The sequence below is a fragment of the Plectropomus leopardus genome, chromosome 18 (genome assembly GCF_008729295.1).
Source record: "Plectropomus leopardus isolate mb chromosome 18, YSFRI_Pleo_2.0, whole genome shotgun sequence".
In the NCBI taxonomy this organism is placed as follows: domain Eukaryota; kingdom Metazoa; phylum Chordata; class Actinopteri; order Perciformes; family Serranidae; genus Plectropomus; species Plectropomus leopardus.
Genome location: NC_056480.1, coordinates 3,816,138 through 3,956,018, shown reverse-complemented (window position 1 = coordinate 3,956,018; position 139,881 = coordinate 3,816,138). Strand labels below are relative to the sequence as shown.

The 139,881-nt window shown below is 40.0% G+C and overlaps 1 protein-coding gene and 1 long non-coding RNA gene across 2 annotated transcripts; both read left to right on the top strand.

Moving 5' to 3' along the window:
- The first annotated feature begins 21,890 nt into the window (after positions 1 to 21,890).
- On the top strand, positions 21,891 to 31,874 carry LOC121957454. Its single transcript, XR_006106778.1, has 3 exons — positions 21,891 to 22,006; positions 24,327 to 24,433; positions 31,797 to 31,874. It is a non-coding gene; the product is annotated as an uncharacterized LOC121957454 (long non-coding RNA).
- Positions 31,875 to 41,655: 9,781 nt separating this feature from the next.
- On the top strand, positions 41,656 to 120,610 carry LOC121958071 (POU domain, class 2, transcription factor 1). The gene is made up of 16 exons (XM_042506931.1): positions 41,656 to 41,755; positions 105,769 to 105,834; positions 106,048 to 106,076; positions 106,557 to 106,613; positions 108,565 to 108,744; positions 109,622 to 109,894; positions 110,046 to 110,160; positions 110,634 to 110,725; positions 112,129 to 112,395; positions 112,515 to 112,656; positions 113,254 to 113,402; positions 114,212 to 114,409; positions 114,545 to 114,588; positions 115,160 to 115,360; positions 117,030 to 117,103; positions 119,764 to 120,610. Exons 1-16 carry the CDS (start codon positions 41,656 to 41,658, stop codon positions 120,144 to 120,146), a joined length of 2,370 nt encoding a protein of 789 aa, XP_042362865.1. The 3' UTR covers positions 120,147 to 120,610.
- Positions 120,611 to 139,881: the final 19,271 nt, after the last annotated feature.

Here is a 139,881-nt window from a genome sequence, read left to right as displayed (position 1 = left end):
CAAAAAAAAGTTAATTCTTGAATGAAATGTTGACTCTTGCTATTTAAAAATTTTAAGATGATGAAGTTTCAGAACAGCTGCTAAATGGACCTCATTGTTGATTTGGTTCCCCAACTTCTGCATCCAAGATTTAGAATAAACTTTAAATCTTAAAAGCCAACTTGGACACAAAAATAGAAAATTCCCATGATAACTTTTTCACTCCCTCTGCTGAAGAGCGACATGCAATATGATAAAAGCAATAGTAAAATTACTGCATGGACCTTGTGGTGAAATTGTTTTTTTGAGGTTCTGTTTAAGAAGTCAAGAATGAACGTTTAATAAAAAAAAAAAAAAATAAAAAATCTTTGTATCTAAATCTTTGTAGTTTGTTATAATTGGCAAACTAGGCTATGCTCTGGTAGCTGAGGTGTTTTAGAAATGTTTCAGTGTGCCACATGAGCCGCTCTTTATCATGTCCTGTTTTTCTGCTTTATCATTAGCAGTACGTGCACCATCATCAACATATCAATGTGTTTGTTTTGCTCCAGTTTATGATTCACAGTGACTCCGTCTTTGTTGGTTTGAGATCTCTGCTTCTCACACGTGGACAGGGGGCTCATGTGACGTCTCCAGAGGAATTAAACGCTGCAGCCTTCAGGGGAAAAATGTTATGACTTGAACAAACAGAAAAACCCGGACAGTGTTTGTCTTAAGGTGGAAATGACTGCAACACTGGGAACACTGGTAAAGACACACAGAGGACGTCTTCATGTCAGAAAACCATCATGTAGCACCATAGAAACAATGTTACTCCACCCTGTGTTATAGATCTGCTTTACAACTTATATTTGCAGATTCGTCGTCCCATTCGGCTCCAGAAATTTGGAATCCACCACCGGATAACAAAAGAATGAGCTGCTCATCATTTTAACTCAAGTAAGTTTACAACAGATTGTGTGAGAATGAAATCAAATGATGATGAATTTGGTATTCTTCAGCCGTATTAACCCTAGATTTGAGTGAGTGCTGCAGTGGCAAAACAGGCTGCAATATATATTTGAAGGGTGATTGCGCACCATTTGAATTTGAATTTATTTGCACACAAGATGTGATAAAAAACAAGTAGACAACAACAAACACAGCAAAACTTGTGCAGGAGAGGTTAAGAAACCCAAAAAGGGGCTCACAGTAAAAAAAAAAAAACTCCCCTCTAGAATTTACAATCTATTGAATGGATGAATATGAATAATTTTATTTTGGTTATATGCATCATTCAAAACAGATTATATCACACGTTTTTTTTTCAATCAGTAACCGAAAAGGAATAAGCTGAAGCCCATGGCTTATTTTTGCCTGTCCTAATGCTGCCTATTCAAATACCGACAGTAACGCTCTTTACCTAACATGACAGCAGAACAAACAAACCAGTAGTTTGTTTGTTAAGCACTGAAAGTGCTTGTTTTTGCCACAGACAGGTTCAAATTGTTACAAGAGAGTCTGACAGCATTAAGGAAAGGATCCCTACAGAGATAAAACATTTTGGTTAAAGAGCAAGATCCTTATTGTTTAACCAGAAACTGCTTTGAAATCGCTATCACCAAACCCACCAAACTGTATTTAAATAAACAGTAATTTTATTACCATAAAACACACTTTATTCAAAGTCAACAGAAAGTAAATAAAACAAAAAACTGACTTGAATCATCTTTCAACTGTTCCAACCAACCCTCACCAATGTTTTGAAATAAAAACCACTACTAATAATAATAATAATAATAATAATAACAACGTTTATTTTTTTGGCACTTATCAAATGCAGTGTTACAAAGTGCTGAACACATAAAATCACAATAAATGTATGTAGCAAAAATAAAGCAAAAATACAACACAAAAGAAAAATATAAAAACAGTAGTTGAATTAAAAATCAAACAGCAGTGCAAGACTTAAGTGCAATGTCAGGTGTGAAGTACAGTCTGATATTCATCATAATGAAAACAATAATAATCTTTTAAAAAGAAATTATAGGAAAGCCTTTCAATAAGAAAAAAGTGATTTAAAAAAAGATAGAGATGTAGCATGCCGGGGTTCCTCAGGCAGATCAGCTCTAACAGCAAACGTTCAGTCAGCAGGTTCCTGTCTGAGGTTCTCAGGTTTCGCCCCAACCTGAATCATAACCACAAACTGAATCATTTTCTAATGTACAGTTAACCAACAGACAGACGGGTGGAGTTTACTGCTGCATTCAAAGTGCTTCTATTTCTACCACTAAAAATCAACTCCTGTTAATGTAGATGTGGCTCTCAGTGGCTTCATTTCTAAAAAGTGACCAACGACTATTCACGCGAGTTATTCAAATGGGGGGAAAGCTGTACTCATCAATCAGACTCTACTGCGATTTGTCCTGCTGCTCAAAGTAATCTCAGTCAGCAGCTCTTACACACACCGCACCTGATTCACTCAGATATTTTAGGCCGAAGCCCCTGATCTCCACTGACCTTTAACCTGACCCTAGAACTGAAGATCACATGCCAGGCCTGCAGGATTCACAGTTTAACAGCCAATAAAAATAGTTGTTTATTTATTTGGTGCATTAATGGAAAAAACTATTAATTACTGATGTTTTGAGTTGTACTGAATGTGGCTTATCATTCAAAATAAGACAAATTGGTGGAAAATTGAAACTTGTGTATTAATTGCAATAATAGTGTTCAATATAAAGTCACACACTTCATCATATTTTTTCTGGTCTTTCTGGTCCATCTTCAGCACTGCTAAATACATATTCCATGGTAATAGTACATCCCTGAAATTAATTTGGTGTACTTCTTCCACTTCGCTATTTAGTCTAAAAAAAAAAAAAGAGCGCAAGAAATATGCAAGTTATACTGAGTTCTGTAGTTTTAAGCTTGTGAACAGATTAGTCTTTGTGTGTGTGTGTGTGTGTGTGTGTGTGTGTGTGTGTGTGTGTGTGTGTGTGTGTGTGTGTGTGTGTGTGTGTGTGGCGCTCAGACACACACTGTGTCCATGTTTCATGAATACTATTACAAGGCTCACAGAGCAAATGAGTGCCTCTGCCCACTTGACACACACACACACACACACACACACACACACACACACAGACCCTTGTAACCCAGGGATATAGGTCACCTCCTTTGTGAGTTCATTGTTTTTCTCTCCTCTGTTTCCTTCTATCAGAAGTTTGGTGCAACCTTTGCCTCCTTCCTGTTGTTCATTAACTGCAGTTAACCACTTGTCTACTACACGCAGACATGTTATTTTTCTGTTTAATCGCCGCCAAGTCAGTAATATTTTGGAGGTAAACAACGGAGCTCTTCATTTTACAAACCAGTATTTCATTATTATAATAGAAACATAAACACATCAAAATATTTTATTTTTCATTTATTTATTTTTTATAAAGGCACACCCCTTTATCCCTGAATTAACCAAATGTTTCATTTCTGGCAAAAAAATAATAATGTAAAATAAATTAATTTATCAATAAAACTCTGTAATTAAAACTTTTTTACACTGCAAGATTCCAAAAGCCAAAAATTTTTATAAGAAAAAAATATATATATATATATATATATATATATATATATATATATATATATATATTTTGTCATTTAAATTTTTGTCATTTAAATGTTTTGTTTATTTTTGTATAATTCAAAACATACTGACTTTTACATTTTATACATAAATTTAAATTATATAGATATAAACAGATCCACAGTCAAACAAAAAACAACAAAGATAAAACCAAATCAAACCAAATTAGAGAAATTAAACCAGAAAACAACCGCACAAAAAAATTCATCTTAACAGGCAGACACAGAAAAAATAATATTTTTAAAAAGTGATAATGTGAAGTATTTTAATATACTACAGTATCAACACTGGCTTGTTCCTTCCTTGTTACCCAGTAATAATAATACTGCTGTACTGATAGATAGTAATTAAAATAATATTTTTTAACTTTATGTCTAAGTCAACTTAAACAGTTGTTACCTTTTAATTCCTTATAACCTTTTTCCTTACTTGCACTCACATATAGGTTCCCAATAAGTATTTTATTGATACCTTGTACAAAAAATAATTAGACAGTAATCTGCAGTAATCTAAAACCTTACCCGTTTAGCTGCTGTTACTTTTAAACTTAAACTTGAGTAAGTGTGAATGTAAGACTTTTACCTGTATTAGAGTAGCATGTCAGTGCTGCTTTTACTTTACTAAAAAAATCAGAATACTTCTTCCACCGCTGATGTAGCCTCTACAGCACTGATACTTAACTTACAGTCCACCATTTTCTAATTCACAATTAAAAATAATTGATTTAAACCGGCTATTTTTTGTACCTTTAATGCAAATAAGCTGCCACAGTGCATAAAAAAGCATAAAATAAAGTTTGTTTATTTAAAAAAAAAAAAAAAAGCATCAGTTAGACCAAATAAATCCTTGGGAAGATCCTGACCTGTGCAGAGCTGCTGCCACTGGATGTGCCGATTTTATTCATTTATCTGATGAATATGATTCATTTTTGATATAATTTACCGGCCCCTGGCCTCCAGTCATTTTACAGAAGTGGCCCCCGGCAAAGCAAGTTGAGTATCACTGCTCTACAGTAGGCTACATTTAGTTTGAGGCTGATCAATTTAAAACACAAACCTCACGGCATCTTCACAAACGTTTGACTTTAGTTATTGTTAAAGCTCTCCCATTTAATTTCACATCTGATAAGCACATGGATACATTATCTTAAATTGTGCTGCTTTTTCTTTGTGTTCTCTCTTCTGTCTGTGTGTGATGTGACTCACACTGTATCTCATAAGCCCACGAGGGCTCGGCACCCTCGGGTGTGTCACACTGGAATAAAAGTATTCAATTCATAAGGACACACACACACACACACACACACACACACAGTCGGGAATCCACTAACAAACATCTGTTAGAATACAAAAGAGAGGAGATGCCTTATAGCGCTGCAGCTCCACTCATTATGATGCTCACACACACACACACATACACACACACCTCCCTTTCTTATCCGCCATAACAACCACACTAAACCACTTTCCTCTGACACACACACACACACACACACCTTCTCTCAATCTTCTACCCACTTACATCTCAGCTCCCTCCTACTACCACCTCTTTCCTCCAAATCACACATACACACACACACACACACACACACACACACATCTCTCTCTCAATCTCCTACCCGATTACACCCGCACGCTAAAACCCCTTTTTGCACTCCTCCTCAACACACACACATCCCCTACCTTCCCTAAAACCCTTTTTCGTTTCCTCTGACTCTGAGACACACACACACACACACACTGGCTCTCTTTTTGTCAACCACTGACCCCCCTCCTCCCCCCCCACCCCCCACCCCCTCCCAGTAATCTGGCTGGCCCGTGGCCTCCTCTCTCTCGCTCCACTGTTCTGTGTGATAGAATATCGATCGGTTTGCCTCGACTCGGCGTGGAGCAGGAGGAGGGGGGCGGCTGTAGGGCTATGGGGAGTGTGTGTGTGTGTGTGTGTGTGTGTCTGTGTGTGTGTGTGTGTCTGTGTGTGTGTGTGTCTGTATGTGTGTGTGTATGTGTGTGTGTATGTGGGGGTGTTGGGGGGGGGGGGGGGCAGTGGTCAGACATGCTCCAAGGTTGTTACCACAGCAACAGCGGGATGGGTCAGGGTTGCCATGGTGCCTAGGTCGCAGGGTCAGAGGGAGGGTCTTGGAGGGCTCTGGTCCTCTCCCTGTGTGTGTGTGTGTGTGTGTGTGTGTGTGTGTGTGTGTGTGTGTGTGTGTGTGTGTGTGTGTGTGTGTGTGTGTGTGTGTGTAATGGGAAGGGAGGGGGGCAGGCGGGTGGAGGAGAGAGCGGTGTCCAGTCCAGCTATATTGGGTGTGTTAATAATGAATGGTGTTGTATGTGGCCGCTGTCTCTTTCTCTCTCCCTCCATCTGTGTCTTTCTCTTCTGTGTGTGTGTGTGTGTGTGTGTGTGTGTGTGTGTGTGTGTGTGTGTGTGTGTGCATCGCAGTGATATATTAACCATTAGAATATCAGCTTGATTCAAGTCCAGTATGTTTAACATTTTATTTAAAAATATACTTTATTTATTAAAAACGACTTTTTTGTCTAAGCTGTGCTTTACAAACTAGTGACAGACGTATAAATGTAGATTAATAAATGCATCCTCCAATATTTTAAGATTTGACTTCATATCCATGTTTCAGACACACACTCAAAATATCTTAGAAAACACGAGTGGAAAGCTGATTAAGAGTTACAATTATTAAGTTGAATGTACTGCAGTTAAACACAAAACTGATACTAATGTTTTACACACACACACACACACACACACACACACACACAAACAAAAAAGAAATACACGCCTGCAATGACAGTTTATGACCTTATTTTTACATTTTATCTTTAAATTGATCAATTTTACTCATGCATGTAATACTTCCTGAGCTCACAACCAGGTAACAATTCATGTGTTGCTTTTGACAGATTTACTAAATTTATTTGAAGGATGATCTTTACTCTTGTTGTGGCTCACTTTTTGTGTAACCTTCAAGCGTGTAGGTTTCATTACACCATTTGGAGGGGGCCACATACGAAACAGGATTTGTGCTAGAAAATTTTGAGCTCAAACACTTAATTTCCTGCAGTCCGGGGAATTTTTATGCACCAATTTGTGCCTTTTCTGTAGTCATTCATGCTGTAAATGCATTTGATTTTGTCAAAATAAAAGCCCTCACTGCACTCTCTAAAGAGTGTGAATCTCAAAATGTGAATATTTTCTAAAAATACAAAATTCATTTTTGCACACTCAAATTCTCAGTTTTGAGTATTTCTGTTTTTCTTTAAGTCAACTTTTTTATTTTGCTTTACATAACATCTCAGCAAAAATAACAAAAGCATTGCTGTCTTTTTAGTACTTTGTGGGCAGCGTCATACAGACAAAGGTCAGTTTGTACTTATAGACATGAACTGTGAGTGTATGTAGTCTAAATGAAGTAATTGAACATCAAGAGTAACACTGGTGGAGAGTGTTTTAGTATTATAATTCATTTTTTATTTTAAGAAGCCAAAAAAAAGACCCACGTGTCAGTCACAGAAATAAATCACAGATTTTTATTTTTTTTTTTTAAAAGTAGGAAGGATATATGATATAAAAATCATTAAATGTGTACAAATATAACATAAAGTGCAAATGTCACAAATTGACATACAGTTCAGCTGTTCAGTAATCAATCCTGAGCTCCGTCAGCTGTCACACAGTAGAAAAGCAACAGTCAGAGCATATATGAAGCAGAACAGTCCTCCTGTGTTTCCACTTTCTTTGCGTTTAATTTCTGGACGATGGCGGAGACTGTTTGCACTCGTTCTTTCTCCGTCGCCTTCTTTGTGAGTACACTAACCACGATGACTGCAGCTGCAGGACACACAAACAAGGAAAGAGTCTGAGATTCGTGGATTCTTGTATTTAGAAGCTGTGAAGTAAGTTATTAATTCAAACAATCAGGGGTGTCTCTCCGAATATTTAGAACATGTGTATTTGTCCAACCCCCAATGAAAGCATGAAAGTAAGTGAGAACTTTTATTTTGACAACATGTAAGCATTTACAGCTTAAATTGATTCGGAAAAGGCACAAATCAGTGCATTAACAGAAATTGCCAGAATGCAGGAAATTAAGTGTAAGATGCTCAGAATTTTCTGGAATGAACTCCCCGTTTCATACGTGTGTCCAAGTTTTAACCAACCAACCAACCAAACCAGAACAAGACTTTTATTTTGACATGATTAAGACATTGCACCATAAATTAAGGTTTGTGCATAAAACTTCACCAGATTGCAGGAAATTAGGTATTTGATGCTCAAAATGTTCTAGCAGAGGACCCCAAACTCCCTGTTTCATATGTGTGTGTCCAAATGTTGACTAGCCAAATCGGCACAGGACTTTTATTTTGAAGGCAGAAAAAATAAAGACAGACCAATAATTGTGCAGAAAAGGCACAAACTGGTGCAAAATCAAGTGTCTGGTGCTCAAAATTTTCTAGCAGAGGAGCCCCAAACCCCCCATTTTATATGTGTCTCCCTAAATGTTGACCAACCAAACCAGCACAGGACTTATATTTTGAAAAATTACAGCCACAATAATAATTGATGCAGAAAAAGCATGAATTGCTGCATTTAAAAAAAAATCACCAGAATGCCTTAAATTAAAATTTTCAAGCAGAGGACCTGAAAACCCCTGTTTCATGTGTCCCCACCATCACTGTTGAAGCCAAATCTGCACCCCTGAAAACAATTTTTGGACTGATCAAATGCAGTTAAATACAAACGCTCTGCCATAGACACCTTTTTCAGCTTATTTATACACTAAAGATGTGTGAAGGAAATTTGAAGGCATAAAATGTGACTTCGTCCACACAAAAATGTATGTACCAGTGTGAAACAGAAAAACAAACTCCTTACAATAAAATAAAAGCTGGACAAGTCCTCAAGCTGAGGCTAAACTAGAACAATAAATACACTTTAAAATCTTCACAAAAAGGTCGAATTAATTGCAGGAAAGTTGTATTTCATTGGATTAGACTGCACAGGTGTTCATGATATCGCGTCCTCCCCCGTGTCTTTGTCAGTTTTCAACCCGAGCTCATGTAACAGAGGAACGCTTCAGTGTTTAGAGAAGTGAAAAATGTTGCCAGACTGTGGTTCAGAATACAAATTCACATCCAGCTCGACTTATCTGGTCAAAAGCACCTTAGTACCGAGATTTCCTTTTTTTAGATTTTAAGCCAGTGGACCAAATAGGATCTTAAAGTCACAAGGCGTCCGTGCAAAGCCAATCTCTCTCGCCGCCGCAGACCCCCAGCCCCTTCCCCTCCAATATCCTGCATTACCACTGCAGGGTTATCAAACAGTCCCCGTGCAGCTTGGACGACTACATCTGTGTGACTGATTTCAGACACATCTCAGCGCTGCTGTTACTGTTTGCTTTATGCGGGTTTAAGGAAACTTTGTGGTAGGATATAAATACAAATCCATGTTTAAACAGCATGAAACAAAAGCTCACCAAAAAATCCAAACATGGCAAGTAGTGCGATTCCCTGCACGGCCTGAAAAAGCCCAAACTGCCACTTAGAGGGTTCTGCAGGATGAGAAGAAGACAGGCAATAATTTATTTATTTTTGAATAAACAACATAACAGCATAGTGTTATTTAGAGCATGCAGACGCTTGAAATTAGCCTCCCTCCCACACTGAGTACTCACCGATTGGGTAACCAATTCCTAAGAATTGTTGAAACATAAAAAGACTGTTGAAAAGAGAAGAAGAAATAGATTGGATGCATGAATTCACTCACATAATTATGGATAGAGCGCAGCATAAATTCAATTAACTCACTTTATTATGTGTGGAATAAAGTGTGTAAAATCTTTTTATACACTTACAGGTAAAAGTAAATCTGGAAGAATAAGTCGATGAATTCCTCCTCCTGATAATTGTTAATAGGCCTTGCTGTTTTAGGCTTCTGCCCTATATATATATATATATATATATATATATATATATATATATATATATATATATAGATAGATAAGCCCTGCATTTGAGAATCAGCTAATACTTGAATGATGATGTTAATTGCATTCCACCACTGTTAACATAAAATGATGCATTTATCCATCAGATAGTCAGTATATTTCTCATAATAGCAGTAATAAAGAATTCTGATTTTACAAGAAACTAAATCTAACAACTACCAATATTTTTAACATTGAATTTGATAATTATTCTGAAAAGGGTGAATAAGATGCAGGAGTTCATTTTTTAAAAAGCATCAAAACAGAGCTAAGTCATCACAAAAATTTCCCAGGGGATTATCTCCTCAACCCACCTACAGAGGTCCATCCTTAATTTCTAGAAACACCCAATAATCGATAAATGAAATCATCTTTTCAAGCAAAAATTACATGCGATCTTCGACTTAGCACATCTCAAATTTGGAGATTTGCTTTGTTTTCTCATTCCAATCCGAGTATCCTTTTTGTGTTGGACATAATAACAATTTGAATATTTCAGCTGTCTCTGGGAACCTAACAGGCTTTTTTATTTTTTTTTTACCATTTTATGACGTTATTAAAAAAACCATTTATTGAATCAACAAAATAAATGTCAAATTAACTGATAATTAAATTATTTGTTAGTTTTAGGTGTTGTAAAGGTGATGATGTTTAAGGAGTGGATCCTGGGAAATTATTCAGCCTGCTGGAGAACATCTTCCAGTTTTGGTCGGGGAGGGAGACTAAAGACTTTTCACTTTGATAAAGGTTACAGTTAGGGCTGGCTCAGGCTTGCCTTGAGCCAGCCCCTAGTGAGGCTGATATGGGATTATTCTGCCAGGGGACTTCCTTTAACACACTGAGCTCCGTCTCGAATTCCTTTTTTCTTCATTTGCAAACATTTCTGTCTCATTTATGCATGTTACTAATGTTGCTTCTTCTCCGGAGCCTTTGTGTTGTCCTTGCTTGCAGCTTGACACAGATCAAGGGTCAAGGTTGCACCTGGATCATGGGTTATGGTGCCATGGTCCTGTCAGCCGCCTACTGCCACTGATTAGTCATACTTTTTACTATTATTATGCACATGATTATTATTGTGTAACATACTATCAGATACTATTATATTAGATTTTAAGGTTCTTTTACTTGTTTTTAAAGATCTTAATAGTTTGGGACCGGCCTACATTGCAGACTCTCTGTTGTCCGATAATCCTTAATGAGTGCTCAGATCTTCTGCTGCCAAGTTTTTAAATACACACAAGAAATGTCAAATGCTTTTGTTAACTATACTTACAAAACTGTGGAAAAGCTATAAGAGATGCAAGCTCTGTGCTCATTTTTAAATGGCAGCTGAAACCTAATTATTTAGTCTGGCTTTTAATTTATGTACATTTTCAATTTTTTATTTTATACAGATTCTCTCATTTTTGTGGGGCATTTTTATTGTGAAGCACATCCCTTGAATTGAAATTCAAATATATATATATATATATATACATATATATATATATATATATATGTGTGTGTGTATATATATATGCTACTGTGCATCTCTTTCTAAGTATCATTTTTGTCATATGAGTTTCTGTAATTATGTATTCTGTTATTTATTTCACCCATATTTAACCAGACGTCCTGTTGAGGTCAACAATCTTTTTCGAGGGAGACCTGGCCAAGACAGAAAAAAACATAAGAACATATAAGGTAACCTACCAATTAATTCACCCTTGTACTTATGAGAGCCTTAAAATCAGGCAGAGTGACCAGTTCTCATAGTTTCTATGAGGGGAGCAGAGAACATAAAAGCTTTCTTTCCCAGCTCAGTCCGTGTGCGAGGAACAAACAACAAGACTACCTCTTGAGATCTCAGACTATAGTTACAGTCAGATTTCTGTCTCTATCTAGTAAGGCTTTAGAAATGAACAGGTCAGAGGAAGGTCAAAGATGGCCAACCAGCCTTGGAATAAAACGTACAGCGATGAGTGAGAGCTTTAAAATTTGGAACAAATCTCAGTGCACTATGATATGCAACATGTGCAAGCAATGTGTGGATGCATTCATGTATAACAGATCACTGTAATACAGCTAACTATCAAGAAGTAAACATATTATGAACATAAATTAAGCCTTTGACACCTGAGCAAAATGGCTTGATCTTGTTTCAAAAACAATGAGCAACGAGAGAAGTGAGCTTAAAAAAAGCAAGAAATTTGTTTCATTAAATAAAATGTACAAGAAAATGACCTGAAAATTAGTTTAAAAAGAGAAAAGGGTTTTTTTTAAAAAAAGGAAAGGAAATGACATTGAAAATGTCCTTGAAATTGTATTCTCTTTTTTTGTTTTACATAATTTTAAATGTGTAGTTATAATAATTATAAGAAGGTTGCTTTTTTTTGTATTAAGTTTCTAAATCAATTTATTTTTTGCAATTTGTGAACCATCTCTTATCAAGTTGCTCATTGCCCTGGCGGTTAAACATTTGTTTGTTGTCCCCCAGTTCATGAAAGAAGTAAACAATAACTCCATGTGTTTACTTGATGAGAGACAGGGTGAGGATGATGATGAAGAAAGTCTTCAGCACGCGGATGAACGTGGCCTCCTCGACGATTTTTGGACCAACGGCCGTAGTTCAGCCATTTGAGCACGCGGTGGCGCGCGAAGCCCTCCAGCTTTGTGATCAACGACCTGCAGAAGATAACAATCAGTCGCCTCTAATTACACCGAAGCTACAAGTAAGAGTTTTAAACGCACTAAAATGGCACATTTTTGCTTCTTGAGATACTTTTGAGGATCTTGGTGCTGTTGTTTAATTCTCAGTAGGTGCGCAACAAATAAAATGTACATTATTAAGAGTTTTTAAGAAGTTATAACGGCTTTTATTTTACAGGAGCGAGGTTAACACTCTTAAATGTAACGTTAAGGTCGATGAGGAGCTATAAACACTATAAGACCGTAAAGAAATGCGACAGGAATATAATAATCTGTCGTGTTTACGTACCGTATTTTATTAAATTGGCCATGTGGAGCTTTTTCCAGTAAGATCTCCTTTAGAGTTTCATCTTTTTACGGAGATCTCCTTTAATTCTTTCTCATTTACAGATATCCCCTCCATGTGGTGCTTCTGATTAAAAAGTTCCTCTTGTTAATTGTCTTTGAGCTTTGAGCTCCTTTCTGCTCTGCTGCATTTAATTCCGCGTTGAAACATTTCCGTGTTGATGATTTACGGGAAGTTTCAGAGCGCAAAGAACAATGGGAGGAGGAAATATTACACAGTCATACTGCAGAGCTAGTTCCACGTCTGTAACGATTCTCTCTAAGGGACTGTTTGTTATTTATCATAAGGGAGGGGGTGGTGCAAAAAGGAAGAGGCATGTAAAATGTATCTGTAAGCATTGGGGGGGGACTTTTTTTGTTTGTTTTGACTGGGGGTGGCATACAACCATAAATGACTGTTTTTTGTATTTATTTTACCACCAATTTTAAAGATAATATGCTTTCCCAAGCAGAATTGGACGGCCTCTCTTCTTTCACAGGATTGGATACTGGACAATGTTTTCTTCAAAAATTTGAGAGATTGGAAAGCATGTTTTCTCTAAAAAAAAAAAAACAAAAAAAAAAGGCAAATTGCACCATTTATCATAATCAGAAACTTTAAAAACAGAAATTATCATTTGATTTTAGAATTTCCAATGGTCTTTGAACACATCATGTGGGATAAACGCTTCTGTCAGAAAGAAAAGAACCAAATTGGAGTTTGAAATAGTAATTTTAAATCAAAATCACTTTATTCTACATTTATATTCAGCCAAAAAAAATATCTGCACAAACTAACCAGCATGCAACACAGGAGGGCTTTTTTTAAATCCAGGATTTCATCTTCAATTTTTGTCATTTCTAACTATAATTTATTTTTTCTCAGTGACTGATTGCAATTACATTTATTTTGTAATTTTATTACATGTAAGTAGTAACTCCCCAACACTGCAGACTAAAAGCTTCGTGTTCATTGATTGTTTAACCCTTTGAAACCTGAATCTGCACTTTTTCAAAACTTTCCCTTTTTTTGTGCTGTGTTCAGACACTTTCACAAATATTTGGATCTTTGAAATCTGAGCAGATTGATTTGTTTTCTTTTGAAAACATGAGGGAAGGCAAGAAGCAACGTGGCAAGAACTGTTCTGCAAATTGCAAGAATTTAAATTAGATTTAAATTTGGAAAATTTTTTTTTTTTTTAAAGCTGGAGAAATATGTTCAAAAAACTAAGTTTATACTTATCATTATTAAAATGTTTTGCCCTTTTTTTCAAAATTTTAAGTATATTTTTTGGTCATTTTCCCATGTTTTTGAAAGAAATTAAGCTGATATGCTCAGGTTTTCTCAGAGGGTTAAGCCACTCATCTACCCATGAATTGCACATTTGATGCCACTTTCGGATTCACACTAAATGAATTTATTTCCATTAATTGCTCAGGGCCCTGGCCAGGATTTTGGAGAGGTTGTAAGCACACATGCTCTTTATTCAACCACCACATTGTGGCTCAAGGCCTTCAGCAGAGGGTGTTTAAACAGAATATATGTATATCACCCAAAATATGTATCAGGGGCCTTTATAATCTGCACAAGATCTTCTGTCCTTAATTCAAGTTAGTAACCAAGGATCTATCTAGAGTCTGTAGTGTATCTGTTAAATAAAAAACTGTTTAAATGATGCTTAATTTGTTCAAACATAACTCTAGACGTTGCAATCTCCAGAAACAGTCCTGCACTTTGAGAATCCAAGAGGACGACTGCAAGTGTGTTTTGCTGATATGAAAAGTATCTTTTTGTCACTTTTGCTTACTTTACTCCTTAAACATGTCCAGTTTATATTTTATTTTACCTGCTGAGGTCTGTTTTCTCCTTTAATGATGCTTACAATGTCTGCTTTTCTGCTGCTTCTTCTTCGTCTTCTGTGACCTTAATATAACTTTTATTAGATGGGAAAGAAATCACTTTCCCAGATGCTGAAGCACTGTCTGCCATGAGCTGAGCCTCATCACCTGCTGCTGCTGCTGTACACACACACACACTCACACACACACACACACACACACACACACACACACACACACACACACACACACACACACCCTTTTTCTGGTTGCAGTCTCAACTCCGTCGCCATGGAAACAGCTAAGATGCGGAGTGCAGGAGAGGTAAGGTGTGTGTGTGTGTGTGTGTGTGAGAGAGAGAGAGAGAATGTGAAGTATAGAAAATTTCTGAAGGACACGTATGGATTAAAGGTGAGTGTGTTTTATTGACCCTGTTCTGAATACTTACTCACACACACACACACACACACTAGTCACACACACATGATTTGAAACTATAGTTCATTAAGCTGATTTCCTTTTCCACACACACACAAACAAAAACACTTTTCTTCTCCATTTTCTCTGAACATTTTGTCCTTCGTTCTTCTTCCCTCGACAGGCTCTTCCTCTCTTTCCTTGGGTTTTCCTCTCACCCACTCACCCCGACACTCACCCTCAACCCTTTCAGAGCACGCGCGTTCACTCAAAACCACCTTACATTACAATGAGAGCCTATATTTTCTCACTATGGGTGACCCTAAACGCCTGGCTGTGTTAATGCTGCGGTCTGTCCGTTGAGCAGGACCCCGCTCTCTCTCTCTCTCTCTCTCTCTCTCTCTCTCTCTCTCTCGCCTCCTCACCTGCTTTCTCTCCATGTCTCCCGGCCTCTCTCCCCCTCTCTCCTCCCTGCCTCTAAAAAGCCAGATGGGCCAGAGCTCCTTTTATTCTTGAGGCCCGGTGCACGTGCCGAGGACACAGGGCCTCACAGCGTTTAATTCACAAGCTTTAAATGCCTCCTTCTTTTAACCCCCCGTGACCAACACCATCACCCACCTCAACCCCTCCTCACTCTCCTCACTCTCTTTCTGCTTTCTGTCCTTGCTGGCCCCCTCTATTCTACTCTACTCTATTATCTCGTCTTCAGTTACACTCTGCTCTGCTCGGCTTTGTTCATTTTTTTTTGTCAAGTTCTACATTGTCTGTCCTTTTCTCCTTTTTTGTTATTTTTCTACTTTATTCTGTTTTCCCAAATTGACTATTTTTATACTCTGTTAAATTCTGTATTACTCTGTTTTTTTTATACAACTTTTTTGGCTTTTCTTACACGCAGAAATTGCTTTGGATGTCCACCAAAAGCAGCTGTACAAGCACCATGGAGCATCGTAGTTTTGGGTAAATTGGAACTGATTAAGCCTGAAATAAGAAGTTTAGTATTTTTTGCATGTTTTTTTTTTTATTCCTAAGTAGTGCCCTAACTAAATAAAACATTTCTAAATAAATCAGTTGAAAAACTGAACTTTGTATAAAAGACATAGTGGAAGCTCTCTTAGGTCCTTTGCACCTCTTAAAGGCATAAAATGGTTTAGTCCGCAATTAAATGTAGCTGAAGCTGAGTGATTGACTGATTACACTGCTGGAAACCCAAAAACTGAATTTGTAAAAAATAAATAAATAAAAAGGTGCTCTGAGAGACGCGTGGTGGAGGGGCCCTCAGACACCGCTCATGTATGGGGCCCAGAATTTGATGCTACGCCCCTGCATCCACCACATATTCTCTACAGTCTGACTCCAGTTTTATTAAGATAAACTTTTATTCTCTAAAGAAGTAAATGAGCTCAGTTTTCAGTCTCAAATTATAATGTGATGCAAAACATTTAAGATCCATACACATAAAAGTAGATTTATACACTTATGAAACATTTTGGATGAAGAAATGAATACATTTACTTTCCTTGTCAGTTATGAAGTGCCATGTTTGTGAAAGCTGACACTGTAAAATGAAACTAATTGTTTTAACAAAAAAAAAGCTGTTGTCCAGGCAAGTTGGGGTATTTTTTTTAATGATTCAACTTGTCTTCTCAAATGCAGTTTTTTTTTTTTTTTTTTTTTAGGCAGTGCGGAAAGTAGTGGGTTTTTTTTAAAAGTAAAAACAAATAGCCTTTTCACAGTTCACAATCCAAATCCTGCAAAAGTGCAAACAAGAAAGTGGATGTGCACGTTCACATTTCCCCAATTTCTCAGTTTGGAGAGATCAATAAAGTCTATCTATCTATCTATCTATCTATCTATCATTCAAACACTTTCACATACATACTGACCTGACGGTCTGGTAAAAAATACTTCCTACATTTTGTATTTTCCAGGAGGAGAAGATGAAGGTGGAGGGAGCCAGGCGTCGGAGCTGAGTGCCGGTTGATCTGCAGCCCGCAGGCTTGTTTGACCTCCTCCTCTTCCTCTTACAGAGCCACTGAACCTGACAGAGAGATGCTGCAGCTCCACGTCTCACACTGACCGCAGTCAAAGTGACTGATGTGCACAGCGGGGCTTTTAATTGGCTGAGCTGGTGTGTAATAGGATTTAATTAGATTAATTGATCAAATAGCGGAGAAGGGAACAACATTACAGTAGCTTTTGGAGCTATTTTTTGTGTTTTACCCCCAATACATTTAACTATGTTTGATAATTTGCATGCAGTTGCTCTTTCATGCACTGTGCAAAAGAACACTTTACAGAAGCTTTTTTTTCAGAGTTCACAGCATGAATAGTTTTGTCTTTCAGTGCAGTCTGGTCCGGAGGCCAGGTCATCCAAAGGAAACGGGGTTATTTAGTGCTGTCTGAGTCTAACTGTTATTGAATGTGCTCGGTATTTATTCGGGATTATTCGGGTTAACGTGGAAATAATGAGGTTGCCGATCTCGAGGCGGTGTTGGGGGGTCGCGGGTAAATCGATGAACACACTGAGTTAATTATGAGAAATCAATTAAAAGGAGGGAGGGGGCGCTTTGAGAGGAGCACCCTGCCGGCCACAGACACGAGGAGCTCCTCTCTCTTTTCTTTTTCCGCACTAAAATAGGAGATTTATGCCGGTTTCTTTTTTTTCTATAAGAGCTCTCATATCAGTTTTATTTTATGATCCAGATTTTTCTTTATCTCTTTAAAACACACACACGCACGTGCTCACACTTCACAACAATTTACACCAAACAAAAGCTCTGATTTTCTCCTAGTTTTTAAACTCATCCTGCAGACTGGAGATGCACCCGTGACATATGTTTAGTTTTCCTCCCAAAACTCCGAGGCTGCAGGTAAATTAATGGAAATCCTATCGGTCAGGGATGTGAACACACACACACACACACACACACACACACACACACTCCCCTAACACACACAGGTCAATGGATTTTCATCCTGATTTTGAGTCGGAGGGTAAACACACTCGGTCTAAAATCTGCTGTCCATCTGAACCCTGCACGGACACAGATACCTGCGCAATGTGAGCCAATTATCCCAATAATAGACCTGATTCCCGATCAATCAACAGGCTATAATCAATTAATTGATATGCACATTTGCACGTCTGCACACACCTCTTTGGACAGTGACATGTTTGTGTCAAATTGAAACGACAACTTTTAAAATTCATCCTCAAATTTTAATGCAGTCTAAATCATATTATTGCCAAAATATTCTTAATGTGTGTGTGTTGTTGTTTTAAGAATTTATATCAGGCCGTGCTGTTTTTGCTAACTGCAATTACCATTTTACTAACGAGGAACCCTTTAGCTGTTAAGGAATTAAAGTGAAAATAATAATGTTACCCAACCTTGATTATTCTAATATATTTAAAACCAGTAACTGCAGTCATATCACATACATGCGTTTTAATATTGGAATCACGTGAAATCAATTGATAGGTAAAAAGAAGAAATCAGCAGCAGGTGTTTTTTTTTAATATTATTTCATATTTGACTAATTTGTGGATGAATGAAAATCAGAAACCGCATTTATCTGTTCTCATAACTATTTTTGATCAGTTTGAAAAATATAATACTGTTCAGCTTTTAAAAAACATTTACAATTGCTCTTTTCTTTTTGTTCTAAATTCTTCATAGTTTATTAAAATTATTTTAAGTACGTCATAATTTTTCGATTTGAATATGAAAATCACGGCCACTTTTGTCACGTTTAAACGAAGTGCAAGGAGATTCCTCTTTATTCCATGAAATTAAGTATTTTGCTTATATGCAAATAAGCCACACTTACTACCAACGTGCAATTTTCGCTATAATATATAGTAATAAATAACAAATATCAATACTAAATACGACAGTTAGTCACTTGGCACTTATTTGTATTTATTTTAGTGAAGTTATGATTTATGCATCCAATGTAAATGGCCTGCGCCCGCCGATGCGCCGGAAAACGGGAAAATATTTGATGATTTGTTACTCAAAAATGTACAAAATCGGAGAGAAAAATGTTTTATTGAAACCACCAAAGTGTGCGTAAACGAAATTAAATACATGAATAAATTATATAAAAGACATCTTTGAAAATCACTATACTAAAGACAAGCCGGGAAATTGCTTCACTCGCATTTTATATAAACTTCATTCTTTTTTCCTCTCTCTTATTTTTTGCATAAAAGAAATGAGTCATTAGACTTCACACTGTAGATTTAAATATAATGTGAATAAAATTAAAGGCTAAAGACAGACCTCTGGAGAAGGAAAATGCCCTCATTGTGTCTGAAAATTGCCAGGGCTTTCTATTGTCCATTTGTCATCGATCGATTTTCCATCCAAACCCAAACAGTTTGACTTCATTTGAATTGATGAATAATAACCACTTTTTCATATCTGGAGGTCACGTGTCCCCCTGATGCTTACAACCGTTTTCACAGCTTCCAGGCCGAAATTATAAACGTTTTGGTTTTTCTTTTATGAAAGCTATAATGGAAATTAATATTTAAACTTTACCTTTAGTATAATAAAAGAAATTCAGAATCTCAAAAGGCTTACAAAGTAGCTACTCTTTGGAGAAAAAGAACATGCAGCTAAAGTGAATTATTTATTAGCTTTTATACAAACTCTTCAAAACACAAGCACTGCACTTGAGACATAAACACAACACGGAACATCTGCTATAATTGGAAATATAACCTATATTCTCTTTTACGACGTAAACATGAAAGCTGTATAACAAAATGTCATTATTATCTGTGAGGCCATTATGTGATTTTGGTGGTGATGGCGGCTGCTTGGTTTTATTACAGACTTTGTCTTTTTCATCAATTTGCGGGGAGCGTCTGTCGCTGCGGCCGCGAGCTAGACCCCGCCGCCTTGACCCCCGGTCAAAGGTCAGCCGGCCGCTCCGCCATTACTGCGGCTCATCAGCCGGCTGCAGACACCAGGCGGACCGGCTCGTTTTTAATCATGGGTAAGTAGCCTGTAGGCCCCATAATAACTCACTTTCTTCCTCTAAAACGCCTCAAAACAGAGCCGTTTAACGTGTGTTGCTGTAAACAAAAGAGTAAACTTAACAGACCTTAGTTTGTAGTATTAGACGTTCTAAAACAGAACACTCAGTCAGACCTTATGGAGCATTGTGAGACGTTCTCGAACATTGTGAGACGTTCTAGAACATTGTTAGACGTTCTAGAACATTGTCAAATGTTCTGGAACACAGTTGTTGCTAAGCGACACGCAAGTATGAGTCATGAGGTTTTGATCGCGCGGCGCATTAATAGCCTATTTAAAATTAGCCGTTAGCTTAGAACCCAAACTAACTATCAATGCTAGGCTAGCGGCGCAGCAGGCTTCAGTTAGCCACATAGCCCGTACTTTGTAAATAATGGAGTCATTCATCCCATCCAGTAACGTTAGGCTGGTGAAATTCAGCTCGACTGTGCAAGTTAAAGTTGTTTTATGGAGGTGTACTGCAGGGAGAAAAAACACTGACTCTGTTATCCCAAAGCTAACTGAATAGCTAATTCCCATAATCTTCCATACAGTTAGCATGGTTCCCCAGGTGAGCTAGGCCTTTACCTGAATGTAACCATAGGAGTAGGACAGAAATATATCCAGCTCTAATCAATAAATTTAAATATATATTCTCTGTAACTTCTGCTCTAATTCTCTGAACTTTAACAATTGAGGAGATGTTACTACTAGTACTTAAAATGACAACACTTTGAGCTTGGCTTCAGAATTAACTTCTCCCAAGTCTTTCGTAATTATTGCAGATCTGATCATCTTACATTTATGAGGTTAAATTGTATAACATGTAAGGTATACATATCATTTTTTGTTTGTTTTAGTCTTGTCTGTGTTCTATTTTGTAATTCATTTCAATTTGATTAATTCATTTTCTCATTTAATTTCCGTATATCTGTATCTGTGTTCTAAAAAAGTGGCATATAAATACAACTTTACTTACCTTGTATGTTATCCTAAATTAACCCTCCTCACATCTATAAATATAATCAGCAGTGCCGGAAATGAACTTTTTCTTTCATCTGCCATTGTGGCTCAATAGATTACAATTGTTTTTTTATTGGGGTTTTTTTTTTTGGGGGGGGGGGGTGAAATTGTAGCTGCAAATATCTCAGCTGCTTGTATATTTTACCAGCATTTGGCTGATGCTAATTTCGAGCCCTGGTAATCAGTTAAAAAAGCAGATCATTATCGACCAATTCTTATGAGAAATTGTGTAATCATCAAAATACAGTGACAGTAAAGTTGTGTAGCTAAGCTCTGTAACTGTAGCCTGTTAAATAATATTTCCTCCATTGCTCCGTGGAGAATAAGGATCAGGAGTGTCCAGTGACTGATAAGAAAGAAAAGCCCCTCCATATAGACCTTCTCCTACCCCCCGTGGTTCACTGTCATCTCTGTGTAACTCCAAAAATGAATTAATTCCAAATTAACTGATAACATCTATGAGTTTATATTTCTAATTTCTGCTTGACATTTTACTGTATCAAATACGGTGCAATCAGCAAAAAGAAACAATAACCCTAGTAGATAAATAATAAATCTAAAATCTTTTCAATCTATGTGACAAACCTATTTTTTCTGACATCAAATGGCTTCCAGCTAATGTCTGATTTATGAACCTCGAAATGATTAACCACAATCATGATACTCATTGCATATTGACTCTCGTCGTTGCGTGTATTGACATCTGTGTAAACCTTACAATAGTCGACATTTGACCAGCGTTCCTCAATAAATAGTGGAAATGAAGCTTGGGAGGTCAGGAAAACAGTAACTCCCCTTGAATTGATTTCCGATAATCTGGTCATTGCCTGTCTGATCCGCAGGATGCAGGCTACGGGGAATTGTCAGCTCTTGTCCCGCTGGCTGTTGCCGTGGTGACCGGCGTGGAGATAATAGCAGTTAATGAGATATTAACCCGAATAAGGAAGAAGACAGGAAGTGATGAGCGTTTGCGGGAAAGACTAAAGACAGGATTCGTCAATGGATGACCCCGGCCGGATCAATATTGTTCTGTTATTCGGCGTCAGTAACAAGCAGCGCCGACCTTGTTCCTCTGAGACTGAGGAGGTAAATCCAATTTCTCAGTGCAGACACACTTGCAGTCAATCACATGCATTTACAGAGTTAAAAAAAAAAAACACACACACATCACCAAAACACACACACAAAAATATAGATACACACACGTGCAAATAAAACATACACTACTCCCAAACACACACACACACATAAAAAGACAGAATGATGCTTAGATGACTGGCTCGTTGTCCAGCTGGTTAGGATGCAAGCGGGCGATCATGCCCTCAAGGTCAAAGGTCAACTTCATCCCAGACGCATGACCTCACCCACCAAAGGTTGACCTCTCTGGGCCACGAGTGTGTTTGTGTGTTGGAGAGGCAGGGAGTAATTTTGGTGGACAAGTGAAATATAGTGTCAATTGTGTAATTTAAAAAACGCTCTGTGTGTGTGTGTGTGTGTGTGTGTGTGTGTGTGTGTGTGTGTGTGTGTGTGTGTGTGAAGTGTGAGAGTGAGTGTTTGAGGCATAGCAGTGGCAAAAAGTAGAGGATGATGTTGTATGATCTGAGGCAAGAACAGTTTTTTTTTATCGTGTTCATTTACATTTTCCTACCAAATACTGTCTAATCATAAATCTGAGACACAAGAAATGGAGACAAAACGTGGATGAAATGAAAAAAATTTGATACAAAACAAAAGACGAGCTGAAGTAAACTGGCCAATAGCGAAAAATGACAGATTGTTGTATAGTTTCAGTTGCAGGTTTTGTTTTTCTCAATGATTGGCCTCCTCTTCTGTCTCAGTATCACACTGCAATCACTTCTTCTTTCTCTTTTACTTCCTCTTCTCTCGCTGTCTGCTCCACTGTCCCTCCATCCCTTCCTCTCTCCCCGGCTTTTCTGGCAAATTATCACCTGACCTTGACTCATGACCCTCTGTAACACCCCAAACGCACACACCCACACACCGAAATACACGTTCAGTCATGCAACACACACAAGCATTAGCTCAGGCTTGCAGACTCCCCTGTGTACAGCAAACATCCACACACACACACACACACACACACACACACACACACTCCCACACACACCATTTGCAGCAAGTTCCTTAACATGCATAGATGTATTTTAATTATGTGCATGGTCATAATGATAAAAGAGGGTCTTTATTTTGGAGCCATTCCTGAAAGGAATTTTCAAATTTATTTGCTGCATTTCAAAAATTTAAGTGACTACTGAAAGAAACATGTTTCTCACAATATGAAAGTGGTCAATTATGATTCAGTTCAGTGTGTTTAAATCGAAGCTATAACTCGAATACTGTGTACTGTGTATATCGAGCATTGTAATAGTTTGATTGAGGTACCAATAAATAAACAGGTTTGCATGATTTGTTTCATATTTGCACTTGAGTGTGGCAAGACCTGTTAGCCTAAGGGAAGCTACCAGAAAAGGGGGGATTTATTGCAGTTTATTGTTTTCTGAGCAGAGAAATTAACATTTTAATGCAAGTAGATTGAGTGTGCTCTATTTTACCCAAAAGGAATTGCTTTGCAGTATGAGCCAATGCTCACAACATGTGCAGAATAAAATCACGGCAAAAATCCATATAGTGTTTAAAGTAGGCTTATTCTGTGATTTTTGTATTTTGGATTAAATTAGGCCTCTTAATTGAGTTATGGACCTTGTTTTAAGACATAACCTGGTTGCGTTGTTGTCAGGACAGTGTCAGTAATCAGAAAACCACTTTACTTTGAATATAACATATAACATTTTTAGAATACATGTAAAAGCACCAGCTGGTATTATGGGTATATTTATGCTCAATTTTACATCATCCATCTCATGAGTTCCCAATTTAAAATATTAGTTGGAAAGGTAATCAAATGTTGTAAGTAACATTACTTTGATGAAGTAATAATATACTTTTTAAAGGGCTAAAAAGTACTCTGTTACCTATAACTTTTCAAAAGAAACCTTTCACAACACTATGTAATGCCCTCAGAAATTCCAGCAGTTGAAGAAAAAAATGTACGGCATGCGCTGAGTCCGAAGTGTGTGTGTGAGTGGGATTGATTTGGACATAGCAGAGAGAGATTTAAAATTCTTAAAGCTTTGTCACAATTACAATGATGTTTTCTCTGTAACGACTTCCACTTTTTTAAACTCATTAAATAATTTATTCTGTCTCTTAAATCTTAACTTAACAAAATCAAAATGCTTTCTGTTTCCTCTTTTTTTTCCTTCAATAAAAACCGTCAGCACTCAAACCCAAGTCACCGGTCGTGTTGTACAGGAACTAAAAGGAATTAAGTTCAAGGTTGTTACTCATTCTAACAATTTTCCCGATGTGCTTCTTGTGTTCGCAGCAAATAACCACAATCAAAGGATGGCGCCAGCAAGCGGCCTCACTCCCTCGTCTCCCTCCCGAGTCCTTGCACACCAATCTCGTCATCCCCGAGGTTCAGAGATGAAGGTGAGCGGGTGGGAGGAGGAGGAGGAAGGTAGAGGAGGGGATGTAGGATGAAAGCGGGGTGGAAATACGCCTGGCCGAGCACTTGTGTTCCCCCTCCCTCCCCTTCACCCCTCCTCTCCTCCCCAAAAAAACATTCTTTTCCTTCTTCCAGCTCTCCTTCACCCCCTAATCCCTCGCTACTCCACTGCATATGTTTCCTAATCCGGAGTGTGTGGGAGGCCCATGAACCCCCCCCTCCTCCTCCTCCTCCTCACCCACCTCCACCCTCGCCTTTCTCTTGGTGGCTGCAGTGCTGTAACCTGCCTCCACTCTGCTTTCTTTTAGCCCTGGACTCCCTCTCCGTCTTTCTCTCTGCAGCTCTTAACATTAGACGGCAGTGTGAACTCGCCTTCTCTTCTTCCTTTCCTCTGATTTCAGGCACCTTCCTCCTCTTTTTTCTTTACTAAAAGAAACTGTGCAAGGACCCTATTGAAATGCAATGCAACAAATTATTATCTATGCAAAGTTATGGCATTTTTAAGGGGCTCAAAAACTCACCAAATTTTGCAAATGTATCAGGACTGGTTAAGAAAAAAAATGTATGTATCTCTTGCTTGGGTGTAACACACAGACTGTATATAAAGATGGAGGACGCTATGTTTAAGTGAAGCTAAAATATCCCAGATACAGCGTGCTGGTTATGTCATTCAGAGCCGGAGTCTGCACAGTAACGATATCCGCGATGTTCCTGCCAAAAAACCTGTCCCACCCATCATGAACAGCCCCATTGAACATGAACTCATGAACAGGGTGACTCAGCTATCAGTGGCAAAACTTCCCCTCTTTGTAGACTTGAATGACTCGATAAAACTGAACTTATAAAAGCAAAAGAACAAATGTCAGAGTGATGAGAACTGCCTTCAGTGACAGAAACCGTCTGTGGGGAAAACTTATTTGGCGTGTACTTTGAGTTTTAGTTTGGCTTATCATGAGCCATTCACTTCAATGGAGGGGTGGGCTTTATCACCTATACTGCAGCCAGACACCAGGGGGCGATGGAGATTTATATTCAGTCTATAGTGTGCCCAAATGACTCAGTAGCAACACCTACATAATTCCTGACAAGTAGCACCTGGGACATGTTTCACCTAAGTCTATAAAAATTGGGGGGGGGGGGGGGAAAAGAACCATCCTGAAATAAACAAAAGAATTCGCTTGGACCTGACTCTACACCCAACAAAAAAAAAATATAGCCATTTACAGTGATCATACTGTAATGAACTCTGCCAAGATATATTATTGGACTGACACCTGGTGCGTTTTTTCATTTTCGCCCTCCATGTATGCCCGCTTTAGAAAATGCAAGTGGGCCAAGAAAAAGTTTATTATGGGTCTTTCCTTGAAAAGTTATGGAAAAGTTTTGAAATTTTGTCCATTTAAATGTGTAGGAACCCTTTATAGCACCATCGACTGGAAACAGGACTTGTTTTGTACTTTTATTTATTTCTCTTAGCAAGTTTACCAGATCCACCTCAAATTTATTTTAAAAAACAGCTAAAGACCTTGATGATGCTTTCTAGTAAAAAGTGAATTTTTATTGTATGACTTTGCCATGGTGTGGTGGCCATTTTACATATTTCGCAATAAAACAGGAAGTTCTCATTACTTGGTGCATACATTGTCCAGTTTGCACAAAATTTGTCATGCTTGATAACATTCTCCGCCTCACGACATCTGCCTGCCGAAACTGAGTTATGGTCCTACTGGCAACAGGAAATAACATGTTTTTACCTTTTTATGTACACCCCTTCAGGGGTTTGCAACATCCTGCTCAAATGTAGAGAAGCCTTCAAACCTTGATGATGCTTCCTTGTGAGGATTTAGAGTCTTCGTCGAACATTACACTCAAACAAAAACCATTAAATTCTAAATTCTTGAACAAAACCTTAGTATTATTAAACTAATTTACTGAAATCTTAACCTAAAAGCAAACTTTAAGGTTAGAAAATACACAACATGTACACAAATCTGTACACGGCACATTTCTTAATGAATGAGTCGTTCTAAAAATAAAAATTGTTTGATATCAAACTAGTACGCCCTTCTCTTTTTTTTTTTCCACACTAGATTAGTTTCCACTGGTTTCTCTGCTGCTCATTCATCCTCTTTTTTCCTTCTTGCTAGCTGTCTTATTTTCTCTCAGGTGATTTCGTTCTCTCTCCTCTCCCTCATTTCAGCTGCTCTTGTAACACACACACACACACACACACACACACACACACACACACACACACACACACACACACACACACACAGGAGGGTCCTGCTTCTTCTCTTGCTTTACCCCATTACTGAATTAGTATTCCTGGAGCCTTTTGTGGAGCCTTGTATAGGCACATGCCAAGTCAAGTTATTTCAGAGCGGTTTCCAATGGAATTACCCCCCAAAATAATCTCCTTTTGCCCCCCCCCCCCTTCAAAAAAAGTAGAAAAGGACAGAAGAATAGAGGAGAATAATGTAAAACGAACCAGCACCCTTGACACAGAATAAGCCTGTAGTTGCACACTAGAGGAACATGAGAATATCAAAAGATCAGAGAGTCTACATATTAAAGAAGCACAGAGGACTCTGGATATGAATTGTGGGTAAAAAGCAGGAATAGAGTGTCGAGTAAAGCCTACTAAACTCAGCTTAACCTGGTTCTTATGTGGAGATAACTCACCTTTTTCATCTGACAGACATTTTCATGACCTAAAAATGTATTCAGCATAAAACTGTTAAATAGAAAAGGCCTAGGTTAGAATAGGAAAAATACAAAGTAACGTTTTATGAGCTTTTTTAAATAGTGGTTGTTTACGTTAAAGCTTAAACAAATGCATTGTAGTATTAATGAATTATTCAGTATACATCATCGTCAATACTCATGGCACAATTGAGATATTGAGACAAAGAAGAGTATTCAAAGACATAAATGCTGTGGAGGTCAGGGGTCAAAGCTGTGGCGCCCACACGACACATGTAATGAATCTGATTGATGCTTGTTCGTTTCAGATTGTCTTTAAATGAACTGACTGCTGAATAGGGATCAATGCATGTTTTGTGCATTTTTAATGGAGTTTTTGTACTCACATGCATTTGAAGGGTCTTTTATTCTGTGATAACAACTTTGTTTTTCTCCAGAATAACAAAAACTGCAAGTAATGTAATTGTGCCTTTGTCTCTAACATTCAACAATGATATCTCAGGATGTTAATAATTAACCGCTAACAAACAATAAGAATTTTGGTAAATTAAGACTGTCAGTTAAACAGTTAAAAATACATATTAAATGTAATATATTGGAGCTATACGGGAGGTGACGAGACAGTGGAGTCTGCTGCTGTCCAGACTGGAGTTGTAGGATGCCATGATGTTGCTCTTAGGAGACTACTAACGTCACGGCACCCTTCAACAAGCTAATGACCTAGAAGCAGAGGTGGACACCAATACAGCCCCTCTTTCACTGCACAAAAAACCAAGCTAACACTTGCTAACATCTGGCTTTTGTACGTAATGGAAAAGGTTAGAGTCGGCATTCACGCCGGGGTTAAGTCACTATGTAGTAGTCGGGTATTTGTCTGCCCCAACTCCCATCGATGATGATGAAAATACAACTCCCGGGTGATGGCGCCATTTGTAGCCCCTTTACCGTCGAGATACAACGAAGTGCCACCAGAGAATACCGTCAGTCTCAGCCCAAGCAGCACTCAAACATCGATCCAAATTAGTCTAAGTAAGAGAAATGATGAAGAAGACACAAGCTGCTTTCTATTGTTAACTGTATGGCGTGCTTGTCTGCAGCAGAGCTGCCTACACTAGTCTACTTGTAGTTGGAAAGGAGTAATGCTGCAAACTCTTTTCCGATGAAAGTAGCTAGCACAAGCTCCAAACAGTCGCTAGATGACGTCATACGCTCATTTATATATTGGTGACGTCATTATGCATTAATGGATGCATTCAAACCTCGCTGAATTAGACTCAATATCAAAACATTTTAATACAATGAGAACTATAGAAGTTAAACTATAGTGCACAACTGTCTTGCACTGATAATTCAGAGAACAAAAGCTCGGCGTCCACCAATGAAACTCAGTACAATCGAACTCCAACCGTGAGCAGCGTCTCCTCTCCTCCTGCCTGTCACACACCTACTGCACGCCACAAGAGGAGAGAGAGACTTTGTGCTGATGGCGAAACAGACGTTGCCTACTCTGAGCAGCATACATTGTAATGAATTACAAAAATATCTTTTTCATGATGGTCTGAATAAGTCACTTAATTTCTCGCCAGTCGCTTTTTAGAAATATAATTGCCAAGAGGGTCTGAAAATTTGCGAAATAAAGCGACTGAGTGGTCAAGTTGGCAACACTGGAGAGGAGTTTATAGCCCGTTTTTAACGAGTTTTCCTGTGTTTACAAAACTGGCATACACTCACTAATTTTGGTGAGTAACTGTGTTTTGAAAAAAAGTTTTTTTTACTAATTTATAGATTTTGTCCTAATTTCTAAATTCCAAATAATTTTACCACTAGTTTGTGTTTATAATGAAGTATAAATCTGTGTGAGCATACTGTAAATTTTTGTGCTTCCAGCAATGTGTGTGTGAGTACACATACTATCCAGATCTCGACATGAGTGTGAATGTATCTACTGTATCTCCACCTGAAAGTAAACGTGTACCTGCATGTGTGCATCAACAGCTGCCGTCGGGCATTTACATCCCTGTTTCTACGTACGTGCGTGCTCATCAATACGTATAGGAGTTTATAGCCCGTTTTTAACGAGTTTTCCTGTGTTTACAAAACTGGCATACACTCACTAATTTTGGTGAGTAACTGTGTTTTGAAAAAAAGTTTTTTTTACTAATTTATAGATTTTGTCCTAATTTCTAAATTCCAAATAATTTTACCACTAGTTTGTGTTTATAATGAAGTATAAATCTGTGTGAGCATACTGTAAATTTTTGTGCTTCCAGCAATGTGTGTGTGAGTACACATACTATCCAGATCTCGACATGAGTGTGAATGTATCTACTGTATCTCCACCTGAAAGTAAACGTGTACCTGCATGTGTGCATCAACAGCTGCCGTCGGGCATTTACATCCCTGTTTCTACGTACGTGCGTGCTCATCAATACGTATATATATATATATATCCATCTCTCTCTCCTAGTGTGCCGTTGGGTATATTTGTGTCATGCAGCGGTGTCATCTCCATCAGTCAGTTCTTTTTTAGGAGCGAAACATTTTTGACAGATTTTATGAGTTGTCGGAGGCATCTAACAAAACTGCTTCTCTCTCCCCCTCTGCTCTGCCCTGCTGCCAATACTTTCCAATCCTTTCATCTCTATCGGTACATTAAAGTGATACTCCTCCCAAAAACCTTCAAAAATCTCCAATATCAAAAATCTTCACCTTGTGTCGACTTGAAAGGTGGCTGTAAAACATTTGTAGTTTTCATTTTTCTCTGTGAAAGCAGTTTCAATTGTGGGTTACAGAGGATTTAGATGGTGTCATGTTTCACAGAGGAAACATGTCGTCATTAGAATTTAATGTAAGTACATCCAAACCATTTACAGCAACCTTTCAAGTCTGCAGTGCATAGGTTTGTTTTCAATTCACATAAGATTTTGGATGTGCTAAATGACAGAGGTACCTTTCTGTTTTAAACAAAATGCGACAGACTTTCCTCTAAGAATTGTGTCAGCTCATTGTGTTGGTGTGGTTTGATGCTGCACGAGGGAGTCGTGTCGTTTGGGGCAAAAGCTCCTGGTAAGGCAAATTTGTCTCAGGTGCTAGTCATTCAAATATGATGATGAGGGTGAATTGGCATCTCTCATCCAGATCAATAAACCTAGAAACACTCTCGAATCGGTTGTTAGAAAGGTGCTCGCAGGCAAGAACTTGATGGCCGTGCTTGTACCATAATGTACTTGTCAGGCTCAGTATGGAGCCAAAACTACATGAAGTCAGTTTCAAAAGTTTTGTGTGTCACCAGTCAGGTGAAGTGGAGAATCTTGGTGGTTTAATCTTGAAATCAGACTTTTGGCATGGGACAGTGACTAACATTCGTACCGAGCTGTTTACGTGGCTAATGAAAATTAATATTGCCGTTTACATGCAGCTGTGCATACATTCCTCCAAGATATGGAAAAGTAAAATCGCTGGAGCTGCTTGTGCCTTTTTGTTTCTTTGTATCAAAAGAGGATTTTTCAGTTTTCCATCATTGGCAGACTTGTCACGGTGTGTTCACAAGGAATGCAATACGAGTGCTTTGCATGGCAAGATTACATACAAAGTCAATGCAAAGATGCAAACAGTCACAAATCTGTGGAAAGTGACACTATACGTTAAAATTTTTCAACTTGAGCAAGAAAGTTGCATGATGCTGCGTTGCGATAGCCTGTCAGTGTTGAGATCTAGATTCTCCTGACGTTACAGAGACTCAGAAGGACAAACAATGTTGTGTGTCCCTGTCAAGTGTGTTTCTCCTTCCGACCAGAAATGTCCACTTTTCTTTTGGGCATGCGTCTCTACCGCACAGCTTTACAAACTGCTGCCTTGTTGGTTTGTGTACAACACACAGACCTGACTGTAAACAGACAAGAGGCCATGTGTTGCAAACTGCAGTAAAAACCAGGTCGAGATGCATATTCTAAATGCACTGTGTACATTGTGTCCAGAAGATCGTCAGTGACCGTTGTTTTCGTTATCTGCAGCACTGTTGAATCAGCAGCAGAGTCTGAGGACTGAGCAGCAGTTTCGTCAAAGATTGAAGGGGAATGTAGTTGTGCTGGTTTTATTAGAGCGTGACCTCCACCAACCACTGACAGAAAACAGCGGATTGCCCCCATCTTATTTGGGGTGAAAACATGGGGTCTTACTCACGAGCGAGAGTAATATGGAGCCAGAGATTTACACGCCATCCTTCTCTGGAGATGCCTCAGGATCCTGCAGGAGGAACTGGACGTGGTTAGGGAGAGGAACATGTTGTGGATTTAGCTTAGCGTGCTACCACCATGGATTAGTCGAGAAAAATGGATGGATGATTGACAAAGTGATTGCAAAGCTGCAAGGTTTTTATCAAGTCATCGACCTTCATGAGCGAAATTGAAACTTACTCGTTCCAGCTTATTGTTGACCGGTTAACTCCTGATAAGCTTGTTTTGACTTGACACTTTCTTAACACCCGTCATTGACTCTCTAATCTGCATGGCCCATTTCGTTGAAGCAATTTTTTTAGCAATTTAATAATTGAATATTACATGTGAATTTGTCTTTCTGTATTTTTCTTCCTCTGAGTTTTCTTCTTTTTTTCTTTGACCATTGTGTGTCTTTTTTGTACAGATTATTATGAGTGAGCTGGACTTAAGAGTGAGCTGAAAGATGGAGCGATGCACGCTGATGACTGGATTCAAACCCGCAACTCCACAGGCAGTTTGCAAGGTAAATGCTTTTCATTCTGTTCATATAAACGCTGCTGTTATCATCCTCTCGACATTCCCAACATCCCTTTCGTAACTTCAGCCGTTTCTTTTCTTTCCTCCCTCCATCTCTCCTTGGCCTCTGTGTAAGCATTCGGGCGGGGTGGCGGTGGCAGCTGTGGTGGTGGTGGTGGGGGGGGGGGGGGGGGGGGGGGGTTGTTAAACATTTTTCTTCCTTCTTAATTGTTTTGACTTGTGCCATTGGCATCCCGATTAGGCCCCATTGATTTCCCACTGCTAAGTGCATTGATTTCTACATTTCTCATTGATCCCCGCTTCTAAATCTACCCACACACACACTGTGTGTCTGTCTCTCGCTTTCTCTCCGTGAACACCACGCGGGCCGAGCGTGAGCGTGTGTGTGCGTGTGTCTGTCTGTGTGTGAGAGAGAGAGAGAGTGAAAGACGGAGACGGAGGGAAGCAGATAGTAAACACAGAGAAAAAGATGCAGAGAAAAGAGATTTGAGACATTAGTCGATGGTGTTTATGTACTACAAGAAAAAGGATTATAAGGTTTGTGTGAATAAAATTCACAGAAGAGGTGTGTGTGTGTGTGTGTGTGTGTGTGTGTTGTGTTGTGTTGTATTGTATTTGTTGTTGGGTTAGTGTTAGGGTTAGGGTTTTTTGGTGTGTGTGTGTGTGTGTGTGTGTGTGTGTGTTGTGTTGTGTTGTGTTGTATTGTATTTGTTGTTGGGTTAGTGTTAGGGTTAGGGTTTTTTGGTGTGTGTGTGTGTGTGTGTGTGTGTGTGTGTGTGTGTGTGTGTGTAGGACACAAGAGAAAGTCTTGAGGAATCTTTGGTGGATTTCGTTGTACATAATTTAAGATATCTTTTCAAATGGAGACATCTCCCCTCGCTTCACATACAGCACACACAACACAGCAATAACATTTTGGTATGAATACTAATACATTTTTGGAGACGACTACTTCTGCCTTATTTTTTATAGAACTCTGAATTTTTGATTGTTTTTATTTTGTAAACTTTGATATAATCACTGATGCTGTTTGATTCTGCACCAGAATTCCTGTGAAAGACGGCATTTGAAGCACCTTTCTCTTCTTATATTTGTTGTGGTTTTTGCAGTTATGTCTTGCTATCATTCTTGCGCACACACACGAACACACACACACACACACACACACACACACACACACACACACACACACACTTTCCTCTTGATCATATTCCATGGTGTCCAGGAGAGCCGGGTCTGATCCTCTCAGTGTTTAAGGCTCTCATCTCCCCCCACGACTGCCACGGACACACACACACACACACACACACACACACACACACACACACACACACACACACACACACACACACACACACACACACACCAGGCTGCATGGGCTGGAAAGCTCCATCCATGTCATTGGCATTACCTCGAGCCTTGATGCTGCATTTGTGCTAAGCTAAGCTGTTTGGGCCTCTCTGAGCACAAAAACCAGAGGCTGATTGTGTGTGTGTGTGTGTGTGTGTGTGTGTGTGTGTGTGTACTCTTCGTGCATCCATGCATGTTACGGTGTGTTTGCATGTACGTGAATATCTTGCATGAGTGTGTCGGTCTGGTGTTTCCGTGCTTTCTTGCATGCTACGGTGTTTGCATGTGTGTGCTGCTAAGCGTGTACCAGCACACGGATCAGTGTGTGTGTATGTGTTTTTGTGTGTGGACCTGATAGCAAGAAGGCGATATTGCCCCCCCCCCAATCTTCAGTGCTGTCCTGCATTTTACATCTTAAATCCATTACAACCAATCCAGGATGAAACAGGATGCAGAACATGTGTGAAATACGAACACCAGGAAGGAAAAAAAAACATATCTTCAAAGTCGAAATAAAATTATGTGTGAAATAAAAGAGAATATACATGAAAAAAATCCCCAGCCTATGAGGATAAGAACACGGGAAGACATCCAGCGAGAGAAAATGCGTATTCACAAACCAATTTTCACGCTAACTGTGATTTCCAGCGAGCTGGAGGCGAGCTCATGAGCTGTAAGCAAGAGCATTGATCTGCCTCAATGATCGCATCAAGGTGGCGTATCGACAGCATCGTGTTTTACTCTTTTCTGTGTTTGTCCTCAGCGGCTTTAAGAGGAATAATGGATATGTAGGAGAGGTATTGGCAGGGCCCGCGCCGGCCTATTGACAATCTGTCAGCATTGATTACTTAGTCAGGGCGCGAGAGGAAAGGGCGATAGACACCGACGGAGAATGAAAGGGGACAGAAAGAGAGAGAGGGATGCTGAAAATAGATAAGATGTCAGATGCTAAAAATAATGTGTGTGTGTTTATTAGGGTCAGTGTCTCATGAATGATTCTCTCTGTGTGTGCAAGAGTGTGCGTCTAAATGTGTTTATAATAATCCATGTAACACCACAGTGATAACTCTCCTCTTCTATGTATGTGTGTGTGTGTGTGTGTGTGTGTGTGTGTGTGTGTGTGTGTGTGTGAATATTTTAGTGTTTATTAAGCCCCGCGTAACAACAAGGAAATTATTCTTCCCTCTCGTGTGCTATCTCTTCGTGTGTGTCTGTGTCGGTGTGTGTGTGGTTACCGCGGTAGCGGAAGGGTAGGCGGTGATATAATTGTAAGCTGGTATTGATTGGCCCCCTCTTGTTATTGATGAGGGAGAATTTAATTCAACCAACTCGTTTGTCAACATGACACTGCCATTTAACAATGAACTCTCTCTATCTCTCTCTCTCTCTCACTCACACACACACACACACACACACACACACACACACACACACACACACACACACACACTCACACACACTCACACTCACTCTCACACACTCAGAGCAAACAGAGAGCAATAAGACCTAATTCTGCAATAGACTTCCTGTACGGAAAAGGATGCGTGCACTTTGTCAGATTCAGGTTTTCTTAAGATATGTCTTCATTTATAGCAAAACTAGTAAAGCCTGCTGCAGAACACATTTTGATACTATTAGAGGTGTAACGGTTCGATACGACGTGATGGTGTCATGGTAGGGTGCATTTTTGATACAGTCAAAAAGTATAAATGCCAGAAAAAATTCCTTGATTTTTTTTTTTTTTTAATTTTATTTTCGTTTGTTAAAACTAACATTGTAAAGAAAAATCTTGTTTTTTGACTTTGAACAACTATAGAGCTATACCTTTGGTGTCCTCGTAGCAGCACATAAAACAGAAACAGCTCTTCATAAAATATAAAATGTGGTATTGAAGTTAGAGCTGAAGCAATAATCCTGTGTCAAGGTATACTGAGGTATGAAAATCAACGGTTATCATACCCTGCTTATCTACAGTATTGAATCAAATGCAACTGGACGGAGAATCTCACCTTTATTTTAGTTATTTTCAAAAGGGAGACTTTACCAGTCCTTTCGTTAAAAAAGGAAACACTTAAAAACACTGTTGTCTCTTAAATGCCAGAGAATTTTCTTTGTTTTGTTATGGCAGGAATCATGGTGTGGCTGAAATGGGCTCATGAAGGAATAATGGTACCCGACTACATTAAGCATAATTGTAAAGCTTGTGTTTTCCACTACAGAGTAGAGTCTTATATCTGTGGCTATGAATGTTCAAACAGCAGCAGTAATTTCTTTTTCCCTGTTTAAATCATTCAGGAATGACTGCCTAAATGCTGCTGGGATGTTAGCATGAAGCGTTTGTGTTTCTGCTTGTATTTGTCTTGTTCCGCTGATTGAAACAGAGCAGTGAAGTCAGCGTAAATGAGTTGACATGTAACCTTCTGCCATTTAGCTGTTATCTAAGAAACCAAAGTGACTCCTAAGCCAGACCTGAAGGTTATTGGAGGATCTTATATTTAGGGATCTTCTATCTAGGACGGCTGTTGTGAGGAGTTAGAGCCGCTTGGCGTTTGGCAGCTCGATCTTCCAGCGCACTTGTCAAACTGTCCTTGAGGAAGATACTGAACTCAAATTACTCCCAGTGGCTGTTCCATTAGCGTGTGATTGTGTATGAATGTATAAAAACTGAGTAGCAGTTTGCACCTTTTACAGTAGCCTTGGCCGTTAGTGTATTATTGCGTGTGTGTGTGTGTGTGTGTGTGTGTGTGTGTGTGTGTGTGTGTGTGTGTGAAAGCACTTTGCGTGGGCAAACAACTAGAAGAGTGCTATACTAATGCAAGTGCATTTACCAAGTCCTTTAACTTTTATTTCTGGTGTGGTAATGGTAATCATACTTATCACTATTTAAGCTGTATATTTTATTTTCCAAAAGCATCATCTGGTTTATGTGTACCAAAACAGAAAGCCTCTTACCAAATGGTTGAATAAAAACGTGTATTGTTGCACTCCTAGATACTGTAAATATGTTACTCAACTAAAAATACAAAAACAAACTTGCATTTTTTCATTTCATGCTTGTAATGGATATATTTCTCTCAGTCGTTGGCAGATTGGTGTGTGTGTGTGCAGTTGAATCAGTCACCTTATTATAAATCATTAAGAAAGTATCAGTATACTTATTTTTTATAAGACATATTAATTAAATATCATCATTTAACAGTTTAGTTTCAGGTCTGGATACAGAAACAACAGGTATTGTGTGGAAGTTTCGAGGCACAATCTATTTTTGGCTCCTTTCATACTACACACACTGCTCTTCATGTGTGTGTTTTTTTGTGTGTGTGTAACTGATCAGAAGTCCACTATGGCCTATAAGCCCACGATGTCAGACAAAGCATCGGCAGCAGGTTGCAGAGTAGTTATAAAAGGATAGATATAACAGAAGGGAAAAAGAAACATATTGCTATTGATGAGGCCCGCCGTGCGCCATATTTTTCACCTCTCCTTCAAATCCGCGCACACCTCCCACCCCTCCCGCGATGGACGCACAAAACACACTATATTCTACAAGAAATAATTGCTTTTGTCTGGAAGGAGTTTGGATCGGGGCTCCTCTGCGCTCGCCCTTATGTGGAGAGGGGGCTCTTGAGGGACAACCGGTCGCTTCTTTATATGGCTTCTCCTCGCCCTCCTCCCCCTCCTGCTCCTTTTCTTTTTTCCTCCCTCTCTCGCTTGTTGGACACGCGGATGTCATCTGTCAGTGGGGAGTGGGCTTTTTTTTTTAATGGTGGGGCTCCTTTGTGATGTTACGTGTGTCTATGCATACATGACATCAAAAGCTGCAGCGGGTTATGAGAGTGCTCTGAAGGAAAAGTATTGTTGTAGTAGTAGCAGCAGTAGTAATCACAGTATTACTACTCGGAAAAATAGTGGAAATAAACAGCACTAACAGTAGTATTAATACTAGCAGCAATTTAGATCGAACATAAAAGTTATAAAAGGGGTTGTAGTTAACTTTATTTGGCTAAATCAAACCTCCTTAAGTTTACGTTAATTACATAAATGTATGTTAAGAACGTAATGTCATTTGTTGGGTGCTTATTCAGAAACCGTTATTAGAATACATTACAGCAGTAGTAGTCACTTTTTTAGTACTGGTAGAAATGTTGGAAATAAAAGCATTAGTAGCACTAATAGTATTATTATTATTATTATTATTATTATTATTAAAATGGATAGTTCACCCAAAAATGAAAATTCAGTCACCCTCATGCCAATGTAAAGTCAGTTTTATAGTCCACAAAACAATGCCGAAATTTCATGGGTAAAAGGCGTTGCGCTCATCTCCCAACAAATGTTAAAGTACTACATAATAAAACTGTTACCTAAAACCACAAAATGTCTCCATACTGCTCGTCCAAAGCAATCCAAGTAACCTGAAGCCCTGACATGCCAAGTTGTCTTGAAAAACATCACTGGCGTCACGTTTTTAGCCTTGTTGTAGCCTGTAGCAGCTAGTGTGGGAGCTGCCTTCTCTGTGTGTGGGTGCATAGACTGTAAACAAAGATGGACGGCACGGCCTCACTTACCCCCGCTTTGCTGAAGTAAGGTTAAAATATCCAGGATACGGGTGTTTACATCTTGTGAGGGTGATGTCATTGAGAGCCCGCATCTGCACAGAAGTGATATCTGCAGTGGAGGAGTTCCCACCAAAACACCCGTCCAACCAATCGTGAGCAGCTCAGTTGAATGCGAGCGCAGGTATTGACCGTCACGGCTGTCAGTAATGGCGGAAAAGCCCTCTTTAGTATAATCTAATAACTCATTTAAACCAAACTGATCATAAAAAACAAACACTCAAACAAACAGAGTGATGAGAGCTACCTTCAGTTACAGACACCGTCTTTGGGAAAAATTTATTTGGCGCGTACTTTGAGTTTTTAGTTTGGCCTGTGTCCACTCACCAACGTGGAGGGGCGGGCCTCAGGACCTGTACTGCAGTCGGACACCAGGGGAAGATCGAGACTGAATAGCCTCACTTTGGGGGAGCTGTCATGTATGGAGACATTTTGTGTTTTATTCATGTATTTTTTTAGCGTTTGAATCCTGAGTGCAACACCTTTTATCCTTAAAACTCTGGCCGAGTTTTGTGGACTATAAGACTTCACCAGACTTTCCGTTGGGATGAGGGTGATAATGACTGAATTTTCATTTTTGGGTGAACTATCCCTTTAATATAAGAAGCAGTAGTTATAGAAAATAAGTAGTCATGGTATTACTAAAGGAGTAGTAGTGGGGTTAGCGACTAAATCAGCAGTAGTAGTTATAGTATTAGCACTTATAGAGTAATAGTTGTAGTAGAGGCCGTGACAGCAGTAATAGTCAAAGTATTGATACTAATAGAGGGTATAGAAGCATTTGTACAGGTTAGAAGCGTTAGTAATACAAACTGAGAAAAGTGGTTTTAGTATTAGTAGTTGAGGAGTAGTAGTTTTTGTAGTAGTGGCAGTGTCAGATGTACAGGTATCAGTATTGTAGTTTAATTAGTACAGACTATCGGTAAGTGTTACTGCTTCTAATGCAGACACTAAATATTATAGCGTAGTAGTTGTAGTATAGGCCACAGCAGTAGTACTGTGTGTGTTATTACTAATAGCACCATTGTTAGAAGGTATTAGTACAAACTTATAGAGGAGCAGTAGAGGTTGTAGTAGTGGTAGTAGTAACCATACAATTACCAGTGTAGTAGAATAGCACAAACTAAAATGTTATGTCTCTGTGTTAGTTGCAGTATTAGTAGTCTAAATGGTAGTTGTGGCAAGTTCTGTAGCGGTATTGGTGTGGATAGAGGTAATTAGCAGTAGCAGCCACAGTAGTAGTATATGCAGTATCAGTATATGAGTACTGCAGCAGTAAAGTCAGAGCATCAGGACGCTCCTGATGATGTTTTATCCGTGCAGCAGATACTTTATATCTGACGTTTCCTTTCTCTCCCTGCATAGACATTAACACTGGCAGACAGCCCGAGGCCTTTCCATATATGAGGGCCATAATTGATCGATAACTTATTAACAACTCAGTCCCACCTCGGAGTGTATACAGAGAGTGGGGGGAGAGAGAGAGGCGTGTGTGTGTGCCGTTTGGTCGATTTTCTTTTATTGACTGATATTTAGCGTATAGATTTTTCTATTTAAAAAAATCCATGTCGGCGATAATCTGGAGTGTAAATGCACAGCGGCGCAGATTGAGGCGGCGCGTCTGACAGCCGGGTGGAGTGCAGACTGTGGAGAGGAGAGTTGACTGCCGGGAGGCACCTTCTCTCGGACACACACACACACACACACACAAACACACACACACACACACACACACACACACACACACACACACACCAGGGCAAGTAAAACACTCTCACCGACCCTTAATAGGAAAAACATTCAATTTAGATTCAGCTCAACTGACATTTTACGCACATTTTACGCACACGCGCACGTACCTTTCCTGAGCCCGAAATAATTACTAATTTAACACCCGTGGCTGTGCAGGCTTTGATTATTCACCTCTGTGAGGAGAAATAAAATACATTAGTTGAGTGCTGCAGGTGACCTTGCGTTGGCCAGACCCACGTAAATCTATATGAGAGGGAGAGAGAGAGGGAGAGAGATCCACCTGCTGAAATATACATCAAAGGTTCCCCCCCTTTTGAATTCATGTCCGCACATTGTGAAGAGGCGATCGATTTTTCGGGAGGCCGGCGATGATGTGATTATTGGCTTCATTATAATGAAGTAATCAGAGGGAGGATCAATTGGCCGGATCCGTGGTCAAAACGGGGGCGAGAGAGTGCGTGTATGTAATATGTGTGCACATATTGAGAAACACTAGTAATTCAACAAATATTAAATACATTTTCCATATGTGCATATATTGTTCCTATATCATTCTATAATATCAATAACTTTAATTCGGATAAGGTGCACAGATGTGTGAATAAATGTCAAAATTCGGTGCTAAGACATAAACGCACAGAGAAAGTGGGGTCGCGTGTGTGATTGTGTATATGTGCATATGTGTGAGTGTGTTAGGGGGGGAAAGGGGGTGGGGGTGTGGGGTAGAGAGGGGAGGGGTGGGGAAAGGGGGGAAAAAAAAAAAAAAAAAAAAGGGGGGGGGCTGGGTATCTCTGTCTGTCTCCCGGACGGAGCGCTTCGCCGTGCCAGAGTGCGTTCAGGCTGCGCGGTGAAGGACCGAAACCACCGGGGTTCCCAAAATAAACTGAGGGGACGCAGATACGCGCGCACACACACGTAGGATACACACACTGAGAGAGAGAAAGGCTGGAGAGAGAGAAAGAGAGAGAGGAGGAGAGATACACACCGGCGGATGGCGGAGCAGAGCCAAAGAAAAGACACGTAAAAAAGAAAAAGGGGATCTCGCTTCCCCCTCCTCTTTTCTCGCTTCAGCGGAGGAGGAAAGCAGAAGACAGGTGTACTTATTGATATGGATTTATTCATTTATTTATCTATCGATTTTGCTTTAATTAGTGACCCGCGGTAGAGAAAGAGGGAGAAACAGCGAGGGGAGGAGAGGGAGGAGCGAAAGTCAGACAGGAGGTGCCTGCGTAGCCTTACTTTATTATTTGATTATTCCCATCTTTTAACCAAATAATGCTTTTATTTGTGTCGCTTTGCGTGCGCGTATTCTCTTGTAAACCAGCCAGCTACTAACCAAATCTTTTACGACAACCAAAAAAAAAAGAAGCAACTCCAGTGTGACACGGACAGTTTTCATTCATTTCTCTGCATGTGCAAAAGGATCCGCCGGTTGTTTGTTTGAGACTTTTCATGACAGCGCAGGAGGAGATCTTTTCACAAGCTAAACCAAAGCAAAGCCGAGGAGGAGACGGAGAGGCACTACGATCTTTACGCACAGCTGTCTGGACACAATAAATGGAGTCTAATTGTGTCTGTGTTGCATCCAGCGGAGAGCAGCCGAGAGAGGAGCACCGACTGCACTAGATTCACATGGGTGCGATGATAACAGTCCATCGTCCAGTCACCTGCAGCCGGTGTTAGCCTGAATGGATATCCGCTGGTAGCTTTTCTCCCGAAGCGCGCCTTGCACATCGCTGCGTCTACGTGTGTGTGTGTGCCGGACACTCCGAGAAGACACAAGTAACGGGGCCGTATCTGTATCCCAGAGCAAATCAAAAGAAATGTGAATCCGCTGACTCGATCCATAGAAGAAGAAGCCAAATACTGAGTCTTTTTTTTCCACCCCAAACCATCTTCACACCCGGCTCCACAAACCTGGAAAGCATACGAAGAAAAGGCCAAAGAACGACGGACGCTCGACGGATAAGAGAAGAAGAAAAGTGAGACTAAAATAAAAAACAACGACCCCCAGGTCGACAGAGGACCATGTTTGTCCCCCTGCCGGTCCCCTTCGTCTTTCAGAGAACAGCGTCCGACTTCAGCGCCTGGAGACTCAAGTCCTCGCTGGCTCCGCGGTCCAGCCCCGGTAAGACTCATTCCTGCTGGTCCTTATGTGCACCACCTACACAAAGAATAAAGCACGGTTATTATCAGATTAAACTATTTTTAAACCACAGATCAAGTTGCATTTACATATAAAAAAATGACATTTTCTTATCTTAGTTTCATTTCAAATTTAACTAAACTTTTATGCACAAAAAAGACATTTATGTACATTTTACTTAATATGACAACATACAACTCAAAAGAAGCATTTTTCCATATGTAAAAGTTATTTACATCATTTGCACCCAAACCTAAATGTCTCAGTCTTTCAGTGAAATTTTTTTCCAGAAAAAAAATCTGTCAAGGTGTTTAGATGTTTATAAAATTCAAATCAACTTGTCTCCTAATATATTAATCATTTTGTTTTGATTTCACTTGCTTGACTCAAAATTACACAACTAAGTTGAAAGTGTATTTATGTGCAAAAAATAGACCTAATATCTTAATGCAAAGGTGCATTTTTTACATGCAGCTTTCCCCCTGAATTTCTACTAACAGGAATAACACATTTATCACTAATAATGCAGAGAGCTTAATTTAAATACTTACTTGCACACAAATCCAAAAATGTAAAATTAAAAAAACACTCAGAATTTGGACGCATGAATATTTGGCTCATTAGCATCCATCACAGAGGCGCCCCTCACTCTCTCCTCCTCATCTTTCCCTCCTTTCATTCATGGCACTCCATCCATCTCAACCCTCATCCCATCTGCCTCCTCGCTCCTCTCCTCTCCTTCAGTCTCTTCTCGGTCAGGTTAGGCTGGAATATTCATGGTCATCTATCGATCAGAGGGTATTGATCTCTGACTGGGGCCCACGTTGGGAAAACAGGAGTACAGTCAAGTTGGCTGAAGGGAGAAAGTTTAGCTTTGCTGGAGATGACGTGAGCAGAAAAAAAAGAGAAGAGATTTAAAATATAGTTTGCAAATTGTCACTCAATACACAAAACTAATATTCTGATAATTGAGAAACTTGCATTGAGATTGTCAATCAATAGTTAGTCACTTTAACAATCTTATCATGCCTTTATGCTGTGCTTTAATGCCCCTTTTGATCACTTTAATATTGCTGTAGTGACTTGCAGTGTGATCAATAAGGTTAATGACCTTTATGGTGTTTTTTCATCACACTATAATGTTCCTATAATATTCCTAAAACACATTATCTGTGATTTGCTCACCACAGAAAACTAAAAAGAATGAAAAACTAAAAATGAGCGGAAATGGGACTGAGTTTAGGAAAAGAAAAAGTATTCTTTTGTCAATAAATTAGATTTTTCAGGTTTATCTCAGCTTTCTCACACACACTGCTTCCGTTTTTCTCTCCACCTGTGGGACTTTTAAAACTTCATCGTGTGACTCGTTGGCCGCTGTTTCAACACAAACCATATGCGTGTACCGAAGTGTGTCTACATGTTCAAGTGCTCGGAGGGGTGACACTGCCAGTGGCTCCCCCTCTGTCCCCCATCCCCACCCGCCTTAATCCACCCAAGCGGAAATTTCCAATGACAGATGGGGGGGTAGGTGTGTATGCTGAGCCGTGCCGAGCCGTGCAGGGGTAATTCAGGCTATCACCTTAAGTAGGTGTCAGGAGGAGAAAAACGGTTGAGGTTTTAATGAGAGCTGCTGCTGGTGGCTTTGACAGGCGACATATAACCGCTGGCCTCTGTTTTGGGTTGGAGGGTGGGGGGTGGGGTCAGTTTCTCTGTTGGTCCTTTAAGAAATTAAAGTGGAAGATACGATGAGAGAAGACGATGTGGAGGCTGGGCTGTAGGAGGCTTAGTGAATGATTGGATGAATAACAGAATGAGAGAGTGCATAAATGAATAATGAATGAATGAGAAGGTGAAAGTTGGCGAATTAACAGGTGAAAGAATCAGCAAATTGAATTGATAAAAGCAGTAAGAGAAACTGTGATTGAGTGAGAGAATTAATAAACCCAATGAAGAGATGAAACGCTTGAATAAATTAATCATTGGGTGAAAAAAATCAATCATCTGAACGGTCTAAAGAATGAATGATGGCTGAATATGTGGAGGAATAAAAAAGAAGATAAATTATTTGACAAATGAGTAGAAAAATTGAATGTGTGAGTGAATGTGAGAAAATGAAATAGTGAAAGTGTACGGGCTGCTTTTATATTTAAAGGAGAAGTGTGTAATACCCTTTTCCCAAATTAGCCCACACGCTCAGGTTTTTTAAACAGGACAGAGCTGTGTGCACGGCTCTGCAGCAGACCGGTACATGTGGGCTGTTTTGGTTTGTCCATTCAATGTTACGGACAGGCCGGACAATGGTTCGTAAACAGTAGAAAGCAGCATGGAGGCCAGTGAAAACTTAACACTGGTTACTTCTCTTTATAAATGTCTTACTTATTTCAAACTCGGTGCAGACTAATTTGGATCTGTGTTTTAGCACTGCTTAGGAGGAGACAGACAGTATTTAGTGGTGCCGTGTCATTGCATCTCGCAATGGAGCTGAAATTACTGCGTTCAATGTTCTGCATGTTGTTTTTCCAGCTATGTTGATCTAATCTGGAGGCGATTAAAAACTTGCGTCTGCTGCAAAGTCATTTGACCCAGGCATGAATGCCAATTGTACAAATTCCTATGGCATTAAAAAGACAGATGTAAACAGGTGATAAGAGTGTTTTTTTGTTTGTTTTGGGGTTTTTTTGAAAATGAGGCTTAAGATTTAGGTGGATTTGGCGGCGTGAGTGGTGGTGATCTGCAGGTTGCAACCAGCTCAAACATCTCTGTTACATTTCTGTCATTGTTCATTGAGCAGGGGGTTTTTATCAGGAGCCAAATTATCCACAGATATGTCTTCCTCTCTGACACAAACAGATCAGGTAATTAAAACCAGTATAAAAAAACTGAATAAGGCACACGTCACAAATCAGTCCATCTCCGGCGCTGCTTGTTGCAGATGTCCATCCTTACTTTCATTTAAGTCAAACATGAAAAAAAAAAAAAAAGTTTTTCACTCAAAGCCCCTTCAGGTTTCTGGCCTCTCCTGCACAATCCCTGCTGTTTGTTTATAATTACTTGTTTTTATCACATCTTGTGTGCTACTAAAATTCAAAATTCAGATTCAGATGTGATTCTAACTATAATTGTCGATGTGAAAACACTAGTAGCCCAATCTAGAGCTTGTGTTTGGTTTGTCCGTTTTGGCTTATGAAACATGGTAGTCTTCATAAACGAGGATCTGCTCCCAATATAGATATAAACAGCTCATTCTGAGATAACAAAAACACAATCCTTATTTTCCAGTGATTACACACTAAAGAAAACATTATTATTATATTCAGTTTCTGCCAATGTATCTGCCTGAATCCTACACGGTGGACCTTTAAACATGTTGGTGTGATAAGCAGCCGATACACAGGAGAGAAATAAACTTCGTAGGAGAGCAAAGGCCAACACTCATCCCTCATTTCCCCCTCTGTTTTTTCCTCCTCTCTTCTCCGTCTTTCATCCTTAATCTCTGGAGAGAAAGAAACTCAGAATCCCCTGTTTCTCATTCTCTCTCTCATTTCTGTGAAGTATTCACTTGACACGAAAGCCTTTTCAGTAAAATGCAAACTCTTCTCTCTCTCTCCCTCCTTCTCTCTCTCTGTCTCGTTCCCTATGGACAGGGAGGTTGTTGAATTGGATTTGCCTGGTGTGGTTTGGCCGGGCCCCATAAGCCACTTTAGCTAAGTCTGTTACCCACAATTCTCTGTCTCTCTCTGATCTGCGCCTTTGACCAAGGTGTGCATGTGTGCATCAGTACGATTGCCTGCACCTGCGAGTGTGTGCGCGCGCGCCCACATAGCGGGTGTGTTTGCGTTGGTGTGAGCAAAGACGGGGGGTGTCAGAAGTCTGAGATGAGGTGAGTGAGGTTCAGTGGAGAAGGAGAGAGAGAGGTCCTAAACAGCAGACGCTAGCAGACAGTGGTTCTACAGTGGATCTAAAGTGAGGGCTTATGGGTTTTTTGTCAGCTCGACTCTTTAACACTACAGTGTTGAGACTGCTGGCCTCAGCTCAGCCGGGCCTAAGACACGTCACCGCAGTAAAACGCTTTTAAAACAGTCACTGGATTGAATTTGTTAGCTGTGAGTGAAGATGTCTGAGATCTTTGCACGTTTTATTTTTTCCTTTAATCGCCCAGTGTTATAATTTCGGTAATTTAAATTGTTCAGCTGAAGACGTAAACCGGGGATAGTCATTTCTTCAAAATAGCAGAGGCCAGGGGCCAGTTAATAAACAAATATTACTAATAGTCATCAGTATATAATAAATTGCTTGTTTTAAACCCTTTCAACATTTGCTGTACACTGGGGTGTTTACATTTAGAGTGGGAAACACAAAATCGCCATGAAAACTTATCAAAAAATGCCAGATATTTCTCAATTCTGCTTTATCTTTGTCTCTGACACAAGACAAAAAACGTTTTATGTTACAATTAACTGGATCAAAATTGCCACCAACTCCAAGTTACCAGTAAATTTATGTTTTTGTGGTTTCTTGAATTAGTTATTGTAAAATAGGTCTTAAATTTCATTCAGTAGCAGTAAAAAAATCTTAAATGTAACTTGATTGTACCTGTAGGAACCATGCATCCTCCTGAATCAAAAGTCATGCATTGATTTTTGATATGAACAGTAACTGTGCACATTTTCAAAAGAGCCATCTTACCTAAAACATGGTTGAGTGGTCTTTTGAAAGAGGTCAAGGGCACTCTTTTATCATAGAGAAAAAAGTAGGAAAGGAAAGAAAGGTAGGAAAAAGCATCAATGTGTTTCAACACAGCGACCTTCGTCAGGGCGTTTAAGCACTCAAATGTAATTTCACTTTAGTCTGCACAGAGTTTTAGAGAGACTATATAAGTAAGAGATATGAAAAAAGACGTAACCACCATAACATTTTCGCTGGCCTCCATGCTGCTTTTTACAGTTTGCTGACCTGTTTTCCAGCCCGTGTGTGACATTGAATGTGTCACATCAATTAAAAACAAACAAACAAACAAACAGTAAGGCACACTCAAAATACTGCAGGGCCATGTACACTGTCCTTGTCTATTGGCAATGGGAAAAGAATCTATAGCATAATTTTAGCTGGTTTTCCTACACATACTTATTTTGAAAGGAGTATAACTAAGAGAAGGCACTGATGTGATCAGTTTTAAGGTTTTAATTTCTCATCATGTGTAGGGTTTTTATACTGAACAAAAGATAGACCATAAGGAGTGGACTGGGGAAGGGGCTGAGAATGAACCCTGACATCTCATCTATGTTGACTCTGGTCATAAACCAGCAGGAAGATTAAAGAAGGCCGAGGAGAAACTGCATCCTTTTGTCCAAAAGCCCCTCATTGTCTTCTTTCTTGTTTGCTGGTCATTAATAGACTTGTGCCGTGCAGCTACTCAGATGAACTGCTGAAGAGCGGAGACCGATGCTCCTCAGTTCATTTTGAGCATCAGATCTTTGCCACAAAGGCTCGATAATGCTCCTCTTTTGTGCAGCTCGGAGATCTGACCAGACAGTCTTCTCTGCTGTGTGGTTTTCAGAGGGCAGGCAGGGCGGAGAGGGACCTGTAGCTGCTGCTGCTCTGTCCCCGCTCTGCACCACAACAAAGGAAATCTAAATGCTCTTTTATTTTATGTACACTGCTGTAAAAATCCTCCAGGGCCACTGTGGCCCATATAAAAACTGAGAGCTGTCAAATTCTCAGAGAGAAGGCACGTGTCTGGATTGAGAGGGATGGTTTATTTATGTTGGCTACTCTGAGAGGCCTCTCATCCGAGCTGTAGTTATTCAGCACAGAGTTGGTTTTATTTGATGCTCCAGCCTGCGCCGTTCTATTGTCTGCTTTTCTATTTAGTATACGCCTTTACACAGTCATCAGCCATCTAAGTCATGAAACAAAACAGGAAGAGCTGCGTAAAAATATGTTAAGCATGTCATATTAAAAATACAAGAGAAAAACCAAATTAAAAGAAAAGTAATTGTTAAATCTAAATTGCCACAGTAGCAACATTGTATAAGATACTGGAACAATGTGGCAATAGTGCTGTTCTGCTGTAGTTTAATAACCGTGCAGAGAAACTTTTATTGCAGAGTTCAAAGCACAAACCTCCTGCCCACACACACACACATATACGCACACACAAAGTGCTCCGTGCTGCTCGATAACTACCTCCTCTCCCACCCAGGATCTTCACCTCGCGGTGCCCAGGAGGGGGTTGTGTTGTCTGGGCCACACCAAACTGGGCCTGAGCAAAGGCCCTTGTGCCTGAATTAATTGGCTGTGTGCGCATGTGTTTGTGTGTGAGCTCGTGTGCAAGAGTGTGTATTTGCAAGTATTTGTGTTTGTGCGAGGAAGGCAGGAGAATTTGTTCAAGTTGGAGCGGTATCTTTTTATACGTCTGTGCATGTGTAGGGGCATACAGTATATGAAGCTCTTTTTACACATATATCGTGCTATAAGGCCACTATGAAGTCCCTTCATTGTGGTGCCTTTGTATTTTTACACAGAACCAAACCAAAGTGGGATCATGCCGCTCCAGTGCGTGGTTTTAGACAGCATGCCAGCATCGCAGAAAGAAAAGAGGCGTGATATTTAACATATCATCAGCCTCTTGTGTGACATGAAACAATGGTGCCCAACTGGTGGGTTGCAGTCCAAAAGTGGGATCAAGGGTCCACTCTGAATGACTCGTGAATGTTTATTTTGAAGTATAGTAAATTTTTGGCACAGACCTTTTCATTTCAAGTACTGTTTCTATTTACTTTTGCAATATGTTTTATTTCTTTGTGTTTTAAGCCAACGTGTTATTCATGTTTTGTGTCATAGAATTGAATATGTGGTCATTAATAATGTGTGGACCTTGAAGTAATAACTAAGGAGAAGTCTGGACCCCATGACTGGTGGGGAACTGACTCCTAACATATGCATTGGCAGGGCTTTATAAACAATAACAATAGCATAACATGGCAAAAACAGTCATTTACCGCCTCTGTTATGTGGTGGCTGATCTTGCTCTCTGCTCAGAGGTTAAGGAGCTCCAGAAATTGTGTACCAATTGTGGACATTTTCAGGCTGCTTTACTTCCTTTTGAGTTAACCACTAACTTCTACTAGCATTTTTTAAAAATCTGCTGCAGTCAGTCGCACACGTAACACATTGTCAAATTGTCAAACCCGTCCTGCCAGCTGTCCTGTTTATACAAACACCGTTTCTGCGCTGTCACTACCTCCCGAGGCGTGACAACTCTGCCCCCCTTTTCCGCGATCGTTCCTGATATACAGAACCTCAAGGTGGCACAATGGCACGATATTCCCCCCTTAAACAAGCAGTGTAAAAAGGACTAGTGTGTTGGAAAGTATGTGTGATAGAGGTGTGTATAAGCAGGAATTTAGACTGTACTGTATGTACTGTATGTCTGCAGCTGTGTTCAAATGAAAAGTGTGTGGTTTATGAAGATGAATTTCACTTAGTTTTTTCGGTGTGTGTGGTCAGTGTGTGTGTGTGTGTATGAAGCTGCTGGCAGTGTGTGTAAGCAGACAGACAGGTACACGATTCAATAATTGCACGTTGAGGTCAGTTATGGATCTGTCCGGCATGTGTGGTTTATCTGGAAACCGCAAGCTCATAGCTGCCCATTGTGTGAGCGGTTTTAACCTTCCACTGCTATTGATTAGCCGGCATTGACTACTCTCCCACCACCCCATCTGTGTGTGTGTGTGTGTGTGTGTGAGAGAGAGAGAGTGTGTCTGTGGACTGTTGATACATGTGCATGAGAATTTGTGGTTCTAACCTGTGTGTGTGTCTGTGGGAGGACTGGGTGTGAGTAGTGACATGAACGATTGCCATGAATGTGTAGGAATGCAAGAAAGTGTGTGCATGTGAGGACACCTGCTTCTGTGTGCGTGCACGTTTGTGTGTGTGTGTGTGTGTGTGTGTGTGTGTGCGTGTGTGTGCGTGCGTGTATGGATCTGATTTTAAAAGGGGCAGCGTCGTTGGTGAGTCCCGGTGCTAACGTGATTGCGAATGACAAAGCGTCCAGGCGGGTTTGTTAGCTCCATAATGGGGAATCAATAGACACAACACAGATGTCAATACAACATGCTTTATTGCGTTAAGCCGCCTCACCCCCACCCAGGGCTCTGCACACACACACACACACACACACACACACACACACACACACACACACACAAAAACAAACTCTAGCTGTTAGGTATCTGCTCTGGGGTTGCTGTCTGAAACATGTACATGCAGATGTTTAACACACACACACACACACACATAAAAATATGCATGCTGACTGGCATCACTGTTACCTTCGCACATCTGCATGATGTTCCTCACCTGCACATATTTCCATAAAGTTTGTGCTGCAGTGTCTCTGGAAAGGATTCTTTGTCATCATGCTTTTTGCAAACATTTGTATTAATCTCTATGTATGATACTTTGGGCTGCTGTTGCTCAGGAGGTCGAGCAGGTTATGCACTAATTGGAAAATCGTCCGCTCGATCCCCGAACCCTTCAGTCTGCGTGTTGAAGTTTTCCTGGGCAAAAAAGGGAACCCCAAATTGCTCCTGATGTCTGTGAGTGCCTGTGAATGTTAAAGCTGATGAGCGTGTGGCAGATTCCACGGATTAGTGGTTGAGTGTTGGAATATTAGAAAGGTGCTGTACAAGAACAGGTCCGTTCACCATTTACTGACACATCAAGTCAGATCAAACAGGTTGTCAGTGAGCTTTATTAGAAACATTTTTGTCTGCGTCTTTTATGGAAATAAATAATAATAAGTGAAGACATCCTTTGTTTTGTAGACTCCTGTTTTGAAACCTTGAGTTTTACATGCAGTTGCCATCTTGGTTTTTTTTGGGTCAGAAGTGACCATATTTGGTGAGACGGTGGTGCTGCGGAGGAGCGAGCGGTGGATATGACTGAGAAGCCGGTGTGAGGCCTTGTCACTCACAGGCCACGCCCTTGTTATGCATAACTTGAAGACTTTATGAATATAAACCGGTAAGTTATATAAACCCACCCCCCCAGTTGTCATGAATGTTGAAATTAGCTATAGAGACCAAAACTGTTTTTTTGTACCTGTAAATATGCGTTTTTCTGCAGTAAAGTTTGGCATTTATGGAGATTGATTGGCTTTTGGAGACAGCTTCAAGGGGCCATTAGAGGAACCGCAGTGTTCGACACCTCAGCATTGACTTCATTTTTTAGCCCCAGAAGTTTTTTCTCCTTGCTGTAGTCTGTCGTGGTGATTTCTGAAAAACAAGTTTCATTCAAACACTTGTGAGTGAACGCATTAACCTGTAAGCAAGAAATATTTTGGCTGAATGCGTGAACTACAAGTCCAAAATAGACTGTCAATTTGTCAAGATTATGATGTTCTGTTTAACCCTATAAAACCTGAGCAAACTGATTTGATTTCTTTCAAAAACATGGGGAGAAGGCAGTGAGCAACTTAACAAGACATGGCACAAAAATCAGCAAGAAATTAGGAACAAGTTTCAAGAAAATTACTTGAAAATTAAAAATAAGGAAAGTAAAGACAAAAACAAGCAAGAAAATGACCTTTAAAAGATGCTGAAAATTGAAAAATAAATAACTATAAATAGTTTTCTGAATATTTTTCCTTTTTTTAAAAAAATTTCCTCTACCTTTTTTAAACAAAAAAATCAGGGCATTGACTTGTCACCTTGTACTGACTTCATGAAACTTGTTGGACATTGTTTTTTTCAAAGTTGTTCATGACCTTTTCTACCGTGTTTTTAAAAGGGAAATCAAACCAATTTTCTCCGGTTTCAGGGTTAAATGGCTTGCAAAAGTCATCTGAATGCAGCACAAAACTGATGTTGATCCATGTGTCAAAGTGTTAATCCAAACAAACTAAAGGCAATTACACATTTCTTTCTGTGTGCCAGCAGATACCTCCTGCCACACTACTCATTTAAATGCCAGTGTTAATGACTAAATGCACGCTTACTGTAGCAACACAGGAGCAAAACAGTCATTATATCCACCTCCACACACACACACACGTACCGCACATTACCGTCATGCCTGTGAACGCCTCAGGAAATAAACGCACACACACACATGCAGACGTTCTGTCTTTGTAACACACAGATGATAAAAGTCATTTCACACCACGGACACTACCTGCTGTGCGGATATGAAATAAAAATCCCCGCCACAGCCAAATATGGTCACCTGAACTCTGCTTCCCCTCGGCTGCTGTCCGTATGTCGGTCCATCCAACCAGCTCAAACTGTCATTGTTACCGTGGAAACATTCATAGGCCATTAGACACACATATAGAAGGAAAGGAATCTAGGTAAACACTGTCCTCCTCCACCTCTGCGCGCACACACACACACACACACACACACGAACACATACACACACACATGCACCCTCGATTGGACAGTCATCTTTGTCTTCTGCTCTTGATGGTCACAAAGACCATTAAGGGCTAAATTGGCTGTACTCAGGCTATATTTGACTTCCCCATGTGTCTCGCTCTCTTTGGGTTTGTAATCGCCAATCATGTAAGTGTGTGTGTCTGCGGCCATTTGTGAGTACATTTCCGGTATTTCTGTGCGTGTAAACATGAGCACCGGTGTACTTACGGAGTACTTATTTCTGCTGTGTGTGTGTGTGTGTGTGTGTGTGTGTGTGTGTGTGTGTGTCAAAATTGGTGTTTCCCTGATGGCTCATCTCGTGTGTGTTTGCGTGTGTGTGTGTATACAGGCCAGTGTCCATTTTACACCCCTGCTAAATAATGAATCCTGGCCACAGCAGGGGACCTTTTTTGGTTTAACACCAATGCGCACCCATAATCGAATGCACTCAGTGTGTGCTCCCCTTTTGTCCGACAAGGTGTCTGTCGATAGGCTTTCTCCTCGGCGCACATAAATGCCATAAAGAACCCCGTGCCTATTCATTCGTCTTATGGCTCACATTCCTCCTCTTCACGCTCCTCTCCATCCCTCCTTTCACTCCCTCCTTCGCTATAATTCCCTGCCTTGGCCCGGCGTGCCACCAGGGGTGTTCAGCCGGAAGAAGGGAAGGCGGAAAGAAAGAAGAACATGAGAGTGAGAGAGAGGGAGAGAAGGCCTGAAGGCTGTTCAGCTGATTAGCGGCTGGTCTGGGGTCAGTGCTGCTGCTCACCTCCTAATTAAGCAGAATGATTAGGTTTCACAGCAGACACGAATCAGAGTCGTGTGTGTGCAAGGTGGAACATTTAAGTGGCCGTTTTCGTTGCTCGTATTAGCACCTTATCGTTACGTAATCTGTATGTGTTTAGTGGCTGTGGAAAGGTATATTTATTACAGCGACTGCATGGCTTATTCAAGAGATCACCTGATCTTTGGCTCACCTTTGAAACACATTAAAAGCTCTAAAGGCAGACAGAAATTTTCAGAGTTGAGACATCACAGCTCAGACACTTATATTTCCAGGTAAATTGGTTTCTTGGCTGCACATACCCTCGGGATTAAAACTTTAGCTCACTAAGTTTTACTGTTATGGCAAACAAAAAAAATATAATCGTCTTATTCTCTTAATCTCAGATCCAGATCACATGCAGTATGTAATCTGTATGTCTTTGGGCTGAGATCCGTCTGTCCGCCACCTTCCATAAAAATCTCTTGATAAGTTTTGGAAACCTTCTGCTGTCGAGAAGAAGACAAAACAAGTAACTGACGAAAGGGGAAATATATCCCCCTCGGCTTGTACTGAAGCTTGTACTTCACTAAATGTTGTTAAAATGTAGACTTTTGTCACGATACTGCAATTTTTAACTTCCATACAATACATAGAAAAGTATCAATATTAGATACCACGTGGAAAATTTACCTCGAGGGCATATAATTTCAAATTTGACAACAATAAACTTGAGCTGGTGCTAGTGTTTCACTAATATGCATTAATAAATTGATATTTTTGACAAAAGTAATGTAGTCCTGTATTAGATATTCTTAAGGTTTGTGGTCACTTTAAAAAAAATCAAAACTATTAGAAAACATTGCTTTTTAGGAAACATATTGAACACAAGTCTATATTCTACATATTTAAAGAATATTGTATTGCTATGGTGTAGGCATGTGTTTGTTTATACAAGTATGTCACCAACATTGCAGCTAGCATGATGCCAGAATAAATCACAAGGTTTTTCCGTAGCAATACGTGACATCCCCCCTTTTTTAAATCTCCACACCTGCTTACTCGCACAAGACCAAAGACAAATGAAACCCTTCAAAGATAACACAACATAGCTTATTGCAATTTTAAAGTAGAAGAGGCACACGTGTGATAGTCTCTAGCAACGATACAAAAAGCCAGTTGTTTGTAGTCTTCGCTAAGATTGTCTATTAGTCACAAGAGGCATCACTTGGCTTTGTTTTTTTGGCCAAACGTTGCATTAATATACCATATACTGTGTTGTATATATTAATAAGTGATAATCACTTAAAAAAATATGTTAATTAGTTTTTAATATTTCTCAATATTCTAAGAATTTGAAAGTGAACTGCTTTTTGAAAGGGTGTACTTGAATTGAACTTGAATTGTACTTGAATTGTTATTCTGTTACATTATCACCACATCTGTGACATCAAACTGTCTCGAAATGACAATAGTCATTTATCGCAGTTATTTCTGAGACAATGTATCGTCTAACAAAAGCAGTTGCTGTGACAGTCCTACTGAAGTAACAAAAATGTTGTGTGTGTGTTTGTGGTGTATAGAAGGTGGTACTGTAGGTCTGCGCATGTGTGCTCTCCCGCAGGTGTGTGTGCTTACAGTATCTGTTAGCTAATGCCCGTCACTACCTGCTGCTGGTGTGTGTCGCACAGAAGTGTCGGTCTTTTGTGTCGACCTGAGGGCAGTGATCTCGTTCCCTTGCTTGCATGAATAGAGAGAACAGGGCTTAGGGAGAGGCTCCTGTCCTGCCTCTCAGGTCTCTGACATAATGAAGCCGGCGTGTGATCTCACGCAAAACCTTTTTTTGTGAAAGTGTGAATAAGCTCGTCTTGATGCACGCGTCTGCAAAGCTGTTTTTTCATAGAGATTAAAATGACAAGGCCGCGGATAAGCAGAACGGTGTGCGTTTGTGAGTGTGTGTATTCCTGTGTCTGCGTGCCGTCTTTGAGTACACTCTCCGTCTCTGAGTGTTTGCATGTTTATGTGCGCCACTGTAATGTAATCTCGCCGTTTGCAGCGCCGCAGGGACGTTTTATGCTCGCCAACATATTTTGTATCGAATAAACCACACACAGAGCGCCAATGCGTGTCTTTTGTGCGGCCCTTTTGCATGTCTGCTGTGTGCGTGTGTGTGTGTGTGTGTGTGTGTGTGTGTGTGTGTGTTCCTAAGCAATATGAATCCCTGCAGCCAACAATGCGTTTCTTCCCGCCGCTGATACATTTAGCTAATAAAGTCAGATGACAAAAGTGGGGTTAGTTAGATTGGTTTCCACCTCTTTTGTCTCCTCGCTTCATCCCTTTGGCTGGTGGTCAGCGCTGTTTTGGGGGGACGAGAGGAGATTTAGACCCCCCAATTTAATTTAGCGGACAGGAGTTATGGTAATGAACGTGCCGGAGAGAAAGGGGGTGTGTGAGGAGAGGGGAGGATGAATAGGGAGGAGGGGTCCCCATTTACCTTAGGAACACCACGTCCGTCCTCTCCTTCCTCCCTCCGACCCCTCCTTCTCTTCAGCCTGTCTTATTGAGAGACCAGCGGTGACTGTGAAGGGTTTTTAGTGAAAAACGTAATATCATGCAGGATGAGGGGGGGCTGCATGTATGCACAGAGACAGAAGTAAAGTGACAACAATAGGGGATGGAGAGAGGAAGGAGGGGTTGGACAGGCGCTGGGCCCGGCCCTTTTTAATAAATCTGAGTGCTCTGGTTAGTGCTTCAATCTGCTGTACTCAACTAACCCCCTACCCACATTACACACAAACACACACACACACACACACGCACGCTTTCAAATACATACATGCACTTACTCCCTGTGACTCATTTTCACCCACATATGCTGTCGCCAGACTAGGAGCTCAAGGGCTTTTAAAAGGTGTTTTTGGCCGACGGTACAGCTGATGCTGCTCCTAATTGTCCTGTCCAACAGATGTGGACACAAAAAAGTGTTTGGTGTTTTAATATTAATTTCTTTTTCCATTTTTTTCCTTCTTTTGAACTTTGTTGACAGTCTTTCTTCACCCGCCTCCACTGTCAACACATGACAGAAAGGTAAAAAAGTGGTGCTGTAGTTGTGCAATTTCAACAAGCATAAAAACAGACTAAGAGCGATGCTAGACAGCGAGCTTTTCCCCCACAAGTACTCGGATGGGCTGTATGTACAGCATCTAATGCACGCAATGAATCCAGTTTGAGTGCCTGGTGAGTTAAAGCAAAAAAAAAAAAGTCTCACGCAAGCATACAAAAAAACAGCTGCTGGCTATGTTCCTTGCATTTCTGGGTCCATTTTGTTGTTTGAAGGTGTAATTTTCTTATTCGTCATAGTTAAGCGGCCAGGTACAGACGGCACGGTGTCACGTTGAGACATCTCCAGCAGCTACAGTGGAGTCTAATAGCAGAAAATCTTTCACCTGTCTGAAATATCAACAGTGAAAACATAAGGTTTTGGTGTCAGATGGAGAGAGCAAGGGCCTCTTTGTGGACCTGCCATTTTATACCGATGAGTAACAGTCGTTCAGAGTGAAACCACTGCAGAGTCCTCAAGGCAGGGTGGGTCGCAAACATTGCAACGTTAAATGACTTTTGTTTCACAGCCAATCAAGACACCCGGTTATGTCTCATACAGACTTCCACAGTTGCACTGACATCTGCGACGTTACGTAGCCAGCAGCTTGATGTCCTGTCTGAGCGTCCTAGCCGTGTTGACATGCGATATCAATATGACCAAATTATAAAATAATATTAACCAGTGAAGGACTCAAACCCAGTCTCCCAGGAGATAGCCCTGTGTTTTATCAACTCATCCACCACAACCTTCCATCTACTTTAAATTATAAAATCAATTCTAAGTTTGCACTAAGATTATTGACCAATCTGTGGCACATTTCTGTGACGCAGACCATAAAAACAGCATTTCTGCTGACCCCTCGCATGTTCTAAAAACCTCAAATACCAACTTCTTCCCTCCAACATATGACTCCGAGTCCCTCCATCTAAACACAAGAGGCTGAAAACATTCTTTAAACATCCGTTTATCTTGTTGCCAAACCAAAATCATTCTGCTGCAAGTTAAGATCTGAGTCTGAGGATATTGTCATAAGGTCATGACTATTTGGTGTGCTTTTATGAGTATGTGCTGTGTGTTTAATTGTATGTGTAGTTTGTGTGTGAACGTCTTGCAAAATGAATTTTGGTGTAAACTAACAAATTTGTATGGCATCGTATGGACTCTGTTGACCTTAATTTCTCAGAAACCTCAGAAGGCTCCTTCTCCTACGTGTTATCCGAAACACCTTCGATAGAGAGTTTGGGCTCTTATAAACACCGCTGGTTTAAAACTTTTAGACAGGAATATTATTAATAACATATAGATATTCATAAATGGCATACACATATTGCCTTCGTCTCTGCAACCAGCTGAAACTTCCAAGTGTAAGCTCCCGGTTAGGATTCCTTCAATGTCCATTGTTGAGGAGGTTTTTATTGGCAGCTGAATTATCCTCCGAGGTTTCTTCCTCTCCAAAACAAACGGACCAGGTGATATAAACTTTTTTTTCCGACTCAGCTCATAGCAGATCGACACCTGCTAGTTTGTGTTCACCTTATTTCCCTAAGAACTTAAGATCCAGATGTTGTGGAGGTTTTTATCCATAGCAGAATTATCGGCGTGGGTCCCCTCTTCTCAAAAGCAAACAGACCCGCTGATTTAAACCACAAAAAACATGTTTTCTCGTCTTCCTGCACCGTGTTGTTTGGTATGCTTGGTTTTGTTACCTTGTCGGCTACAAAATAAAAGTGTCTCATGACTTTTTTGTGTATTTTTCATGCGGGGATAGCCCCTGAAGCACAGCATGCGCTCCTAGTTTGCGGCTGTCCTGAACTTTGAAGGCCTGTTTCTCAAAATTATAGCTCTGACAGTCATTATGGCATATTTTTATTAATTTTTGAAGTGCAAAAACAATACTGATATTGTGTGTCTGCAGGGGTAGAGAGGGATGGCAGGTTAACAAGGGGGACATATTTTGGTAATTTTGCTACCATGGAGGGTGGTGTCCTCTTTTGAATCGCCTCCTTGGTAAATCTAAAACAAACTACCTTAAAAAAAGAACCAACCTCTGACTAAGTTTTGTTTTCATTTAAGAAGGACACACTTGAAGAGTAGGCTCGTAGATCTGTATTTACATCCAATTTTTTCGCTGCTCTACATGACTTAAAGTACTTAAATCGTCCTGTGAAGTTGCGACGTCCCCCCCCTCAGATGCACAGAGGGCAGACGCACTCACGAGCAGTTTTGAAGACATAATCGTCTTCACACTCCGCGGCTCCAATCTCTTCCACATACAGTACACACACATTTACTACATCAGATAAAGAAGCAAAAAAACTCCTTTTCTTTGCGCTTTTTTTCTCTCCTCCCAGCTCTCCTGCTTATCACTGCCCCCTCCTCTCTTCTTTTTTTTATCCTCTTTTATTATCCTCTGCTTTTTTTTTCCTTCAGCAGAGGAGTGCTCAGTCCAGAAATGAAATTAATCTGTTGTACTACACCCCTCCTTCCTCCTCCTCCCTTCTCCTCTTCCTCCTCCTCCTCCCGCATCTCAATCTCATTCTCTCTTTGCTCTGTGGGGAGGATTGGACTCGTCACTTTAACCTCTTCATATTGGATATGAATCTGTTAGCCTGCCTGCCCCTCTCTCTAACACTCCCCACCTCAATCTACATAGTTCACACACACACACACACATACACACACATACAGGGGAGTGTATGTACACAAAAGTACTGTCACACTTATTTACGCACACGCACAGACACACACACTGCACATAAGCATGCACCGAGCTCACACACTCTTCATTCCACACAGGTATCTAAACAAATCTTTCGACAAATCCCAATCCTCACACACACACACACACATATGTTGACATCTCTGACAAACCGTCCTCCGGCGGGTTTCTCCCGGTGCTTCAATCAAAGCCATTGATATGAATCTGGGCTGTTTTCTCCGTGCTGCCAGCAGCAGCAATATACCAGCTGTACTTTTTAGCAGCTACACATCTTTCATCAGGGCCTGCGCCTGGAAAATAGCTGTTTACAGCCGCCCCCACCCCCCTTTTATTCCTGCCACTTTTACATAGAGACAGGCGATATTGCTGGATTTTAGCTTTGGCCTTGGCTGAACCACCCTGCCTTATTAGTGGGGATATCGAATGAATGAGAGCGGCTTCATACTTCATATGAAAAAGGGAGGCAGGGAGATGCGGGGAGGGGAGGGGAGGGGAGGGGAGGGAGGCAGAAATGGGGGATGAGGGAGAGAAATGTGGGGAGTGAGCGAGGTTCTCCTTAATGGTTTCCCCCAGGGGTTTTAGCGGCCGTGCGAGCTGGTGCAGCCACATACAGTCATAGCAGCGAAATGGGACAGGTGAAGATCCTTTCCCTCCTCCTCCTCCTCTCTAAAGAGCGGTATGAATATGGTAAATCCGCTGTCCGCTTGGCGGCATGATTCTCTCCCAGAAAATGGCCCAGTGTCTGCGTCCCTCGGGGGTATAAGCTAAGGAGATTCTGCATTTAGGCCCAGCACTCACTCCCTTTCTGCTCTCTGGGGGTTTGAAAGGGCCCCGGCCGGCCCCAATCCTCCTATCTATCTCAGCGCCGCAGCAGCAGCAGTGATAGCACACAACACAGCAGCTTAGCTTAAACATGGTGGCTGGAGCTACACAGCTATCGCTATCTGGATGCACGGCTTTTACACTCACACACACACACACACACACACGCATGCAGAGCCTCCATCCATGTCAGTGTCTCGCTGACTGAGTGAGGTACATTTAGCTAGTGTTCGCCCGAGGCAGTGAGGGATCACCGATGACCATCGTCATGTTCTGTTAGACACACACACACACACACACACGCAGAGTGTTGTTTTCTGCTACCAGCTCTGCAGCTCCAGTCTTGTCGGGGTCAGAGAACATGGTTGGATGGCAGCTCACTCAGACAGTCTGTCAGTCATCCATTACCGGTGAAGACAAAGCATTCAGTTTATTTGCACCGAGTTGGCCTCCATCGCCGAGCTGAGAAATACTGACACGATCAAAGAGCAGAATATCTCTGACTCAGTATGTCTGTCAATAATGTGACTCAGTTATTGGTGTTATTATTGGCTTGTTAATGCGACATTTAAAGGTATATTATGCAGGACACCGCAACCCCTCAAAAAAGACAATGTATAGAGTCACAGAAGTGACACATTCTCAGCTTGTCAGATATCTCCGTTTGGTCAGTGGCCTTTCAGGTTTACATGTTTCTTCGCTTCAGGACCACGCGTTAATTTACGCCTGTAAAATACAGTGTCTTTTCCGTTTTCATTGGAAATGTACAGTTTCTCCTCGATTCATACTGTCTTTTTTAAAATGCTGTATTTGTGTAATATGTAATTTGCAAAGAAAGCATGTGGTTAGGTGAACTTGTATTTCCCCAAGCCCTCAGATCCTCAGATGCTTTCCAAGACTTTTGGAGATCGCCTCTTCCAACTGGCGGCCCCTAAGCTTTGGAATAGTCTCTCAGCTCGCTTAAGATCCCTGGACTCTGTGAAGTCTTTTAGAAAGCAGTTAAAAACTGTCCTTTTCAGGCAGGCATTTGTAGTGTTTTGTGTTTTAATCCTGTGCTTTTGTCTGGTGCTATAAAGACAAACTTTGCTTGCTTGCTAGTTTTAGAAAAAAAACATCATGGTTTGGCTAAACAATCATAAGAGCTGTGAAAAGCGGGCTCCTGGGTAAAAGTCCAGGGTTTGTTGGACTTCTCCACCTCACCGGGCACCCAACAGGTGCTTTCCAACTCCTCAAATTACATTGTTTCTCTTGGTGTTTAAATGGTGTTATGCGCGTGACCCTGCGCAGGAAATTTAAAAAGCAGCTTATTGCCGTCAGTGCCAAATTCCAACACTGTAAAAAATAACTTCAAACTGGACTGCCTTAAATTTGTTAGTTGACTGAATTTGAAGACAAGTTGAGGTAATTTTGTATTGATTAACTTGCCTCTTCAAATTTAGTCAACTAAAAAGTTTAAAGTAGTCCTGACACCAGCTTTTTTTTAGCTAAAACAAATAGTTTGTTTTGACAGTGAAGATGAACAGAGGCTGAAATGTCCACAAATTGGGAAAATAATGAGGGAGCTCCGCACCTTCAGAGCAACGGACAAGATCAGGAATGATGTTGTTCTTTGTTTATGGGTAAAAATGTAAAGGTGGCGTTCCTGAATTTCTCCCGCAAATAAAAGTATGTCTTAAGAAGGCACTTTGTAGTGACTTGATGGCTAATCTCCGTATTTCAGGAAAAAAAACGCAAATAAACACCAAGTTTTTAGTTTCACTTTTGCTTAGAAGCATGTCAGCAAACAGTAACCAACAATCCTGCAAAATATACTTTTAATTTAAAATAGATGGTGCAATGTGATCTCTGAGGGGAAAAAAGAAGGTAACATTTGAGCCAGTTATGATCACAATAACGGCGGCCCCAGAAGACATAAAGTCATTACATCAAGCCAGCTCCATTAAATTGATATATTTCCTCATTCTACTCAGTGGGTGATTAAGTTTTTCATGCAATATACAGCCTGCGTGTAAATTGTAATCACCTCGGCTTGTAAAATCAAACATTTATTAGGGTCAGGCTGCGACGTGATAGAAATTTGGTATGTTGCCCAAGGACACATGACCCAGAGAGGGAATCAATCCTGTGACCTCTCAGATGAGGGACAGTTTCTGTAATCGGCTGACAAAACATGAGATGAACTGAAATTAGCAGATAAAGACAAGAATGATTTTTATGTTAACACCATAATTAAAGTATGAATTAGTATTGGTATTTGCATAGATGTAAATTTCAAGGCGTCCCTCTCAGTATTTGGAACAAGTGCATTTGTCCCACCAATAAAAACATTTTTTATTGACTTTTTTTTTTTTTTTTTACCATAAATTGATGCAGAAAAGGAACAAAATAGTGCATAAAAAATCACCAGAATGCAGGAAATTGTGTTTGATGTTCTTGCAGACGCCTCTCCTTCAGTGGTGTAATGTAACAAAGTAATATTTCTTCATTACAGTATTTAAGTATTTTTGGAGAATGTCTGTACTTTACTTGAGTTTTTATATGTCAGCCAAATTTTACTTTTGCTCCTCTACATCTCCTAAATACTTTGACTCTACTACTTTTTCCCAAAGCATTTTAAATACGTACTGCAAAATAGGGAAGGAAAGAGGAGGGAACAGATGGATGATTTAAGAAATGGAAGGAAAGGAAAAACTAGATTATTAAAATCCTTTAAGTTGTAAAAACAGACCTTGTTTTTCCTCAGGTGTACTGTAGAATCATATTTTTCAGGTGGTATACATCATGCGAACATATAAACTTTAAAATTCTAAAAAAAATGCCACTGCTTGCTTTTTATTAACAGTATTTAATCGTACTTTTACTTTCAACACTTTGTTACATTTAATATAATAAAAATACCTTTGATACTTAAGTACAGCAAATATGAGATACTTCACGAATTTTACGAGTAATATTCTAATAGGTGACTTTAATTTCTACCAAAGTCATTTTCTGGTAGGATATCTGTACTTTTACTCAAGTATGACTTTACCACTGCTTTCCTTTCCCCCTTAATGTTGGAAAAAAGAAACGATGCCTGCTGTCGTTTAGAAACATGAGATAGATGTTAATTTAACTTGATGTTTGTTTGATTGCACATGGTTTATTTAACCACCACAAGCTCTAAATTATTAAATTGTATAATGAGCTTCAAACACTGTAAGCAGCCTGTTAATGTTTTTGTCCGTTTGAATATAATCAATGATCACAGAGTAAAGTGCTCCCCGCGCTCATCGCAGCAGTGTGCACAAATGTTAGCATTTGAATTTAGACGTCATAAAATATTGATGCAAATGTCCTCCGCGTGCTCATTCATGTGAGCTGAGGCCCGAGTGTGTGTTTGCGTGTGTTTTCAGATGAGATGGACATAAGTGTGAATGTTTTTGTCCCTCAGCTGTGGCACATGTGAGTGTAAGTGTGTTTGTATAGCGCATCTGCCTGCGTGTGTGTGTGTGTGTGTGTGTGTGTTCATTTCCCAGCCCCCTACTCTCCCCTCCTTGTTCCTAACGGGGGGGACGAAGGCGGCAGGGGTCCGAGCGCTCAGCGCCCCGTGTCATCCCTCACCCCCTCCTCACCTCCTTTGTCTGCTCGTCAGTTAGGGAGCGGTCTGTGCGGGACCCCGGGATGCGGGGGGTTGACCTTTACCCTTAACCCCCTAACCCCACCCCTCCCCTCTCCGTTGCTGCGGCGATTCATATGCAAGCGACCCGTCACCCGCCTATTCTTTTCTTTCATCTGTCCACGCCTGGCCAGGCTGTTGTGTCACGTCTCAAGTTCAAGTCCCGGGACAGGACGGGTCGTCCAGGGCCAGGCCAGGCCACAACAGACCAGACCTGGCAGGCGGCAGGGGTCGGGGGGGGGGGGGGAGGGGGAACCAGTGTTTGGCTGCTCATTTTTCATCGGGGGTCAGGGAGAGATGGTGGGCCGGTGTTTTGGGGATGGGCAGGGGTCAGACGCTGAGGTCAGCTTCACTCTGACAAACATGTCGGTTTTTACTGGTGATTTAATCTGCTGTTAAACCTGGAAATCTGATTACTGAGAGAAGAAGTGAAACTTACTTTCTGTTTTTCAGTTCTGTAAATAATCCACAAAGTTGGGAGATTACTGATGCTAAAATATTCCTCAGTGAAGTGCCTTTAAATCTGAAGTTTGACGTGGGTGTGAGATTTTCCTGGTACAATAACCGTCTAATAAAATACTGGTTTCACAGTGAGCAAAATTATTATCATGCTCAGTTACATGACCCTTAAAGGAATGATGACAGAAGGTTTTTCGTTTTGCTGAACAAACGTTTTATTATTGTAATTGAAACTTGAAAACATTTTTTTAAATTTGAAGTATGTGTAAGAAGTCCTCCTTTTGGAAATTACTGGAGTAAAGGTGAGATTCTCCGTCCAGTTGCATTTTTTCAATACCATAGATAAGCAAATCTACACAGTATGATAATGTCAATTTTTATACCACAGTATACCCTGAAACCAATATACCGCTGTAATCTTACGTCTGGCTGAGGCGGCAGTAAAAATCCAACTTGTAGTAGCAAAGGATCAGATTGATTTTATGGAACAGAGTAGTCTCAAAAAATATTCACATCGCAACTTACCGATACAACTTGTTTAAGTGTTTAAAAATACATGCAATATACTCAAATGCCAATTTATGGTGTTGTCTTGATACTTTTTAATTCACACGGAAAAATTGACATTGAAGACATAAAATTAGTTTTTTTTTTTTGGAAGATTAATATAACATGACTTGAAAATTAGTGCAGAAAAAGAAGGAGAGAAATTACCTGAAAAAGTGCTTAAAACATAATAATAATTCTCTAGCATAATTTTACATGTATAATTATATTTCCCTAACTTTTTCACTGAAATAATTCTTTATTTCGAGTAACTTGCGAAACATTTCCTCTTGGCAAGTTCCTCATTGCATTTTTACCCGGTGAAAGATTTCAAACAGCGCAAAAAAGAGGATGTTGTCTATTTTTTAAATTAAAATACAGGGACCATAAAAGGCATGTTGTCATAATGCTGATTAAAAGGCTAAAGAACAGAAACAGGTCTTAAGACAAGGTTTTTAAGGTATCAATAGACTGGGAGGATCTAATCCTTAGTGGGAGATTATTCTGCAGTTTAGGGACAAAGACTTAAAATACTCAATCACATTTTAACTGGGTGTGTGGAATAAAGAACAGTGATAATAGTGAACAACAGAAACAGTACCTATATTTAGTTATTATGTATTTTTTCTCAGGATGTTGGTGGCTCTCATTCTCAAACCAGAGCAGCTTTTCACCTTTAAGTCGTTACGTTTTTGTCAAGAGGCTCCATTGTAGCCGTCTCCGAGGGGCCTGCATTGGGGGGTTGGTGCTGCGGTCTCGGGGTCAGGGTCAAGGTGGGTGGGGCCCGGGTCAGCTAGCCAGACGGACGCACAGACGGTGGACTTGACATTGAGTGGATTAACAGGATTGGGAGGCTTGTTGTGTTTAAGTGTATTGTCAGTGAGGAAGGCTTTAAAAGTGATGGTTTTTGGCGGGTGAAGGTGGTATCATTTGGTGTCAGGCGGAGATTTTCTATTCACGTGTCTTTTAAGGGCTCTAGAAATTAATCACGGCTCTGAGGATTTTTTTATTTGTGGTGCAGGAGGTGATGTTGTGTGAGTTCGGAGCGCAGAGTTAATTCTCTCCTGACTCTTTCATGACTAATTTATTGTTTTTATTGGAAAACAGGCACATTTTATAATACATCCACTGACAAATGAATATGAGAGCACACAAACACGATGTCCTTCAACTTGTAAGTGTGGCAGTGAATGAATGCAATGAATGAGCCATCTATGACAATAAATAAGCTTTCATTAAACTGAAAAAACACCTCCATTGTCCCAGCACTATAGAGGACACCCACTCAGTGCGAAATAATAATAAAAAAAAATCTTACCATTGTACGCTGCACATTCCACACATATTAACCCCACAAAACATACAAATATGTCTCTATTTTCTGTGTTGTTTTTTTCTCTATTTTTCCAAGGAAAAGCTAAGTAACATTCCTCGAAGACATGCTGAGCCTCACAAAGTCCAAGGATACGTTAAGTGTTAAACCAATTTGTTTAGGCATCTGACATTTAACCCGCTGCTTCTGTTTGGGGCATTCTTGCCAATAATGGGCCGGAGTTTGTTTTGAAAGCATACCAATTGACAGCTGATTGAGCTGGCCTGAAGGTTATCCAGCAAATGGAGAATGACTTCCGCCCTCTGAGAGGCAACGCTAGGCAGCCGGGTAATGGTTGTTCTGAGGTGTACGGAGTCACGGCACGACTTTTTCAGTTTTCAGATGAGCCTATACTTGGTGCTGAGGCTACAAAATGACAGACAAAAGAATGGTGTTTAAATTTTAAGGTTAACCTGTGACTGTCTTTGTGTGTATGTCTGTTTGTCTAGCACCTTTTACACTGCCTGTTCAAGGCGGGAATGTCACATTATTATTCCACCTCGCCGTTTTTTCTATTAAAGGTAACAATTTGGGAAGGATGAAGTTGTCTTGGAGGCAGTACTAGCACCGAACTTCTGTGTAAAACAGGCAGGAAGGATGAGTGACTTTCTGATAACATGTTATGTGCGCAATCCACCGCCGGGAGATATAAAAAGTGGCTAGAAGCAGTTAGCAGCAAATCACAGAAGAAGAAAAGCAGCCCGAAATATCTACAAAAGGAGGAAACAAAATCTCCTTTTACACTGCCCTTTCAAGGTGGAAATATTGCGCCATTTTGCTGCCTTGCTGTTCTGTATGTAAGGTGACGGTGAGGTAGTCAACGCACCAAAGTGGTGTTTGTATAAACAGTACAGCCAGCAGGACATTTTAATGACATGTTATGCGTGCAACCCACTGCTGGGAGATTTTAAAAACCACTAGTAGTTAGTTAGCGGGTTACTCAAAGAGGAAGAACAGTCGCCAAAATGTCCACAAATTGGGGAGAGAATGAGTTCCTGGAGCTCCTTACACCCCGAGCTGGGCACAACATCTGGCGCCATGTAACAGGGAAAGTTAAGGATTGTTGTTGCCATGTTCTATCTTTGCTATTTTTAAGAAAGTGCTGCCCAACGGATATGTTATACAGTATGTCAAACTAGAGAGTGATGTTGTGGTGATAAATGTCACATTTTGTTTTGCTTCCGGTCTGCCGGCATGCTACCTAAAATCAAAAATTTGATTCTGTTGGTGTTGTCTGTTTCTGTGTGATAAAGCACCGGGCATAAAGAGGGGACTTTGTTGTGGCTTTATTGTATGTTAAACGGGCTTATATCTTTATTCAACATTTTGCAGAAGCTGTTAAAATTGCTGCTTAAAGTAGAAAAGTTTGACTTGCAGAAGTCAAACATTGGCACATCACAGAAGTTACATTTATTAGAGAAACCACACCCTGATATATTTTACTGATCATTTTCATACCTGAAACTGCAGCTAATGTACATTTTCTGGGGAAATAAATTCTTGCAAAAAAAAAAAACCATCATTCAGACCATCAAAACACACAAACTGACACTAATCAGAGGCAGGATGAAGCTGTGAGCAAAATATCAGCCAGTTGAAACTTTCTTTCAATCAGAACTTGTCTGAATCCGTTTGATTAGTTTGGACACATTCTTTGCTGGCGATCAATAGTTGTTGTGTTGCTTGTTTGGCATTCGACTGAGGAGAAACTATTGTATGTGAGCTCTGCTGATGCTGTTTTTGTGTCAGTGTATACATACTATATTTATGTGGACATGTTTATTTTTGCATTGTGTTTCTTTCTGGCATTGACCCTCATATTAGGATGTTGTTATGAGTTCAACAAGGTACACAGTAGGTTATTTATTTTACTAAAATATACACTGTTAGACAAACTGTTCCAGTGCATTAAGATTTATCCATCGCTAAATGTGCACATATGAATGTAGCCTAACATTAGATATCTAGCACATGTAAGAAATAAAATCAGTATAGTGTCACAAAATGACCCATATCGTAGAAAAACAGCCCACACTGACAGAAAAGAGACTCTTGGATGCAAAGAATCCATTTTTTACATTATTCAATTGTTTCTATGTAAGACTGTTCACCTTGGCACATGCAGCTGACACTGCTTATTGAAAAGTGTGAATTCAAGAGTGCAAACACATACATCACCTCATTCAATATGACGCCTAGTACAAGGTGTCATGCAACAATATGCAATTTTGTCACAATTTTGATTGTGGGGAATGTTCATTATCAGGGTAAATGTAAATATCATGTCCAGCAGCACCCAAAGAGACAGCAGAGCAACAAAAGAAACTGCAAAAAAAAAGGCTGCATATGCACCAACCTCAAAAAAAACACAAAGGATTCAGTTTCTGCACTGCTGTGCAAAGGAAATGCATGTAACTCAGAGCTTGTTATTTATGTACTAAGTGAGTTATATGAACTATGAACACCTGATATTACCATTTCAGAAAGACTCAAAAGAGAATCTTTCTCTTGAAAATTGCACTTTTTGCAAAAACAGAGATTTCACCTGAAAAGGATGATATGCAGTCTGCGCTGACAGAAGCATGCAACCTGTCATTGATGGCAATTGCCACTTTTTTCTTCTGCTCCTGAGTGGTGAAATCACTATGTTTCAACGTGTCAGTTTTCTCCCCTTCAGTATTGTGGTTTTACCTCCATATAGATGAAATTACACATGGTGCGTGCATCATTTTCTTGAATATGTGTAAAATGGAAAAAATACCTCTCTGTTGCAACATGATTCCATGATCTCCACAGATGAGGAAAACAGTGGGTTTTTCTTTTTTATAGTATCTTCCTCACTTCACTCAGCATTAGCCAGCGTCAAATGTAGTGGTCACCAGTGGCTACTCTCGGGCTTAATAACCATCTGAAAAACAGGAAAAATCCAATAGAGCTCTGCCGCAGCCGTAGTCGAAGGTAAGACAGCGTGAAACAGCTCGCTGGTGTTACAGCCAGAAGACTTTCAACAAAAAAATAATGATCAAATACTGTATGTTAGGTTTATTTTAACGATCAAATGTTTTAATAAGACATAAGAATATCCTCAAATACTGGTTTCCCAAATCCCAACACACTCCTCCTCCCACCACGCACGCACGCACGCACGCACACACACACACACACACACACATACACACACACACACACACACACACACACATACACACATTAGTTAACAGGGTTGGTACTGTATAAGCTCAGAAATGGCAGATGACCCCCCCCCACACATACATATCACTGCATCCTCCACACCTGCCTCCCCACTTTTTCTCCCCTATCCTTCCCTCAGGACAAAAACGAGAGAAACAGAGAGCGAGAGAGATGGTGGGTGGGTTTGGTGAAAGGACGTAGCGATAGAGAGAGGACTGGTCAGAGAAGAAAGAGAGAGAGGAAGGGATGGACAGACGGAGAGATACATCAGAGCGAGGGAGAATAAAAGGAGAGGAGGTGAAGATGAGTACTAAGAGAATGGGAGAGGGAGAGAAAAAGGGGGAGAGAGAGGGCGGGCGACAGACAGACAGACAGTGAGGCATTAAAATTCATGGCCTTTTTTATTTTCCGTGCTGAAAATCAATACTGTCTACTATGGGGGGGGGGTGGGAGGGGCACAACGCGGGTTGCGGGCCAAAGCGGTGGGGAGGGAGGGAGGAGAGGATAGAGGGGGGGGGTGTCGTCAATATTAGCAGTGACACAGCCACTGCAGGCCAAGGTAGAGTTGGAGAGGAGAGAGAGCCACCGGGGGGGGGATGGGCGGTGTGTTTATATATGTGTGTGTGTGTGTGTGTGAGATGGAGCGGGGGGTAGGGTAAGGTTCATTAAGTCTGACCAGCACAGCTTTTGGCCAACGTAGCAGCAGCAGCAGCCGGCCTTTTGTCCGAGGGTCCGGACACACACACGCACACACAGATGGATGGACTGATGGATATTACCCCTCTTTCCCATTGTAATTTACAACCCCCTCAGAAGCCTCATCATTCAGCCAATGGTGTGTTTGACTAATGTCTGGCAGATGTTCTAACGCTACACGCCAACTATTGTCGCAGGGCCGGGGTCAGTTCGCTTCTAATTCAGGAAATGGAGATTCTTCTGCGCTCAAAAACTATAAATCTTCCTCCATGAAAAGCCTCATCCCTTCTAGGCTCAGCGGTTATTACATTAGTTTCATTTTACACTTTAACTGCATGCAGAGGCCACCGAGCCTGCACTGTGCGTGTCAACCTTCGGAACAATGTGGAGGACATGCAGCCTGTCTTTTAGTCAAATTATAGAAATGCATGCGCTTCAGCTGGAGGGAAAATTATTTAGAGCCCTGAAAGTTGTTGTTCTGTTGTATCTTCGATTATGTTTGTGGAGCAGCTGAGCTACAAAGAGGCCATAAACGCAGTGAAGATAATCCTCAAGGGTGTTTTTACACAATGTTTACTGAAGTGTGCATACTGTTATCAGGCTGGTATTCAAAGAGAAAAGATCCTCCTTTGTCCTTTACATTCGATGGGAATTATTGGAATTGGTGTAATGTCCTTTTGACTATATGATATAAACCCCAGTAAAGGAATTTAGTGTTTAAAGGAAAATTTTCAATCTGTGTTTCATTTTTATAATTGTTGCCATTCTGATAATGGGTCTTAATAACTTTGAACTCACCTCCTCCGTTGTATTTATTTAGGAAAAGCAGCATGTGGAGAACAGTGGTTCCCAACTGGTCCAGATTGCAATAGTCATTAGTTCAAGGTCTAAACCTCAGATAGATGACCACATATTAAATGTTTTATCACAAAATGTAAACAACATGTTGGCTTAGGACACAATTAATAAAACATATTGAAAGAATTAACAGAAACAGCACTTCAAAGTAACAGCTCTCCCTTTTGGCACAACACATGTGCATGGACAGAGACAAACCAAAAACTTAAAGCAACAGAAGAATCATTCATCCTTAAACAGTACATTTCACACGTCATACAGCCGTGTCCATCAATGTAGTCTCAACATCTACAAGGGCTTGCTCTTGCAGTATCTCAACACTGAGACACCCCTGGAGACAGATCCTCAAAAATATCTAGACAAATAATGTGTGCGAATCATACATCTACGTACGCCCAATTATTCTTGATTGCATTTACATACTTTTCATATGTAATAATTTTCTACGACAAAAGGTAAGGTATAAAAAGCATGATTGCCTCTCAGCAGGTAATGAATGTAGTTACAGTGTAGAATCAACTGCTATTCAAAGAATAGGTGCGTGTTCTTGTGTGTGTGCTCTCTAAACTCAGGTTTTTGCAGTCCATGAACGAAGCTCAGGCTGAGTTTCACTTTCAGTGCCTTTGATGTTCCGCTGCTCCATCTGTGCCCAGACTACGTTCTGCGCTCCAAGAAGGTGGTGCAGTGCACAATCAAATGGGATATATAGTTCAGCAGCCTCCTAAGTGCTCCAAAATTAATGGTCCAACTCCAAAATAGAAAATCTAATTGTGGCAGCAGATGTTTTAATCGGACTTTGTTGTATCTGTATTGTGGGTTTCTGTGTAAATAAGAGCGATTGTTTTGCAAGAATCACTTGACTTGACGGGAGCAAAGGATGAGTCCATTGACGTTGTATAAGGAGAAAGAAAATCTGTGTAAGGAGGGGATCTGAGTGTCGGACAGGTGGATGTTGTTCTGTACTACTAAAACAATTTCATTGTCAATTTACACTGAAACTCATTTTGGGTCCTCAGGCAGCTCTACTTAAGAAGTTCATACATGCAATTACACAAACATACAAAAAGCACGCCAAACAGTTATGACCGTGGAAACATTATAATGATTTCCTCAGACTCAGATCTTTATTAGCAGCACACTGATTTCGGATGTAATGTCTCAAACATTTCATCTCTCTTCCTACTTTATCAGCCATGGCCATGTATTTGAAAGGACGAGACTGACGTGTGCTGCGTGCATATGAAGATTTCAGAGGGGACCGTCAGCATTGAGAAATGACTTTGCAGCTCTTCTGGCTGATTTTTACTTGCATTAAATAGCAGTCCTCTTCCATGTTGTGATACAGTTGGTTTTCACACCTGATGCAAGTAGTACCCGAGTACACATGAACTGTACACGAGATCACCTTTTCAAGTGGACCAGTGCACAGTACAGTACACAGTGTTCACACCAATCAAACGGACTGGACTTTGTGGTCAAGTATACTGGGATCCAGGCCTTCCCTGATGTGAAAGCCCCCTAAGTCTCTTGATTTTTATTTAAAATCCACCATCTAAAAAGACTCCAATGCCGAGAGTGAAGTGCTGCTTTCAGCTGAAGTGATTTTCCCGTCACAGAAGGTGGTGTTCCATAGTTTATTGTCAGAGTAGATATTTTCATGTATATAACTTTTCTTCAAGCGCAATTGTTGCTATACTGCAGGCAAATACATACTTTAAGTGCTGCTTGTATCATTTAAATTGTTGTCAGAATAATTATGATTCTTAGCTGCTGTATTCCCGCCTCTTTTTTATGGCACTGATAGTGTAGGTGCTGGAGTTTCTCAAAATGAACACTACAGTAAACCCTTGAAACCTGGTTCGACATCACTTTTCTTGTGCTGCATTCAGACGTGTTTTTTAGGGATTTACACCTTTAAAAGCTGTTTGATTTCGATCAAAAACATGGGGAAAAAGGCAGTAAGCAACTTGGCAAGAATTGTCCCACAAGAAATGTGTTAGTAAGATTTTTTAAGCTACTTAGAAATTTTGTAGAATTATTAACTTTTTAAGGACCTTTTATCAGGTTATTTCCTTTTTTTGTTTTTTTATTTTTCCGCTTTTCTTGTTTGTTTGTTGACAATTGATTTACAAAATTATCAACTTTTAAGCACCTTTTTAGGTTATCTCCTTGTTGTTTTTATTTTTGTTTGATTTGATTTGTTTCTAACTTTATTGCTTGCTTGTTTGTTTCTTGTGCTAATTTTCACAGGGGGAGGGGGTACTTTTTTGCACTTTTTCCTAATTTCGTGTTAATTTTGGGGTTATTTCTTGCCTTCTTCTTTCGTTTAAAATAAAACACAAGCCTTTTTGCCAAAGTTAAAACTCTTGTTGCAAGCTGTTGTGAAGCGGATGTTGTTGCAAATACTCAAATATCTGATTGTAGTATCAATATGAGCGTTACAGTAAATTCTGCATTCAGCACTTTTAACGTTTTAAAGATTCAACACCCCTGAGTGTTTTTAAGCTTCGAGTAGAACTTTGTTTTTTGTTCGGTGCGGATGCGAGTTTCTGGCAGTGCAGCAGCTCACACGTCAAGATAAAACTCAGCTTCCTTTCAGGCAGAGAGAGTGACAGGAAGACAGAAAGAGTGAACGTTTTGACAGCCGGCACTATCACTGAACAAACTTGTAGATATAACAGCAAAATGAAAGTTGAGAAAACATCAGCAATCATCTGTTGTCTGCAACAGTAAAATCTTCCTCCTATCAGTCCCCAGAGATGTTTATATGTGAAGTTTAATAAGGTGCGACAATTCAGGCGTCATTGAAGTTGGTTTTGACTTGTTGTCAGCTATCAAATGCCTGCTGGTACCGAACCATCCCACAGGCCGCCGTCTCTCTCCCTGTGTACACACACACACACACACACACACACACACACACACACACACACACACACACACACACACACACACACAGTGTTTCTGGAGACCCAGAGCTGGTGGTTACTATGGGGATAAGGGGTGAGAGAGAGAGAGTCGGAGTGAGTGAGGTAGAGAGAGGCAGGCCGTGGTTTTGAGGTGTAAAGCGTCATAAATAATGGAGGCTGCACCTCACATTGAAATGCAAAGGCTGGAGCTCGGGCCTGAGCAGAGGTAATGCTGGCTTTTTGAAATTTATTTTTCATAAGCGTGACCCCCCCTCAAATCACACACACACACACCCACTGCTCCTCATAACCAAGGCAACTCTACAACCCCCGATCCCGTACAGAAAACATACTTTAACATACGTTTGCATTCCCAATTTCATCAAGTCTGCCAGAGTAGATTGTAGTTTATTGAATTCAGTCATTCATCAATCGCACGTCAGAGGCAATATCAAAGCGGGGCTAGTTACTGAGGCGTCCTCATAGAGATTTATCAAAATATTTCATCTCTTTCCTCGGCGAGATGAAAATTTATTGTGGTAATAACGTATCTGCATACCGTTTATGTGGGACAGGTATTAAAAAGCTTCTTATTTAAAGTCAGAGTTGTTGATAAACTGAAGTTAATTTTGTTTTCTACTCTTTTCTTTTTTTTATATCGAGGATAAGATTTCTGCACATCTCGTCACAGTTTGTGTGAGAGTGAGAGAGAGTGGGAGAGACCAGACATTGTGTATGTGCATTTATGTATGTGTTTATGCGTGTGTGTGTGTGTGTGTGTGAGAGAGAGTGTGTGTGTGAGAGAGAGAGAGAGAGAGAGAGAGAGCATACACACTCCTTTGTGTTGCCTGGTGTCCACAGTAACATGCCATCGTCAGCTGAGGAAAAAGAAGCCAGACATTTGGCCAGAATGTGGATGAGACTCTTAACTGCACATGACTGACGGAGGTCACTCATGTAGCTTTTACTTGTGTTTGTGTGTGTGTGTGTGTGTGTGTGTGTGTGTGTGTGTGTGTGAGAAGAAACAGAGATATGGCCAACACAGTGTTTTTACTGCAGTGTTCTACACCAACATGCAATTATCAGCTGCAGTCATGTTTTTAAAGGACTGTGACCATTGGATGTTCTCGTAAATGCATCATCCATTACCAGCCGTTACTGAGGATGCATCACTTTAAAATAAGATTCAAGAACTTTATTGTGATATGCACAGTAAAAACACAGTGACTTATAGCATACAACAACAATCTTAAAAATACCAGAAAATTAGAATAATAAGTTAAAGTTTTAAAGTAAGGTACACTATTCCTCTTTTAAAATATTGTAAATAAATATTACAAAGTTGCCGCATGCCTCATGCAAATATAGCAGAGTCACTCCATTGATGTAATGTTGCCAGATAAATGCTTTTTTTTACAGTTTAAGTAACAGTGGTCAGTGAGAGTGATGGGATGAGAGGGGGACGATGTTTGATGATGAAGGTGTACTTCACCCCCAAAATAATAATTTCTTCATTATTACATGTTATCTGTAAAGAAAACTGTGTTTCTCACATGCCTCCTGTAAATGAGGAATCCAAAAAAGTCTCATTTATCCATTTGTATGCTCTGTGCTTCCCAAACAGAAGCATCTTTCTGACAGAGAACTCATATAAAAGTGAAACTTATTGATGCTCTCTTCAAGGCCAGACTCCATTCACAACAATAGTCATTTTAAGTTGCTTAACACAAGACCTGCTGGCCTGTCACTTCCTCAATCAGTCACTTTGTGCTTTTGTGTAATTTTAGTGTTATAAAGAGTTAGTTTGAATTAGGGTGTAAATCACTGGTTTCATAACAAGTCAATATTTGCCAGTTTAACAAAGTCTACCAAAAATACGATTTCTATATGATTTTATTTAAAGGTCTGCGATCGATATGAGGCGGTATCATCTGCCCAGTTAACACAGACTGTAACAGGAGAAGCTGCCATCCCTTTCTTTTTTGCTTTTGATAAAAGAAAAAACAACAACAGCAACACATGAATAGTTGTAAATAATTGTAACTGGTTAAGTGCAGTAAAGTTTACTGTAAACTGACTTTCACTTTCAGCTCAGTTTTAAATAGTAACGTTTTATTATAATAATGTGTGTAGTTTACTGAGCATATGACATAGGATTTTACTGCATGAGTTGTGTGGATGTTTTAACGTTTTGCTGCTGTTAAACACAGAACCCTATAACTTAACCCTTTGAAACCTGGATTAACATCACTTTTCTTGTGCTGTACATTCAGATGTTTTTTGCGAGTATTTAAACCTTTGAACCCTGAGCAGATTGATAGATTGATTTCTTCTGAGGAAAAATTTCCCTTGAACTGTATTTAAGTTGACCACAGTTATAAATTTAAATTTATGTTTTTATGGAATTGTTCAAACTGTTTTTTAGCCTTTTTTTTTTGCTTTTGTTTTTTTGGGTTGTTTTTCTAAAGGGGGGGGGGTATTTATTTTATTTGCTTTTTTTTGCTAATTTTTATGTAATTTCCTTGTAATGTTCTTGTAATTCCTTGGTCATTGCATTTTCCCATGTTTTTGAAAGAAAACTTGTCAACCTACTCAGGTTTCAAAGGGTTAAATTCATCAAGACTTTTCTTCATTTTTGGATTCTTTGGTCAGTGAAGGCACGCACGGCTTGAACTTAACATGGGGTGATTAATTGATAAACCAAATGATCTCTGCGGGTGAAGTCTCCCGATCAGCTGTGATAGGGCAACGTCGCGGTGATCAAACATTTCGAGACGACTCTAAACAACTGTGGCAAAGTATCACAACATAATCAAGATTCTCACCGCGGGTTCATTTTGGCTGCAAAAACTTCACAAGCTTGAGAGAAATGAAACATGTTCAAGCAACATCACTAGTTTAGTTTACTCATACATAATCAAGCAGACGTAGAATGAATCACTGCTGGCAACACTTGCAGTGCATTGCAGCATAATGCATTCGTAACAGAGTGAGGGAGAGATAACAGACAAGTTAAAGGGATAGTTCACATCTTTTGAAGCGGGTATGTATGAAGTATTTATCCATTGTCAGTGTATTACATACGGAAGATGTCAGTCCAACAAGCAATGTACAGCTGTCGGGGTTCCTATGGATCCTTAAAAAGTCTTAAGAGGCATTAAATGTATGAATTCATTAATAAGTTCGTAATTGCTATTAAAAATGGCTTAAATTAATCTTTCAAAAGACTTAAAAATGCTAAAATATGGCAAGTATGATATTAAGAATCAATTTGTCTCTGATGTTGCATCGTGATTTATCAAAATAATAAGTAATGTTGGGTTTTTAAAAAAAAATTTTAAAATTACCAAATGTACCATCACACAGATCCGGGTAGAGGAACCACCAACAATCATATACGTTTACAACTTCCAATCAAATGAAAAATGGACCAGATTTTTTAAAGGAAGGAATTCTTGTATATTAACATAATATGTTCATTGTTTTCCTTTCTAGAAAATGTTAAAATTTTCAGATTTAGAACGCAGATCGTCTAACTCGACCCAAAAAAGTCATGCTTTATGTTGAAATAAATATTTGGGCAAAATCGAACCTTACCCAAAGTAATTGACCTCTACTGTTTGTAATACACTGACTGTGGATACGTTTTCATACAACCCCACTTTTCATGAGTTACAATGTCATTTCTTACTTTCCGGAGGCTTCCTTGAGTTGTTTTTCATTTAACATACACAGTAGATTTAAAAATAGCGACCTCAGTGCTCGAGAACTCGATCCAGTGTTGCGCTTCCCTTCTCCACCTGTCTCTGTCTTGTCTCTCTGCACCATCTGTGTTAAGAAGCTTTCAGAGAGGTGTAGGACTATTCTGTATAATCAACATAGCAATCAGCGCCACTCTCTCCCGACACACCCACCCCACACACACACACACACACACACACACACACACACACGAGAGCGTTGAGGCTAGCTGGCGTCAGGCCAGAGCATCAATAAAGCCAGTGTGAGTTTGAGAGCCATTTAAGGGCCATTTCGCCCCAGACCTACAATCCTCCATACTGCTCACTACAGCACCTCTGTGACCATCAGGCTGACCCCGCTGAGGGAGAGATAGAGGGAGCGAGCAGTGAAGAGGGATGAATAGGCAGAAGCTGGACTGAAGAGAGGGAGACAAATTGAGATGGAGAAATTGTGAATGAAAGTGGGAGAGTAAGAGAACAGAGATTGTAGAGGAGAGAGAATTAGAAAATAAAGGAGCGGGAGGTGAGAAAGTGATGAAGAGGAAGATTGAGACACAAAGAGTTGAGGGTTTTTTTCCAAACCTTTGGAACAAAATTGAAACTTTTGGAAAGGTTGCAAGACAAGAAAGTTTACTATTTCTTTCCAGTTTTGTTTTTATCAGTGGGGTGCGTGTTTAAGTTTGCAAAATATTCACAAATATATTTTAGACTGCCGAGTCTTACATTAGTCTCATGCAAGTTTGATAGTTTCACAAAAATAACGAGGGACTTATTTTGAATCTAAAAAAAGGTTAGCCATCCTCACCCCCCAAAGCTAACTTTGAGCCACGTTTCCATGGTAACAATCGGTGACACCAAATGACAAAAGAAAGAGGAAAACATGGCTCATAATTTGTGGTTTGCTAACAATGTTGTGCAGCGAGTAATGAGAAGGGAAAGAGTTTATAAACAGCAGTGAGGACAGTTGTTTTTATTTGGATATTATCCTGAGCAGAAGTGATGCCACATTAAGACGCCACAGCAGCTCAGCTCAGCTACAGGTCTGCGCTGTGAAGAGGGTTTAATACCACTGGAACTTTTTATTGTTACACTGAATTTTCCCCATAAAATGTCCCACAGTGAGGCTGCTTAATTCATCCAGAAGTCTTGGAAAATTAGGTCTACTTAAGACATTGTAATGAATGAACTGAAGTCTTGTTTTAGGGGGGGTTGATTTTACAGCAACAGACAGATGACTGGTCATTATACACTTACGCTCACTGGTTTTTAGTCGCCAGAAGTACCAAAATGGAGCCAAACATCTGTGTTTCATCTCTTTTTTTCCTCCTGAACTCCATATTTGTCTTCTTGTTTCCTCCTCCGTTCTTTCACATCTTTCCTCCTCCTCTTTGGTTTCTCTGTCCATTTAACCCTTCAAAACCTGGACTGACCTCACTTTTCTTGTGCTGCATTCAGATGCCTTCACAAGTTTTGCTGAGCAAATTGGTTTCCCTTCGTTTTAAAACAAAGGAAAAAGGCACTGAGCACCTTGGTAAGTGTTTGAGAAATTACAGAAAGATAGTACATTTGGAAAATTATTTTTATAAAACTTAGATAATGATGTCCAAAAATATATTAATAATGACATATTTTTAAATATTTTACTGAATATTTATTTGTTGTTTATTTGTTTGTTTGTTTTGCATTCTTTGTCTCTTTTTTTTCCACAAAAACCTTTGTATAATTTTCAAGTACTTTTTAGAATTTTTTGATTAAGTTTTGGTCATTTTCTCTGAAGTTGCTCATTGGCTTCTTCCAATATTTTTAAAAAAAAAACCCAAACATTTTAGTTATAGAGCACTTTTCAAGGTACTCAAGGACACTTTACAAAATAAAATTAAAACAAAAAAAATAGAAGGAAATCAAACCAATTCACTCAGGTTTTAAAGGGTTAATCTGTCCTTCTACATGCACAGTTGACTTGTCCACTTATTGATCTCCTCACACTCTCTCATGTACATCACATGCTAAGTCATCAAATACCCACCCGTCATTTTCATTAACACTTTTACTATCGTCGGTTAAGTCCATCGACCTCATCGCTGGCTGAGAGATTTCTTGCCAGTCATCTCTTCGTCTTCGCCACCTCTCTCCCTTCCTCTCCCTCTCCCTCCGTCATCTTGCTTTAATTCATTTTCTCTTTTTATTCGCTCGTAATACTCTGTCTCTCCACTCACTTTTTCATCTGTCGAGCCTCGGCCTCGTCTCTCTTCAAGCCCTCGCCGTCTCCTCTGTCTCCAACTATCCCTCTTTCCTCTGCCCTACATCCCTCTCTCCCCCCCTCCCTCCCTCTCTATTGATCCAGCCATAGTTTTCTGTCTTCCCTGTGCTGGCTGGCTGGCTTTAATCAATATAGATAATTGTCTGCTTTCTCTTCATGCCAAACACCCTGTGTTTTTTCTCAATGAATCCAGGTCTTTCCCCTACGCAACCCTCCCTCCCTCCCTCCACGCGGGAATCCCTCCGTTAATGACAGGAGATAACCTGCTTTCCTTACCGATTTTTTCCTCCTCACCCCTCCTCCGATCCCTCTCACCCCCTTCCCTCCCCCGCTCTCGTTCCCTTGTTCATCGATTACCGTGAGATATCGCCCCGCGTGCCCCCGTCAACAAATGTAAACACACCGCGCCACGTGGCTCGACTGTGAGTACAAACACGGCGATATACAAATATTCAGATTCAGTTAGACCAACACACGAGTACGCCACGGTGAGGTGGGAGCCACCGGAGACGTCCTGGTATGACATTATGAACATACATGCCCCCAATATATGTGGATCTGAACCAGTGCTACAAATATTATTCCATTTTCTTCCATTCAGAGGCTGAATATTGCATATCACTCCCTGTTTACCACTTTATCCAGGATTCCCAGGGATCCCTAAAACATCTTAAACAGAATTTAATCAATTGACCTAAAGATAAGGCCTTAATTCACATTAAAATGTCTCAAATCAGTCTTTCAAAAGTTGTAAAAAACACTCAGACATGGGAGAAGAGTTTTTTTGCGTTGCTAAAGCCCAAAATTAAGGGTAACTATAAAAAAATTAAAAATTGCATTAACATCACCAAAAAGTAATATTTTATGTTACAATAAATATTGAAATATAAAATAAATTTCCCCTTAACTTTTAATAATTGATGTTGGTACTATTTTTTTCCTTAATTTTGGCAACATAGGTCTTCACGTGGCATTTAAAAGTCTTAAATCCCACTTGCCTAAAGTTGTGAGGGACCTTGACTTTTCCTAGAACAGCTTAGTGTTTAGAATAATTTTTATTAAATGTAAACTCCAAAAAAAAAAAAAGTGTAGACTCACACAAAAGTAATCTTTCTTAATCATCACTCATGATCCATTAGAAGTGTGTGGTGCTATATTTGTCTTTAAAAGCGTTGCCCTCTCCCTTTATTTTCTTATTTTCTTCTTATTTTGCTCAACTCTCGACATTTGTGGGCACAACACTCAGTTGAGGTCAGGACTTTATAAAAAGGTAGCTACCAGGTGCCAGACAGTAAGGGGCTTGCATTCAAGAGGAATGTATAAAATTCACAAAAATAGCACAGAAAAAAAGGAGAAATACCAAGCAGACCAAGCTTGTTCCAAAATGATCACACTGAAACATTCATTTTAAATAATTTCTGTTATGCTGTTATTATTATAACAATTTAAGAGGACATTTTTGGTGACTTTTCAGTTTGTTTTTTTTTATCGCACCAAAGTTACCATGTGTAATGTACACCTTGTACGTGTAGTTATGAAGTTTTTTATGAAGATGAGTATACATTTCTGTTATATTTTTTTTATTTTTTTTCAGTAGAAGGCAGCATGGAGGCCAGTGAAAATGTTATTGTTGTTTATTTTTATTTTTTTATATCTGACTGACTCAGTCTCTCACTCAAACTCGATGCCGACTAATTTTTGAGCGATTTTTGAACGCTGCCTGGATGGAGATAGATGGTGGGGGGTAAAGTTAGCACATACACCTGTGTGTCATATTTCAATACATACTGCTGAGTCATTTGTCTCAGGAGTTGATGCTGATGTCTCCTAAAGACAAAAGCCAGATGTTGGTGGTTGTTTGTGGGTAAAACAGGGGCTTCTGATGTACTAAAGCTGCACCCAGCTGGTGTGTAGACATCCAGTAAAGACGACACATGATTGATCACTTTATATGCTCTGTAATTTCATGCTGTTAGTGTCAGATAGTGTGTGTCATCGGCTGTTATTTGTTACAAAAGGCGCTTTCTTGGCTGCTTTGATTTTCTTGATATCTTGTGTAACAAAGACACTTGATCGTCAGTTTATTAGGTACTACTGCATTTTTCGTACAACAGCCCTGCAAAAAATCCTCCTTTCATTCCTTTGTTATAATGTTCAGATTTTGGTTTTTTTGAATTCAATTTGATGCATATTTTGCAGGATTTTCTGTTAGATTGTGTTCCATAATACTAGGAATCTTTTTAAATTATTGTATCCGTCCTGTTTATTTCAATGTGACTAGACTAACTTAAGACAGTACCCAAATTCAGCTCGTTCTCCATGTAAATGTGTGACATTATCTGTATTGTCAGATTTAAATCACTGCAAAATAAGTAGAAAATTAAGAAATAATTTGTTCTTTTTGTCAAACATGACACCAGTTTAAGGATTAAGGATTAATGACACCCCAGTTTCTAGACTGGATTTTTAAACTGGAAGGATAGACTTAACTCGACTCGCAGATAGATACGCCGCATTTAAAGACACAAGTCAGAACGCAGGCGTTGCACGTGAATCCTTTTCCTTTCCACTCCCCTGCTCGTATGGACATTATTACTCCAGACCTGCACATGAAGGCAAACATCTGAAATGTACACAATGCAGCCGCTCCCTAACAGCATGTGGTCCTGGCATCCACACAATTAGACGCTATAGGGGGGTATGGCAAGGCCACACTGTAATTACATAGCTCTATATGAAGCTGAGTGGGGTGGGGACGGGGGGGAAGCAAAGGGTAGCGCGCATTATATACTGTGCTGCATTGTGACCCGAGCTGCTGCATTGAAAACCTGAATCAATATGGTTTCATCAGAGTGAATAGAGAGGTGAGCATATTGAGAACATTGAGTCAAGTCAACTTTATTTATGTAGCCCAATATCACAAATTTGCCTCAAGGTCCTTTGAAATCTGTGCAGTATGTGACACCCTCTGTCCTCTGACCCTCGATTTGGATGCGGAAAAAAAACTCTTTGACTGGGAAAAAATGAAAGAAATCTCAAGGATAGCGTCAGAGGAGGAATCCGTTTCAAGGAAAGACATGAAATAGATGTTGTGTGTGCTGAATATATCAAGTCATTGAAATATCAGTGTTGTCATTCAGAGTTTGAGGAATAAGGATGAGAATATGGATCCAGGAGAATGTTTTCACCTGTGTCTGTGGCACCAAACGTGTGTGTTTCTAACAGACCTTGTTTTTAGTGACACATTGCAGTGTTTCTCAGTAGAGTTTTTGGCAACAAACTTGGGTGTTTTTAACAAACCCTTAGAGTTTTTAGTGGCATATTGCAGTATTTCCCAGCCATGTTTTATCACCAAAGCTGTGTTTTTTATCGAATGTCGTTGTTTTTAAGTGGCACATTCTGATATCACCCAGCTGCTTTTGTAGCACTAAACCTGGGTGTTTTGGGTTTTTTTTTTTTCTCGCAACATTTAGCGGCATTCACCAGCAATGTTGGAGCCACCTAACCTTGGTGTTTTCCAATAACACTTTGCAGTATTTCTCAGTAGCATCTCCCCCCGAAGCTGTTGTTTTTCTTTGATACATTGTGGCGTTTAAGCCAAAGAACCTGGGTGTGTTTTACTGACACATTACCAGTTAAGGAGGACAAAAAACTCACATTTCACTTTTTTATTTTTACCAAATAAATCAGTGAAATTTGGGTATTTTGTCCTCCTTGACTTGGAAGACTTGAGATGTGCTACTTTTTCAATTTTTAGAGTAAGCTCCCTTGATTTTGGGTTTAGCACTCCACTGAGAACCCCAATGTTAAGCAAAAGCTCTTTTTCTAAATACATTGTAACATTTCTCAGCAATGTTGGTGGCACCAAACGGGTTTTTTTTTTTTTTTTTACTGACACATCGCAGTGATTCCCAGCGGCGTTTGAGCCACAGGACCACTGACACATTGCTGTGTTTTTCAGCAGCTTTTTAGCCACTGAACCTAGGTGTTTTTCTCCAGTACATCACAGTGATTCCCAACAACGTTTGTGACACCAAACCTAGGTGTTTTTCACCAACGCATTGCGCCATTTTCCAGCTGTTGGAGGCACCAGGGTGCTTTTAGCAACAAATAGAGGCATTCTCAGCCGCCTTTGAGCCACTAAATGTGTATGTTTTCCACAGACTCATCCCTGCTTTTCCAGTGGTGTTGGTTCCACCAAATGTTTGTGTTTTAAATCAAACACAACTTTTTCCAACCATAACCAAGGGTTTTTTGGTGCCTAAACCTAACCTCATCTTCACAGGGTTATTGAGACACTTGCTGTTTCAGTTTCAAAATTAAAGCCCTCCAGCAACGTTTCTGTGAACACAATTCCTTCCTTAGTTAGCTTGGTGCTGTCACGCGTTGCTCCCTACGGCAATGCGTCGTGGTCATAAGTAAAAAAAAGGCAGCAGCTTTCAGTGATTGGTCAGTAGAGCTGCCAGTTTGATGTAAAACTTGAAACAAAAAACATCATATTATTTGTAAAAAAATTGTTTACCTCTTAGATATTTTAGGACACTCTGCCACCATCAGTCGTAACAATGTAGATGAGTTGAAGAAATTAACTCTTTTACATCACTTTTGACATCACTTTTCTTGTGCTGCATTCAGATGCTTTTAACAAGTATTTAAACCTTTGAATCCAAAACAAATTGGTTCGATGTCTTTGAAAAACATGAAACAAAGGCAATATGCAATATGGCAAGAAATATCTTGCAAATTACAAGAAAATACTAGATTTAGACAATTATTTTTTAAATAGCTAGATAAAATGTCCAGAGAACTATATATCAGAATTTTATTTTTTAAAATATATTTTGTTTTATTTTTACTTTCCTTTTTGTTGTTGTTTGTGTGTCTGTTTAAGTTTTTGGTGTGCTTATTTTCAGGTAATTTTCTTGTACTTTTTACTAATTTCTTGTTAATTCTTGTTCATTTCTTCTTATAGTGCTCATTGCCTTCTTCCCCTGTTTATGAAAGCCAATTTGCCCAGGTTTCAAAGGGTTAAAACGGGAAATCGAGGAGGGAGAGAAGAATAGACGGCAGATGTCGGTCTCAATCATGGGGAGGTGGCGTTATGTATACTATAGAAATTGGGGGGTACAGTGGGTGTCTTGAAGGTCACACAGTAAATACACTGAAGAACACAATTATACACATGCAGAGATTCAATAAAGGAACGGAACAAAAGAATATGGACAATATACGTCATGTTTCGCTTTCAAGACAAGAAACATTGTTAATGCAGGAAGAACATAAAGCACAGAACAAAACCAAGGCCACAAAATACAGCAACAAATTCCACAATAACTACAACAACAGCAATAATAACATTTATGATCGTCGGGATGAAGGAGTGTGTACAGTTTTTATTATTTGTAGGTGTAGTTGTATGACGATTGTTGCACGACATTGTACATGGTTCCTACAGTCATTGAAAGCATGGAAAAGTCAATCACCTTTTCCAGGCTTGGAAAAATCATAGAATAAGTCAAAGTCATTGAAAGTTTTGGAACAGTCATGGAATTTAGTTTTGTGTTATTAAATTGTTTCACTGATCCTCCATATTTGTAATGTAGTGGCAAATTTATTTTCTCTAGCTGTTGACGTGAGGTGGTTTTAGTATGTGTTGATGTGTGATGTTTTATTCACCAAATTTTCTCCCTGCGCTCTGTTTCCCCCCAAATGTTTATCAGTTAGGTGAAATTATGTCTGAAAGAAGTTTTAATCTAATGTGTGAAAAATGCCAGGCAAGTTAGGAAAAAAAGTGTCTGCAGCAACCTACACCATGAAGAATAGAGTTTAATGTACATATGACAGGTGACAATAATGCAAATGTATATTTAAAAAAAAAATCATAAAAAATAGAGAAGTTAAAATTAATTTAATATATAAAAAAACTGATGACAGAATAAAAAAATATAACAAAAATCTAATTAAAGTAAATTGAATATCATACAAAGTCAATAAGAAGTGAATAATGGTTGCATCAAAACTATTCAGGAAACAATATTTGTATTTCCAACCCCTAAACCAGAACAAAGTCATGGAAAAGTTTTGAAATTTTGTCAATGAAAATGTGTAGAAATCCTGATTTTGATTTTGCTTCTAACCAGCTTCAGTTTTCCATTTCTATTTTTTAATGCAGAAAAAAGTGAACAAAATTTGAGCAATGATCACCGAAATCAAAGTTTAGCATAAAGAAGAAGACACACACCTTCCTTATCTCACCTCCTCTTTTCTGTAACTTTACTCGCCGCTGAGAGGCTGACTCTAACCGCAGCATTTCGGCCATTTTGAGCTTGTTTTGTCGAGCGTATTTGTGTGTGTGTGTGTACTTGTGCACTTTGTGTCTGTGTGTGAAAGTGTGCTGGTGCAGAGAGAATGGACCCTTATCCAATTTGTACTGGTCAGTGGTGTGAAATGGCGGTAGGTCAGTCAGCCAGGCAGCGTGTGTGTGTGTGTGTGTGTCTGTTACTGTGTGTGTGTGTGTGTGTGTGTGTGTGTGTGTGTGTGTGTGTGTGTGTGTGTGTGTGTTGAGAAGAGAGTGGTCTTAGTTGCACATCACACTGTGGAGGCCCAGCGTGCTTTCATCTACAGTGAATAAAGACCGAATGCACACACACAGACAGAATGAAAGACGTGATTATAGTAAATAATAAATACACATAGCATCAGGCATAATGTTATAGTGAAACGTATAATGGCGTCATGCTGGCATCCCTGTTGTGTGTTACTGTCTAAGTACACACACACACACACACACACACACACACACACACACTTTCCACCCACGAAAACATAGACTTTTCCATTAAATTGGTCGTTATTGTATAGTCTACCCCCTATGGATCTGATCCATACCATGTCACACACATCTATTCTCTCTACGGTTGTTACAATTATCTCTGCTGTGGAAGCCTGTAATTGTGCATGTGTGTGTGTGTGTGTGTGTGTGTGTGTGTGTGTGTGCGTGCGTGTGTGTGTGTGCAATGTACTTACCTGATGGGATTATTTTCAGCGTGTTTTTTTTTTGTCCATATTGTCAAAGCAGCTGTGAGGAATTTTAAACCGCCTCTATGGTACACTTTTGAAATTATTATTGAAGTGAATAAATATTTTTGCTTATGAAATAGTCAATAGGTCCGACGATGGGGGGTAGGCGATATTTTGAATATACTCGATGTATCGCGGCTTGTTCCACGTGTGATACATAAAATGACCATATCGTGAACACTGAGTATAAATTGTTAGGTGGTTTTTTGTAGCCACCAGCATGAGACTCACATTGGCGTTTTGGTTCTCTCGCTCTCTCCAACATCCCCTGTCATGTCTTTTCCAGAGGACAGGGAAATTGGGGTTCCAAAAACAAAGAAAGAAAGTGAAAGATTAAAAATAACTTAATAAACTCAAAAGGTGGATGGAGAGACATAGATCAAGAGAGGAAGTGTGGGGGGCCTCAGAGACTGCTCAGAGAATTAGGTGCTACGCCCCTGGGTAAAATCTAATGTAAATATCACCTAAATGCAACAACCTTGACGCACCTCCAGCTTTTATCATCGTTTTGTTTTTCTGAGGAATTCGCTAACGCTCAGGTCAAATTTAAAATCACTTCATATATCGAATTTCCTTCTGGAAAAAGATAAAGCAAAGTGAGGCCGACATTTCAGAGAGACATTTCTAAACCAGCCTAATGCGACGGAAAACCACTCCTGATCAAACCTGTGGTCAGACAGCAGGTGATTTGTCTGTAAAAAGGTTACAAACACATACAACCCCACATAAAGAACACACTCGCTCGAGGACTCGCGCCGGCTTCGCAGCGCCGCGGCCATTGTCTTCATCTGTAATTGTGTATTTTTCCGTGTGTGTCTGTCCATGTGTCATTTGGTGAGTGAACATAAGTGGGTCTGGGGCGGTCTGTTGATGGAAGGAGTGTAAAAATAGAGAGATAACAGCCACTCTGGAGCGAAGGAGTTGAAGGAGGATGGTGGGGGGTCAGAGCAGGGTGGCCTTGAGCACCCATTCTTCCCTTCAGCCGTCGATTCGTCCATCTCTCTCTTCACCTCCATCTATCTCTTTCTCCCTCCGCGGCTGGCTCGCCGATTCGTTCAGCCCACCTCAACAAAATGGAGTTTGTTAAGTGGAAGGCAGCATTGGCGGCCAGGAGGTTACAGATTCAGACCGGGAAGTTGGAAGGCTTGAATCTCAGATCGTCTGGGGAAAAGCCTTGAAGGAAAACATTTGATTTGTTGTTGTTTTTTTTATATTTTGGTCATGCCGTTTGTACACGAGGGTGTCTTGGATCAACCTCTGCCAATCACAAGAGGCCATTTGCTGCCTGTGATTCTTGTAGATGATGAAAACAGTTTTTAAGCTCCTTTCCCACTGGACAAAACACACACTAACTGGCTTTTGCATTTAATGGGCAAGATTATAATCTGCACTAATTACTGTGACGTATGACTCTGCAGTAGTCAGGTGTTTTTATTAGCAGCAGCTCCAATCATCAGATGAAGAAAAATCAACTTCTGGTGTGACTTATATTTACCCTGAGTGCTCTTGTTTTTCTACACCATTACCCCAAAAATCCCAAGTAACCCATCAATAAAGAAAAAGGAATCCAGTTTAATTCATCATGCATATCGAATAATTGCGGCGCCGTGTAGGTGATTTGTAACTCTAAACGACACTGGTGTTCTCCAGTTGCTCCAGTGTCCAAAAGTAAAACACTGCAGCTACAAGCTGAATTTGTGTATCTGTGTGTATCAGAGTAACAGAGGGAGTTGTTGGTCCCCGTGTCTCTCCACTGGCCCTCTGCCCCTAGGAATGCTGGGAATTTGGGTGCACAGTGAGGGGGCACACGGGGTGCAAATCAAACCACTCACCTCCCCCCTCTCCTCCACCCCGTCTCATCCCCGGCTCCATCCCACCGCTCCGTCCCTTGGGGTGATTTCAGAACCTGCATCCCCATCCCATCTTATCCTTAAATTCAGAGTCCGCCCGGAGCGTCCTGATCCCTGCCTGCTGGAACTGAGGACGGTCACGCTCCCAGATTAGGGATTTCTGATGCAACTGGTCAGGACAGCAGCTCAGCCCCGCAGCCTGGGATTGTGTTTTGGCAAATGTGTGTGTGTGTGTGTTAGTTTGTGTACTTGCTCCTGTGAGTTGCTGCTACATGTGAGCGTATTCATGCGAGTGCTTCACCTCTCGCTTGTGTGCAAAGTCTTTTGCGAGAGAGATCATGTTTTCATTCACTCTCATTTACACTCCGCTCTTGCAGGTGCGAGGGCTTTCTGTGTTCGGGCGCGTTGATGTTGCGCGCAGGTAAATAAAAGCCGCCGCGCTTCGTCTCTTGACCTCTCAAAACAAGAAAAAGGAGCCCGCAATTTTAAAAGTGAGAGAAAACTGAAAGGAGAGGTAGAATGGGAGGAGAGGGAAGGGTGTGTGTGGCTGGGGCGGGGTGAGGCAAGGGAGGGAGGTGGGGGGGTGGGGGGGCTACCGGCCTCTGCAAAAGGGCCTCCAGTGTGCGCGGGTCTGGCTACCCCCTCTGCAGGGCCCCGATCGATACAAACTCAGAGCAATAAAGCTTTCCCCCTGTCATCTCCGCAGAATACAAAGCAGAGCGGGGAAGGGAAGGGGGGAAGGGAGGGTGAGGAGTGAGGGGAGCTGTTCCGCTAGCCACACCAATTTCCTTACCCCCTTTTTTTTCTTTTTCTCTCCCCCGTTTCCAAACCACCTCTCCTGTACCTTCTTCTTCCTTCTCTTCCCGTCCTGTTGACACCGGCCTCGGCCAAATAGACTGACAAGCTGCCTGTATTTTATAATTAATGGTGTTTGAATAAATGCACTTAATAATTCATCGCTGTTATTTAAGGAGAGATTGATGGGTCGGCTGAGAGAAAGTGTAAGAGAGAAACAGAGCAAAGATCACATCTGGGGGAGAAGGTGGGAAATGGACGGTGAGAGGAAGCCGTGCGGTGATGGAGAGAGGGAGAGGGGTTTAAATCGAGGGGGGTAGGTGCTGGTAACAGAAAATGGGGATGGGGTGACGGCCGTAGACGAAGGGGGGAAGGGAGTGGAGGTATTACGCTGAGCGAGAGATGGATGTGTCGATTGAGAGAGGAGCTCGGTGCGAGTGGAGGGGGGGTATTTAACGGGACAGGAAAGGAGAGGACAGGAAGGGGTAAAGAGGTCAAATAAGCGCTCTGTTTAATTGGGAGTCAATTTAAGTCGGGTTCAATCGATAAACCTGTAAACCTAACCATCTAACGGCTCGCAGCACGCACCATAGATCACCGGGGTCCGTGGCTGGAGGAGAGCACGGCACGCTGGTTTCAACACATTCATTCATTCATTCATTCATTCAAACCTGCTGCAAAATCAAAACAAGAATCTGAAACAAACGTGTCACAAAAACATTTTTTTTCTCCACACACACTGCTGAGATTTTCACCCCGAATCCAAACAGTCCAAACATAAATATCCCCGCAGTCACATGACAACCTCATAACTCCAAATTGAAGGATAATGTGATCTCCTTTGGGTGGAGAAAATTCAGCCACCACTGGACTTATGAGCTGCTTTCAGCTCCAGTTGAATAAATGTGGTGGTCAAACTGAAGCGGAGGCTGCAGGACTCTGACTCAGAATTAGTGCTGAAGGAACTGAGCTCAAAATATGAATGAAAATCAGTTTTTCAACCAGCTATTTCATATCTTTATTTCTGTTTTGTTTTATTTTTTTTCATAAATTAACAAAGAAAATGCGTAAGTCTGTTTTGAGATAAAAATAATGTTAAAACATTGTCATCAACATCAAAGCTAATAAAGGATTTAGGGATTTTTTTCAAATTAAGTCTCTCTCTGGACAGAAATATATATATTTTCCTTGTATTTTGTGAGTTGGTTTTAGGAAACATTATTATCATGAGTTGTGTTTTTTACCAGTAAAGGATGTGAGGCTGCAGGATTTTGACTCAGATCTCCAAATATGAATTAAAATCAGTTTTTAAACCAGTTTTGTCTCAATTTTAACAATTTTATTACTATTTTGTTTTAGTTTATTGTAAATTAACCAAGAAAATTTGGGGGAGGCATGTTTTTAGACTAAAATAGAGTTAGAACATCGTCACCAACATCAGAGCTAAAAAGGATTTAGGGAGTAAAATATAAGGATTTCTTTTTACCAGTGAAGGATCTGAACTCCAAATATCCAAATATCAATTAAAAACCAGCTTTTCAACCAATTTCTGTCTATATTCTAATGATTTTTATTATTTTATTACCATGAAACTTTTTTATACCGGGGAAGAGTGTGAATCAATGGAAAACAGTTTTAGTCTCTATTTTAACTATTTTTATTTCTATTTTGTTTCAGTATTTTCGCAAATAAACCTCAACTGCATTTTTTAAAACAAACATATTGTACACACAATTAATACATTTGCATCAGCATCAAAGCTATTTAAGGATTTATCTTTTTTATCTTTATCATAGATCTTTCTGGACAGAACATTACATTTTTCTTGTGTTTTGTAAGAAGTTATTAGCAGTAATTTTGTATATTTTGCTTTTATTGTATTAGTGATTCTTCCACGTTATTTCAAACACGAAACTGGGATTTCTCAACTCTCGTTTCGTGTCCCGAAGGCTTTTATCCGACCCTTTTTTCCCTTTCCCGTCTCATTTTTTGGTCATCTTTCCGTCCACTCTGTCTGTTCATTTTGTCATTGACTCACACAATCTGCCCCTCTCTCCTCATCCAATCGCTCACACACACCATCAAGGCGAGGCTGTGTGTCTTTGTTAGTCCAATTGTCACCATCTTTTTTCCTTCCTGCTATTTCCTGCGAGGACGCTCTGTCACACTGCAGTTCACTCTCCTCCATACGTGTCCATTTTACTTCTTTTTTTTTGCTTTGTTCAGTTTCAGTTTTTAGTTTCTCGTTGCTCTTTTTGCACATGCTCTAAATTTTTGTTTCCATCTTTGCTCATTTACTTCCTCTGCTCACTAACTGTCCCAGGATCCCTCCACTCATCCATTCACTCGATCCTGCTCTTCCTTTTTCGCTCTTGCTTTTCTTTTTTTGAGGGTATTTTTTCCTCTAATTCTCTATTTCGGCACACCTCGTTATTTCCTCCACCTTCAGCCATTATCTCCAGATTCCTACATGTTTTTTGTTGCCTGTTTGTCATTTGCTACTGTATTTTTTCATCTTCTTCCCTCATTTGTTTTTTTCTCCCTCCTCTCATGTGTCTTCCCGACTGTCCCATCACCGTCCTCCCTCCATTCTCTCCATCACTCCCCCTGCCATTTTCTGTCTCTTTATTCCCCTTGTTTCTTCTCTTTGAAACCATCTCTGTCATGTCTCCCAGCCTCCACCATTATCCCCCTAAAATTCCCTAAATTTTCAGCATCTGCTCGTTGTCTTCATCTTCCTCGCTCATTTGTTTCCATCTCTCCTCGTCCACTCATTCTTCTCCCTCCGTCTTTACGCCCCAGCAAGGGGATTCTGGAAAAAGGAAGTAACACACAGTGGCCATTTCCTCCTTCCCCTTGTCCTCTCCTCCCTTTATTTCTTGGTTTCCATCCCTCCATCCCTGCGTTGTGCTCCTTGGGGAGGGCAGTAATAATGGTGGAGAGAAGGAGAGAGGGAGGGCGGTGCGATTATTGTCTTGTCGGGAGTCAGAAGAATCGATCGGCACAGAAATATGTGGTGCGAGAAAGAGGTACTGTATCGGATATAATAAACACTCTAGAGACATATTCTGAAAGCGCTCACCCTCGTGCACGTGCACAGACGCTCGCGAACACACATGCATGCAGCCGCGCGCTCGTGTAATCACTCTCTGTCTCTGACTCACATGCACATGCACGCCACATGTGTGCACAGTTGTGCATAAACTCAAACAAACAAACGTCTACACGCAACGTTACTCATTGACTCTGGAGAGGCTGTTACAGTGCAGCCTCGTCTGTAGATGCATGAAACAAGTCACTTATGAAAAGTATCGACTCCTTTGCAAGAGTATTACCAGACAGATCTGTTTTGGCGCACTGAAATTACTTATTTCAGTGTTTGCATGTTTTGTTATGAAGATATTAAGCTTTTTTATAGCAGGAAGTGGTTGATATTTCTGTAGAAAACAACTAAAATTGCTTTCTTTTGTGACAACATAAAACTGCAACCATGAAATGCATTCTTGATTACTTTTTGCCACTAAAATATCCTTATTCTTTAGAATATTTTAGCTGTAAAACTGTATGTATGTTCAGGTTGGATAATCTCACATGTGATTTTAATGTGGTTTCATCAGACAATTATGATGTTAATACATCCTACAAAAAAAAGGCAGAATATCCCTTTAATTCTGGTGGCTAAAGTGTAAACGTGAGTGGAGACATTAGCATGCAGCACTTTGTTTGCTTCACACCGAAACGGCAGCTACAGGCAGAGAAACATGTTTATTCTTAATGATTAACACTCTCACAGGTACACACACAAACATGTAAGGAGCACACACACATGTAGACACACACACACGCGCACGCACACACACACACACACAAACACACAGTGATCTTTCATTGCTGTTGCCTGGCAACGAGTCTGTGTGTCCTGTGCTAGCAGAGCGCTGTCCAGTGGTGCCATGACCGCTGCGGCTGACCACTACTGAAGGAGAGGGGGAGGAAGGTGGAAACGGAGGGAGAGGGGGTGAGAAGTGGAGGAGATGAAGGGATAAAGACACAGAGGGAGAGAGAAGGAGACAAATTAGGGTTGTAGTCATACAAACATTACTCTGAGACGGAAATTTCTGGTGGCCGTTGAAGCTTAATGGAGTTAATCCTGCAAAGTAACATCAGAAAAAAAACCTTTTAGTAAGACAGGAAGAGGCTAATACCGGGACGCAGAATTTCTAATTAAAGTCTCAAAAATGACCTAAATAAGGCTAAATTCTGACAAAACATGGTTCATGAGTTCATGGTAAGATTTTTCTCGTGTTTTTTAATTTATTTTATTTTAGTCTGCAGTTTTGACAGAAATACGAGGTTGTTTGTTTACTTGCTGGCCACAATTGTTTCACATGTACAAGTTAGCATTTTGTCACCCACCAGCTGGAGCATTTATTGGTCTGGTGTGGTGCAGTGCATTCTGGTAGTTGTATGTTCTCTACCTCTTAAGCAAATGCATTGTTTTTCTCCGTTTTTTTCTGTTCATGCAGAACCGACTTCAAAAGCATTTGCGTCTTTCTGCTGCAGTGACGGCTGAGTTTTATTAAAAGGCAATCTTTCCAGTGAAGTGCTTCTATAGCTCTTTTAAACCTAAATCAACATCATTTTTTTGTGCTGAGTTCAGTTGTTTTTCACAAGCTATTTAAACCTTTGAATCCTGAGCAAAAAAAAGGCAACAACCAACCTGGCAAGAAAAAATGTCCAGAAAATTGAATTTATAATTAGATTAATTTTATATTTAAAATTGTTTTTCATGAAAAAAATGTGAGATATACTCACATACATATTTTCATTTTCAGCACTTTTGGGGTCTTTTTACTTATTCTTTTTCTTATCTTTTTTTACTTATTTTCAGGAAAATTTTTTCAAAACTTTTTTAGGAATTTTTTGCTAACTAATTGGCTAACCTTTTGTAACCTTAATTTATATTCACTCAGCGCTGCCTTGTTTAATGTTTGACTGGCTTTCGACCCAAGTTCGGGGTATCAAGGCACTGGTTAGATGGAGGGAAGGTTACCACGGTTCATCTGCACATACTATTCACATCGTTATGATACGAAGCTTGTTGAAAATCGGCGTAGTATTCCTTTAACGTGCAAAAGTTTTAAGACATATTCACACAGTACACTCTGAATATTGTACCAAGAACTGCTTTCCACAATTTACCTGCTGCACAAAGTTGTTTATCAAAGCATGCAAATAATATTTTAGTTAAGCTTGTGATGACATTTTGGCTAGATGAGAATTTTTACTGCAAAAAGTCAGCACATTTTATTTCTCTTTTTTTCTTTAATACTCGCATTGTAAGGACTCATTATTTCACACTTTATGAGAGCGGGCTCTCACTGCAGCGCAGCCACAAGTGTCAAGGTGAGCTAGTTACCAGCGTGCTGACCCTTAAGTTTGCCAGAGGCGAACTCGCACTCTTGCACAAAAACATGGTCCACCTAATGAGAATTATCTCCAACAATGTGTTCATGTGTTTCCACAGCGGCTCAGCAAATGTACAAAAATGTATGAAAGATAATACAGAAAAAAAGCAACTATAGATGGTGAGGATGTGAGAGAGACGGGATGTTAGAGATTAAATTTGACAGAGAGAGGGAGGTGGGAATGGAGGAATTAAGGGAGGGAGAACAGGTGGAGATTGAAGGGGGGGAGGTTAGATGGAAGTTCAAGTGAGATGGTCGAATTATAGCTGAGGGAGAAGAGGAGGAAAGGAAACGAGAGAGAGATCAGAATAAATCAAGAATGGACTGAGAGCAGGACAAAGAGGGGTAGGAGGTGAGGGACAAAGCGAAGGAGGAGGGATGCTAATAAGGAGGAGTGAAGGTGGAGGACTGAAGCTCAGTCTTTACCAAGTCAACTGGAGCTAACTGGAGCTTTCTGCACAGGCCGCCTGTTTGCACGAATAATATCGGTTCTTCCTGTTTTGTAGTGTGTCAGACAGACAAATATTCCTACCGATAATCCATAAACTTGGTTTATTTTAGAAAATGTTTACGTGCGCTCCATAGTAGACCTGGCAGTACGCATTAAGCGATATAAGTTGCCTAATGGACCCTCTGGTCTTTGGGCCCTAAGTAGGATTTTTTTATGAACACAAGAAAATAATGATATATCAACATGTTCTCATCCTAACTCGTCACATGATGCCGCTCTGTCAGTAACCTTCTGCGTCAGCTGTTTATGCTCCGAGATACTGTTACGGTGATGTCAACAAATGCACATGGTGGGATGAAGCAGCACGATCCTCATATTTACACAACAGTGGGACTGTCACGGTGGTACAGATTAGGCAGCAAAGTCACAGATGGTTAGGTTTAGGCAAAAGAGGCACATGGTAAGGTGAAGGGAAAAAAAAACATCCACATGAGAGGCGAACTCTGGACTCCTGCACGAAAGTTATTTGTTTGTGGGTGATGCTTATATTACATGGTTACCGGCAGCATTATTACCTGACGCTGTCCATCAGTGTTTCATACGCACGCGACCGGTTCAGTCCAGCCACATTCTCAAGTGATGCCGCTTGCGTCCATTGCATGTGGACACGCCCGCTGCCATTCGTCCATCCGCCAGCGTATCATAACAACGCCACCAGTTCCGTACGAGCGCGTTCTCATCTGACGTCGTCTAACCGCGATCCACTTGGACGCAGAAGGCGGCGTTTGATGTCATGCTTGTACACCAAAAGCTGACAGAGCAGAGCTGTTTGACGGAGTGAAAGCAGGCTGGAAATATTCATGATAATGTAACTTTATAAACAAAAACTCATATTTCATGTCATATTTGCTTACAAATACTGACTAAACAATAAGCACAGACAATGTGGACAATTTATGTCTACAGTTTTTAAACAGCGCACCCCTTGTTTCTCATTTGATCACTGCACCAGACTTTGCACAATATTATTAGATATTGCACATTAAATATGTGTTCCTTACTATATAGTTGCCTTGTACCTCGTATTCTGTTTTTATGGATTTACAAGATCAGCGCATTGCCAGTTTACACGGTGACAGGAGTGGTTACGTTTTCAGAAGATCACACTCTGGAACCATGTTTCAAAAGTTTGCATTTTCAGGCCTCGTTAACGTTTCATGCAAGAACCGTTGCCATGTAAACCGTCCCTTACTTCTTCTGTTCCACCCCCCTCTGCTGGCATATGGGTGGTTTAATTATATCGCACATTTCTCAATCTTTTTTTCTATTTTTTTTTATTTTTAGGGGTGGGGCTTGGGCTCTTCTATATGGAGGTTACATCGTGTCAGCGTTGGTTTTCTCCAGGTTTTCTGGCTTCCTGCCACAGTCCACAGTGATGCAGGTTAATTGTTGACTCTAAATTGTCCGTAGTCAATGTGAGCATGAATGGTTGTTTGTCTTTATGTGTCAGTCCTCTGATAGTCTTGCAACCTGTCTCTCGTCCAGTATCAGCTGGGATAGACTCCAGACGACTCTTGACAAGATAAGCAGTTTTTATCGAGAAAAACAGAGATAATTATTGTTACTATTTTATTGCTCTGTCCTATTCTCACCAGTAATTGCTCGGTTTATATTGGAAAGTGACTACGTGCTGCAGGACTCATGAAACGAGGGTCGGACATAGATGGGATCGTTTTTCAGTTTCGGGGCAGGAGCAGTGACAGTAGCTCAAATCAAAATCCCTCAATGTTAATAGAAATTAGCAACAATGGTCATATTTTCAGATTAAAGATGTCACAATTAACAAGTTTTACTTTGTGAATATGTTCATGTATCAAAGGGTCATGTTTTAAGCTAATGTGAAAAATAAGCATTTCTCATATTTACATCTCTTTTTTTGTATTATAAAACATATATTTTGCTGTTCAGCCACCTCAATAGCTGTGTGAGCCATGTTAATAGTAACCATGGCTGTGTAAACCTACATTAGATAATGCAGAGTCTGAAATAAAATATACACAGTAGGGTGACATCATTTGGAAGTATAATGCCTCTGCTTAAGGATTCAATATGGATGACTTAATGCTGCCACCTTATATATGCAGCATCTCCTCCAAAGCAGAATATATTCTCATTAAATGCAGCCAAATGTGTTCAGACACGCAGCTCTGTTCTCTGCGTGTTTGCAGCTGCTGTGATGGTCGTTAAAACGAGACACAACACACATAGTTGCTTTACTAAGATGTGTTGTCGGGAATCAAACGTTGAATTTGAATCAGCGGAAAAAGAGATACAAATATGAAACTTTTAAAAAGATTTCCTCATTCTTGGGTCGGATATATTCAAAGATATTTTTTGTTTTGCAGATCTTTATATTTTATTAAATCGATGAACTTAAAACCATAGAGTTGTCATGCAATTTCTATGGTATGTGGAGGTCATAACGCTAAAAACCAACAGTTGAGTTGATAACTTTTTTATTTTCTGTTTAACTAAAGCTTGTTTCTATGACAAAATAATCATAATTCACCCAATAATCTTTGCTGAAGTGAGTTTTTTTTGCCTTAAAATCACTGATTCAAATTATGGTTCAGTCTTTACTGTTCCTCTTTGAGTTTCAACAATGACTCAATTAGTTTTCAACTATTTAACTCATTGCCATCACTGAAGAGTCCTCATTTCATAATCGATTAATCAGTTTGAGTAATTTTTAAGAAAAAAACCTAAAAATTCTCTGAATTTGTGGTTTTTTTTTTATTAGTTTATTTCCTCCTCCAGACGTGGTTAAAACAAGACATTAGACATTGTTATTTTGGCTTTGGGAAACTTTTATTGACCTTTTTCACAATTTTCTGACATCATATGGAAAATAAATAACAGATTAATCATCAGTGAAAATAATCGTTTGTTAAAGCTCAACTCTTTGCTTTGTAGAATCTGACATCATCTGAGCTGCAGTTATTGTTTGAGTTGTTTTTGTTTTTGTTTCAGTCATTTTTCTAGAAAAGATGCAGAATATTCTCTGGTTGTAGCTTCTCAAATGGGAAGATTTGCTGCTTTTTTGTCATATATTAGTATACTGAATATTTTAGGGTTTGGATATAACAAGCAAATCACAGTGGACTTGGACAAAATATAAAAGACATTTTTCACAACTTTTATAGACAAAACAATCGATAACACAAGTGTTAGTTGTATAATGCAGTAGAAAATCAGAATTAGAATAAGACTGATTATTAAATAGGTTTTCTCTTTAAAGATATTTGCTTCGGTCTGTGGTGCCCACATTACACATACACTGAACTTACAACAAGCATTACGTTAAAAATAGATTTTTAAAATTAAACCTGCATATAAAAATACTATAACAGAACAAATTTGTACAATACAGTTGTTTAAAAGTGATAAAGCTGTACAGTTTTGTGCAGGTTGTGCAAAAATATTGATTTGCAAAAAGTTCACATTAGTGCGAATATGTGCAAAATACGCTCATATTTGGAGATTCACTGCTGTCAGAATCATTTGATTAGGAGCAATATTGATCACTGTTAAACTGTTCATGCTGTTAGTTTGACAATTACTTCATATTTAAATCTTAACGGTACACTTAAAGCAAGCTGTTCCGAATTTGAGTATTTAAGATGTATTAATGTATATTGATCTGGTTTCCATATAAGCCTGCACAGGTTTCTAAAACACACTCACAGTCACTTTTTAATTCTTTTTCTCCTGCCCTCTTTTCTACTTCTTATTTCCTCTTTTGTGTTTATGTATGTGTAACAAACAAATTCTAACGATAAAAGTGAAAAAGAGAAGAGGGTTTAACTTTGTGTTTGATGATACAAACCTTACTGCAGCTTTCTAGTTTCACGTGTCACGCCTGTTTTTCAAATATCTCCTCATTAACTGCAGTTGCAGATTTGCTCGTTGATGTGTGTGTTTGTGTCGTATCGTGTGTGACAGGGGACAGGTGGGAGAGGCAGGCAGCTTGTGTGTGTGTGTGTGTGTGTGTGTGTGTCACTGCGAGGCGTGAGGTGGCCGAGACCATGTGCCTGACCTCTGACATCCACACGCCAAACAGCGCCAGGCGACACCCCCCTCCCCTACTCAAACATACACACACACACAGGAGAGAGAGAAACCCACGCGCCGTCTGTCACCGGCCCCTGACAGGCGTGACCGAGGCGGGGTGGGTGGGCAACAAGGAGGAGGGGACAGAGTGGGGACGGAGGGGGGGGGGGGGTGAGTTTAGGACCCCTCCAGCCATCCTCTCTCCCCCCTCCTCTCTCTCACTCATTCCCCCTTTTCTAATTCCCTGACAGTGACCCTGCACCCCCCTGTTCTCCCCGTCTAACACACACACACACGCACACGCACACGCACACGCACACACACACACACACACACACACACACACACACACACACACACACACACACACACGCAGGCTGGCCATGTCAAACCCAGAAGACAGATACATCATCTGTCCTCTCTCTCTCTCTCTCTCTCTCTCTCTCTCGATGCTATTAGCACTGATAGGATGAGTAAGAACGAATGAGGGGGGGTCTGAATCCGAGCGGCTGCTGTCAAACTGCCCCCGGGGCGGAGGAGTGTCTTGGGACGGTGGTCACTTTAACTTGGAGGGAGATTTCACACTAAAATTGGCTTTAAAAAATGCAGAAATTGGTGCAAACACACATTAGTAGAAGCATCAGAAAAATAGTTTTGTTTAAATCTTGATGAAAGGGAATATAACTCGATGTGTGTGCTGGACATCTGTGACATTTTGGGGTTGTTTGATTTGTTTGCACACATGAGGTGGTTGGGATGGACGAGGGGGGGTTGAAAGGCCCCGTGGCCAGAGGGGTTAGGGGCAGTTATGGGCAGGGAGAGACGGAGGTGAGGGGGATGATAAAATGATTTTATGGGGTCCCTCCCTTCATATGCTGACAGGTTGAGGGAGCCGGGGATAATAACGTGTGTGTGTGTGTGTGTGTGTGTGTGTGTGTGTGTGTGTGTGTGTGTGTGTGTGTGTGTGTGTGTGTGTGTGTGTGTGTGTGTTTTTGAAGTGGATCGTATTACATTGAAAACTCATGTTTGAATGAAGTGGATCCAACATTTCCCTTAAAATCCCTTAAAAACTTGTAATAATAATAAGAGTAGCAGCAGCAGTAATATCAGTACTCATTCATTTAGTCATTATTTTTTATTGGCCACATGGGCTTAGTTCTGCACAATACCAAACTGAATACAACAAAAGATAGATAGCTAAGGTTTTTGGAGTTCCTCTGATGTTAAATGTTGTTTAAATGTTTAAATGTATGCATCATGGTTATATGGAAGTGTGTATGAGTGAGTGTGTGGCTGTGCATATGTAGTTTATAATGTGCAAAACTGTATACATGTATGGAAAATTCAAAGAAATGCATGAACTAAAAATAAAATAAATATGCCTACATTACTTTTTATATTATTTATGTTGTTTATTTGATAGGGACAATGCAAATTAAATGAGAACAATTTCAACATGTTACAAACAAGCTGTAGTAACTGATGTTTTGCATATAAAGATAGAAATGTCTATTGTTAGTTTTCACCTCCTGTCCTCAGTCAGGTTTTTACAAAAACAAATGAAGATATGGTAAAAGTAGTGAAAAGTAAAAAGAAGTGAAAAGAATACATATTTATATCATGAATAAATAGAATTACAACATACAGTTACAGTAAAAAAAAAAAAAAAAAGATACAAAGACACAAATATCAAGGTTACATGCAATTACAGTACTCAGAAATAAGACATCACATATCTGATTTTGCTTCAGGGAACCTTTAACACTTTTGTTAAAAATCTTAATATCTTGTGTTAATTTTATTTCGGTCGGTAGTGTGTTTTAGAGCCTTTTATGAAAAAGCTGACTGTCTCAAGGAGGTCTTACGATGTGCGTTTTTACAATTGCAGCTTGCTGTGCTCCTTCCGGCTGATAATGGTTAAACACCAGGGGTGCAAATGATCTGAACACATCAGAAACGTCTAAATATCTGCAGATGATCTTGATAAAGATCCTTTTTCACTCCTCTCTTTGCCTTTCTCCAGATAACTGGTTCATTATGTTTCACATGTGAACAGACGTCTCAGTCTTCGTGCGTCTTCCATTTTTTACAAAATCATTAACTATTTTTATCTGACTAAGCAAAGCATTGTGCAGTAATAACTTATTTCTGTTATGTTTGTGTTAGTATTGTTGGCCTGCGCAGTATTAATAGAAATATTTTTAGCCGAAAGCTGCAGCAGACACAAATTTACAAGGTCAGATAAGCTATAAATACAATACGTCTGTGTGTGTAAAATGTGTGTCGGTGTACTTCTGTATATGGACTTGTGTGTGCATTTTGTGTGTGTACTTGCTGATAGTTTTATTTTGTGGTCGTACTTGTGGACGCATTTGTCTTCTTTTTTAACATTTTAGTTTTTAAAAGCATCCTTCTGTGGTAAGGTGTTGCAACTTAGCGTTTTACTACAGACACTAAACACAGCTCATTTGATTCTTGTGCCTAAATTTACAATACTAATTCTGCCGTGATATCCCCGTCAAATAAACTAAACTAAATATAGCTTAGTTAATTCAGTATAGAGGGGAGAGAATAACTAAGTGTTTGGTTTTTTTTTTTAAATGGGCTCGGATTTTTGTGTTGATTTTGGAAGTCGGGACCTAATAAAGACGTTCATTTGTTGCTGAAGGTCACAGAAGCAAATTGAGTTCATGATCAAAGAAGATCCGATATAGTCAGAGTAATTTAAAATGTGTTTTTAAAATGTTTTTGCATCTTTGGATCATCTTAACATCTGAGAAATGTGTGTTTAGAGGATTTCATTCCAGTTTGAGGTCAACTCTTGAAAGAAGCCTTTTTCACCTTTACAACTATTTGTTCCTCAAAATACATATAATTTTTTCTATTTCGAGGATTCAGATGACTTATTGCTGCGTAAGGTGCTTGGTGTTGCACACACACACACACACACACAAACACACACACAGTCGTGGCTCAGCATTTCCAGGAGGGTACTGCCACCATCTGGTCATGTTGTGTAACTGCATCCGTCTACTAACTGAGGGCTCGCTCACTCCTTAAAGAATTAACCTCTTTATAACAATCACACAGGTTTATTTTGAGTAGTGTTTTTTTTTTTTTATCTCAAACGAGACATTTATGACGTTTATTTCCATGATGTTCTTCTTGTAATATAACACAAAACAAATTAATTAATTAAAACACAAGAAGATATTTTTCTTTTCATACTGAGAAAAAAACACTCCTATAATAGCTAAATTTGGTGAGAAATTACCACATAGGTTGACATGAATGTGCATTATTATAGAGAAGATAAAAAGAGTTAACACACAGAAAAGAGAGGTTTGTGGTAAAGTTTGCATCTCTGTTCAGTACGCAAATATTTTCCATCAACGTAAAAATGCATCTGTTATCCTACTTGACCTTTTTCTTCATTTTCACCTATTTTTAAGTTTATGAATGGTTGTTTTTATTATTATGTTATGCCTATAAAATCAAACTAGTCCAAAATCCATATTTTCAGTCAGCATTAACAAAAAAAGAAAATGGAACAAAGCAACAAAATCCTCTCACATAATCAGATCCTTATTGTATAAGATGTTGACGGATCACTCACAGACACGTAAAATCTAAATAAATTAAACAATCTTTCCCTCTTTTCCAGGCTTTTGAGAGAAAATTAGAAAAACTTAAACATGTCAGAATTAAACAACCAGTTTAGCTTTTTAGCTTTTCTGAGCACCAGAAAATGTCGAGCCTTTTAATCGAAGATTGTTTTATTTTTTCAACATGCTTCCTCGCCTCCTCGCTCCTCCCGTGACCCCGAAATCTTAACAGATAAGAGATTTTACTGTTGAAGTATGGAATAAACTATAATGTTTTTTAATTTTTCTTAAAAAGGGGTTCTGTGGACATTTGTAAGTCTGTTTGGAAGTTGATATAAAAGTGGAACACATCATATTTAAGTGACTTCGCTTGAGGCTGATGTTGTGGAATTTTTCATTTTGCGGCTTTGACTCGTCCGTCCTCGCGTCTCTTATGTTTGGGACTGAGATGTGAGAAAAGGAAGCGAGTACGAGAAGCGAGGCGACACTTAAGCATGATGAAATGCACCCGTTAACTCTCGTAACTCGTCATAGTTTGTAAAGTAAAAAAGAAAACATTAAGTCTTCCTTATGTGTCCTCAGATTCAAGACGTTTCAGTGCATCCTGACATCGCTCCATCTCTTCCTTTGTTTCTCGCTCCGTTTTCTCCACCTCTTCTCACGCCTTGAACTTGTCTGTGACCCTGATGATAAGATTACCGCACACACAAACACACACACTCACACGGGGCTTATATATCACATCCAGTAAGCCCTTTTTCTTCTTTTGTTTTCAAGTATTCATTCTTACCTTGTCTCACATTTCCTGTATCATACACAAAACGTGGGGTTTAGTGAGTGTGTGTGTGTGTGTGTGTGTGTGTGTGTGTGTGTGTGTGTTTGCTCCGTGGGGTATAAAGGAGACTGTGAAGCAGCAGGACAGAAGCTGTGGTTGTAATTATGTCGAGGAAGAAGAGGAGCAGGGTAGAGGATGTTAGCTGTGGTTTTATCAGGTGTACTTTGATTATTTCCAGCCTGCTGTCAGACACATGAACCTCACGCGCACTAAATCACACAGAGCTCGTGTTTTTCGGCTCTTTCTTACTGCCTTTTTATCAGGATGTCTCTTCTCGTCGAGCCGTTTCTTGCAAAAAATCCCTGAGCTGAAGAGAGGAAATGAGTTATAAAAGCACAAGACAGACAGAAGTTAAGAGCGTAGCGCAGGGAGGGGCGAGTGGAGGAGTGTTTTATCCAAGATGGCGGCAGCGACGGCCATGCTGAGTAATGTCTGCTGCTCAGGTAAGCAGTTCCTCCAGCGTCGCTCTTCCCGGACCAATTACTGCGGCAATCCCAGGCGTCGCCACAAACAGGAGGCACAGCGAGGGTAGTTAGCACGATATCTGCCACGAAAAGCTGATTCTTAATCCCAGTCCCACGTCCTGAGTCGATAAAGTTTACATTTAAAGAGCGAAATTAGAGGACGGTGTCATCAGTTTGGTTTAAGTTTTTGCTTAGCAGAGTTGTTTTCTGGTCGTATTTAATAATAAAAAAACAGGATGAAATCACAAACAGCAGTAATTCTTAAAAGTTTCACATCATTACTGCAGGGTAAAAATGTATTTGTATCTTCCAAATCTGAACTTTTCAGGAACTCAGAAGAACACTTGAGGTTTTAGCCTGACATTTTTGTATTTCTGACTTTATTCGGCCGAGTTTTCAAAGAGTTTCATCAACAATAGTGGAGGTCATCACAGGACAATAGCGATATCATTTCCACTTCTCTTTGTCAAAGATCATCAACTCCGGAAGAGCACACTTTCACAAATAGTTACCGCTTGCAATTATTTGTTGCAGTCTGACCCGAGCGCTCTGTGTTCTTTTGAATTCCTGACAGCAACGGTTGAACTTTGACCCGCAGAATAACGAGAATCACCAGCATGCAGCCAGTCAGGCAGAGAGAGATCTGCAGGACTGACCTCTCATTCAGAACGCAGTGATTGTTTGGACTCCTGTTTGTGTATCTGAAAGGTGAAAGAGAACAAGCAGCAGATGAGTGCAAGGACAGAGCAGAGTGTAAACACACAACAAATGTTTAAAACATGGAGCACCGATTCTGCAGAGACGATGTGTGTGTGTGAGTGTGTGTGTGTGTGTGTGTGTGTGTGTGTGTGTGCGCGCTTCTTTAGCTTCATGCAAGAGCTGCTGGAAATGTATGGATTTTCTCCTCTGACACAGCAGTTACTTTTTTAAAAAGTTGTTTATAAATACAAATGAAAATTAAACAGTGCAATGATAGTTTGTACCTTATGCATCCCATCAAGCAATTCCAAAAAGCCAGCAAGAAAGAAACAAAAAAATAAACAACAAAAAAACAAAAAGAAAAATAGAAATAAATAGTATTTAAATCAAGAAAACATAAATAGGAGGGTTAGTCAAACAGATCAAAAACTTACTCTCTTACTTTAACAACAGGATGTATGTGCATTAATTTAATTACATGCTTTATTCAAATAAAACATTTTAATTTGGTAAATATTCCATCTATTATCTATAAAACATGGTTGCTAAGAGAGGTGACCATATTGACTGATCTTTTTTTCATACTATAATTGCTAAATTTTGCTAAAATGTAAAAAAAAAAAAGGAAAGAAAGAAAGAAAAGAAAAAAAGTTGTAGTTTGACTCTGAACTTCACCTTTAGTTTGCTGAAAGTAGCTGTCCAAAACAAATTATACCATTCAAACATGTAGACAAATGGCATAGGATTTTTATTTCTATTTATCCTATTTCCCCATTTATTTCTGATGTCATGCAGGTTTTGATTATTAAGATAATTCGAATTATCGCAAATTAGGAAATCATTGTTGCACAGAGAGAAACGAGGGGTTTGTCTGCTTCACCTCCTGATATTGTCGGATTTATCAACATTAGCGTGTGTGTGTGTGAGAGAGAGAGATTGTCTCTTGACTTACAGTATGGTGGTCAAATGTTCAAAGGGCACCTAAACAGCAGACACATAATGTTCTTTTCCCCGTCTGCCAGGAATTTGAACCAACAACCGTCTGCTTTTCTAACAGTGTAACATCATCTTAAGCATCTTCATGTATTTTCCACGACCCTGTCTGACGTGTGTGTGTTTCTTGCAGATATCAGGATGTCTAAAGCAGCAGAGGAGGAGAAGCCTGGGGCTGAGTATCCAGGGGACAGTTCAGGTACACAAACACGTTACATATACATACATATATTTCATAACATTAATAATAGCAATTCAACTGCATGTATTCAGTCATTATATTTTATGTGACAGTTTTATCTCATGGTTTCCAATGATTGTTGCATTTTTTAAGTCATCAGTATTGTGCAATTTTTGCGACCTGAACACACACAAACACAACACAAAATAAAACGGTCCCTTTGTGTTTCAGACTCTGACAGAAACAGCCCCGATGACCAGGTGGGTTTTTTACTTTTATTCTAACACTGACACCAATAACGATAATCTTATCAGCTACACTCATTAAAAGAGTCATTATGAATGAAATAAGAGAAGCACTACTATAAATGTTTTGTCTCTAAAGTCTTATTTTTGCACATATAATCATATACACTACAAAATAAGTGAAATTTTTAGATGCCTCACTCTGGAACAAATCTAACAAATGTATAAATAGGTTAAAAATCAATCTGATAAATAAAAATTGACATCAGTTGATTAATTGACTTATAGTTGCAGCTCCACCATACCAAAACAATGTTTTCAGGAAAAAACATCTCTTTTCTTCCAACTGAGCGAATTAACAGTTTGTGATTTTTTTAAAACAAAATTTACTCACAGAATTTTGGGAACTCTGTTCCCACGTTTTAAATGTTAATGTGGTTTTATCTGGATCTCCATCTCACTTCTCCACTTTCTGTCACTTGTGTTTGTCTAAAGATCCAGCCGATGAAAACAAGCCCCTTCAGCGTCTCTCCCTCACCGGCTGGTAGCAAGGTGAGCCTGAGCTGGTCATTGTGTCACTGAAATATTACTTTTCAGTGGCTGGTATCTCTGCATTCTTTAGGTTTTCTCGTTTAGCATCGCATCACAATTAACACATTATAATTATAACCATAAGCGTTAAAGCTCCCCTTTAACCATTTAAAACCTGAACATATTTGTTTGATTTCTTCAAAAAAGAAAAAAAAAATTCTAATAATCCAACCCTTTTTTAAAAAGTAATTTTCGGGTCATTTCCTTGTCACCATTTACTATTTTCTTGCCATTTGTGGGATATTTGCTCACTGCCTTCTCCCCCCACGTTTTCAAAAGAAATCAAACCGATTTGCTCAGAATTCTGCTCAGCTGAATAAATTCTATGTTGCTAGTTTTTGTTGTTGTCAGGATTTCATCATGAAACCGTTGCGTTGTGGTGTGTGTTTGTGTATTTATTAAAAGCAGCAATGCCTACAATAAATAAGGTGTGTGTTGGTGTGTGTGTGGGTGTGTGTATGTTTATGTTAGCATGTATTAATCTGTGGTGTGTTTTATGGCTTTGATGCCTAAGGTGAGACTCGTGTTCAATGCTCTGAATATGCAAATCATGCAGCCTATGTCCACACCCACCTTTACTGAAGAGACGAGGCAGAGAGAGAAAAGACAGAGAGGAGAAAGGATGTGAATGAGTTGACAGTGAGTGATGGACGTACAGATGCAGCACAGTGCAGCGGTGATGGATGGGTAATGACAGGGAAGTGAGCAGCTAACGACAGCTAGAGGTCAGAGGTCAGCAGCTCTGGATCGTTCCTGCCACCATGAAAACGAAGAGGATTGACTCGGCCGTCTGGACAGGTGAACGGCAAACACTTCAACCTGTGAATCAGGAGAGAGCAGCAAAACACGGTCGCTCATAAAGTCAAAGAAAGACGCCTAATGAAGAATCTTTGACTTTCTTTTCGCCTGCACAATCGGGTTTGTGTCCTCATGCGTCTGCATTCTCAGAAACCTGTTTCCTGCGCTCCGCAGACATGCGTGCAAGCGGGGTCCTAAACTGGTTTATCACATCAGCTGTGCGGACCTCATAATTATGCAGAATTATCGCAGAAATTAAGTCATAAGTGGTGCATTTTTACATTCATAACTGCTACAAAAATTATGTGTTAAACTGACTTTGATCACTGAAATGTGTACTTCTTGGAATTTGTGCTTTTATTATTAGAAAGATGTTTTTATATCCCGTGAAGAACTGCTATGTCGCAGATAAAAAGCGTGCAATAAAAACTAAAAAACATAAGAAAGTAGAAAAGCAATGTATAGCAAATATACAATACATTATATTGCAACTTTAAAACGAAATATCTGGTTGCTGGTCTACCTCCTCCTCTTATTTATAAAATAAATTGTATTGGGCAAAGACTTGAAGGATTTTTACAAGTATTTGTGCGACAGACTGAAGTATTTCACTGTTAACCCTGTGATTTTCAGACATGGCCATCTTAAATTGAATGTAATCAAACAGACATCTCCTTGTAGCGTCGTGTTAAAAAAGATATGCCTCTTGTATATTCTTGTTTTGAGCATGATTGATTATTCAGGGAAAACTGAACTCTTTTTCAGCAGTGCCCTGAACTCACATTCAGTGGGCTGGAAGGATATATAATAAAAGACACCCAAAATAAAATGATGGAAAAGTCCATAACACAAATACCTCTCAGCTATGTCTGTCACATTTTTATTGCCATTTATAATTCTTGGCAAAGTTAAATAAATAAATCTGCTGCAAATAGAAAACCTTTGGCTGCACCACCAAAACAGTCAGTTTGTCAGTAGCAGAAGACAACGGCTGCACTTGTGTGTTTGTTACAGTATGAATGTGATGCAGAATGTTGTTTTTTCTTTCTTTGAAAATCCGTCCCTGGATTAATGCAGTCACTAACAGAAAATATGTCTTTGTGATCTTCTTCAGGGAAAGAGCGAAGAGAGCTCTGAGATGACCCATAGCACCGTCCCTCCTGCACCTCCCTCTCAACAACAACAACAACAACAACAGCAGCAGCAACAACAACAACAACATCATCAACAACAGCAGCAGCAACAACAACATCACCACACACAGCTGATGCTGGCTGGCAGTCAGCTTGCAGGGGTGAGACAACACACACACACACACACACACACACACACACACACACACACACACACAAACACACACACATTATATTGAGTTTCGAAATGATGAAAAATGTTGATTGCCAAGATTTGACTCGTGTCTTAGCCCACATGGCATCTGAGGTCCAAAGTCTGATACCTGGGTCTTCAACAGGGTGTCAGGGACCCCGAGGGGGTCCTCAGAGTCACTGCGGGGGGGCCGCCAAATCCAACATATTATAAGCAAAGATAAATTATCTTATTCCTTAAAAAAACTACCCAATTAATTTACAGTACACAACATTAATAATAAGATCTTGTGGGCATGTTTGGTTCTGCCTCTTTATATTATATTCATGAAGCTTTTTTATTCATTTGAACAGGTGTTACCAACTCTAAGATTCGATTCTTAAGTGTGAATGCACCTTTATTTAGTTGCTATTGTTGATAGCAGGGTAATGTTGTGACACTACATACATGAAAATATTCAGTTTAAGTAAATACCAGCCCTGAAGGACAAGGAGGCACCTGCACAACATGCAGAGTACAGTATTTAAATCACTGTGAAAAACCAAAGCTGACTGTTCTGTAAGTTATGTGAACGACTTTTCTCGCTTGTCTTGCTCTGGCGTGCTTTCACTGTCCGCTAACAGATTTCACCTACACCTCTGTTCCTGGGATGCTTAGCTGACGCTGCTCTTTGTTCTCTCTTATGTCTCCACTTTTGACCCCATTTTGTTCTTCATTTGCGGGATCCGTCTCTCCTCCTTTTTCCACTTTGTTGTCATTCACCTCCCCTTTCTGCATCTTTGAATCTTCATCTCATTCGCCATCACTGTCCTCTCCCTTCACCTCCTCCTCCTGCCGTTCCCCAGCTTGCCGCTCTGCTTCCGGCCCAGCAGCAGCTGCTCCTCCAACAGGCTCAGGCTCAGCTCCTGGCGGCCGCCGTTCAACAGTCAAACGCCGCCCACGCCGCTCACGCTGCCCACGCCGCCGCGCAGCAACAAGCCAACCAACAGCAGCAGCAGCAGAACCAATCACAATCCCAGCAGCAACAGCAGCAACAACAAACCAAACAGGAACAAACTGTCCAAGCCCCGCCTCCACCGCAGCTGGCCCTTTCGCAGCCGATCCAGCTCACGGCCCAGGTACGATCAGCCAATGCTTTAATCAACAGTTTGTACCTGTCGAAGTAAACAAAGCATGTGATTTCTGAGTTTTGACACTTTTTTTCATTTCTTGTGTGTTACCTTTAAACTGGGTTGATTTGTGTGAAAGGCGTTTGCGTCTTCGTTGCAGGACATCCAGCAGCTGTTGCAGCTCCAGCAGCTGGTTCTGATGCCGGGTCATCACCTCCAGTCTCCTGCCCAGTTCCTCCTGTCTCAGCCAGCGCAGGCACAGCAGCCGCAGCAGGGTGAGCTCAGCGGTTCTGGTCTTCAGTTCTGATGATGGAGACAAAATACACTTAAAGAATTACAACCACCAAAATTCATGTCGTATTTTTTTGTTTTTATTCAAAATAAAAATAGACTATTTAAAAGCCTTTAATCACACTTTAAGTTTTCTTGGTACCAAATTACGTTTGTGGTTGATTCATTTAAAGGAGCAGAGTGTAAGATTTATGTCCCTATCAGTGTCAGTGTTTGGTTTGTCCTCGTTTGATTTGCTCCCATGTGGATATAAGCGGTTCATTCTAATGCAACAAAAACACAACAGTTCTTATTTTTAGATAATTATACATTAAAGGAAACATACTTCTTATAATATATTCCACTCTGCCCCAATATATCCCCCCTAAATCGTACACACTGGACATTTAATAATTCAACTGAATGGTTATTTTCTTTGATTGTTTGGTTTGTTCATTGGTTGATTTTCCTTTCACAGGTCTGCTCTCGACACCAAATTTGATCCAGCTACCTCAGCAAAGCCCAGGGGGGCTACTGACGACCCCACCACGCCTGGGACTCCAAGCACAGGTAGAAAATCTTTGAGTTTGTAAGACAGATAAAGAGTGGGAGGGAGGGAGAGAAAGAAAGAGTAAAGAGACCTTGAGAAACTACAGAATGTAACTCAACAAGTGAGACTTATTGTTTTCATGCAGATTGAATAGATATTGAATCGGCACCACAGGTCATGTGTCAGACTGACATTCGTCACCATCAACTGTCGTCTGCTGTAAACCACCCGCAGAATTCAAAACACTCCTAAACATCCTTCAAGTTGTGCTTATAGTTTAACAAATAGCTGATCTCTGCTGCAATCTGCCCAAAGAAAAAAGGTTGAGGCAGCTGCTTAATAAAAAATATATTCCATCGCAGCTTCTTTTCATAATAAACGCAGAATCTTGATGATTTATTCACGTGGCTCACCTCGTGTCCTCCATCTTTATCTTCTGTAACACAATGCATGAATGCGTCCTCATGCATCCGAGGGCCGTTATGGATTTTTCATTAAGCTGTGATGAAGTCGTGTCAAACACAACGGCGGCCGCTCCCTGCTTGTTCATGTATTTTATTCGCAGAGACGATGGATGTAAATGAGGCGTGCAGCAGCGGGTATCGTGCATGATGTCTGGTCAATTAGTTGATACTCCCAAAGCTCGCAGGGTCAAATTCCTGCTCTGACGTACCGCGTGTGTCTTCCAGCTGTCAGCTAACCTAAAGGCAGGCTCCAGATGTGATATTCATGACATTTTTCACCTGTTTAAAATAAACTATGTTTTTTGTGCATGATTCCCATCAAATTTGTTTAATTTATCAGGTCACCCCAGGATCAAATTGCTGTTTTGTATGCATGTTTTTCCAGCTGATTACCTCATATGGATTCAGTGATCAGTTTATTTCAGTTTCTGCAAAGTGAAAACACTTGTTTTGACAGAGAATGTTCTGTATAATTAATGTGTAATAATAATAATAATAATTATTATTGTCAACTGGCAGCCTGCTGGCCACATATGGCCTGTCAAAGCCTCCCATCAAATAATGTGAGGAGAAAGAAAATATGTTCTGTTATTTTTTATATACAGCCTTCTTTTCTCCCTACATTTAAGCACCCAGTCCTATTCTTAGTCCTGACAATTGTTTCAGTTCAAAAGTGAACCTGAAACACATGAATAGGGACAAACTCATAGCTCTTTTTACCATTTCAGGTTTTTTTTTCACATTGTCTCATTTAATGTTTCATTTGATTTATTTTTTATTATTAAAATAATTTTGTTATTTTATTTAACAACAATTAATATTATTATGAAACAAAAATAATGTGATTAGGTCTGAATATTTATTTATTTAGAAAGATTCTTGCCCTTGGACAGATGGAGTTGATGACCCCGAGGTCCATTTGAATTAAGCTTCTAATTTCTGTCTTCCTGATGTCACAGAGGGAGAAGAGCAGCGATGTCGTGGTCGGTGGAAGCAGCAGCGGCAGCAGCGGCTCTATAGTAGCCACCGGCAGCAGCGGCGTTGGTGTTGTGACGTCTGTAGGAGCCACCTCAGCATCCAGCAGCGCCATGGCGTCCTCGCTAGCATCCGGCTTGCCTCCTGGAGGTCACGGAGGTCACATGGGGGAAGAGCCCAGCGACCTGGAGGAGCTTGAGCAGTTTGCCCGCACCTTCAAACAACGACGCATCAAGCTGGGATTCACCCAGGTAAAAGAGATGGAAGGTGGACAGTGTGTGTGTGTGTGTGTGTGTGTGTGTGTGTGTGTGTGTGTGAATGTGTGTGACTCTCAGCTCTGTTTGTGACGCTGTATATCTGTGTCTGTCAGGGAGACGTCGGCGTGGCGATGGGCAAACTGTACGGCAACGACTTCAGCCAGACCACCATCTCCCGATTCGAAGCTCTCAACCTGAGTTTTAAGAACATGTGCAAGCTGAAACCTCTGCTGGAGAAGTGGCTGAGTGATGCAGGTAAACATCCACAACTTACCAGAGCAGGTAGCAGGTGTCATTTACCTGATGGACACAAGTTCCTCAACAGGAACATGGAGAACGCAGTTTGTTCTCTGCAGTCAATCATTTTAAATAACTTCAAATTTTTAGAAATGACCTCTGAAACAGGGCGCCGGTGGCTCAGTGGGTAAAGCGGGCGCCCCATGAATAAAGGCAATGTCCTAGTCAAAGCGGTCGCGGGTTTGCTTTACGCTTACATTCTGTCCTGCCAAATAACAGCAAAAACGCCAAAAAAAAATTGACCTCTAAAACTTTGCCACCAGGCTCTTGAGAAAATTGCATGAATAGATGACTGATTTATTTGTTAATATGGAATTTTGATATATCTATAACACAGATATTATGTAGCATTTCATCTATTTGGATGACAGAGTGCTCAACAATACTGAATGCCAGCGGGGTTTTTTTCTTTTTTTTTGTCTTTACCAAATGAGTTAAGCTCAAAAAGTAGTTCTTCCACTTCAAACTCTACTTCTGTGCTTTCCTGTGCATGTCTTCATGTCTCTTTATTCTGTCTTTCTCACCTCTCCCTCTCTTGCTCTCTTGCTCCGACAGAAACTATGGCAGTAGACAGCATGCTGCCCAGCCCGTCCTCTCTCTCCTCCCCCATGTTGGGCATCGAGGGTCTATCCGGACGACGCAGGAAGAAACGCACCAGCATCGAGACCAACGTGCGAGTGGCCTTAGAGCGCAACTTCTGCACGGTGGGACATTGATTTATTTACCAAATATATAAAACAATATATCCATTAGTCAGGACATGGGGACTGACACCAAGGTTATTATCTAAAAACTAAAACTGGCCCTGAAATAACATTTCACTGAAATAAAAATAAAAACTGGACTTAAGAAAAAAAGTGAAAACTTACTGAAATGATATTGTGTATTTATATTACTTATACTACAGCACTTACTATAAAATAAAACTCTACAGGGAATGTCTTTAGTTTTTGTCTTTGTCAATTTGGTCAAATTTGTCAACATGGGGCATGTGGAGGAATTGGTGCATATGTTAAATTTGAGATTATTTATCGCCTTCACAAAGAGTTGTGTTTGTATTGTGATACCTATTCTGGCTTTCTTAAATCTTGGCCCAGACAAATATCCCTATATAATAATAATTACAAAAAACTAAGACTGAAACTAATAAAAACTGAACATTTTTAATAATAAAATGTTGGAAAATTACACTAAACTGAGTTGAAAACAATAAAAAACAAATTATAATCACTCTGATTGCAGTTAAAATGGGTTTCAGTGGTGCATTTTTTGGACAGTATCAATGTAACAATATTTGCTTTACGAAGTGTATTTTAGACTGCTGAGCTGGAGCAAGATTAAACAAAAATACACAATCTCACCATAATTTAAGATATATAAATGAACACAGCCAAAATTATCAAAAATGTGCCAAACAGTCCCAAAGGGTTTAACAAGTATCGTCAGTGGTTTCCATTGTTTCAGTTTCTACTCATTTGTCCTTTTACTGATGAGCGCGATGTTCCCTCCTCAGAACCAGAAGCCTACCTCGGAGGAGATCCTGCTCATGGCGGAGCAGCTCAACATGGAGAAGGAGGTGATTCGTGTTTGGTTCTGCAACCGCAGGCAGAAAGAGAAACGCATCAACCCGTCCAGCAGCACCACCCCTCCCCTGCCCAGCCAGACCTCGCCTGTTGTGACACACAAAGCCCCCTGCTACAGCCCGCACATGGTACAGTCCGCCATACGTCCACTGATTCTTACTTTAACACTGTTTTTTGTGTAATTTCGGAAGTTGGCCTGATTTTTGTTGCCACAGATGGATGGAAGTATTTCCTGATTCGTCTCCTCCTCTCTCCCCCTCCAGATATCGAGCCAGGGTCTGTCCCAGGTCACCACCTGTCTCAGCACAACAGGTGAGCTGTAATTACTGTTTGTGCCCGTGTTGAGTCTCGTCAATGAATTATTAAAGGTTAGAGCACCGCTCCCCAACTGTGTTTTTGGAACCCTAAGGTCGGTCACAGGAAGATTAAACCGGTCCTGACTTTATTTGGGAGACGCTGATATCTCTTTTTTGCCGCTGGTTTGATGAAACACTGAAGAATCATCACTTTTAAAAAAAATGATTTCTTTGAGAGGAAGATTGAAATAGAAAACAATGATGTTTTGTTGACAACAACATGGAAGCCCCGGTCCCGTCTTGAGTTGTTTACCTCCATGAGTCATGGCTTGTCCTCGTGATTTATAGACCTTCGGCCACAGTGTGAGCTATCCCGGGCTTCACAGATATGACAGATGGCCTGACAGGTAACAAACACAGCTGGAAATTTATTGGTCCGTTGAGCCGAGGCTAATACTTTCCAGTCGCAAACTTGCCTCTCCAGTCTGCAGAGTTGAAGAAGATGCTCAAAAAGCTCGGGATCCCGACTGTTGATGAAGAACTGTGTCACAGAAATGTTTATTTAAAGCTGTAACTCATCGGCACGGTGACAACCAACCTGCTACACCGCACCAACATCCCTCTTCCTCTCTTCCTCTTAGCCGCCAGCTCTTCAGCGTCCTGCCCCATGACCCCTGTCAGCTCTGCTGCAGTTGGCTCCACCTCTTCTTCTGTGACTCCGCCTCCTCATAGCACAGCTAGCCCCGCCCCTCCCAGCCTCGGCGCCCACGGACTCAACACCGGGTGAGTGTTTTTGTTGTCCTAACAACTAAAAACAACAACAAAAAACATGGTAGTTATTTTATCTTCAGTGAGCTCAGATTCTATCCACGATCCAAAACGATACAAATATTCTTTATTAACCCTTAGGGCTCGCTTTAATATCACACAATCGCTCTGCGCACAAAATGTGCTTTTCTTAAAAAAATACTATACAGTGATATGATTTTCTACTTTCATTGAGTTAATATTTTAAGAAACTTTAGTCCTTATTATACAAAAACTAATTTTTATTCATTTTCAGAATTTTAACCCTTTAAATACCAGGTTTTCATCATGATGCCACTATGCTTTTAGATATATATATTTTTTAAATATACGATACAGGCAAAGTAGATTTTTTTTATTACCATATCATCACAGTCTCTGATGGGTCAATGATTTGCAACAACACTGATTGTTAGAGTCTGTTAGATTCAGGACGGGACAGTGTTGAAGCCCACATGACACAGGAAATGAGTCTAAAGTCGGCCGTCTCGGTTTATCAACATTCTCGGATGCTTTTAGTTGCTCGGGCAACAGGTTTGGTCCTTGTTTACTTCCTGTTGGTTACTGAATTAACACAGAAAAACACTTGGACCTATTTAAAATGTTCACGTCTTACGACCCAATAGAAGTGTGTGGTGGTTTATTTTGCTGCAGTGACTCTGCCCTCTGCCTGTATTTCCATATTTTATTGGGATATTTATGGGCGTGTACCCTCACAGCGCTCAGGTGACGCCGGGACTTTATAAAATGCTAGCGACCAGGTGGCAAACACAAATATAGTGAGGCAAAATGCCAAACGAGAGTGAATCTGGGGTTTGCTTTTTCTTTTATTTTTGCTGGCGAGTATGTTTACAAACAATAACTGATGGGAACACTCTGAACACTCTGAAATTTCCACATCTCAAAAGTGAGTCATCCGCTTTTCTTTTTTTTTTTGGGTGAATTAGTATTATTGCAAAATTAATGTATGTGGTTTTCAACTGCTAGAAATTTGGCATTTTATGAATCCACATTCAAAATAAAGACTCTTTAGAGACATCTGTTGATTCTGAATATTTGAAACAGTTTCAACACTTTTTTTTGTAGTAGTATTGATACACTAGTATCAGCTGTGCTTTCTCGCTCACTCTGCTCTTCTCTTATACTAAAAAAAAGTTGTCATCATGTCGTCATCGCCTTGTCATATTAATCTTTTGAAAGAATTTTCAATTGTATGCCTACAGAGTCATTTCTTTGCCATGGTATCATGGTATTGTGACAGTACTGCTGTGACTATGACTATTTGAAGGTTTTCTACACATTTTGGAGCATCTGATATGTTTTTGTATGAGTGCGGCACCTATAATGAAAACATGTTTGGCATCACCTGACACATACGCAGCTGTGCGTTGCAGAAAAAAGCTGTTGAAAAGTATGTCAGACGGCTGCACCAGTCTGACTGCAATTCTGCGTGTTCACACACACGCAGACACATACGTACAAGCTAAGGCATGCAGTCATGACACAGATAGAAAATGTCAGAGAAGCTGCTGCTGCACCAGTTACACCATCAAACACTAGAAGCATAATCACGTTGAGTCTACATCACTTTAACCTGCCAACTGTTTCTCCACATGTGTGAATTTGCGGTCCGTCCACATTTCAGGAACACAATGATGGGAGTAAGCACAGGGATGAACCAGGCCCTCATTGGCAGCAATCCCCTGGCTACCATGCAAGGTGTGTGTGCATGAGTGTGTGTTGGTGCATGCAGACTGTCCCCTCCAGCCCAGCGAGTCCTCACGAGACTCCATCTCTTAAAGACCACTTCCCATTTCACCCTTCATCCATTCTGTCCAAAATGAATTTCCGTGCAGCTCCCGGTAGCCAACAGCGAGCCCGGCGCTCACTCCTCCTCCTCAGCACAAACTTTTTGAATCGCTCTGTATGGTGAAAGATTCAATTTGATTCTCATACAATAGCCCGCTATTATCACAAAGTGACAAGAGCCCCTTATGGCGAAGCTTAGGAGGCCGAGTCAGCTTACAGTGAACAGTTGAACAGGCACAATCCCCTACCTCTCAATATCCAGGCCTGTTGGCTAAATAACTAGTTTTCACTCAAAATTCCCCTTTTTTCAAAGCTGCCAAATCAATTAAGCATCACAAATAAGCTCAGCTTTGAATCCGTCATGTGATCCATCTCCCTATAGCGCCGATTCAGGCCTTCCTCTTTTTCTCCCGCTCTGTTCGAGCGTCATTCAGCGCCGGCCTCCTCGGGGCCATGTGTTGATGAGAAGGATACAGCCTGTTATGGAAACTGCAGCTCTGGCACTGGCGGCTCTGATAGAGTTATAGGCTGGAGGAGAGAAGAAAGAGGAGCCGCGGTGAAAAGAGGGTTTTGAAATGAAGTGTTGACGTGGAAAAGGATTTCTGGTTTGGATCCCTCTGGGGCCACACACACGCTATGAATGTTTACACTCATGGCGCTGTAATGGATAAAAGTGTTGACTATTACACTGGAATTCAAAAGTCGGCAGGTGTCACTCTGTGTTACAGCGGAGCTCTGACTGATAGACGGGTTAGTCTGCCGCGCTTGCTGCAGTAATTCTGCAGAAAAATAGTATATCTTTAGTGTCAGGGTGATATTTCTGAATGCAATATAATATAATGAAGCCTTAAATAATATCTCTTTCGGTTTTTCTATGCACATGGGCCTCATACTGTTAATTTTATTTTGTTTTTATTATGAAACAGTGCTCGGTTTTGTGTGCAGAAAGTCAACAAAATGAGACAGAAGTTCATTTTCACATTTTTACAATCTGACTCATCACTCATTACATCATGCAGCTGGTTGTGTGTCTGTAGTGAATAACTGCATCTCCATCTTCATGCTTTTGCTCAACATCATTAGTTTTCTCACATTGTAAAGTTGAGTTTTCACAGCCTCCGAATGTTAATAAAATGGTTCTTAAGGTGCGGTTCACCCAAACTACAAAAACTACTCCGTCAGGGATTTCAGCGTCAGACGCACAAAGACATCTTTTGCGGCAGTGTGACATACCGCCCTGCAGCATCAGTTCACCCTTTAAATCCTGAATCAACATCACTTTCTGATGCGTTTCATATGTATTAAACCTTTGAACCTTGAAGAAATTGGTTTGATTTCTTTCAAAAACATGGGAAAAAGGCAATGAGCAAGAGATGTCAAAGCTTTAAAGCTATGGGAAAAAATGAACTATGTATTTAAAATTATCCTAATTATATATTTAAAATTAATTTACAAAAGTATTCTTTGATTTTTTGAGCCATGTGTTCAGGTCCTTCCTTTTTTTAACCAATTTCTTGATAATTTCTGGGTCATTTCTTCATAAGTTGCTTGTTGCCTTCTTTCCATGTTTTTAAGAAGAAATTGAGCCAATTTATTCAGGTTCCAAAGGGTTAATAATGCTAAGATAGCACCAAATGCTGCCGGTATTTATGTAACATAAAGAGCTGTAAAGTCCCTATAGTGCGAGAGGTGGATGTGTCCAACAAACCCTGGACTTTCACCCGTTAGCCCACTGTTTGCTTCTGATATGTATGTTGAGTCAATCAGTGACGTTTTTCTCGAAATCTAACCATGTGCTTTTGTTGCAAAGGCAATAAATGTAAATTCAAGGTTAATCAAGGAAATTAATGAGTGCACACCAGGATGCCCAGGCTGACACTTATTTATTAATAGTTTACATTAAAAACAAAGTAAGGCACAAACTATGTGTTTCGCTTATGGCTTCATCAGATTGTTAGTTTAATGACCATCAGTTAGTCCATCGCTTTGTATGGCAAAAATGATTATTATATCCATTTTGATGAGATTTGGGTGAACTGAGCCTTTAATCATTTACACCTCAATAATTAATTCCTATTCTGTAAGACAATGTAGAAAAACTGTTCCACAGTTTGCATGTTTGTAGTCGCTCTGCTGTCGTCCCTCGTCGTCCTCATCTGTTACTGATGTTTCTGTGTTTACTGACTTCTCTTTACTTCCTGTCTATTTTTATCCTCCACACCTTCCTAATTCCTCATCCACTCTGCCCACTTTTCTTCAAATTTTCTCTCCTTTTTGTCCTCTGCCTCCATTATTCCCATCTTTCTTTTCACCTCTTCTTCTGTCCTTTCTCAATTGTTGCTGTGTCATCTCTGCTCTGTATGTCCTCGTCTCTGCCTCCACTTCAACTTTTGTCCTGCTCTCCCTTTCACTCTTTGCCCATCCTTCATCTTTTTTCTTCGTCACCTTGTATTCATCACTTTTTTTGTCATTTCTTGCATCTTTTCCTGTCTCGTCTTTCCTTTTTCTTCCACCTGTCTTTCGTCCATCACTGTCCACACTCTCCTCTGCCTCTCTTCCGTCCCTATCAGCCCTGGCAGCGAGCAGCGGTCAGCTGCCGATCTCCAGCCTCGAGGGAGGAGCGGCTCACATGCTCCTTGGTGGACCTGGAGGTCCAGCTGTACCTCCCTCTCTCCGTCCCTCCCTCTTCCTCAACCGCCCCACTCTCCTCCCCATGGTGACCGGCTCCATGGCGACAGCCTCCACACAGGCCATGGGACTGGTCAGCAGCGGTGGCGGTGGTATGTGCGGCCCGAGGCCCTCCTTTTCCCATTCTCCGCCCCCTGGCGCCAGCGACCTCATGAGCCCGACCTCGTGCCCCGAGGAGTCCGCGTCTCCTTGCTCAAGTCCGGCCTCTTTCTGTTCCTTCAGCGAAGCCTCGCCACCGCCTCTGGGAGGGGCCATGGCCGAGTGACGCCTGACTGACAGCCAAAGTATCCTATCAGAGGAGGACGAGGAGGAGGAAGAGTTAACGGAGCTTTAAAAATCTAAATTTACAACCTCGCCTTTCAACCAAAGCCATCTCTCTGTCTGATCCATCTCTGATTTCGTCTCTCTCTATTTCTCCCCGCTGAAGTCTTCTGAAGCCAAAAATATACACAGATGGATGACGGGAGGAAGCAAAGAGAGAGGGCGGATGGAGAGGATAGAGAGAACTGCAGAACGGAGGGGGGACATTTGAAACCAAATAATGATCTACAGCTGGAGAGGTGGCACTGAGGAGTGTTTTCGCTCGGCATCGGGGAAACGAACAGCATGCTTTTTATCGGCTGGAGAAAAAATAAACTCGCTGAGGGCAGGGATGAGAAGCGAAACTGTGTGTGAGAAATGGGAGGCAAAAAGAAAGACTTGTTTAACAAGCTCGGAAGGTCATGTGGTTGCAACCAAATTTTAAAAAAAAGAGAAAAGATGTTAGAAGAGAAACACACACTTACAAAGATGAAAACCAAAATCTCCAAATACCAAAAACTGAAAACCAAAAAAGACAAAAAAACAACAAACGGAGAGAAAAGCTTTAGTTCAAAAAGACTTTTGCATTCTGATCTGCCCAGGATCAGTTCAGTACTCCATCTGACATCACGCCAAACATTTTCCATTTCACTCAGGATTTCATTTATTCTCATTTTCAGTTTGACAACTATTTTTCTCTTATTTTCTATTCATAGGTACATTCAATGTTTTACAGCTGATCCCACATTCAGCATATTTACCTACCTCTCTCTTTACAGCTTTACAGTGATGCATACTTTACATTAGTACAGACAGTGTTTGTTTTCACCAGCCTGGCGTGCCAGACGGGTGGAGTTTACTACTATAATTACTATAGCATTACGTAAGATGCCAATCCATACGCACTGTAGTCTAAAAATAACTTTCCTGTGAATGTCTAAGCTTTCTGGCATTCATTCAATCCTAGTATGTGGAAAAACCCACCCCTCTGGTGCACAAATAGGATAAAACCAACCATACATGTTGGAAAATCTCATTTTATCCAGGCAAAAAAAATGAAATTATGTCATTTTTTTATTTGTTTAAAGTCCTGCAGTGATTTATTGGGGATTATTTACATCATTTTTTTTGTATAAGAATTTCATCACCATGTATCCACCAAGTATTCTCATTATTATCTTTAACCCTTTGAAATCAAAGCAAATTGGCTTGAGTTCTTTCAAAAACATGGGTAAAAGGCAATGAGCAAATTTGTAATAAATGTTTCACAAATTAGTCGATTTTGAAAATTATTTTTGAAAAGAGCTAGGAAAAAAGGTCTAGGGAAAAAAGAAAAAAGATAGGGAAAAACTATATGTTTAATTATTTAAAAAAAACGTATTTAAAATATGTTACAAAATTCTTATAATTTTTAAGCACTTTTTCAAGGTCATTTCCATGTTTATTTTTGTTTTGTTTTGGGTTTTTTTTTACTTTATTTTACTTTTTTAAAACTAATTTTCAGGTAATTTTCTTGTACTTTTACCAAAGTTCTCGCTAATTTTTGGGTCATTTCTTCTTTTGTTGCTCATTGCCTTCTTCTCGTGTTCTTGAAAGGAATCAAGCCAATTTGCTCAAGTTTGAAAGGGTTAGTGTTTGCTCAAAACGACGTATACACACTCAACAGCCTACAAAGAGGATACCACAGGCAGATGTGGACCATCTTGGGATTTTATTCAGCATTATTTGGCTTCTTTTATATTTCCATCTCCCCATACACACCCATACCATCATCATGTCATCCTCCAGACTGCTCATCCACCACCAGACAGTCACTCTTGGATACCAAAGCATCGCCTCTGGCAGCGTTGTCTCTTGATTCGCCCGGGAGACGAGTGTCCAGACAAAACCTCAGCAGTGTCAAAGGGAAAACACATACACACACACAAGCATAAGAAAGAGTCCAAACCAAAAAAAAAAAAGAACAAAAGAAAGAGGTGAAGCACCGGCGTTCCCCTTACTGCCCCCAAACCCCTGCCCTCCATCCCTCCCTCCCATCTGCCCCCTCTCCTTTGTCTCCAAAGATCAGATCAAAGGGCCAAAAGAAAAGAGGAGAAGAAGAAGAGGAGGAGAAGCGGTCAGGAGTGGAGGAGCCAAAGGTACGAAAAGCTGCAGGGGGAAAAGCAAAGAAGAAGAAGAAGGAGCAGGAGGAGGTGCGCTCGAAGCGGCGGACCAAAAAACCAAAAAGTAACCCAAAACCAAAAGCTACTACTACTGCTACTAATTATGTATGAGTGACTGAACCGTAACGAAACCAAATACAAACAAAGAGGGGGAGGACGAGGGGAGAAAAGGGGGGAGTAAGGCCCTGTCTGTCTGTTTGTCTTTAGCTGTGATTGCTGTTCTTGTATCGACAGACAGAAATCGTTCCCTCCCTCCCTCTGCCAGCGACCTCGGCTTTGTTCTCACTTTGTTTTTCCTGGATGGATAAAATATGGAATAACCTCAACAAACTGACTTTGAGAATATATATATTTTTGTTTTTGCTTTCCATAGTGTGTCTGTTAATGATGTATGGATTTGTCTCATTGCTTTCTACTTATTATGCGGCGGGAGGGAGGGAGGGAGGGAGGGGCGGGCCGGGAGGGGAGGTGGTGGGTTTTGGTGACGTGTTGCCTATTTTCATATCTTCCTGTCTCTTCGGTTGTGCTCTGGTTTTTGTTTTGTTTTTTTTTTAAATTTTCTTTATCGTTGGAAATAACTGTGAAAATGTAGCTTCCAAGATTACAAGAAAAAGTTGGGTTTTTTTTTAGTTGATCCAGAATGTTGCGAAAAAGCCAAAACTGAAAACCAAAAGCAAAACTTTTTAGACATACAACCAAATAGAACAACCAAACCAATGCACAAGATGTACGAGTGGCTCAGCTGCGTGAGTGTGTGAAGGCGTGTGTGTGTGCTTGTGCGAGCATGTGTCGGTATAAATATAAATTCTCTTGCATACAAACCAAACCGTAAAACACAACTCTTTATGTCTTATAAACATGTCGGACAAAATAGTGTCACTCAATGCTTATTTTAAATAGTTAAAAGCAAAATTCTGGTCATTTTCAGCCTGGACCTGTTTTCACACAGTTTTCCCGTCAAACTGATTGTCTCCAAATTTCTCTCCTGCTGCTTTGAGTGCAGACAATTTCTAACAGAAACTCCAAAAAATCTTTCTTTTTAAATCTGTTTGTCACCAAAAACATGCACAAATGTAGTTTTTTACTTGTTTATAATAAGATAACTTTAACTATTTATTTTGGCAGTTGGACTTTTAAGGCTTTTCCTTGCAGTTGCTGTTTTTTTAACAGAATTTAATGTTAAAAATGAAAAAAACATGCTTCTTTTGGCCAGTCAGAGCTCAGTTTTAAAGCAGCATACTTTTCAAGCGAGCACTGGTTTCTAGTAATTTTAAGCATGAATGAAAATCAGTTTTCTGTTTTCAAGGTGAAAGTCCTGTATGTTGATTTATCCACCCCTCCAGCGCAGCACCTCAGGATGCGTGCCGTATTTTGAAGAGAATTTTCATAGTAGCCAGATAGTGGAATAACAACTCGTACATTAGAGTTAGTTTAAAGCACGGTGCGTCTCATACAAACGATAAGGAGTGACTTATGCATTGAAATCAGACATCAGCGGCCACTGACCAATCTGCTGTATTTACCCAGTAATCTGACCTGGAAACCGAACCAAAGAAATCTGTGAATAAGATAAACAAGAAAATTTGTACAGCACATCAGGATGATCTGTATTCAACCCTAAAAATCTATGAAAGCAGTAAATTTCTGTTTTGATTTTAATAATGAAGATAAACCAGTGCTCAAGTATCTAAAAACAAGTGGTACGCTTTGATAAATTAAAATAAAAAAAAATAAGTTATGTCTGACTTTTTGTTGCAAACGTCCCTTTTTAAAACAGAATCTGCTGTGAAGCAGTTGGAGATAACTTGAGAATGTATCACTCTGATGGAAAAAAATACGAGGTCCAGGTTGAAAACAGAGTAAAGCTTTAATATAACACACGCAGGTACTGAAGGCAACCAATGATAAAGATGATATGGGGAGGGAAGTGGGGGTGCTGACGTCTGAGACAGATTAAAGGCTGTTAACGTCCACTTTTAGAGGGAATGTATCCATTAGTTCTTCTAGGTTTTTGTAGGGGGGAAATAATCTATGTTCAACTGCTCTTACTTGTTGCTGATGTATAAAAAAGCTGGGACTATTATCCTTTGATGATGACGACCGAAGACGACGACTTGATTTAAGAACCAAAAGCTTTAAAACTCTTTATCTCTCACGGGCTCTTTGTTGGAAAAAAAAAATTATTTGTATTTATTGTATGAGGGAGGTGTGTGCTTTTTTCGGGGGATTGGGGAAAAGTGGTCTGTTTGTATTTTATTAACTTCTTTGTCTCTCACCTTTATTTATTGACTCTTTATTTATGTATTTATTGGATTCTATTTATGTCTTTCTGGATCTTTGTAATAGTTTTTTCAGGGGTTGTTGTGAGGCTTGTATCTGCAGAGAGAGGGGTGTTCTTGAGATCAAGACAAGAAGAGAAGATGCCAAACGAATGTTTCAAAGCAAAACCAAACCTAAAGACTGTTGTAACCTGAGACAGAGAGAGAAAGTAGCAGGGAAACTGTGACGGAGGAAAATGCTGTTTTTTAATTAGCTTTGTGGAGAAATGGTCTCTTAACATTCACTCATCTCTGGCAGAACCTGGAGTGTGTGTTGCTGTTTTTTAAACTTCAGTCAGTAATGTTGACTTCCAAATAACATTTTTTTAAGATGCTTTTAAACTGACTCGACTCAGACTCGAGGCTCATTCATGCTTCACCTTAGATATGCAGACAGACACAGAAGGAGCCTGCTGTCCATATTCTGTGTTCATTTTGTCCATATTTGTGCACATTTTCTGAAAGCTTCGCTTTAAAAAAAAAAAAAAAGCGTAACAGAAGGTCGGTAATATAGTAAAAAGAATTAACCACACGCATGTCACAATGTATTTAATGACCTCGCAAAACGACATTGAAAAGGCTGTTTCCTTTAAAAGGTATATTATTACAACCTCCCACACCGTCGCCTTGTTTGTTAGTGTCTGAAACATTTGACCTTTAGCCCTCAAGTGCCATCTATCTGCTATTTAATGACAATTTAAAGGACGCATGAAAGTATGAGGGCAGTGATACTTACAAAGTTCAAAACCGACGTATCTGTTTTTGTACGTAAAGGGAGTATATTTCTTAGGCTATATGGTTTTCAGTTGCACCTGCTCTTCGTTAATTCAAACTTAACATCGTTTATGTTTTCTGAATGGAAATTTAAACACAAGACTAACTTTGTTAAAATTGTCCAAACAAACCAATTCTTAAGTAGAAATAAGTCGTTAGCACTGAACATTAACACCAAATAGGCCCAACTGCCAGGTGTAGTTGTTACACAGCTAACGGAGGTAACTGACTAACGTTAGCTAATATGCAACCTGTCTAGAGTGATGAGTAAAAGACCTAATATACTAAATGGTTTAGAATGGTAATAAACGGGTTAATTCTTAGGAGAGAAACATAAAATACAAAACGACCTTTCATTTTAGTTCGGTGAGTGAGCTGAAGCTCAGCTTTGGCTCTGATCCGCATCGATGGCAACACAACACCCGTGTGAACGCGCTAATTTTAGCCCCCTAATTGGCAAGATGCCATGATGTGCCACAACTAATTACCGTCCGTCTTTGTCCAAGTAGCGCTCATACATCGATCAAAATGCCTTGGCACCAAGTTTGAAAAAGAGACTTAATAAGTAAGCGATATGTTTAAAAAAGTAACCACTGTAAAGTTTTCACAGGCCTCCATGCTGCTTTCTGCTGTTTACAAACCCACACAGATAAAGGCATACTTGTCTGTTGCAAAGCCGTGAACACAACTCTGCTCTACTGGCAATGGGAAAAGAGTCTGTAGCCTATTTGTAGTGCGTTTACCTGTGTTTAAAAAAACCTGTTTACACGCTTTTTTTTTTTTTTTTGCACAGTGGAAAAGTGGCTATAGCAGTGGATTCCACAGACATTTCACATTTCGCAGGTCTGGTATGCTGTTTCAGTTATTTGAAAGTACTTATCTGACTATTAAATACTAACAGCTCAGTTTCACACACTCCAAACTGGTTAAACTGGTTAGTGGTTGACACACTTTTTCAGCGTCTGCCCTGTGTTTTAGTTTAAAACCCAACACTTTCATCCTGCTGAGTGAATTTCCTCCGTTCACGTCTCCTCCTCTGCTCTCTTAAAAGCTTTCTGATTCCCTCTGTCTCTTCTTCACGGACGAGGGGCTTTTAACTCATACCTCTGATACTCTGATGAAAAAACCAAATAGACATTCAAGCTTTAATGATAGAAAAAATAAAAATAAAAAAGAGACGTGACTTGTCTGAACTCAGGAGTGAGGGATGTGAAACTGGCCCTAGCAAAGTTAGACGATGGAGAAACAAAGATTTTCATTTGTTCTTATGGCTTTAACCTGCAGAATACACCACGTACGTCCTCTTGTGTTCGGTGCTGAGGACGTGGCTGTGTTTTGTAGAGAGGAAGGTGTGTGTATATTCATCACTGCTGTCGGAGGAAAACATTCGAACTCCAGGTTTTTACTTGTGTTGCGTGACCCTTGGGCTGTTAAAAATCCACCGCAGTGCTTAAAAACCACGTGGATGTCAAACTAAGAAAATACAAATTTATATTTTTAAGATTTGTGGATTGTTTTTGCTGTTTCGTCTCCGACAGCAGTGCAGCTCTGTCTGTATGTGTGCCTGTGTAGTCCGACTCGGCTGCGGTGGACAGAGAATGATACCAAAGTTAAAACTACCGCAGTGAGACGCTACACGACAAACACAACACACACACTCACAGTCATTCCATGTGTATATAAACATTCAGGATTCTTGTTAGGGACCGTAACTGCTAAAATAAAAGGTATCCTGCGCCTGTTGTTAATATAAAAACACTGTCAGATAATAAGAGCACTTCAGGCCTTGACAGTTTTCTACTGTAGTTCTTCTGTGGCTGTGAATGTTAATTTTACTACTCTGCTCAACTTTCCAAGTCACCGTGACACATAAAAAGACTTTTTTTGGCCTTGAGAACACAAAATGTAAAACCTGACAACAGAGTGAAAAAAAAGAGAGAATAACTTCAGTCGATATTGTTTGCCCCGTTTTATTATTCGTTTATTTAGGAGAAAGTTAGAAGAAACACTTTCCTTTCTATTTTTTCTACAATGCAGCTTAAATCCAAAGGTTAAGAGGACGGCAAAGATAGATTTTACTGCTAAAGAAAAAAAACCTCAATAGTGAAAACCAAAGAGCTCCACTGTATCTTCTCACCTTGATTTTCTTTTTTTCTCCGCATTGTACGACTCCCACGTTTTTATGATGGCTGTAAACTCTAAAAGTATTCTTTAATATAGCCTAATGGCGATGGTGGTGATGATGATGGTGGTGATGAACTTAAAAGATGAAACAAACACTGCTCTGTAAGCTTCAGTATCTGTTTTTCGGGTCCTTTTTTCTGTTTTTGAAGTATGCTTACAATATGCTGTTTTTTGACCTCGAGGCTCTCTCTGTCTGAGTTGATTCTATAACCTGATTCTGTTGGAAACGTTTGGGTTTGAAACTGTTCTCTACTGTCCCTGAACTCATCGCTATCTGTGTGCCTGTTGTTTTGGGGGCCAGGGAAACGGGGACAAAACAAACCTGTAAGTGTTAGGAATAAAGTGCGAATTTAGACCAAAGTCATCTCCTGTGTCTTTGTTGTTTATTTTATTTTATATTTTTACATGAAAAGTCAAAATTAACAGCTCTAAATACAAGTTTAACTATGAATGCATTGTGATCTGATCAATCAGACCACTTCCCGAGGTGGTCTTGGATGCATTTGACCTCAGATCTTTTGTAATATAAACACTTCTGTGTCCTGATGCGTCCCTGACCAGGACTGTGTCATCAGTGCAGAACGTTTTGTCAGTTTTCTTGACCGTGCACTAACGCTCTGTTACTTGCCCATTTCACAAGGAGTTTGACTAAATGTTGTATGACTGTCCATTGTTTTGCCCATGTTGAATTCTGCTGTACTAACAACGTGACTCGCGAAAATCTAGCAATAGTGCGGACGTAATAACTGCGCACACAACCCTTTGACCTTCAGTGTAGGTAACACAGGCAGCAGTTAAATCTGAACACACTGGAGACGCATGAAAAACACAGGAGTGAGCGTCGATGTATCTCAGCTGTCCACTTGAGTTTGTAGCACCAAAACTTGTTAATGCCAGGAATAAACTGGTTCATAGACAACGAAAAGATGACGCGACATTTCAAGTGCACGAATATGTCAGAGTTGAGAAACTTTTGAATGAAGCTTTGCAGCTCTAAGTTTGAAGTGCATTCTTTACATTGGGTAAAATTCATTAATAAAGTTATAAATATGTGCAGTGTTTAGTATTTATGTTATGTACTTGTTATATTTCTTTGTTAACGCTCCATTTATCAGTGTGTTTATTTTAATAAGTGATAAAATGACCATGCATCGTGTGCAAGGGGTCGTTTGTAAACTCAGACTTTGTATTCTCATTCAGCTCGACCACAGTGTGACTTAAGTACATGTACTCGAGGTACATTTTGAGATATTTCTGCAACTTTATACTTCTACTCCACTACATTTTTGTATAAGTAGCACTTTTACCAGGTGCAAAATTAGCTGCACTAGCATGAATGCATCACAGATTATAATCCAGAGGTATAATCCTTTCTTTTTTTCTTTTTTTTTTTTTTTGCAATGACCCTTTCTACACAATGTATAAATTTTGGTACTTTAAGTATATTTTCATGCTAATCTTTTTGTTTGGTTTTTTTTTGCTTGAATTTCATTTGAATTTTTATACTGTGGTATTGCTAATATCTGAGTACTTCTTCCACTATAGCTGTGCGATATATTTTTTGGCCTCCTTTAGATCATTGTTTTGGTTTTTGAACCTCAACTTAATTGTTTTAGTTCATATCAATGATATCTTAATTAACTCGACTGCATGTTGGTTGTTCCAGACAAAGTGCATTTAGCAGTTGAAGTACCAAATAATTTCCTTTGTGGACTTTGTCACCTTATAACACTATCACTTTGCTTTTTCTACTGCTAGTCACTAGAGGGCTTCGTCTCTTGACTATAAACAGTTTTTGGCTTTTCTTGTGTCAGTTTGCCAGAAATATCACTCCAGAGGAAATGTATAGCTGGACACAAAAATAGGCAACTGTCTGCCAACCGGTTTGCCGTGTCAATTGTATACGGAGATAATGTCAATTTTGTGTTTCCACTGCCGCCAAGTGGCCCAAAAATGTTGTTAAAGCTGCTTTAAAGGGACAGTTCTGTGAGAGTGGCATCTGCTGCGAGCTCACCTAGCTCCAGTCAGCTAGCTATTGTTGCAGCTCAGCAGAGGAAGACGCCATTAATGTTTACATGTCGCTGCGTCACAAGCACGAGCCTCTCGTCGATGAGTGGATGCACGCTTCCTTCTGTGTAGTGATTGGGTTTGCACGTGTAGCTCTGCAGAAAGAACATGACTAACTGGGTCGCGGTTTCTTAAGAGATATTGCTGTTGAGTTTTTTTATTTATTTCTGATGCTTTGAGCACCAAAAGCTGGGTGTCATCTAGTTCCATTAAATTAGAGAGACATCTATACAGCAGATATCTTCAACGCTCGGCAACTTACACCAAAAAATAAAGACTGACAAATAGCACTACAGGTAAAAGGAAAAATCTGTGTATTTTGATTTTTGGGCTGGACTGTCACCTTAAATTTCTATAGAGAATAACTCAATATAAACAGAAAAGCAGAAAATATTGAATTCTGCGAACACAAAAGAATTCAGAGGCCAACTACTCAGTCTGTCTCACACGGAGTAAATTAGAGAGATGTTCAGGTGCCCTTGACGGTGAAAAAATAGTCTCAAAAAAAGAAGCATTCTTCAGGCAGAGCGACGATAAAAGGAATGTAAAAGGCTTTGACTCTCTGACTCTGTTGAAGACACTGTGAGGTGAAAACCCCTCTGTTTGAAGAAGGAATAGAGCTTTTAATATACTCTCTCTCCTTCAGTGCCTGAAGATTTTTTTCTTTTCAGTACACTCATACATATTGGCAGGTTGAATTCCTAAAATACAGCACTTTTGTATTTTCAAACCATGGTTAGATTTTAGACCAAATTGTGTTTTTTGTACTTTTCTGTCTCTCTTAAAGTGAAACTTAGGTATTTTTTAACCGTGACTCGAATTTGCCATGCTTTTGTGTCTAAAGTGACTAATGGAGAGAGCTATTTTTGGAATTGGTCCAGTATTGAGGGATACCGCTGCAGCAGTGAAACGGGCTGCAGTTTAATCTCTACGGGCAATTGTGCACCATCAATTTAGGCCATTAAAAGTGCTTTTCTTTGCTTGAACGGATAGCTCGGATGACCTCTACAAGACTGTATGTTAAAGACGGACGGACTATTTTCCACCTGATGACGCCATTTTTATCATTTTTGGCATATGGAGAAAATACATGCTGTTGTAACTAGTTGCACTTTCACAATCAGTGTTGCTGCAAATCATTGACATATCCCAGGCTATATTATTTTTTGTAAAAAATCTCTCTGCATGTAGTATATTGAAAATAATTTTTGTGTGTGTGTGTTTTTTTTCCATTTAAAACATAGTGACATCATAACAAATACCTGGCATTTAAAGGGTTAACGTTTTGAAAAATAATGAATATTTGATATTTATGATTGGGATTAATGTTGGTTAAAAATTAAACTCAATGAAAGTGGAAAATATTACTAATATTAATTTGTTAAAGCTTGATTTTGAAAGCGCATTTTGTGCACAGAGTAAACGAGTGTGTGTGTAAAATTAAAGCGGGCCTTCAGCGTCATAATTTATCGTTTGATTATATCCTGTTCTGTAAATCTGAATCTGCAAAGTAACTAAATGTAATAAAGGAATGAAGTAGACTTAAAGTATTAGATTTCCCTCTGAATTGTACTGGAGTACTCAGGAGCAGAAAGTAAACTGCAAGTATATCAGGAGCAAGTATATCTTTCACTCTACAATCTTTTCTCCTCACTGCTGACATGGCAGGAGTGTTTTTAGCACACATGTGCACTTTGCTTTACGCTCTTGCAGTTACACACATTCAGGGGTGCTGGAGGGAAACCCCTGAATGATTCAGGGGGCCTGTGGCGGGACAGGAGACAGGGATTATAGATATTTAATGTGTTGTTGAGCTCAGAGGGTCCAGGATTTCTAGCAGCGCCCCTGCACACACTCACAACTTGTTCTGCCCAGCAGTTCCACCGTCCTCCACACTGCTGCTGTTGTTGTTTTTGTTTAGGGAGTGAAGATCGAAGTTGTTTTCTTTCCAAAGACTACATCTTCTTCAGCCAGTTTCTTCATGCTTCCTCCTCTCTGTCTTCTCTTTTTTTCATGAGTGGTTAGCATCTTTGTAATGTCACACATCTGCCAAACCAAAATCCCCACGGCTCCTCCCAAATCCAGTAAATCATACCAGTGCATCCGCACACAGATAGCTGCAGGGTACAAATTAGTTTCCTCTGTTCCCTGTCCAGCAAATTACTGAGTGCTGAGAGTCGAACCGTCTGGATCGTGGCACAGCCGCCCGTTTGCACCAGTAACATAGTAACCTGGAAAACACACTCTAAACGCTGTCATTTTGCTTTTTAATATCACTATTTTTCCCCTCAAAGACGTTAAAACCTCAGATGTTTCGTGCTGTGTTTAGTTTGACTTTGTCCCAGTCATATAAAACATTTTCTCCGGCAGCGGTGGTGAAATGAAAGGCAGATATGAGGCTTCTGTGTGAAACCGATGATGTGTAGTTGTGACATTCAGCCGCCTCCCTCATGAACTGATCTCATGAAATAATGATGCAGCTATTGGTCCTGGGTGGTTCAGATCTGGGTGGCCTGGTGTGCTTGTGCGTGTGTGTGTGTGTGTGTGTGTGTGTGTGTGTGTGTGTGTGTTTCCAGTCAGTCCCAGTCTCTCTTCTGGGAACGAACATGTTTTAACCCACAGGTCCCTCCGGAGAAACTTTGCGAGATAGAAACTAACTCTGTCTCTGACACACTCTCAGTCTGAGCTCCGTCTTCGCTCTGTTGCTCTGAATGAACCTCTGTGTTTGCACCTTCACACACTCTGCATGCCAGATGTGAATGAGCCAAATGTTTGGGAACCAAAATTAAAATACCAGGTGTGAAGCAGCCGTGAAATCGGCAGCTTCGGCCCGACCACAGCACATGCAGTGAACGGTGTAGAGGTTTCAGAGCAGCAGAAATGGTTTGATAATAACTTGAACTGTTGCCTGATCATAAGAAATTATTTGTAACCCTTTGAAACCTGGATCAACATCCATTTTTTTGTTTTTTTTATTTTCATTTTCATTTTCAAAACACAATAAGTCTTATTTCCAGATGATTATACACTGAAATAAAACAAATGTATTAAATTATATTCGGTTTCTAACAATATATCCTCCTGAATACTACACACTAGACCTTTAAGTGAGGTTTATAAGATATACAATTGTAAAAATATGTGTGTGTGTGTGTGTGTGTGTGTGTGTGTGTGTGTGTGCCAGTGACAGTAGACACACTTAAAAAAAAAGTAAAATGCTACAGTAAAATTTAAAAATGTACCAAAACAATTGTAATCCTAATAGGGTTTTTCCATAATTTATGCTGATTTCTTCCACATGAAACAACTCATTGCACCACATTACAAAGGGGGAAAGCGGTCTTTCCATCAACAACTAACTGCTGAAATATGAAACTTTTTCGTTTAGTATCAAGCTTCTTTTAAACGTTACACCAGCTGATACATAATTTAACAGAATTTCTGATTTTTATGTGTAATTTGAGATCACTCGTCTGCTTTAGACTAGTTGAGATGTTATCTTTAAAAGACTGATATTTAATTAGATGTTCAATTGCAGTTTATCTTACAAACCACTAGGTGGCACCCAGTCACTATAAAAAGATCATGAAGTCACAGGCGTCTCCAAAACTTCATACAGGAACACGTTTTTCATTTTAGACTTTAAAAATTTAAATAATTTTCTTTAAAAGGACACTTAAGGAGATGTATATGAGAATGAGCTTGACACAAAAAAACATTCGAAGCAAAATAATTAAATTGTTCACTGCAACTTCTGAGGTTTTTCCTTGCTGACATTTGAGTACTAATTGAAATAAAAGGTTATTTTCATTGACGAATCTACCAATTATTTTGATGAATAATCTTTAACTTTTGTAAAAAGTAAAAAAAATAAATAATGGAAAAATGCTCGTCGTAAATTTAGTCTTCAATTTGCTTCTTTTGTCCAACCAACAATCTATCATCATTAATGACAAAGAAAAAACAGAAAATTCACACATCTAAGAAGCTGATAGCAGCAAATTTGTGATATTTTTGCTTGAAAAATGACTGAAGAGATTAACTAACAAAATAGTTGCCACTTAGTTTTATTATAATTGACTAATTGTTGCACTTCTAATTAATATGTAAATGGAATTAAAAAATACAAGAAAAGTGTGACTCATATGAGTGAATGGAGGTTTTTTTCTTTAGCAGCAGGGTTTCATGACCATGTAAAAGCTTAGAAATACAAGCTGTCTAATGTCGGGCTTTCACATCCATACATGTTTCAGAATCTCGTCTGTTACAGTCAGAGAAACAAAATCGCTCAAAATCTTCATCTTTCCTGCCAAATTTCTCCTAAAGTACTCTCCTCTAGTAGACTCAATTAAATGTTGTAATATCACAAATCACAAATTGCCTCAGAGAGCTTTACAACAGACACCCTCTGCTCTCAGGAAATACTCCCCCCTTCAAAAAACACTTGGACAGATAAAAGCAGCCTTTTAAACTTCATCCTCAGCTCTTGTCACAGTTATGAAACTATTAGAAATCAATTACAAGAATTCTTCAAATCCAACTCTAGACTTTCTTAGAACTGCTGTAATTTTTGAGGAAGTGTTGTTAATTAGCTGCCTCACTCGTTGGCTGGTCTTTGTTTAAAAACGTTAGGTAACATCTCTGCAGAGTACTGACTGTTGTTTCTGTGAAAACCTTCAGTTTGGTAGAGTTTTGTATTTCACTTTAGCTGATGGCCTTATAATTTCATGAGTCGCATTAACTCGGATCAGACAGTAGACTCAGTGCTTTGTGGTTGTTTTCCTGCATGCCTGTGAAGACATGGATGCGTCACACACATCTTCCCTTCAGCACAGAGGTTCAAGGACAGTTTCAAGGTTAGTGTCACCAGTTTAGTATCTGACCAAATGTCTCTCCTTCTGTTTCTGAGATATGATGTTGAGTAATGGTCAGAAAAGTCTTTTTTTGCAGAATATTATGTCACAGTGTAGTTGACCTTTGACCGTTGCCAGCACTTCATCTTTTTATCCCATTAGACATTTGTGTAAAATTTCATCATAATTAGCGTATGGATCCTTGAATTATGGCCAAAAGCATATATCAGGTCTGTGAGGTCACAGTGACCTTTGGCCACCAAATTTTAATCAGTTAATCACTGAGTCCAAGTGGACGTTTGTGCAAAATGTGAGGAAATTCCTCCAAGGCTTTCGAGAGATGTCCTGTTCACGAGGGTAAGACAAACGCAAGATCACAGGGACTTTGACCTTTAATGTTTGAGCATTAAAGGTCAATTAGTTCATTCTTGAGTCCAAGTGGACATTTGTGACTAAATTTTTATGAACCCCCCCCCCAAGACATCCTAGCGATGTTGTAGTTACAAGGATAAGACAGACACAAAGTCATGCTGACCTTGACCTTTGACCTTTAACCACCAAAATCTAATCAGATCATTGTTAAGTCCAAATGGATGTTTGTGCCAGATTTTAAGAAATAACCTCATGGAGTTATTGAGATATCATTTTCATGAGTCTGAGACAAACACAAGACCAGTGACCTTGGCCTTTGACGTTTGAGCACCAAATTCTAATTAGTTCATTCTTGAGTACATGTGAACGTTTGTGCCGAAATTAAAAGAAAATTTCCTCAAGGCATTCGAGTAATATCTTATCCACGAGGATAAGATGGACGCATGGTCACAGTGACCTTTACATATATCAATTCATCGCCTCAATGGACATTTATGCCAAATTTGAAGACATTCCCTCAAAGTTTTCTCGTAACAGACGAAGTCACAGTGACCTTTGACCGCCAAAATCTAATCAGTTCATTCCTGAGTCCAAGTTTGTGCCAAAACTTGAAGTTATCACACATGAATGTCTGATACTGTGTTCACAAAAATCGGATGGGTGGACGAGCCGGCAACCCAAAAACGTGACGCCTCAGCAATCATGCACGGAGGGATAAAGACACATACTTGTTGAAGCTGTCATCTGCACACGTGCTTCTGTAAACCATCTTTTCTCTCTGCTCTGCGTCTCTGTTATAATGAATGCAAATGAGCTGGTTTTGTATTGGAGACTCACATTGTATCAGTTTGCGTGTTTTGCCAAATTTCACATGTAAATCCTGTCTCAACAGTTTAACTGTCTGTGTTGTCAGACCGGTACAAACATGTCACACTGGTTTGAGATATTTTGAATAACTATTAAAATTAGTGGGCAAATAGCTTAACACTAAATGCTTTCATGAGCCTGGACTGTTGAGTGTGTATTTGCGTAGTTAATAATGTTTATTTAAGCTATCCTTCCGATTATTTGTGCTAAATTTGATAGCATTCAGACAATTGTTGACTCTTCAGGACCTCTACCAATACATGATGTTAAAAATATTCAATTTCAAGTAAAGGTCCTGGAATCAAAATCTTGTGTAATAATTATTATCAGCAAATTCACCAAAGATACATGATTCTAGGATTTTAGGACATTTTCAGCATTTTCCAACATTTCTAGGATTTTCTGATGTTTCCAGGATTTTCCAACGGTTCTAGGAGTTCAGGACATTTCTTGGATTTTAGGACATTTCTAGGATTTTTGGATTTTTCTGGGGCTTTCAGATGTTCCTGGGATTTTAATACATTTCTGGGATTTTAATACATTTCACGGATTTTTGGACATTTTCAGGATTTTTGGACATTTCTAAGATTTTAGGACGTTTCTAGGATTTTAGGACACTGAGGGCTTAGCTAGGAGCTCTGCTGAGAGGTGCCTGATGCCGTGTTATGCGCTCTGGTACTTTATGTCTACCAAAAGTACAAAAACATTTCCCAGTGTGAATCATTTCACCCTGAAATGGGCCAGTTTTGGCCCACGGGCCGTAAACTAAGTATCATTGAGTTACAGGATTAAGTAAAAATCCTGTAAACTCTCTGTGTGTCTCTGCACCGTCAGATGGGGGTTTCCCCTCCTGACTTTCAGGATGGATGGATTTGGTGTGAACCTCCTGATTCGCCCCTCAGCCTCCGAGTCCCTGCATGAGAGACACATGGCTACACGCCTAAAATGTAAATACACGAGCCGAAGCGACACCACATCTGCTTTCTGACGTTTGACTGTCTCCCACAATCCAGACACTTCCAGACACAACGTCCCCCGGTAACCGCGGTGATGCAGACAGTCACTCCGTAGCTATAGAAACAAAACTGTGCGCTCGGGGTGTGTGGTAGGTGGCCGGCTGCTTGCGGCGGGCTGGATGGCTGGTTGGTTGGCGCGTTGTCTTGCTGGCTAATCACCACAAGCCCTGTGTGTGATGTCTGTTGCCATCACGCTCTTGACTCCAGCCAGAAAAAGGAGCAGGACTCTTGCATATTTCGGGGCATATAGGCTGTTTCCCGCCCGGGCCAACCCCCGCCAACCCTGCCAAACCTACACAAACACAGTGCCAGCCAATCTCAACCCAACGCAGACAAACTCAGTCTCAATCCAAAGCCGTCCAAGCGTAACTGTGTGCAGCCAAGCCCACCACACTCCACCCTGCCCTAACCCAACATTTGATATTTAATACTCGAGACATCGTTTAGCCAACGCTCTCCCCCAGAGCGACTTAGAACTGCAAACAGTGGAAGAAATCAGCATAATTGTAGGTGGCAGGATCACCCTGTGGGTAGAGGAGGTGTCTCGTATCTGAAAGGTCAAACACTTGATCGTATTGACAACTGATTCGTCTGTCAGTCTGCTGTCAAAGTGTTTAAGCAAGAACTTTACCCACAAACCGCTCAGTGTTAGTTCAGAGCGGCAGCTGAGGGCCAAAACCAAAAAATATCAACGTGAAAAAGACAATAATTCAAATGCAAATAACTAGAAAATGATGCCTTTGAGTAGAGGGGAAAAACTAAGCAGCCAAACCTTTTATGTGATGCAACGTTTCGGTTTTTATTTCAGGTTTTCTGGGACAGAAAACAGTGGAGTCTTGAATGTGGAACTGGCCAACAAAGCACTTACAATCTAAGACAGAGTCACCTTAATCTCTCAGTACAGTAACTATAATTTGTCTCAGAGACGTGCAGGTACGGACAAGTGTCGACATACAGCAGGGCCTCACATGTCTGTACAGTAGAAGACAGTAGACTATACATGTCAGTCTGAATGTATACTTTAAATTCAAACAGTAAAAACAGGGAAGATGAGGGGAAAGACGGCTGCTGAATTTCTGTTTTCTTGTCAGCAGAACGTGTAGAAAAGGAAACAGAGCAGAGAAAAAAGGGCAGAGTGACAAAGAGCAGGATCATAAAGACAAAGGAGAGCGTGATGTAGAAAAGGAAGTGAAGAAAAGACAGTAAGGCAGTGACATAGGGGATAAATGTAGGCGATACTCATGCAGCTTTGCATCCAGGCCACAGACGTCTGCACTGAACCAAATCTAAGCACCTTGTTAGTATTTTCGTTGGCCTGTCGCTGTGTTAGTGCTGTCGGCTTTGACATATTTTTCTGTCTCCGCTGTCAACAGACAGTTCAACGTATGAATGAAGCACTGTGAGATTCTGCAGGGCAACGAGCCTGTTAGCATCACTATCACTTCTGAATTAAATCTGACTCCTAATTCAGTTCGCTGCGAGTGATTTACAGTCAGTTTTGATGGAGACGAAGCATCCTGAATAGGAACATTTAAGGAAGCATAAAGACTATAAATAAGTGAACAGTCTGCAGAGGATGTAACTTACTGGTGAGTTTTAGGAATAATTTTTTTTGACGTGATGGAACAGTTTTCTAATACTTTATGTGTTGCACAGCCGCATACTTTTTGGGACTTAGTTCATCGCCCAAGCATGAGATGTGTTAAGAGCCTTTTTTTTTAGAGACTGCTTGTTTTCCATGTGCACAAACACATTTTTTGAGGGACGTAGGTTTCTCGAAAACTCTCAAAAAATTGGCAAACTATTGAACAGATCAAAATTACACAGTTCTGCAGTGATTGGGTTCAGGCATGTCAAAAACGACCCCCAAATGCACACCACAGTTGGGTTCCTTTAATGTTCATGAAATTTGAAGGGATCATTGCTCTCATCTTCAAGAGTCTGTTATATCTTTTTTAAAAATATTTTCACCCAACCAGAAGTCAGCCTTCCTGGATTGTGTGCAGCATTGCACATGTTTGAGGACCTTAGGATGCATAAAACTAACTTTGCATCAATGTTGAAACAAATAATTATTTTAATTTTGGCAGTGAATTTAGCTTTGGCAGGGCACATCCGGTCTTTAGCCTTGATATACTTGAAAACTCTTACTTTTAAAACTTTTACTTGCAATTAAGTATTTTTATACTGTGGCTTTACTCATTTTACTTGAGTAGAAGATGTCAATATTTCCTTTACCACTGCATATTCAGTACTTTCTTTATTCCCAACACCTCAAATACTGACGCTTGGTAAGTGGCCCGTCACGTCAAAATCTGACACTTTAGGTAAAACCCCTGCATCAGTTTTGGACGTTGGTGGAAGGCGTGTCAATGTACTCTCATTACATGCATTGTCTCTTTTCATAATAAGATTCAATTTAAATAGGAAATGTACCCTTTCTGCTCATTAAGTGCATACAGTCAAATCAATCATTTGATATAGCACATTTTTTAAAAATTGTTTTACTTATTAGATATTTATTTTTCATATGAAATGCATTAATCAGTTCAGAAAGACCTCTGAAAATATAATTTGTCTAAATCATATGACTAGCTTTGAAAATCCTTACTAAACAGAGCCATCATGTCTGGAGTTTTTTTTTTGTATGTTATTAACTTCCTGTAGGAGGTGAACTGAAAAGGCAGACGATTTAAAGACACTGCCATGTTTAGTGATTTTTTAAAAAAAATTTTAGAATTTTTTTTAGCAGTTTTGGGACATTTGGTGGTTAAATTATATATTTTTTTTCCAACGTTTGAGTCCTGTTCACCATTTGCTTCAATTCTTTAGGAGATAAGTGCAACACTTTTCCACGTTAAACTCTGACAGTGTTTTGTGGACTATAAAACTCCATCCGACTTTCCAGCAGCATGAGAGTGGATAATGACTGAATTTTCATTTTTGGGTGAACTATCCCTTTAAGCTCAACATATTTTTTTCATAAGCCATAATGCATCACAATTTGCTCTACTGGTCACACAGGACATTAAAGTGGGTATGCTGTACCTACTAGCACACCATTAACTTAATAAAACAGCTGGTTGA

What these genes read in the sequence shown, in the direction of transcription:
- LOC121958071 (XM_042506931.1), top strand. Translation starts at nt 41,656, where the DNA reads ATGTTTGTCCCCCTGCCGGTCCCCTTCGTCTTTCAGAGAACAGCGTCC. An exon ending in GTATCCAGGGGACAGTTCAG is followed by an intron (nt 105,835 to 106,047) that starts GTACACAAACAC and finishes TTTGTGTTTCAG; the next exon opens with ACTCTGACAGAAACAGCCCC. An exon ending in GAAGTGGCTGAGTGATGCAG is followed by an intron (nt 112,657 to 113,253) that starts GTAAACATCCAC and finishes TTGCTCCGACAG; the next exon opens with AAACTATGGCAGTAGACAGC.